This window comes from Alosa alosa, chromosome 18 (assembly GCF_017589495.1).
Source record: "Alosa alosa isolate M-15738 ecotype Scorff River chromosome 18, AALO_Geno_1.1, whole genome shotgun sequence".
In the NCBI taxonomy this organism is placed as follows: domain Eukaryota; kingdom Metazoa; phylum Chordata; class Actinopteri; order Clupeiformes; family Clupeidae; genus Alosa; species Alosa alosa.
Window position 1 is genome coordinate 31,165,554 of NC_063206.1, and position 138,893 is coordinate 31,304,446.

The 138,893-nt window shown below is 40.4% G+C and overlaps 1 protein-coding gene across 1 annotated transcript; it reads right to left on the bottom strand.

Annotated features, from left to right (window-relative positions):
- Nucleotides 1-6,755: 6,755 nt before the first annotated feature.
- On the bottom strand, nt 6,756-112,885 carry LOC125311489 (hyaluronan-binding protein 2-like). The gene is made up of 13 exons (XM_048269592.1): nt 112,776-112,885; nt 112,589-112,658; nt 101,674-101,763; nt 92,980-93,090; nt 92,782-92,898; nt 91,468-91,578; nt 74,227-74,398; nt 62,518-62,606; nt 62,020-62,428; nt 54,624-54,766; nt 34,395-34,529; nt 34,103-34,248; nt 6,756-7,096 (listed from the first exon to the last, which is right to left on the bottom strand). The coding sequence occupies exons 1-13, from the start codon at nt 112,833-112,835 to the stop codon at nt 6,932-6,934; spliced, it is 1,818 nt and encodes a 605-aa protein (XP_048125549.1). The 5' UTR covers nt 112,836-112,885; the 3' UTR covers nt 6,756-6,931.
- Between the last annotated feature and the right edge of the window lie 26,008 nt (nt 112,886-138,893).

Genomic DNA, 138,893 nt, shown 5'->3' on the forward strand with positions numbered 1-138,893 from the left:
TAATTTCAACTGGGACAGTGACAGCGATGAGGAGTTTTTCGGATTGGGAGAGGAGGACTTGGAGGGGTCCTGTGTGGTCCAGGGGAGGACGAGGAGGGAGTCGAAGAAGGAGGAGCGGCCGGCAACTTCACCAAGGCCGGCGACTTCACTGGCTGTGGTGAGGGAGACGCCCCGCGGGAGTGGCTAGATGTGACAGGCAAGACGGTGGCCACTGAGGGGGAGAGGAAGCGATCTGATGGGAGGATCCTTTTGTACACACCAACCCACCGACCTGGTCCGCAGAGAGTTTGGGATTGTAGTGATCCATACCTTTTTTAAAGCCTTTTTAGCGATTGTGTCATTGATCTCATGGTGGCTGAGACAAACCGCTATGCTGAAGCGTTAGCTTCCACCCGAAGCTAGCGAAGTCACTCTCGGTTACGTGACTATAAACCCACTGATCGCTTCTGAGATGGAGGCGTTTTTGGCCATTCAGATCAGCATGGGTCTGACTAGAAAGCCTCAAATCGCTGATTACTGGAGCACCCAAAGTTCACTAGGCTTGACACCAAATTTCGCCCGTGTAATGACACGCAACCGCTTTCAGCTCTTGTCCTCCTGCATCCACTTCAATGACAACTCTCTGAGGTTGGAGAGAGGTCAGCCGGTTATGATCCACTTTTAAAATCCGCCCACTTATGGATCTAGTCCTGAAGAGTTTTCAGAGCGAGTACTACCCCCACGAACACCTCTCCATTGATGAATCCATGGTTTCATTTCGTGGTAGGGTGTTTTTTGGGCAGTACGTGCCAAATAAAAGACACCGGTTTGGTCTGAAGAATTTTGTCCTATCAGACGCGACAAGTAATTACACGTACCTGTGGCACGTATACACTGGAGGGGCCTTCAACTACGATCGCTGTCTGGGTATTGGCCATAGTTCAGTTGTTGGCTTGCTAAGGGAAGCCAAGCTTTTGGGGAAGGGACACAGTCTCTATACTGACAGCTACTACACCTCACCCGCTCTTTTCCAAGAGCTCCACCGGCAAAACACCGGCGCGTGTGGAACTGTTCGTGTGAACAGGAAAGGCATGCCCCCTCAACTCCATGGTCTGAAACTGCGGCCTTCAGATCCCCCTGTGTTTTTTGAAAAACGACACTTTTAACAGCGTCTTTTCGTGATGCTGGCACAGTCACCGTCCTCTCCACAGTGCACGACAATCTCGTTATCACCAAACGAGTGCGTAGCAAGGGGCCTGATGGCTACAGAACTTTGCGCAAGCCAAAGAGCGTGGAGGACTACAACCGCTTCATGGGAGGGGTAGATCGCGGAGACCAGCTATGCTCCTATTACAGCTACCAACACCATGCAATGAAGTGGTACCATCGGTTGTTCCATCATATCCGAGAGGTCGCACTTGTGAATGCCTACATCTTGCACAAAGAAAGTGGCAATACAATGCAGTCGGCTGGATTCCGCGAGCTTGTGGTGAAGGGGCTACTGAGACGGAGGCAAATTGAGCTCACTCCTCCTCCCAGGCCAATCAGCACATCGTTAGTGCCCGTGCGTCTCACTGGTCGACACTTTCTCGGACAACACGAGAAATCGCATCCGGACTGCAAAGTCTGTTCCACGCGGAAGCGCAGTCCAGATGACGCACATAGAGGGAGGAAGCAGACACCTTTCTTCTGCAAGACCTGTCCAGACCACCCTGCACTGTGCCCCACTGACTGCTTTGAGATGTACCATACAAAGCTTGTGTACAAACACTGGTGAGATGTTGTTTGCTTATTATAGTAGGCTATCTAGTATGCGTATCTGCTAGTATCTGGTAAATTACATTCATTTTAATATGCACATGTTGATATGCATTTTCCTTGTTTCATACAATGTAATAATTACTACTATTGATTATATAAAAGTTATAAATGCACGTTAAATTACACTGCTAATAACTATAAATGTAGACATTTACCAAAATGTTCCATTTTGTTTGAATTTTCTTCTCTAAATATAATTTTTTTTCCCTTTTTTTTCAGAATCTTCCATCTCAGACATCCACCACTACCAGCCTAGGTTGTCTAGGAGCACTTTCAATCAGTTAAATCAGCCTTCTTTCAATCAGTTCAAAGGATCAGTTCTTTCAATCAGTTCAAATGATCAGTTCTTTCAATCAGTTCAAATGATTAGTTCTTCCAATCAGTTACTGTTCATTTTTAGAAATCTATACAAAACTTGAACTGATGTTTACTGTTAGTTTGTTCAAATCTCTACCAGTGTGGAGGTTTTACTGTTCATTTTTAGAAATCTTTACAAAACTTGAACTGATATTTACTGTTTGTTTGTTCAAATCTCTACCAGTGTGGAGGTTTTACTGTTCATTTTTAGAAATCTATACAAAACTTGAACTGATATTTATTGTTTGTTTGTTCAAATCTCTACCAGTGTAGAGGTCTTGCTGTTCGTTTTTAGAAATCTATACAAAACTTGAACTGATATTGTTTGTTCAAGTCTCTACCAGTGCAGAGGTTTTACTGTTCATTTTTAGAAATCTATACAAAACTTGAACTGATATTGTTTATTTGTTCAAATCTCTACCAGTGTAGAGGTTTTACTGTTCATTTTCAGAAATTCATACAAAACTTGAACTGATATTTATTGTTTGTTCAAATCTCTACCAGTGTAGAGGTTTTACTGTTAATTTTTAGAAATCTATACAAAACTTGAACTGGCTATAGTAGCTGGCTAGCAAGTAGCTGGCTAGTAGTACACTAGTTTCCAAAAGATGTTCAGAGTTCTTTTTTGTTCACTTCAACAGTTATTACATGTAGCTGTATACTCAAATGAAACATGGATCTAATCCAATGTGTTTTCAAAGGCAAAATAGGAAATGAATCACAGAGAACATGAGTATTGTGGCCACATATAGGTTGCTCCCCGGGCACAACACTGGTCTCTGCTGTTAGTGTGCTCACAAGAACTTAACCTATGTCAGTCCTTTACTGTTTGCAGATGTTAAAAAAACACCCCAGCAGGTGGACATTTTTTCTTTTATGATCTGCAAATTGTCATGTGCAAAGTATCTTGGTTTGTCACCAATACAATAGTATATATACTCTTTTGATCCCGTGAGGGAAATGTGGTCTCTGCATGTATCCCAATCCGTGAATTAGTGAAACACACTCAGCACACAGTGAACATACAGTGAGGTGAAGCACACACCTTGCTCAAGGGCACTTCAGCCGTTCCTACTGGTCGGGATTCGAATGGGCAACCCTCCGGTTAGTTCAAAGCGCTAACCAGTAGGCCACGGCTGCCCCTCAATTACCAAAAAGAACTTATTTGTTTAGTCATTCTAAACCTTTCTGGACCTGAATTTAATTGCAAAGGAACAGCATAAATAATGACATGCATGGTACTACATGATTAACATGTCACTGTTTGTTAGACTACCTGATTTATCTGAATTGAAACCGCCTACCGTTTGTCACGTTGTATGTTATAAGTTTGCTACTCAATCATTTTGTAATGATGTAATGAGATGTGTGAATATTTAGAGTATATGATAATATATTATTAATTGATTAAATTACATATCTTCCTATGAATATTATCTATTGTGTGTGTTTTTGAGGTGATAATTCATTAGTACATATTACAAATTGTATTGTGCAACTGCTGTTTGTAATGACCACAATGACATACACAATGTTTTTTGGAGCCCTAAATAGAGGCAGTGGTGTAACATCCTTTGTTATTTGACTGTAGCTATCAAAAAGTAGTGTAAAACCAGAAAACAGATACTTTATACACAGTTTGACAATATCCAGCAGATTTTTGGGGGATTTAGAATGTTGTTCTGGCAGTGAGGGAGTGCAGTATTCTAGAATTCCGTGGCAGTTAAAGAGTTAAAGTTATCAGCGTCCCTATTGGCTGATAACTATTTCTTTTTAAAAATGTATCCCTGTAAATGTAAAAAAGTTCTCCCTCCCCCGTGGGGAGTAGTAGGCTACGTTAGCCCATCTGACTGCAAGTGTCAAGACGTGAGATCAAGAGATTCTTTTCTTGGTAGCAGTAGCGTAGCCAGAAAAGTTCAAATGGGTGGGCACAGAAAAAATTGGGTGGGCAAAGCCAATTTGATTGAACATAAGAGAGGCCTAGATGAGATACACCATACAAATATTAATCATAGGCATGTTATGTAACCCCTTTTTATAGAGTGCTAGTCACTCAGCACAGTAAAGCTTAACTTAGTTACACTAAATAATGGCACGACAGGATCCTGAATTCTCAGCGGAATTGTGAATTGGCTGAGATTCCTGATACCATAAATATAAATGTATAGCTGTGTAGTAGGATTATAAATGGTAAATATGAATATTAATAATTATAAATACAAATTTAGTAGCGCGGTGCCTCCACTGTAAAAATACTACACTTACCTGTAGTGTATTATGCACTTCTACAGAATGTAGATAACAATGTGAAAATAATAATCAGACTAGTGAATGTAGTTAAATGAATTGCCAATACACCCTGGATATAAAGAAATATAATAATTAAATATTTATTTGATAATAGCCACGTCGTGGACGTGACAACCCAAAAGCTGACAAATGTCAGGGAGCGAACAATTCACTCAAGGGTAAAGTTACGATAAAACCGACCGTTTAGGAATGGTAATGTTAAAGATTAACATATAATGCTATGTTAGCTTAAGCTAAACAGACACCAGTGTGGAAAGAAACAAACAGTCAGCGATAGCTTCTACATTACAAACAACATACCATATAATCACAAGAATAATCACATTAATATAGTATTGACCCCATAGATGCTACTTATTAAAATAAAGATAGCCCCAACCCCCCTTTTCGCTGGCCGTTGGAGCTCGGTGCTGCACAAGTGGCAGCTCTATGAGCTGCAGGCAGGACAGCAACCGCTGAACGGCCCTCCAACTCGCCGGGTGATCCAAACGAGAACGAGGGAACGTGTGTGTGTCAGTGTAAGTGTGGGTTACTCACGATCCACCGTCCCGACCTGGCGAATCAGCTCGCAGCCGACCCTGGGGTTGATTACTGCTCAGTCGTCCTCAAAGCTAGTCGTTAGCAGTCGCAGCCAGTGGTGGCTCTCTGGTGGGCCCAGCACCAGAGAACAGAATGCGCCCCTGCAGCGTTGGCTAGCGGCAGGGAGATGCGACCTCAAACAAGGATCCTCGACGTCAGCAGTGTAGCGGCAGGAGATGTCCGTGACCTCCGGTGGGTCCCGACAAGTATCAGGCCAGTCCCTGAGGTGAATTAGCTAAGGCAGCAGCAGCTATCTGCCCCCTAGCTAGCCGTCTGCCTTAGCTTGCCAAAAGCCCAAAAAACGCGAGCTTCTAAATGTCAACACTGCCGCAACACAGCAGTGGACAGAATAACAGTGATCCTGAGACCTCCGACAAAACGTGATATACAAATACAGATCGCAGTGGGCATAGCACTACACACCAGAATGGCATTGATGGAGTAGCCTATCAAAAATGGGACTTCGCTCCTCCGAACTCTGACTGGGACTGAACTCTCAGGTCCTCTCCTGAGGCGTTCGAATGTTCAGAGAGCTCACCATTTTGCGGGCATTAAACATTTATAAATTATCATTGGACGATATAAAATTCAAATAAAAACACAGAGAACAAACAAATCTGATTGGTCTGTACTGAATTCCATATCAACATATTGCAAAAACATAAAGCATTATGGTCATTGTAGTAACAAAAATTAAACAGTGCGGTGATAACCACTATAAACATATTTTACAGGTGCTTACAGTTATATTTGTGACATAAAAGTGGAATTTATTGAACGCATTTGATCACAGCTGACAAATTACGCAGAAACATTTTCAACTGGAGCAAAACAATGCATGAATGTAGCTTTGGCGCATCACATGAAACACAATTGAGACAATAGATTTGACCATATTGGACAACTGCAAAGCCTTATCATAGGCATGTTACATTCATGACATGAAAAGTGGAACTTATTGAACAAAAATGACATATTACGCAGTCGGCTAAACATTTTAAACTCGCGCAAAACTGCATGAACCCAGCATTGGTGTGTTGCATAAATTAAAACACAAATTGAAACTCGAGATCTCAGAAAAACAAACTCAAGATCTCGCAAAAACAAACCCAAGATCTCGCAAACCTAGTCAGTGTTTGTCCCAAGTACATACCTTTTCTCAGTTTTTTTTTTTTCATGTCACCTCCAGGGCTCCATAGGCTGGGCCTCAAATACATCACACATTTTTATAAATAAAGAGTTGTATTTGTAAATGAGCTAAACACCCAACAGTAACATAAAGGCACCCTCTGTACTGTACATGTGTTTCTGTCTTCATGTGCCGTAACTGTGTCCTATGTTCTATGTTTCTGCAGAATAGGAACCTGCTGGAAACCAGTTTTTAAACTGAGTCAGGCCTATTTAAACTGTAACTTAATGTTAATTTTAATCTTTTCCTGTATAATAAAATTAAATTAAATGACCAGCCAAATTCAAGACTCTTTTTCCTTAGTGGTTCCTCATTGGTGGAATGAGTTGTCCAGTGCTCTCCATTCCTGTGATAGTTTTGGGTCTTTCAAGAGGGGTCTAAAGACATATCTGTTCAGCATACACTTAGTTAATTAAGCGGTTTTTGAGTTATGGTTCTGGATACTTGAATGCCACCTCTGCTAACCTAGATACAGAGAGTTTCATTTTCTCAGTGACGCTTTCTAAAGAAGTGCACAGAATACATTTTTTATGAATACTTTATTACTATTTGATGAGTATTTTATAAATTGTTATGAATATGTTATTACAGTGAAGATTAACATTTGTTTTTATATTTCTTTACAAATACATCATTGTATTTGAATGAAGTCTAAAAGTAAATTGTAATAACATACATTTTTCTTTGGCAAATATTTTAACTTATGCCACCAGTTTTTGAGGCAATCCAAGCAAGGAAATTGATTACATTTGTGTAAACACCGGGCTTGTTTGCTTTCCCACAACTATCTCCCCAGCTCACCAAACCATAAAGGTAGTGTGTTCCCTCCTTCTCACATGTCAGAGGGCCACCAGAATCACCCTGTAAATGGAAAACAATCAATAAGAAATCCTATTGGTTATAATTAAAGCAACAGTTCATAATGCATTATGACAGTGGTTCTCAAACTGTGGTATGGGTACCACTGGTGGTACGCAAACTCTCTCTAGTGGTACTCTGGGAGTCTCCAAAATAATTTTTTCATAAAGATGAAAATCATTTAAAATTAGATCAAAATATATAATAATACAATTCCACACGATCACTGAAGTAAAATTTAAACTAGTTTGTGTCTTACTTGAAAAAAACAAACAAAAAACCCAGTATGTACAAGTAAAATATGTAGTTAACCCTTGCAGATGGCCCATTTTAATTTCGGTATTCCAGTACCAATGACATTCAGTGTAATAACTCTGCCATACCCCAACCGATTTTATTAATGAAAACGTTCTCATAAATGTCACATCATAGGCTTTCTGGTGATTTCTGGTTGGTTAAGGTGTGTGTGTGTAAGTGTGTGTCTAAGTGAGTGAGAGAGAAAGATTGTCCTCCTCCTTGTCTCCTTTTGCCTTGTAAGTGGGTAGGGGGTCAATCTAAGCCAGGGATGAGTACAGCACTTGTTTTCGCAAAATATCAGCTCTGTCATTCGCAAATCATCATGTGGTATTGGCATTGTAACAAATTACGTGACAAACAGAGCTAGTGAGCGGAGCTGAGCGGTGTGAACATTCCGCTCCTCGCTCAGGTGGCTGTTCACTTGGCCGCTCCTCCGCTCAAATTAGCGTCAGGTCGCTCCGCTCAATTTCGCTCCCCGCTCCACTTAAAAATCCTTCCTCTCCAGTGAAGTCGGAGCGACTTGACGGAAGATGCAAAGAAAAGGAAAAGAGCTTCAGACTGAGCAAGGGGGAGTTTCGTAGAGAAAAAGCATCAGGCTTGCCTGGTGTCCCTTTAAACTGACACCCTCATTTGTTCCAAATTAATAAATTATAAAAAAGAACTAGAAATGTAATGCCAGAGGAATTACAATAGTGGATGGAAAGCTGCTGGGTTAGTGTTGGTGGGGAGATTCCTGGAAAAAAAAAACATTTAATCACTTAATCTTTGAGTTCATACAAGTCCTCGTACCAAAAAACCTTGTGTGTCAAGGCGTTTTTGAGATATAACACTCAAGGTGTTTTTGACCTTGACATTTGACCTCCAATATCAATTCACTTCATCTTTGAGTCCATACAAACACTCATACCAAATTTCAGGCATGTATGTCAAGGCATTCTTGAGATATCGCGCTCAGAGTATTCATGGACTTGACCTCCAACATCAACTCACTTCATCTTTGAGTCCATACAAACACTTGTACCAAATTTGAAGCATATGCGTCAAGCCGTTCTGGAGATATAATGCGCAAAGCATGAGATATGGCTGTGACTTTTATTTTGACACACGGGAAACACTTAAACAGGATGTGTAGTTTTAGGGAGCGCCAGATTGTATGCATTAGAAGCGGAGACAGTTGGATTCAAAGTTCTGATTAGCCCGGGAACTACTCTGGGAGCTTAACGAGGGCAGCTGGCTTTAGGCCATTATGACATCACAGCCATTCAAGTCTATGGGGGAAAAATGAGCTTTTTAAAATTTTTAATCCCCTATTTCTCAAAAAGTAATAAACTTTAAAAAAATCTGAAATAATAACTCTCTTGCCCCACTCCAGAGCCTTCAGAACGGTTATTTCAACATGTCTGTACGTTAAGCGGTTAGAGTCGCATTCACATTCACAATCGCATTCTTGAAAAGGTAAAAAGAAAAGGTTATAATAATAAGAAGAAGCCAGGAGATTTCAAGATAGTGGATTCCATCCACTATAATCATGTTAAACTTGAATTTCCCCTGGGGATCAATAAAGTATCTATCTATCTATCTAAACAATAACTTAAAACATAATAATGCTTAGATCTGACAGGTTTTGTCAAAATGTAACTCAAAAACTATCCAAGACACAGAGTCGAGAAAGAGGGTGAGATATTAGCCTATAACAATGAATTAGGCTGTTTAACAAAGCCAAATAAAAAAAATAACTGCCGTAAATCCTCAAATTATGGCCGGGGTCTTTTATTTACTTAGGCTGCGCAAAGCACAGGTCTTTATTTGGGGCAGACGAGCAGGCCTTTATTTCTACGTTTTATTGTGAGACATGCGTTTCGTTTGGTTTGGGATTTAATTTATTTTTGGACAGTTTGATTCTATTGCTCAATGTTGGGACTGATGAGCACTGAAATCTAGGAGAGGCGTTTGCTCAAAAAACAAGACACAACAAGAGACAAGGCAGCCGCTTTCATTCATTCAAAACGTGCGCTGTACTGTAATAGAAATCGTATTGCGTAGCCAAGTAGCCTAAATTGAGTTTGAATTGCATGATTTACTTTATTAAATTCGTAGGCTGGAATGCCTCCAGTCGCGGCAACAATTGTGTTTAAATGTAGCCTAGTAGCCTAGGCCTACTGCTTCAGCCTGCAAGCTCAGAAGGGGATGGCAAGTGACTGAGCTTGAGAGCGACGTCTTGGAGATCCATGGTGTAGGACAACGACTTTTCATTGACAACAAGGTATTAAACCAACCAACAATATAAAATATTAAGAGCTCTTATTTCATTGAGTTAAATCAAAATAATGTCTTCTATTGCTCGTGCACTGATAGCCCTACTGGTAGGCAATTATTACATCGCAGTGTTTGCAGTGAACTAACGTTATCGTTTTTTAAACAATAAAATGGTCCCACGCCACACTTCACCGAGAACTCTTCATAAATCAAAACGGAAACTTGTAGGTAACTGAGTAGCCTATAGCGTCAAATATTGTCCCCGGGTGGTATAATGTTTAATTGCTGCCACACAGTGATTCATTTAATTGCTTCAAGACACACTATGTAACGCAACCTGCATTAGTTTAATCGACAACAAATTAACATGATCGACGAAATTCTTAATGATCAACTATCGATCGTCGATTAATTATGCCCATCCCTAAGTGCAACACAGTGCAACAATGAACAAGCTTGGCAACATCAATACACATAAGCCTAAAACTAAAGGGATCAGTGGGATTAATTGTCTAAAGAATACAGACTTAGCATCCCAGTTTTACTTTAGCCTTCTACTTGAATTTCCCCTCGTGGATCAATAAAGTATCTATCTATCTATCTATCTATCTACTTGATATGAAGCATACACAAATTGCTCACGTTTTTCTTTGCACTCCGTAGCACACACTCATGTTTCTGCAAAATGTGTCTTAGATTCCAAAATGAATCTTTACTCACTGAAACAGTGTCACCACATGAGTGTTCTTGCTCTACATTGTACATTGTTAGTATCTAGTTGTTTTGTAGGAATAGTACACTTGTATGACTTCAGTATCAGTTTCCTTTCTAAAATATTTAGCGAACACCCCCATCAACAAACTTACAATGGCCAATCTTTAAAATTTGACGGAAGGAAGACGTGAATTCTGGGTGGATTTGGGCATGCCTCAGACTCGTGGTGTGAGTGGTATCGGAGCGAAATTGGAGTGGACCGGAGCGGCCGCTCCGTAGCCTGGATACTGGAGCCTGGCCTGACTTCGCAGAGAGTCTGGCCTAGATCAATTGGCAAACGTTTATTGCCTGGTTGGTGGACGCTTGTCTGAAGTTTGAAATAATTGGAGTTCAATCACTAACGTTTGGTAATGACGTATGTTAACCCCGGTGGACACAACGATAATGATAGGCTTGTAACTTAAACGTAATCACTCTCAGGAACGCCCTCTGTTCGCTGGTTGGTTCGGAGACAAGTTGCCAAAGTAAACAAAGTGAAAGACAGCTATTCCAGACAGAGTACTGTAGGGAAATGTAAATGAGCGGAAGTACGTAGACAGGCGGAGTCAGGCTAGCCGCTCCGGCCTCTAAATGAAAAAGTGCTCTGCCCTCCAACAAAATTCCATCCCCTCCGCTCGCTCGCGCTCCGTTCCGCTCACTAGCTCTGGTGACAAACCAATTGCATATTCACTTGTAACTATATTAAACTAAGATATTTAGTGAATTTCGCTAGTTTTGACAAGATGTAGAAAATATCCTTAAAAGTTTGGGCATATTATGCAAAAGAGAGAGCGAGATAGAGATAGAGGCTGGCGGTTGCAGATTTTGCGGCTTCCGTTACGTGACGTCAGCCCCCCACAAAGGTAGTAGGTAAACAAAATGTGTTATTTGCGTTAACATTTTTTAAAGCGTTATGTATTTCACAATGAATCGTGGCGATTACCGTGTTAATTTTGACAGCCCTAGTTATTAATACTTGTTATCCATGTTGTTGCTTCAAAATTGTTTTTAAAGGTTGTTTTTGCCGGTAATTACACCGTGTGTATTAATGTTGCGCAGGCCGGAGATTTCCCCCTTCTGTTCCTCTCTCCTTCTCCATCTCTGTCTCAAATGCACATGCATACCACTATTGATTGGATACAAAAATACCCCATTGGAAGGGACAAAGCCTATTCATATATTTAATTATCCAGATGATTGTCTAAATTAGCTTCTATTTCATAAAACACCTGATGTAAGCAAACAAATAACATTTCGATCCTAACCACGATTATCTGGCAACATCCCTGCTGCTCAGTAACCTGGCAATAGCCAGAGGAATTTCGCTCCGCCTAGATCCACTCATCCATCTGGAACCGATCCATTGAAGTGTTGCTTCAGAAGGCTGGGCCTAATCAAAAAATGCTTGCATATGATTGAATAAGCCACTTGTCCGTCATCTATTGACGTGCTACTTCAAACACTCACATCGAAGCTAACCCGTGACGCTAATAACAGACTCACAGTCGCTTCTACGCTATGTCACAGCTATGAAACTCCCGCCCTGCGTCCTGATTGGCTAAACCATAAAGTTGGTTGGAGAAATCACTCTCAATGGAAGAGGTCCCAGATGGATGTGAGTGAAGCTAGGCAGAGCTAAGCGGAACGACATTCATCTGGCTAGGGTCAGGTTAGCTGCTCAGCTCACTCTTGGATAAAAAAAGAAGTTGAGTGAGTTATTTCCTCTCATATTGCCACACTCCACAGAACTGTTCTAAACCGTTCTAAAATCGTGATAGCCTTGTTGTTAAACTGATTTCTTTCATGTCTGAATAATTTGGTCCAGTGATCTTTGAAGTTGCTGTGGCCGTCTTAAGTTTAATTGGATGTGATCGCGACACAAAATTGATAATCCATAACTCGCAATCAGAACTGTTCTTTTTTTTCCCTGACCGGCCATGCACCCGGCTGCCCGCCTGAACCGCTGTCCCTGACCGGCTGTTCACCCGGCCACCCGCCTGACCCTCATGCCTTTGGCCCCCTCCACCCACCCTGCTTGGACTTCTCCTTTTTTTCTGTTGGCCCGTCTGGAATCCGGCCCTTAAAGGGGGGGGGGGTACTGTACTGTATACTGTACTGGATACTGTAACGATCCTGTGTTCCCTGTCACTACTTTGTTTACCTCCTGTGCCATGTGCTCCTGTGTACTTCCTGTCCCTGTGTTTTAGTTCCTGTCAGCCATGTGGTCCTTTGTTTGTCTTGCCATGTCTCAGTTCCCTGTGTCTCCGCCCCTCACCTGTTCCTCATTATTAGTCTGCTAGTTTAATTATGATTTCCAGTCCTGTGTTCACCTGTCTCTTGTTTCTTGTCCACTTGTGCCTTGTTAGCCTTGTTTAACCCCTGTGTATTTAAACCCTCTGTCTTCCCTCAGTCCCATGTCGGTCATTGATGTTGTTTTGTGGTTGTAGTGTGCATTTGCATTAAAGATTCCTGGTTACAAGTTCAAGTGTGCCTCGTTCTCAACTTGCCCTGCGCCTCGGTCCAGCTCTCCATACTGCAACCCTGACAGTTAGTAGCCCAAGACCTTTAGCATCTGTATACCCATCACCATCCCCACCCAAGCACATGATGTTCCCTGCAAGAACGAAAGGACTGCTAGCCAGTAGCCCTGCAGTTTTTTAGTACCCCAAGACCTTTGGCACCAAAGGAGCGCATGGCACCTCCACGACCTCCCCCTCCCCATTCAGAAGGATCTCTTTAGCAGCAACAACCGCTTAGCTCATATTCTCATCTGGCATATAGCAGCTGCAGGGGACAATTATATGATGACACTGTTGTATGATATTCTCAGGGTCCCTGCAATAGAAATGGTACTGACAGTAGTTTTGAGAACATGCCGGGACCCAGTAAGCCTATGACATTCTCTATTTGTGTATTGACAAGTAATAGAAGACAAGTGCATTGAGCTTACAGGGTAAACCAGTCAAATCTCCTACCCGTACCACAGCAACCTCAGATTTCCCCCGTGGATAATATTTCCCCAACACTTACAGCAAAACTAGCACTCCTAAATATCAGATCTCTTTCAAACAAATTCTTAATTAATGATTTGAGACATGGTTAGATCAAGCAGTGCTACTACTCTCATCGAATCAGCTCCCCCAAATTTCAGTTTTTTGAGTGATACCAGAGCAAATAAAAGAGGTGGGGGATAGCCACAATTTTCAAAACGTCTTTTCAGTGCAATCAGTCATTATTCGGTGACTTTACTTCCTTTGAATATTTGTGTGCACGCATTAAGTCTTCTCAGATTTTATTAGTGACTATTTACAGACCTCGAGTCTTTCTTGAAGAGTTAGGTGAACTGCTATTAGTCATTTGCATAGAGTTTGACTGTCTTATTATATCAGAGGATCTAAACTTGCATGTGGATAATCTTGAAAACAATTATGCCAAGGAATTAAATGCACTAATCGATACTTTCTCCCTAACACAACATGTACAGGTGCCAACACACTCTCTCGGCTATACCCTCGACCTTGTTATCACAAAGGGTCTCAATGTCTCCACAGCTGTTAAAGACCTGGCATTATCCGATCATTTCTATGTGTTCTTTGATGTGTCTATGTCCCCACACACTCAAAACAGAACTATGATGGTAAAAAGGAGAATCATAAATGATCAGACAAGTGCTCTCTTTGAGCAAGCACTTTCACAGACGTCAAGTCAACTGTCGGACTCGGTAGAAGACTTATTTGATCACTTTAATGCAAAAATGGCAAACATTATGGATGACATTGCTCCATTACAATTCAAGAAAGTTAAGGACAAACAGAAAGCACCATGGAAGCAAAATCCAGCAGTTAGGTGTGGGAAGAGTGGGAGAGTGTAGGAAGACTGAAAGAAAATGGCGTAAATACAAACTTCAGATCCACTATGAAATCCACAAAGAGATGCTCCACACATATACAGTAACTCCCAAATATGCAAAGCAAGAGAGTCTTTCTTTTCTAACATCATCAGTAGAAGTTCAAATAACACTTGTGTTCTATTTTCAACTGTCGATAAGTTAAAAAATCCCCCCTCACAATTAGCGCCTGAACTTCTCTCAACTAATAAATGCAATGAGTTTTCTTTTTTTTTTTTTCAAAGGTAAAATTGACAAAATCAGAGTCAACATATCTGTTAAATTACTAATGTAACATCCGGAACTTCCAGCTACAAATAGAGGGAAACTTAACTTGATGTCAGAGTTCAGCTTGAAAGACCACAACACACTTGAAAAAATGGCATAGAATCTCAGCTCTACCACATGTGGCTTAGACATTTTGCCAACCAACTTCTTTAAAACTGTTTTTCACCTTATAGCAGCACATGTCCTTCACATGGTAAATTTATCACTGCTGTTTGACATTTTTCCTAAGTCACTGAAAAAAGCTGTTGTAAAGCCACTTCTCATGAAGAATAACCTGGACGCCTCCATGCTAAACAATTACAGGCCCATATCCAATCTACCTTTTATTGGCAAAATTATTGAAAAAGTAGTCTTTAATCAAATAACCACCTTCCTAACATCAAATGGGTATTTTGATTACTTTCAGTCGGGTTTTCAAATCACAGCACTGAAACAGCTCAGCTTAGCTTAAGGTTTTCAATGACATACGCCTCAACACAGATTCAGGTAAAACATCAGTCCTATGGCTACTGGACCTTAGTGCAGCATTTCACACTGTTGATAATTTTTGTTTTAAACAATATTAACCGAAGTGTGCCCAGATGATGTGATAGACGAGGCAACATTGCTCATCTGTCCATCATCGTACAAACCCCGCGCAGACAATTTGATTGGTCTGAACAGCTCTGGTTCGGGCATAGTTGCTCCACAACAGAAGAAGTCCAGACTGAACTTCCCAACCTCAAATGTTTTGGGCAACATTGGGAGAGCATTGGGAAATGTTGTTGGCAACATGGGAAGACTAGAACATGAATTTGTAGGGAAAAAGCATACAGTGTATCCCATGAGGTTAAAAAATAAATTGCTACTTTAAGCCTTAAGCCTCTGAGATTCAAAATATCATTACACTTCTATGCTATTGTGGATAGGGTTCCTGTAGTTTTATCTTTGTACATGTAAAGAAAGGGTATAAAGTAGGACTGATTGTGCAGTCAGTGTTTTTTTGAACTGCCTATATGTACGGAAGAATCTCTTTTTTTGTCCATGTACAAAGTTTGTGGAATTCCACAACTATCCTTACTAATGTCTGAGACATTAGTGTAAAAGTCCTTACAGGCACATATTATGTCCTTGTGTTTTGTCTACACTGAAAGGCACCAACAATGTGAAATAACAGCTTGGGGTCACCCTTCTAAACTCTGTTACATGGGATCGCACCAACCTATGGTGAGATGAAAGTACACCCATACATGGACTACCATTGCCACCTACTGACCTTCTTTGTTATTGCAGGTTGTAAATTCAGAAACCTGAAACGTAATTGGTCTGTTATGGAAGACTTCTTTGAAGACTTCTTTATCTATTATCTATCTATCTATCTATCTATCTATCTATCCATCTTTTATAATATGGTATAAATAATATATTTTAAGCATGGTGGGACATCCATTCAGTTTTACTTTTTAACATCCAATGGTAGTATGGTATCCAATGGATGTTTCCTGCCTGTCTCTGTTTCCATGAACATTTCACAGGGCATTTAGAATCCCTCAGTTGTGTGAAGGACTATCAATATATTCTTTCTACCCTTGATGAAGAGCAGTATATGTAGCAGGGAGGGGGTGTGTGTGTTTGGATGTTATTGAAATTAAAGTAAAACCAAGTTAGTACATCAAATCCACATTAGATCATAAAATCAAGCATAATAATTAAAACAATGGTAATTAAATGTAATTTGAAATTAGTCAAAACTGGGGTGCCTGAATGACAGCTTGTTTGTCCAATTCCCTGCAGTTGCTTATATCTCAAGAACCATAGGTCGCTTAGACACATGGGTGGGCTCTTTATAATGTTTTGCTTTTGTATGAGCTGGATTATACAGCAGGGGAAATAAGTATTGAACACGTCAACATTTTTTTCAGTAAGTATACTTCCAGTGAGACAATTTGCATGAAATTTTCACCAGATATTAGTATTAACGTAGGTAATTCACACATATAAAAAAATGTAACATCCATAAGTAGAGTTATGAGTAAAAAAAATCGGAATGGGAAAAAGTATTGAACATACTAAGAAAAAGTTTAGCACTCGGCTCAATTTACTATATTGCAGGTTATGTCTAATTACTTGGACCAGAATCAGAAGTTTCTAGATAAGACTACTGGAGGTAGATGGATGCATCAACAAGCTAAAGTTTAGGTTAGAATAATGATTACATTTAATAAGTAAAAGGAATGAATGAATAAAATGGTATAAATAAGAATAAGTACAGTAAATAGATTGAAATAAATAGAATGTACAAAGTCCAGGGCAATAAATAACAATATCAGGTGTTACGGTTACAAAAAATAAAAAATATATACAATAAATATTCAGTGTATTATAGTATGTGGGTGTATCAATTCAACAGAGTGTATTAATGAATCGATATTAAAGGGCTAAACTGTCAATGTGTCACAATCAATTCGGTTCATTCAGAATTTATCAGGAAGGGTTAAGTCAGGGAATAGTCAAAAGGTCAGTCTGGGTCAGTCTTACAGTCCTACCACAGTGATGTGAAGGGAAATGAAAGGTGAAGGGGAGTTCAGATTTGGGGTTCTGGGAGGCTCGCCATCAATTCATCATTCTTTTATCCACTTTAAGAAAAAAAACCTGACCTGTAAATATACTGGCCAGAAACAATCATGTATCCAGGTCTCAAAGTATCATTCAATGAAACTGGTCTAGGTTGAAGGGTTCATTAAACATTACCGGAGTTCAAGCTAGCGTTAGGCTTTTATGGTGCTGCACCAGCCATAGCTCTAGTAGCAAACCTAGCTTAACATAAACTTTTAACGGAAAAAATGAGCTCACCAAAGCCAGCATTTGATGCAGTTCAGAAAGTTTGCAGTTCTGTTTGCAGTTTTGTCTTCTGGATGTTTATGGTCATAATTATGTCTACATTACCATTTATGTATTTAGTTCTAATCGTGTAGATATTTCAGTTAAAGATGTACCGTCAATCCATTCGATTTATTCCCGTCAATCGTTTTTCCCTCCGGTCAGGTTTATGTTCTCGTTCAGGTTTCTATATCATATTAATTTCATTATTAATCATGTTTATCATATTACACCATGTTCTAACTTATTATTGGATCAAATAATGACCTTCTTCTTTGTTTATAAGTTCTTGTCTTGTCTTTCGTTTGATTTCATTTAAAAGTTTTTCTGCGGTTACCGTGGAGACGCAGGGGTAGCGCTCCCATTGGCCAACTGGCGGTTAGAGGTTAACCTTTATGCACTGCGCTACACCCTCCCCCCTTGAACCGATGCACGCCCCGTTGCATGAATGACCGGGCTGAGTGAGAATCACAGGGACTGAGGGACAGGAGAGTGAATCAGGGCCATCACTTTCAGATAGAGCATCTGTGTAAGCTACAGATAGGCCATGAAAAAGAGCTTGGACAATTGAGATCAAGGGTTTTCCCATCTGTGTGTACTGCAATCTATTGGGCTCTCTTCTTTGTCTCTGTGACCGTCTTGGAAGGTTCTCCTGTATGTCTGAGGTCTCTGGACGGAATCTAGGTCCTGACTCCATGGGTCCATAACTGGGCTCTGGATAAATGGGCAATGAATTGGAATTGTCCAAAAGCTGGCGGGGAGCTGCAGAGGGACAATTGTCTACAGGCCGTACTACATCCGCTACTTCCAGCAGGTAGGCCCAAGGTAAGCCGCTGTGAGCAGGGGAGGGAGGGGGGCTTACAGTAGAGCTTGAGGGTGATTCACAGACTCAGCACTCAAGGCGAAGGGGACTGAACAGGGATGTACTCCAGACAATCCTCGAGCTGATGAGGGACAGGGACAGAGCCAAACGTATCCTCAGAAAGTAGGGCTGGAGACAGACTCTAGACAGACCTCGGGCTGGTGAGGCACATGTTCGGTATCGAGTCTGTGACCTACAGATTTGAGTTTAGATTCTCTGCCTGAGCCCAAGCCGGGCCGGATCGGGCCGTGATTTCCCACCCTTTCCTCGGGCCGGGTCGGTTTGGGCTTGATACTGGTCTGTGAGTTTTAAAAAAAAACATGTATTATTACATTTCTATTATAAAGCTATGCCGTAATAATCACAACAAAGTAAAGTAACAAGTTATACTGTATACAGAAAGTTGAAGAAGAAAATTATGTTATAATCAAGCAACACTGGCCTGCGTAACACGCACGACAGCAAAAAGACAGGGACCTCATCACTGAATAGGCATATGAAGAAGGCCTGTCTGCATGGTAGGAAAGATGAGAGCTTAAATGTGAAGTTTGACAATGCTGCAAGCCATCTATAGCTGGTGGCATCCAATCTTGCGAGTATGTATGTCAATGGGTTACTGTCGGTGAAAACAGTGAACTGGATCGCGAGACTTTGGGTGAGATCCAAAATGGCAGCGCACTGAACACTGACGCTTGTAAACAGAAATACAAAACTTTATTTTTCTTCTACTAAAAACAACCACTACCTCTCTACAACTCTCATCAAAAACCGGATTATATTCTCCACCTTTTCCAACGGCAACCTCTTCATTCTGGACGTTATGTCATCTGAACCCAGCAAGAAACGCACTCGTGACTACTCAACAGAGACTGAACCAGAATCACCTACCACTTGCACTACTTCTACATCCATCGAGGTCAGTTTACTACAATCCATAAACAACAAACTTGCAATACTGGAACATCTGCACGCAGATATTAAGGACTTAAAAGCCAGCCTCGAATTTTCCCAATCACAGATCGACACACTCGCATTAGAAAACCGTGAACTCAAAGGAAATATCACAAACTTATCCGACCATGTTAATCAACTCACCAGCGAAAATCGGATCATGAAAGAAACAATCCTAGACCTCCAGTGCCGCAGCATCGCGCGATAACCTCATTTTTTTTCGAATTCCCCTGCCAACTTCTAAAGATACACCCGACGACCCAGAGAAAGCAGTTAAAGAATTCTTGCAGTCATCTCTCAAACTACCGCCAGAAACAGTTGACAAGATTACCTTCCACCGTGTACACCGTCTCACTTCCAAAGACAATAAAAAACCTCCTCCAATTATCGCCAAGTTCGAACACTTCAAACACAAAGAACTCATCAAAAGCAAAGGGAAAGAACTGAAAGGCACTTCATTCGGACTAAACGACCAATTCCCACAAGTAATACAGGAAAGAAGAAGAGCCCTTTTGCCCATAATGAAACAACTCAGGCAAGAGGGCAAACGAGCAGCACTGTCAGTCGATAAACTGTATGTCAATGGAACTCTGTATCGCAACCCCAATATCACCACCTGGCTATAGCACATCATACCTCATGACAACATTCATCTTGATTATAACATTGTCACCCTCAACTCTCTCTAACCCACTGCCTACTGATGCTTGGATCACCTCTCTCTTCTCTCTTCTTATGTTTCATTCCTTTTGCTCCCCCTACCCACCCATTCTCTTTTGCTCTCTCAATGTTTAATGTTATTCATGGTGTTTTGTCTATACATGTCTGCTTGTGTGTCCTGTTTGTTTTTGTTTATTATGTCTATAGGCTAAAGTCAAATTATGATCTGTATGTTTTCAATGCTAAACAGGAAATGTTCATGCTGTCACCACTCCAGAACCAAATTCCTACCTCTTTATGCTCTATATTCTTCTCAGCCCCTACTCTTTACATCTCATTCGCACACCACATTACATACCTATTCCTCCACCCCCCTTCCCCTCTCCTATCTAACTGACACCTGCACACACTCTCACACACACAATACCCACCTTATCAAACATTTTCATAACTGTACAATCACAACATGGTACCACTTACATTCCTGACCTGGAACATCCGTGGGATTGGATCTCAGGCAAAGAGGCTCAAAATCTTAAATCATTTGGATAGTTTAAAAGCTGACATATGTCTCCTACAAGAAACTCATCTCTCAGAATTAGACTACACCCGCATCAAATCAAGACAATTCAATCACATTTTCTCATCTCATTATAATACAAAACAAAGGGGAGTTTGCATTCTGATTAACAAAAGAATCTCATTCATCCATAACGCCACCATCACAGACCCAGAAGGACGTTTTGTCATCATAAACATCTCGATTCACAATACCCCTGTAACAATTGTTAATGTTTATGGCCCTAATACAGACAACCCAGTTTTCTTTCAGAACCTCTTCACCTCCATCTCAACTCTATCTGGCTGTCCCATCATAATTGCAGGCGACTTTAATACAGTGTTAGACCCCACATTTGACAGATCTGATCACTCTAAAAGCAAACGAATCTGGCAATCCACAAAACAATAAAACAGTTCATGAGCGATTCTGGTCTTGGCGATTGTTGGCGGCTTCAGCACCCAGACTCCAAATGCTACTCTTTTTTCTCTCCGGTCCACCACTCCTATTCCCGTATTGATTATTTTCTAACCAGCAACTCTATAATGAAAAATATCTCTGATTCCACTATTCATCCCATAGTCATTAGCGATCATGCCCCAGTTACAATTAAATGGAACATAACGAACCAACAGCGACCAATTAGCAAATGGCGTTTTAATACATCCCTCTTACAAGACCCAAATTTCATCAGTTTTGTTGGGAGAGTGGGCATTCTTTCTAGAAATGAACGGCTCCCCTGAATCATCTCCTTCCCTTCTGTGGGAAACAGGAAAAGCAGTACTCAGAGGAAGAATCATCTCATATTCAGTATACAAAAAAAAGAAGGAAAAAGAACAGGAAGTAGAACTCAACAATAAAATTAAACAGTTAGAAGAAACCAATGCAAGCAACCCAACTGAAGAAACACAGGCAAAACTTAGGAAACATAAATTCAAACTCAATGAAATACTCAATAAACACACTCAATTTATGATTCACCGTCTAAGGCAGGAAAACTTCCACCATAGCAATAAATCAGGTAAATACTTAGCAAATCAAATCCAACGTAACAAAGAAAAATCAACAATCCCGGTCATAAAGAACTCAGCAGGGAAGCTAACTAGCTCACCTGAAGAAATAAATCATGTTTTTTACCAGTTTTACAATAAACTATATTCTTCAGAAATGAACCCCAACCAGGAATTCATAGACTCTTTCCTAAACAGCATCGAATTACCACAACTCAATGAGACCGAAATAAAAAATCTAGAATCACCTATAACTCAACAAGAACTGTTTGATGCCCTGAAACAGATGCCCGATAATAAAGCACCAGGTCCGGATGGCTTTCCTGCTGAGTTCTACAAACAATTTTGGACCATCTTAGCTCCACTTTTCATCAGAATGATTAATGAATCAAAACAGAAAGGACGTCTTCCAACTAGTTCCACCACAGCCTCAATTTCACTGCTCCTCAAGCCCAATAAGGACCCAACATTGCCATCCAGCTACCGACCAATTTCTCTCCTCAATGTGGACAATAAGATAATCAAAAAATGCTAGCACACAGATTAGCAGAGGTCACCCCATCCATTATCCACCCAGACCAAACAGGCTTCATTAAAGGTAGAATTTCATCCACCAACACCCGCAGACTGTTAAATATAATGTATCACTCTACAAATTTTCAAGATAATACCATTATAGCAACTCTGGGCCGCAGAAAAAGCTTTTGATAGGGTGAACTGGAATTTCCTGTTTTCCACATTAGGGAGGTTTGGCTTCGGGGAGTCGTTCATTAACTGAATTAAACTTCTATATACCTCTCCCTTCAGCCACAGTAATCACCAATGGACTAACATCACAAAGTTTCACTCTTCACGGGGAACTAGACAGGGGTGCCCACTCTCCCCTCACTATTTACAATCTTCATTGAACCCTAGCAGCTGCCATCCGTCAGAACCCCCTCATCAAAGGTGTCCAGACTCCATATATGCATCACAAAATCAGCCTTTATGCTGACGACATTCTTCTCTTTCTTCAAGACCCCCCACAACATCAGTAGAAGAAACCATCAAACTCATTGACACATTCTCTAAAATTTCTGAATACTCAATCAATTGGAATAAATCTGCAGTTCTCCCATTACATCCCAACAGCTGGGATGTGACAGCCAACTCTTCACCTATCCCCTCTGCACTAACTATATCACTTACTTAGGGATAAAAGTCTCCCCCAGGCTGTCAGACTTATTTAGCCTAAATTATTCCCCTCTACTCACTTCAATAGATGATGACCTTCAACGCTGGAAGAACCTCCCATTATCCATCATGGGCAGAATCTCAGTAATCAAAATGACAATACTGCCCAAAATAAACTATCTATTCTCTATGATTCCAACCCAGCCCACCACCCTCTGGTTTAAGTCTCTCGATTCATTAATCACTAAATTCTACTGGAAAGATAAGACCCCAAGGATCAAACTCGCCACTCTCCAAAACCAAAAGCAATGGGAGGACTAGAGGCCCCACACTTCCAGCACTATGCCCTGGCCAACCAGCTCCACTTCATCCACAAATGGCTACACCCCACCCCTCAGACAACACCTGGTTAGACCTAGAACAAACAATCTGTAAAGAAATTAAAATCTCAGATCTCCCTTTCTGCAGTCAGTCGGTCCAAAAACATCCATCCTTCAAAGCCCCAACAATTTCAGCTACTCTGACAGCCTGGTGGAGATTCTACCACATCACTGATTCACCTATAGCACCATCAATTCGCACCCGATTTGGAATAACCCAGATTTCACCGTCAATAAAAAAACACTTAACTTTCACACATGGATGGGAAGGGCATCACTCACCTTCAACACATTCTTCAAGACAATAATCTGGCCTCATTTTTCCTGTTTGGTCCAGAAGCACGGCATCGAGTAAACACTTCTTACAATACCTGCAAATTAAATAATCTATCCTAGGAAAATTAACATCCAGACAGCTAACCTTGACATTCCCCACCAATCTCAAAGCTGCTTAATATTCCCTCTCCCAAAAAATACTCTCCCAAATTTACAAAATTATATCTCGTTCAGAAAAAACAATTGGCCTGCCATATCACAAATGGGAATCAGACTTATCAATTACTCCGGTGCCGACTTCTGGACCAAAATGTGCAAAAACATCTACCTCATGACAAAGAATAGTAATCTACAACTAATACAATACAAGGTTCTTCACAGATTCCACTTCACTGCACATAAATTGGCTAAAATGGGGTTTGGCTCCGGATCTTTGCACTCACTGCACACAAAATAACCCAGATACATACATTCATGCGGTTTGGCATTGCACTTCAATCAACCACTTCTGGGTGAGTGTCACAAAATCTCTCTCTTCCATCTTTGGCTGTCACATCCCAGCATCCCCTTCCTTATGCATACTTGGTGATACATCCACAGTCAATTTAAGCAACTCCTGCAATAAAACACTGCTGGTAGCTGACTATCGCCAAGAAAACAATCCTCATGAACTGGAAATCTAAGAAAAAGCTCACATCACTCATTGGAAAAACTTGTTAACAGACTATATATCATTAGAAAACCTATCAACTACAAACTTAATCAATACTCAGGATACAACCTCTCCTTGGTACCCCTTTATCACCTACTTACAGTCCTGACCCTCTTTGCCTGAGTTCCATCTCCACACGATCATAACACACTTCATCAACAGATACACATATCATCGAACACTAGGCAGGAGGGTAGCTGGAACTATTATTGTTGTTATTATTATTATTATTATTATTATTATTATTAGTAGTAGTAGTAGTAGTAATATAAATAGCATCCCCTTCTTTCCCTCCCCTTTTATTTACATTCTCTGATAACTTTACTAATTTCACTCTTTCTCTCTGCCTCTCCCATCGTTATTCTGCGGGGCCCCATTGGATGGCTTGGGAGACTCGGTCCCATGGTCGCTGTGTGGTTTTGGCATTGGTTGGGTCCTGTGGGTTATCTATTGGCCCTGGGCCCCGGTGTGCACACCCTCCTCATGCGGCTCATGCACCGCCTTGTCCTGGAAGCACACAGCACGCTTTACTCTCTTTTAATCGCACTACATGTTAGGTGACATACATAAACAAAAACTACAAAACAGGCTAGGGTAAGAGTGGAGTGCAGGTAGATGCCTCATCAGGTGTCTATCTGCATGCCTCACTTATTTTAATGCACACATTGAGGAGGCATACATCTTACACAGGGTAAGTGTGGTGTGCATGGGGAAATCCTGACAGATATTCACCATGCATGCCCACTTCTTTAATGCTACACTCTAGATAGACCCCTCAACCTAGCCATTCACATACTGTACATATTTAGGTCAAGAGTGGCGTGTTGGGTGAAGGTCTGGGGGCGAGGTGTGGTTGGTCGTGGTAGTGGGGGATGTGTGCATATGCTGGGGCCTGGGGCGATGGGTGGCACACAGGTCCTCCCCTCTGTCAGCTTCGTCGCAGTATAACTGCAGGGGCTGGGTGGAACTAATGGCCATTAATGGGTGCCCAGGTTGGCAATCAGTCAGGCAATCAACCAGGCAATCAGTTATTCCTATTATTATACTTATCATTAATAGAATAATTACAACTCCTCTCCTCTGAAACCCTCCCTCTCTATGTTCCAGCTTCTCTCCTCCTGGCCCAACAGCAAGCCAGCCTTATACATATCGCGACACACACACACACACATACATCCTCACATACTCACTACCCCTCACCCCCATCCCCACCCCCATCCCAACACCACCTCATTCACACTCGTAGAGAGCTACCATCCCATCCCCCTTCTTTTCATTCCGGTCATCAATTTCATCCCTGATAATCATATCTGTAATCATCCTGGACATAAATCATCCTTAGCCTTTCTGTTATTAATGTTATGTTGTGTTATGTTTGTGGAAGCCAAGTCAATGTGATGTCTTGTTAAGTTACAGTATGTGTTTATGTAATGTACGTCTGTTTGTCGTATGTAGTATTCATGTGCATGTCGTAGTGTTGCATTTTCTGTAATGTCAATGATGTTTGCAAATAAAAAAAAAAAAAAAGAAAGAAAACAGTGAACTGGGTTCCATAAACATAGTCATGGAATTTCTCTGTCACAGTCCATTAGAGGGCAAGACATTCTAACTTGTGAGCTGAATAGCGTGATTCACTTCTTGACAGTCCTCTCCTGGCAAAAGCTATGGCTTTCAATTTCCCTTCCTGTTCCCGATACAATGCAGCTCCAAGGCCGGAGATACTGGCATCGGTGTGTAAGACATATGGTAGCTTGGGGTCTGCAAAGCCAAGAACTGTGGCTGAGGTGAGTTTTGAGATGATGGTATCAAATGCTTCTTGGCAGGCTTGTGTCCAGCGGGAGCCAAATGGTTCCTTCGAGTTAAAGTAACCTGTTCCATTTGGTGGATGCCCAACTGCCTCTGTTTTTGGTGGATGCCCAGCTGCCTCGTTTTTCGGTGGATACCCAACTGCCTCGGTTTTCGGTGGATTCCCAACTGCCTCGGTTTTTGGTGGATTACCAACTGCCTCAGTTTTTGGTGGATTACCAACTGCCTCTATTTTCGGTGGATGCCCAACTGCCTCGGTTTTTTTAGTGGATTCCCAACTGCCTCAGTTTTTGGTGGATGCCCAACTGCTGAATTCCTTTGGGGTTTCCCTCTGGTTCTTGACCCCTTGTGGACTGGTGGATATCCACGGGTCAATTCGTTAAGTGGGCTGACTATTGCTGAGTAATCTTTTATGAATCTGCAATAGTAACCTGAAAAGCCTAAAAATGAACGCAATTCTTTTAGATTTTTGGGAATTCGATTTTTGGGAAGTTTTTAATGCGCTAATCTAGCTCTGAATCAGGCTGTTAAGGTGGTGCTGGAAGTGAGGAAGCTGAGTTTGCAGGCTTTTAGAGGTTAACCCTTTATGCACTGGACTGCACTGAGCTGGAATCTATAAGTAGTTAGAGAGTAAGTATCCCTCCTATCTGTGCAAATTAGTATAAGCTGGGTTGATATTGATGGGCTATAAAAAGGTTTTTCATTACCAAGGTGTCACACAAAAAACATTTAATGATGGGTAAAATAAAAGAGCTGTCCCAAGACCATTGCAACCTTATTGTTGCAAAACATATCAATGGAACTGGTTACAGATGCATTTCAAAACTTCAGAATCATCCAGTATGCAGTATTGGAGTCATTATCTGCAAGTGGAAGGAACATCACTGCATCATCAACCAGCCATGCACAGGATCTCCTCGCAATATTTCTGACCAGGAAGTCAGAAGGATAGTCAGAAGAGTAGCCCCAGAGCCATGGACCACTCGGAGAAAGCTCCAGAAAGACATCAGGTACAATTGTTACAGAGAAAATCATAGGTAATGCACTCCACCGCCATGGCCTCTATGCACGGTCACCCCGCATGACTCTATTACTAAAAAAAAACATGTCGAAGCACCTTGAAAGTTTGCTACACAACATTTGGACAAGCCTATGAAATATTGAGAGAATGTATTCTGGTCAGGCGAGAGCAAAATTGAACTTTTTGGTGGGGCTGTTTTTCAACTCATGGTACTGGCAGACGTCATACGTCATGTTCCGGCCCGCGCCCGGCCCAATTCCGGCCCGCGACCTAATGTCAAAATAATAATGTAATTCGGCCCTCGAGGGTATTTATAATTGCGACAAACAACAACACTGGTTAAAATAGACAATAGATCCAAGTACGGTGAGAAATCCCATTTGTACTCTCCTCCACTAGTTGCTAGACATCCAGAGCTTCGATTCAAGCCCAAATTCGCTGCACAAAGTTTTCAGGAAATACTTGTATTACACGCGAGAAACACGAAGACGTGCATTTGTTTGTAATGACGCGGAAGCGATGCAGGCCATAATTTTGCACAAATTGAAGCAGAAATAGGCTGACACCAAATGTTGATCATAGCCTACCCTAGGCTATGTTATTCACCTATTCTGATTCTGAAGGAGAATATCTGCCTTTTGGAGATTATGAGGAGAACTAACCGTGCGCCTTTTGGAGATTATGAGTAGAATGACGGTGTCCACTAAGCATACCAGGCTTATTTCGACCCTCTGGCCAACATAGCTGGAGGTGGAAGTGGTAATCATGATGATAGCGTCCGTAATGGACGTGGTACAGACAGCAGGGGTAGTAAAAATAGGGCTCTGAAGAACTACAAAGTCACCCACGATAGGAACTGATTTGACCAGGCTACTTTATTGTAGGCCTATAGAAACGGTTTGTGGTTATAGGCTAGTAATAGTTTACTATTGTTGGTTTACATCTTAGGCCTACTGTTTTCCTGTTAATTTGTTATATGGGTAATATGACAAAAAAGAAAGTAAACCTGCTCAAATATGTTCAACATCCAGTATTTACTGAAAGGTGCATAATTTGAGGTGCTTGCCATCCAGTGGCAAATTAGATGGGTAAATTTACCCCCTTCATAAACTTTTGTTTATACTCAAAGATTTTTATATTTACAGTAGGACTTTATCTCTGACCACTTTCAAACCTTTTGAAATTTTGATGTCAAAATCCAATGGTGTTGTTTTCTTAACCCTGGTGCCTAAAGTTTGTCATGCAGGTTTAAATAAGTTATGAGAGGAAAATATTTTTATTTGGTGTGAAACACACACAAACCTGTTTTTATGCTTTTTGTTTGTTTTTATAATTTGTATTAATATTTATTTTATCATTATTTTATTTGTAAGCTAAGGTTGCTAGCACAGGTGTCTAAAAAGAGATAAAAAGACTTGCACTTTCTGTTTGCAGTTTTGTGTAGTATTTGAAAAAAAAAAAAACATTGCATTTTCAGAAATAGCCATTCTTTTTTTGTATTATTCTTTAACACTGATGTGGCCCTCCAATCAGATGACGTTGGCAGAAGTGGCCCCCAGCTCATTTGAGTTTGAGACCCCTGGTTTAATGGATGTTGATAGTTTAAAAGTAGATAGTTTAAAAGCTGAATGTAGATAGAAATGTAGAATGTAGATAGAGAATGTAGATAGAAATGTAGACATTTCACCCATTTGCATGAAAGGCAGGGTATGGGATTCTCTTTTTTGGCCATTTTTGCTAAATCACTTGAAATCCTATTCCTAACCCACATACAGCCACTGAGTTGGAAGCACTGAAATGGAAATGAAACAAGTCAATCATCTGTGGAACGGGCACAGGGATAAATGAGGGAATGATGCATGACCATTCAAAAACAAAGATTTTTACATCATTTAAAGCAGGAACTGCAACACTGAAATCTGTATTTATCCCGTCTCAGGGATAAATGAGGGAATGATGCATGACCATTCAAAAACATGACTGGGTTTCTAATGATACAAATCTTAAAGGTGGGATATGGTATTCGCAAAACGGCAGCAGATTTTGAAAATACACAACTCAAATGGTCCTACCCTCTTTCCTCCACACTGGCCCTGACTCCACCCATTCAAAGAACCAAGAGAGAGAAATTGTTGGCTATGTTATAAAAAACTTAAAAAGGAGCATAACACTATAGTAGCTTGTATTGCCCCCGAGTGTAATGGTAAGCGACTTTGTTTTACTAGTAAACAAAATTGCTTTGAGATTTGACATTCTGCAGAAGGGGATGCGTTTCGTGATGATGTTCAACCTTGATGTTCCATAAGATCATCTCTCAATGCAAATCAAACCAGCTTTTAGGCTAACTGAAATAAAACCATGCCAATCTCTAGGTATGGCGAAAGGTATGTGATGATGTGGGGCTATTTTAATTCCAAAGGCCAAGATAACTTTATCAGGATGCATAGTATCCTGGATCCATGAAATAACTGTCTGCCTCTGTGGGAATTTAACATAGGAGTGTACTTACTTATGCCCCTTGTATTTGTTTACATTTATGTATTTACGATACATTATTCATTCACAAAGAAAACTGTGTAATTATGACCGCTGTGTAGCAAAGCGGCGGTCATAAAGGTTTAGTCAGATTTTTTGTTTTTTTTTCTTTCGCAGAGGCAATTTTCCGTCAAGGATTCCCGGGACACTGAAAGACCGGGGTACACGAAACTTGGTGGGCATGTAGCCCCACAAGGATAGCATGAAACCATTGTTTTTCGTTTTGATCTGTAGCCCCCCTGCTGGACTGGACCCCCCGAAAGGAGGGTAGGGTGGACACAGTTTTCTGTGAATATCTCGGGTTTAGGAGGACCACCTTTTTTTTGTATGTTGATCTTAAGGGGCCATGTCAACCGATTCCATAACCACTCATTTCATGTATAGCGGCACCTAGTTAAAAATGAAAAAGTAAAAATGAGGTGTTGTAATCACAGGTATCTGTGACCTGACATGGTCAAAACTGCACAAAATTGGAAGTGTAGGATCATTATGACACCCTCTGAATGCACGCCAAGTTTCATGGAATTCCGTTCATGGGGGGCCATACAATAACTTCATTTATGTTACTGTACACCATATGGCCTGTAGGTGGCCGGACACAGTTTTCTGTGAATATATCGAGAACCATAGGGCCTAGGTGGACCACCTTTTTTTGTATGTTGGTCTTAAGGGGCCATGTCAACCCATCCCATTACCACTCATTTCACGTATAGCGCCACCTAGTTAAAAATTAAAAAGCAAAAACTAAGGTGTTTTCATCACAATATCTCTGGTTGACATGGTCAAAACTGCACGGAATTGAAAGTGTAGGATCATTATGACACCCTCTGAATGCATGCCAAGTTTCGTTTCGTTCATGGGGGGCCATACAATAAATTAATTCATGTGTACATTAGTGACTGTACACCAATAAAGTTTTCTGTGAATATCTTGAGAACCGTAGGGCCTAGGATGACTTTTTTGCGTATGTTTGCCTCCAAGGGTCATGTTAATCCATAACATAAACAGATATTCACACACACACATACATTTACAGTAATTATACGTATGACACATACACACATAGTAGACATATGTACGCATGCATGCACATGCACACATACAAACACATGCATGCACACACAGACACACACACACATACACATAAAAACACATAAAACATAAACACACAATGCACACATGCACACAATTCAAGAATTTCTCAGAATTATGAACAGGCAAGATGGGGGTGGGGTTTTATAAAATGTATTTTACATGTGAAATCTATGAACTAATCATGTTTGTCTAGCAGATAGCAGTGAGAATTGAGTGTGCATAATGCAATTCAGTGAGAATCATATATGCCTTTCACCTTTTGTTCAGCAGCCAGACCAGCATATACCCTGACTTTGCTGAATTCACTCAACACACATGTATTTCTTGTGCTAAATGTTTGTCTATGATTCCCTCCAGATTGATTTTTAAATTAAATTTATGACATCTGCATATTTTGGCAGATTAGGCTACTGTCCATGAGTGCATCTGTCTCAAAACGAAAATGCAACCGTGTCTTATTTATCAACCAACAACCGAACGACTAATTAAGCACGCACGCAATAAAACACGCACCACCATTCTATCCAGTGTAAGCCACCATCATTCATATGGAGACATATCAGTGACAGATTAAAACAATCAATTGATGTACCCTATTTAGGTGTGTTGACATTTTTGCATGCACACTTCCCTATGAGAAACTTTCATAGTAGGCTATTGGCAAGAATTCGAAACTACTTTCACCCCTGCTTTTACATGCAAATGTATGTGGTTTAGAAGTTTGCCGTGTCTCAAAGTCCTATAATGTGGTGTTCATATGTGATAATAAACAATGCGAGTCAATATTGAGTAAGGATTCACTTTAGACTACACAAATAATGATCCCTAAATATTTTGGATAGGCTGTATTAGGCTATTAAGTGCGCAAGATGTATCCGACGAAAATGACTATAATTGAAGACATGGAACGTAGGAAACTTATGGATAGCTGGGATTTTTGCAGCGTGTGAATTTTCAGCTTGTTAAACCTACACTTGCAGGCTGACCAAAATGAAGCCAATGTAAATTTAACTTACCGATAGAAACGCACACCCATCAGGTGTATTGTGGTTCTAGCAACCAGGAATTCAGTCTGCAACTGCTGTCACTATCAGAAACTTTTCTATTCAGTTGACGCTATCAAGGCTATTTAAAGTAAAGAGGACAGACAGGGTTGGTCAATATTTGGCTATTGCCTCAAATGGCAGCCTAAGCATTTCAATCAAATGCATAGCCTAATCATGTCAATGTTGCAGGAAAGCAAATTAATAGTCATAGAAATGTATTTTGTTTTAAATAACGGGGAGACATAGGTTATATGATTGTCATGGACTACAGGTACAAACTACAGCCTGTGCGTTTTAAAATACTCACTCACAACACAGTGAGTAGGCTAATAATTGGATTTAGGTCATTGCTACACATCTGCTTAAATGCATCGTCATAGTCAGTTACCTAAGCACCCACAAATAATGCAAACATTAGTAGGCTTATATGACAACATTTACTTTTTTTTTTTTTATTTACCACAACACCTAATATAATACAGCCTACAACATGAGCTGTCATCTACCAATCAGCATGTAAAAACTGGTGCCGGAAGTGGTCGCCATGGAATGCCATGTTTTAAAAAAACAAATGCCATGCTAATTGGCTGAAGTTAACATTTCAAATCCTGACCCCCTGGATGAAGCAACTCTGAAGCAAACTGAATTTCCTTAACTAAAATATTGTGGGCGGGGTAAATGTGTGTTTCCAGGCTAGCAATATAATGAACTGAGATTTTGCTGTAATTTGTGTTGTTATTTTTTTTTTTCATTTACGGTGTTACAATTAAATCATGAAATAAAAGTTTGTTGACGAATAATTTTCATCAAAGTTTTCATTGACAAAATCAACAAATTTCATCATGTTTATTGCACACAATGCCAATTGCTTGTATTGACACTTGTAGATTTTGTACTCTACAGCCATAGAGACCAAGCAGGCAAAAAAGTGAGTACACTTGTTTACATGTCAGAAAAACACCGGTTTACATGTCAGAAAAACGTATATATTTTCATATGGTTTGGCCTTTCATTTACACAAGGTTTTATACCTGAAAACAATCATTTCTGAAAAGTCCGGCCAAAGTGGAGATTTGGGAAAACTCTGGTTTCATGTTTGCATATAAACAGGGGAAACAGCATTTTTGCATTGTGACATGTTGTTCCCTCGTATGTTTAAAATCTCTGATTGGCCATCGGTTTGCTCGAGGCGTTCGGAACACCCTTCTCCAGCTGGTTTTAGCATCCATGTGAACGACATTATTTTTAAAAACAAAGGAGGGGAAAATATCAGTTTTTCAGAATACCCTGCTACGTGGTGTTACTGCCTTACTGCCAGAACTACATATTAGTTGGTGTATGATTGTAATGGGCTGCTTGGACCAAAAATGGCCAATTTTGTCCTAGTTCAGCACTGCTAGTCGTTGAGGAATTGTGTATTGACCCAATCTTGATATTGGATTCCTAAAAGATTTCCTTCACAAAAAGTGAAACTACTGTACACTGTGTCGTGCTTAAAGGAAAATTCCGGTATTTAGCACTTTGAGTCCCTTTTCTGGTTTGTTTTGGATGAACTAGAGTGGTGGACACCAAAATTTTGACGATTGGTCCTGTCTCGACCTTTCTGACTCGTTTTGAATCGCCTTTGACTGCTCAGGGTGGCTGCCAACAGGCATACTGTAGTAGTATAAGTATATATACTATAGGCTACTCAAACATGTCCTAAAACAACCCTTAACGTTCGTTTTCAAAACTGTGCAACTCACCGAGTGGTTAGTGGTGTTCGTTGATGTTCCAAAACAAGTAGCGTAGCGAAATACAGTTTCTGTCGTGTTTTATTTGGCATTTTGTAAAATCCCATTGATTTCTGTTGGAAGACTCATTGCACGTTGATATTACTGCGCCACCGTCTATGCTTCAGGTTCAATTATTGAGCGGAAGTTTATACATGGTTGTGAGGTGTCTGAATAAATAGTTCCACAATAGGCCTAGCAAATAAGGCTGGAAATCATAGCCTACATTGCGCCGATATATTTGCTTTTGATAGTCAACGAACTCCACGAACCACTCGGTGAGTTGCACAGTTTTGAAAACTAACGTTAAGGGTTGTTTTAGGACATGTTTGAGTAGCCTACTACACTACTAGCCTGTTGGCAGCCACCCTGAGCAGTCAAAGGCGATTCAAAACGAGTCAGAAAAGTCGAGACAGGACCAATCGTCAAAATTTCGGTGTCCACCACTCTAGTTAATCCAAAACAAACCAGAAGGGCCTTAAAGTGCTAAAAAACAGAATTTTCCTTTAAGCTATTTATGTTAATACACTATGAACTACCTGCAGTGATCGTCTTTGGTCTCCCTTCACCAGACTACTCCACAAGATGTTGTCTGCTTGCAATCGGGCCATATCTATTCTGATTATGAAGCCTATAATTTGCTGGTCTGACTCTTTATTAAAGAGACTGTCTTCTCTGAACCTGTAGAGTCTCTTACATAGGAAAGGACAGTTTTGAATGCAGTCATGTTAACCAATAGATTACATACTGTATATTTTGGTAAATTGGCTATTATTCCATTGATAGAATACTTCTTGACTTTAAGCGCTTACCTGACACGAGTCTATTCCACCCTGCAGGTAACCAGCGCAGAACATGCTGTCATCCACTTTTTTGCCATAGACTGATTTGTCAGAGCAACGGTCTTGTGATATCAGGAGTACCTCAGCATCCATCAGTTGGCTGGAGCCAAATTCTGCTGCAGAGTAACAGTTGATAGAAATAACACTTGACAATCCAAGGAATGCATATATGACAAAACTGACATATGAATGGTCAATAAATTAAATGAAACAAAAAATAACTATGACAAGCAATATAACGCAAAGGTTTTTTCAATCATACAGTCAGGTGTTGCACCCCATCCTGCAATGTTGCACTCTGTTCCATCTGGCAAAGTAGTGTTGGGCAAACACACTGCCTTCACATACTGAGACTCCACAGTGCATTTCCCATCGGTGGACTTCAGTTTTAATAGAGCTGTATGACATACAAAGACATACAAGTAACATTAATTTTTTCACTCTGTAGCAACATTAGAAATTGCACCTCTCTAGTGCTTGGTAGGACTCACATTGGCACCAGAAAATTTACTCAGTAGGCCAGCGTTTCTCAAACTGTGGGTCGCGACCCACTACTGGTTCGCGGAGACATGCCAGGTGGGGCGTGAACTGACGTGAAAAACAGGAGTTTTATTTTATTTTTTATTTGTAGCCTAGGCCCAGGTAGCACCCGATGCGCAATGGACGCACTGTGTTATTCACAGGGAAGCACTCGTGTCAAGGCAGCTTAGTTAGTCCCGACCTACATGAGATTTTGAACGTTGTTGTGAGAGTGATGAATTTCATCAAAACCCGGCTCTTAAAAGCACGTCTATTCTCCGCACTTTGCGAAGAGATGGTAGCTGACCAAAAGGCTGTACCGTTTCACAGCGAGGCAAGGTGGCTTTTCCGAGGTAAAGTGCTGTCGCGTGTTTGAGCTCGAAGTCGCCTCTTCTTGGAGGAAGAGTGCATGTTTGAATCTGCAAGCACGTTCACTTACTTAACATTTCTTTGAAGCTGGCCTATCTTAGCTTATATATTTGATATATCTTAGCGATACATGAGTTAAATGTCCAGTTACCAGACAAAGACAAGCACCTACCTCACCTAGCAAATAAGATTACTGCATTCACCAAAAAAACTTGAGGTATGGGACAGGCGCCTCAATCGCGACAGTATTATGCCTTTGAGATTTCTGAGCGAAATCGCTGAAACGTCTGATTCGGGAGGCACTCTTGTGATCCCATGTGTTAAACAGTAGGCCTACATCACATCCCTGCAAAGTTTATTTCAAAAATATTTCCCAACCAGCAGTGCTCAGTATGACTGGATTATGGATCCATTTAATGCAGCATGTAGGTATTTCATTGAATATATTGTACAATGCTGTAAAATGGCCTATGCTTCCTAATATGTTGCTGGAAAACAGAAATATGTGTGTTATTATGTATTTATTTATTTATTTATTATTATTATATCTGCAGCACCAGCTGATTTTAACTCTGTTGAAGAGGATATATTTAGAACTTGTCATTATTTCAATAAATTTGACAATTTTAAGCTTGACCTACCACTTTCTTAGAGCGATGAGGGACAGGTGGGGCTCGAGAATGCCCCCTTGATCAAAGTGGGGAATGAAGGATACAAGGATACAAGGATACAAGGAAGTTTACTGTCACATGCATATAGTTACTGGAAGTAAGAAATGCAGTGAAATTATGTCTGGTGTCAGCCTATTTGTGCAAAGTGGGGTAAAAGTGCAGTAGAAGAGGGGTTTAGTAGATTAAGTGGCAAGGGCTGCATAAGAAAGGTGGGGGAGGATTGGAATTTGGGGGGGGGCACCAACAAGGAGCACCCAAGAGCAACAGGGGCAATGAAAACTCCCCTTACCAAGGAAGAAACCTTGGGCAGATCCACGGCTCAAGGGGCCAACCCAACTGCCAGGGGTCTTGTGTGTGTGTTGGGGGATGACAGGGGAGATGGGATAGTGTGCTGTGTATGTGGGGAGAGGGCAGTGTGCAATATGTGTGTTGGAGAAGCTTCCTCATGAGACAAATGTGCTGTGTATTGGGGGCAGTGTGCTGTAAGTATGTTGGGGATGTGTATTGGAGAAGCTTCCTGATGAAATAATGTGCTGTGTATGTAGGGGAGAGGGGGGGGGCAGTGTGCAGCAAGGAGAGGAGGCTTACTGTAGCAAGCAGTGTGCTGTATGTATGTGAGGTGATGACAGTGATGATATGGAGTGTGTGTTTTTTTTGTGTGTGTGTTGGGGATGGGGGTGGGGCAGAAAGGCTAAGAGCAATCAAGGACATGGGTAGATGGATGGAGAAATCAAAAATAATAAATAAAAAAAGTTCTATGGAGATGTGCAAAAGTTGGAGAAAGTCAGAATATGTGTGTGTGTGTGTGTGTGTGTTTTGGCGTGTGATGCAATAAGAAAATAAAAAAGGTCTATAGCATAGGTGAGGGAAGTGCTAAAAGTCTTGTAGGTGTGTGTGTGTGTGTGGGGGTCATGAGTGCTGAGGAGTGAATGAGTGTAAAGTCAGTATAGTGTGAGTTCAGAGTTGGGAAATGTTTGAGAGTGCTGAGGAGTGAATGTGTGCAAAGTCAGTATAGTGTGAGTTTAGAGTTCGGATGGCCTGGGGATAAAAACTTCTCCTGAGTCTCTCAGTTCTGGCTTTGTGACTACATAGGCGTCTTCTTGATTTCAGCGGTAGGAATAATCCATTGTTAGGATGAGAAGAGTCCTTCAGAATCTTTTGGGCTCTTAGGAGTACTCTTCTGGAATAGATATCTTGTAGAGCAGGGAGTTGAGTTCTTATAGTACGTTCAGCTGAGCGCACTACTCTCTGCAGAGTACTACAATCTCTAACTGTGGAGTTCCCATACCAGGTGATGATGCTACCAGTTAGAACACTCTCAACCGCTGAAGTGTAGAAGGCCTTCATGATGGATGTAGAAACTTTGAATTTCCTTAGCTGACGAAGGAAGTAGAGTCGTTGTCTGGACTTCTTCAGAACATATTGAGTGTTAACAGTCCATGTTAGGTCTTCAGTAATGTGGACACCAAGGTATTTAAAACTTGTGACTCTCTCTACAGGTTGCCCGCTGATCATTAGTGGGGTGCATCCTCATTTGCTTCACATGCTGCAGCTAGTGCAAGATAGTCTGTGTTTTTCATGTCAGAGCGAGCATAAAAAGCATTAAGTTCATCAGGGAGGGCTTTACTCACATTCATCATAGGGGGGGACTTTCTTTCAAAGCCAGTGATGGTTCGGAGTCCTTTCCACACTTTCGTGCTGGATCACCTCCAAGAAATCAGCTTCAACTCTGTCTCTATAAGCGCAGCTTAGCATCTTTAATAGTTCTACATAAACTATAAGATGCTGCTTTGTAATCAGTCATATCCCCTGAAATAAGCCCAGCATTATAAGTCATGGTGCGTGTCTTTAATGCCGTTCTCACCTCTCTATCCACCCATGGCTTCTGGTTAGGGAAGCTTCGGATCTTTGCAGTTGGGATGATGGAATCAGTTAGCATATTGATGTAACTCAATGATACTTCCGTAAACTCATTGATGTCAGCAGAGTTCGCCTTGAACATCTCCCAGTCAACGCGTTGCTAAGGCGTCCTGTAGCCTGGCTTCGATTGGTCAGTCCAGCTTGACCTCCTTCGTCACTGGGGGTCCGTCCGACTTCTCTGATTGTACATAGGCGGTAGGAAAACAGCGGCATGATCTGATTTTCCAAAGCTGGTAGAGACTTCGCTTTGTAACTGTTCTTGAACTGTGTGTAGCAGTGATCCACTGTGTTGTCACCACGTGTAGGGAAGTGAATGTGTTGAATAAATTCAGGCATGGACGGTTCAGATGTACTTGATTGAAATCACCAGCCACAATAAAGCGCGAGCTTCAGGGTGCGTGTGTTGTTGTCTATTTAACACTTCTTTGCAATTCTGAAAACCGCAGCATCTGTGTTGGCTTGTGGAGGAATGTAGACAGCGTTGAATATTACCAAAGTAAACTCACGGGGCAGGTAGAAGGGGTGGGCGAGGCGATCGCTAGATGTTCTAGATGAGGCGAGCAGGACTTTGAGAGAACGGTGACATTTCTAGGATCACACCACTTGCTGTTCGGGTCATGATGCAAACACCGCCACCTTCGATTTTCCAGATTCCTCAGTCCTGTCAGAGAGCAGCAGCAGAAAAAACTCCACCGGAGTGATGGCACAGTCGGTACAAGTTCAGTTAGCCATGTCTCAGTAAAGCATAGAATGTTACAGTCCCTGATGTCTCTATGAAACTGTATCCTCGCTCTTAGTTCATCCATCTTGTTCACAAGAGACTGGACATTGGCTAGGAGAATGCTAGGCAGTGGAGGCCTATGAGCTCTATTCCTCAATCTGTTCACGGGCCCGCCTCGTTTTCCTCTGTGTTTTTTCCTTCTGCACGAGATGCGTTTCCATGGTTCCCTGATGCATCTCGGAGAATCTCAGTCGGCCAGGTAGAAACGTCGATTAAAACATCCCGAAACAAAAAAGGCAATTCATTTTTGATGTTTCTAAGTGTAACGCCATCATACGTAATCAGTGCAGTGGAAAAAGTGCAAAAAATTAGGGGTTAATAAAAGATAAAAGAGTAAATATAAGCACAAATTAGGCGGAGCAACCAAAAAGGTGTCCGAACGCGGCGGCGCCATGGCAATGAAAGAAAACGTTTGAGAACCACTGCTCTAAAGAGTCACTCAAAAAGTAGCTGTCTCACTCCCAGGGTACTAAGCTACACAATAACATAATGGGAATTTGTTGTCTATCTCATTGGTTCCTTATACCTTATATAGCTTAGTGATAGTCTGTCATTTTTAAAAAGTGGGTCCCCAGAAAAAAAGTTTGAGAAACACTGTCCTATAGAAAGCTGTTAGCTTTCCTAAGCTATATAAGGTATAAGGAACCAATGAGATAGACCATGTGACATCAGTGTAATTGTCATTCTTTCTGTTGCCATTTGGTGGCGCTATGCCAAACATGCATTATGGGCATGTGAATATTAGCATTGACATGGTATTCAATGACCTGTGAAATGTAAAACATTTCAAGCCATGCATGGTAAATTAAGACACATTTATTGTTTATGTGGAAGGGTATTCAAATTCATAGTTTCGCCATTTCGTCAAATTACAACATATCAAAAAAAGCTTCACAATTTATAATCAGAAGCATATTGGCATCATGTATACCAACTTTCACATGAATCGGACCAACCGTCTAGGAGGAGTATGTTAGAATAGATCATGTCCACAATGCACAAAATCCCAATTACCTTACTTCCAGTGGGCGTGGCTAATGGCATGTTAATGCAAAAGTTGATTGTTTTTGGGAGTTACATACACCCACCAAATTTGGTGTGTGTATCTAAAACTATATGCCAACCACAAGTCACAGTGACATAAGGGGGCGCTATGGAGTTCCTGGGCAACGCCCAGTGCCAAGCTTTTGTCCCTGTCTATTCACTGTATGACTTGATGTGTGTGCCAAATTTCATGCGTTTTCACCGATAGGAAGCACCTCTTTTGGCATCACAATTCATCACATTTTAGTCCGCACAAAATCCCAAATACCTCACTTCCTGTTGGGCGTGGCTAATGCATTGTACATACGAAAGTTGTTCATCTTGGGGAGATACACACACCTACCAAATTTGGTGTGTCTAGCTGAAAGTATGTGCCAACCACTGCATCAGTCACCTAAGGGGGCGCTACTGAGTCCCTGGGCCACGCCCGGGGCCAAGCTCTTGTACCGAACTGCTTTGCGTGACACCTGATGTGTGTGCCAAATTTCAAGACTTTTCGCCCATCTTAACCACCTCAAAAAAGGAAAATGCTCTGAGACAAAGTTAAAATCGGAATACTCGTAATAATAATAATAATAATAATAATTCTTACAAAAACAATAGGGCCTTGTGCCTTTCGGTGCTCGGGCCCTAAATAGCAAACGCATCAAATATGTACATTTCACAAATGCACCACGTCGGTGCTTTGTTGGATTCCGACATGTCACGGGTTGCGGCCCGCAGGTGCTCGGGCCCGCCATTGCCGCTTGCGGCTATATTTATTAGGGCCCGAGCACCGAAGGGCGCAAGGCCCTATTGTTTTTGTAAGGATTATTAGGGCCCGAGCACCGTAGGGCGCAAGGCCCTATTGTTTTTGTAAGGATTATTATTATTATCGAGTATTATTCTACTAAGTTATTCTACTTTTTTGCTTTCCTGTTTTTCAGGTGGTTAACATGGTCGAAAAATCTTGAAATTTGGCACACACGTCAGGTGTCACGCATCGCAGTTAGGTACAAGAGCTTGACCCCGGGCGTGGCCCAGGGACTCGCTAGCGCCCCCTTAGGTGACTGATCCCGTTGTTGGCAAATATTTTTAGGTGGTTAACATAATCGAAAAGTCTTGAAATTTGGCACACACATCAGGTGTCACACAAAGCAGCTTGGTAAAAAAGCTTGGCCCCGGGTATGGCCCAAATAAATGTAGCGTGACAAGTGTGTGTTTACATGCAGCACTAACTTCAGTTCAGACCGACAACCTATTCTGTATTGCTCTCTCTCTGTATGTATGGCACACGTGACTATGGAGTAGGTCTACTTCACAATTCAGATTTTCAGATGGTGCGTTGTGGCTGACAACATCCCTAAAATCTCAAGTGTCTAGGTTTATTGCTGGCTCCTGGTTGCAATGATGTCATCTGCTGGCGTGCGTATCAATGGCGCCACAACATATGTAATTTCACTGGACATTACGGTAAAAATCTTGTTTTTCCTTACTAATATTCGTGTCATCTAGCTAACATATTGCTTAATTCTTTTGACATTTCGTTCCTTTATAAATTGTAATGTAATATAAAGGTACGTTTTTGAATGTCATTACTCTGACATGTGAGGGATAATGGCCACCGACGTGACCTGTTATCCGTGACTCATGGACAAGGGGAAATGCCATTAACTCGGCGTCACGCAGCGGCAATTTTCTTAAAGGTCTCATTCACTGAGAAACCGTTAAATACTTGTTACTTTCGAAATACTATAGCTCACTCCAAGTTTCATATGCATGCTACACGTGAAAATGATCTTCTACCCCCATTGGCCGCATTAGCCAATGAAAGAAAATACACGAAAAAAAAGCGAATCAGAAAAGAGCCCTTCCCAATGAGGCGAAGGGAAACTGATTATTCATGGCCTCGCCCACCTTGGCTTGTGACCGCCTACAGGAAGACTGGAAGAATTTGCGGCTAGGGGATTGTTTCTCTGCAGCTAGTAGGAGTTAACAGCAAGTTGCTAACATGGCGGAAAAAATTATTGCCTGTGTTATTTGTGGCAATAACACATCAATGTTGCATGTCTTGCCTTAGAAACATGAGTTGAGGAAGAAATGGTTCGGTTATCGTTGGAACACCACCACCCGAAGTAGTGCAACATTAGTTCTGTGTTCCAATCATTTCGACCACAGTCACTGCCTACAGTTAGAAAGTGGTTTTGCATCGATGTTCTGAAAACCTGGTTCTGTACCGTCATGATGATCGACCACCAGCTCACAGGCTGTAAGTACAAACAAACTTTTCCACCTAACGTCTGTTACAAAATAGCATGTTCATATTCTTCACGTTAGCATGCATGAAAAGGGTACAAGCTAGGCTTAGGCTAGCCTATATTACAGGAAGCTACACCAGGCACGTAACTGAAGTGTTCTGTTAGCGGCGTGTAAAATCAGAGAATGTCTAATAGGAAGGGCTCTGGTAAAATCCATTAGAGGAATGGTCTATTTTTTTCGAGCGTAGCCTACAGGCCACTAACACGCCAGGTGTAGCTACTTCCATTGATTAGGCCTATTGGAAGCTAATTGTTGCAGTAAAGTTACATAACGCGAACGGAATGCTTCAGTTACGTGCCTGGTGTAGCTACACTCATAAGAAACTGACCACACTACCCAGAGATTTAGCTTGTTGAACCTATAATCTTCTAACCTAAGTGTTAAACCACAAATAATAATATTAGCAACAATATCTTATGCTCAACTAAGTACGGGTATTGTTCTAGTCTAAACAGGGAAAAAACACAATACCCGTGCACTATTAGGCTAAGTTGCTATCACTAGAGCTCAGGTATTTACACTTCAGTCTAATTTATGTCTTCTTGCCATTATTACATTGACCTTTGAAGGCCTACAATGTTTTGTTTGATTACTTGCTGTTTACTTAGTGTTTTGTATGTCTTCCAGAGCACATCCTCATGTCAGGCTACACAGCTTTCTAGCCTACATTAGGTCATCACGTTAGAAGCAAAGGTTTGTGATTCTAACTTTTATATAGTTTCTAGAAGTCTTTTTCTAGTAGGCTAATACAGGTTCTTATGTGCTCGTCAATGTTTGGGAAAGTCAATTCATGGATTTCTTCAGGTCACTTTCCACAGGTGTATAAAATCAAGCACCTCGATTATGAATGTAGACTGCATGGTGCTTGATTAATACACCTGTGTAAATGGACCTGATGAAACCCATGAATTGCATAACAGATAGAATTGATATTACCGAATGTCTTCTTGTGGGTGTGCTACTTAGTAAATCATACACCTTACCACAGTCACTAAAATATTTTTGTTTCCATTGTGCCAGTACAGTTTTGTGTGAGATAGTGAATGTCCTGTGTACTATTAGTATCTTGTAACTTGACAGTAATACACATTTATTTACTTTAGGTACCCAAACAGAATACTTCATGAAAAGTATGAGTATTGATACAAGCACTTCGGATACACCATGGGCATGGGGGGGCTGCTACCTCTACTGCCATCAAGCCTGTTCATCCAAGGCCAGCTAGAAGACCTCGGGTTGATCAAGAGGAGGAGGAGGATGGCGACATCTCCACAATAACACCTGATGGCTCCACCTATGGCCCAAGCGCAATCAAAGAGCAATGTAATAGAATCATCACAGCCAACGAATGTGTTTTGTGTGTTGTCCCTTGGATCCCCAGGACAATACAAGCGAAACAACAACTCAGACCTTTTTCCTAAATAATCCCAGCACCATCTTACAAAGGATCTGTAGGCCAGATGTCTGCATCGTCTGGCAAAAAGAGGACATTGTTAATTCTGTGCATAGTTTGGATGTTCTTGTTTTGTGTTTGCATTATTTTAATAGACTGCAATATTACTATTTGTCAGTGTTTCACGGACCACCTAGCAAAAAAAAAACAGTAGACCTACTTCAACAGTATATTACACAATAGGCCTTCTCACTGAACCAGTGAACCTTGCTTATGGTGTCAGAGGATTCATATGATTTAAACTGGCATAGGTTACATCAGTGTTGCAGAACTGTTTGGATTTACATACAAGTTGGTTCAATATTGCAAACAACTCCTCTATTATATTTTACCACATCTACTTGTGGAACACTTGAGATAGCTTGCGGACCACACTTTGAGTACTGCTGTATGTAAATATAATAAAGTTATTTATTGAAAATTGACCTGTTTTGTATATTTGTTTTAGGAGTTTCATCAGTTTTTGTCCCTTTTAAGCTAAAGGTTTATCTTACCCTCCATATCTTCTGTCTCACAGAGGGCCATAGTTGTCATAGTCGAATGTTTAGTGCATTTTGAAGGGAGTACATTATGCTAAGGCAGACTGGTTCTAAGACTGGTCTGGGTACAGGGTCATACAGACAACAGGGGTACTGGTGTTGCCCATTTTTCTAACCACATGAGCAATCCCATTACGAAAAATTAGTATAGGAATCTTATAGTATTTGGGACAAAATATTATAGTAATCTTATAGGAATAATTGGGACATACTGTAAAAGTACTACTAATAACTATCATATCCTGTAACCGCTATAGTTTTTCTATAGTAGTCTTATAGTACCTATAGTATGTCCAAATACTATAGTATTCCTATAAGATTACTGTAATATTTAGTCCCAAAATACTATAGTAGGCTACTTTTTCTGTCATACGTGACAGAAAACAACTTGAGTTGGCTAACCTCTGCCATTGTCAGGCTATCAAAGCCGTAGTTCTCATTACCGGAGAAGTCTTGCAGCACACATTCTCTGCTTCTGTAGGCATTCTGGTACAATTCCAGCAAAATATAGCTAGGTAGGCGTGTTTGCATTTAGATCTATATATATATTGGGCTATGACCAAGTGGTCTTTCAATGATAGTATCATGGAATTCAAACCATAACTATCTAGCTATTCCGATAGCATTAGCAGGCTAGGTCAGTGGCTGAACTGCATTTAGGGTGCTTACCTGCGTTGTGAAGTAAAATATCTACTAGGAAGATTGCAAAGACTTTTGACTGTGTAAAGAAATAGGTCTTTATTTTAAAACGTTTCCATCTGTTTATTACTTGAAAGCAAGATGACGATTGTCACAAGCGTTTACCTCTTTTAGGAGAAATTTTTTTAAGCTGACAGGCAATTGTTACCATTCTATTAAACCAACGTTCACCGACAAGCGATCAGGAAGCGGTTCTTCTTCCTACTCGAATATTAGGATCAAACACATGAAGTTGTATCTCGAAGACATTTTTGTGCAACAGTTTTGACTTGAGTTTTAGCCAGGTTTTAGCACTGTAAAGTTGAATATGGAGCATAGCACAGGCAGAATCGGATGAGGATGCACTGGAGGAAGCGTCACAGTACTGTTAGCCAATCAGAGGTGAATTCATTAGCATGTCATTAATATTCATGACTAGAGAAAATCAGTCGTTCCTCCCCCACCTTCCCCACCAAACTAGAACAGCATGAAACAGGCCTTGGGACAGCATTTTTTTCACCAAAACCGGCTCACAGGGCATTCATCAATACTACAGACCACTGCAAAATTAATGAAAAAACGATGAGATGAGACCTTTAATATCGATATTTCTCCACATTACTTGATCCAAATTCTGTAATTTTTGCTGGATAAATGTTGTACAAAAATGTAGTTTCGTATCAAAGTGGAATGGTTGTTGTCATAAGTCAGCGGCGTTAGTTTGAGCACATAATTGAGGTTTTGTTTACATGTGTTCAATGTAAGTCAATGGGCGCCGGTATTCGGCCAATGGCAGCGCCCAAAGAATCTTTTGCCGGATAGCGAGACAGCGGTAGTCTTTTCAAGGTATTAAAAGTGTACGTGTGATTACGAATAGATGTGTGTGGGTTGCAATTAGAATAAACAAGAAATAACATTTCCAATAATTTCCCATGATAAATTACATAATATTTGCACCTTCCTTACTTGTGAAGCTTAGTGAAATGTAATACAACGTTGCCACCTAGTGTTCAGATGTAGGCTATTTAACATTAACGTGACATTTCCTGCTTATTCTTTCGTCAACTCCATGCTTTTAGGAAAACAATCTTTTTATCATAGTTCCCTCTTCAATGAGCGATTACCAGCTCGTTTTTGTAACAGAGATAGTTGTTTATTGTCCCTAGGTTTACAGAAACAACTATTCATATTAATACGTATGGAGTGCTGCCGACCACTGTTCATTACATGGCCCAGAATGCCTTGCATGTCTTTACAACAAAACAACACAGTAAAACCTAAATGCCCGTAAACATATGTATTTGCATACATTTTTAATAATACTAATAATACTTTCCCATCATGATATTTAACAATAATGAAAAATTAAATTTGAATACCGTCAATGTGAAAATAACTGTACTACATCAGCAATAAATAGCTAATGTTCTCCTTACCATTTCAGTTCGTAAGTCCATACTGTCCCATGGCTGAGCAAGGATTTCATGATTGGGCAAGGTTGCCCGGAGACATTGTGACTGCCCAGAGACATTGTGCATACCTGGAAGGCATTGTGGTAGTAGTACAACTGCAAATGTGAAAGGTGATAGTTACCAAATACGGGAGGGTGGTTTGCCAAATGCTGGAAACTTTTGGAATGTTTTCTTTTTTAGCTTATGCACCCTCACATTGGAGTCCCGAGTTCAAATACAAAATTTGGTATCGATATGTGACAGTGTTCCTGAGATATGAACGACTTCCTGTTTGAGAGCTTAGCCCGCCCGATTTCGTTTGGCTGTGACGGGCAAACGCTTTCGAAAATCAAAAATCCTTCTGGTAACTTTTGTGAGGCTTGGTCCAAGGATAATGTACAAATAGATAGATAGATAGATATATACTTTATTGATCCCCAGGGGAAATTCAAGGTCTCAGCAGCATACAGACAACACAAACACATTCTTTAACAGCAGAAAGAGTAATTAAGTATATAATATAAAAACACAACTAAGCAATAAGGACAGTAGAAGATAAAGAATATGCTAAATATACTAAAATTCAAATAATACTAACACTTAATCTAAATCAATTCTAAAAACAGTGTCCACATAGTGGTGATTAATCAATCAGAGGCGCATGCAATGACTGAGGCAGGGACTGAGCCTGTGATTCTCTGTGCATAGTAAGGTAAGGTAAGGTGCTCTGTGTGAATGAGTGTCATGGTGATAGTGCAATGGTGATAGTGGTCATGGTGATAGTGCAAATGAGTAAGTCCAACAGTGCAACAATGCAGAAATAAAGTAAAGTCTATATATCTATATATTTAACTATTTTAAGAAAAGGTATAAGTGTAGCTAAAGTTCGGCTGTGGCATGGAGGGATGGGTTATGCATATGTGCTAATATAGCACGCAAACAGTAAGGCAGAAAGACAGTGGTAAAAGTGGCTAGTGGACAGACAGTATCCAAACATGGAGGGGGTGAAGAGGCAGACAGACTATGCAGAGAAGTCTATCTCTCCTCTTCCCTTAAGTGAAGCATTGAACAGTTCAATGGCCCTGGGGACAAAATGACTTTTCTCAATCTGTCTGTTGTGCAAGGCAGTGGCCGAAGTCTCCAGCTGATCAGGCTCTTCTGCTTAACAATAGTGCTGTGGAGTGGGTGACACTCATTGTCCAAGATGTTGATCAGTTTGTTCAGGGTCCTTTTGTCAGATAGTGAAGTGATGCACTCCAGTTCAGCTCCCACTACAGAGCCAGCTTTACTTACCAGCCTGTCAATTCGCCCCGCATCCTTCTTCCTTGTGCTTCCTCCCCAACATACTACTGCATAGAAGAGGACGCTGGCAACAACAGACTGGTAGAACATCCTGAGTAGCTTGCTGCACACATTGAAGAACCGCAGCCTCCTCGGGAAGTACAGCCTGCTCTGCCCTTTCTTGTAGAACGTCAAGTTTCGTGGCGTTCGGACCAAATTTGTGACCTGTGAAAATTTAGTTTCGCTTTCTGTTCAATCCAATATGGCGGACGAGCGACCGCCCCCTGGCGTCATCTTAGCGAGCAACTTACACCGGTACTGACCAGACGTTTTAAAGTTGGAACGGTGTCTCTGTCTCAAAGGACCTAGGTGCTAGAGCTGACAAAAAATTAGGGAGACGGGAAAAATAATAAAACTTAAGAAGAACAATAAGTGTGCTGCTTTGCAAGCACACTTAATAAAACTTAAGAAGAACAATAAGTGTGCTGCTTTGCAAGCACACTTAATGATTGTCTTTATCACTATTTTCATTCAACAAACATATATGCAGTTCAATTGACACATGTTATCACAAACGTGTAGGCGAAATGGCCAGGTCCAGTACAGGATGTAGCCTATTCTGTAAGGAATCTAATTTGAGCGACACATTTCAACAGGCGTTAGGCGTATACCTTACTAGAATATCAGTTCCACTATTAATGTGTAGGCTGTAACTTAATGTCATATGTGCAATTACAGGAGAACTTGATGGGTACTGGGGGATAGAGGATACCCATGCCTTCCGACACTCATCACCCCTTACCCTGATTCCGATGCTGGAGTGCAAACTTAACTTTGCCCATGCACAGCAGAACCGCGTTAAAATAGAAAATTACATTTGGAATTCTCAAGGAGTCTATGGCCCACTCAATTTGTGACAAGGTAGGCTAGTTTAAGAAAGCATAATTTAAAGCAGTCAATACGTAATGTCCACTGAAATATTTAATTGTGCTTTTGACATTCATAGGCTATCCTAAACTTACACATTTACATGGTCAGTTAGGCTATTCTCTGCCAACCAAGGTCTCATTCCTTGGCAGACGCTCAAGTATTGCTCTTTTCTGTTATTACAGTTCTCTCCTTCTCGTAAGCCTCGTGGTTTCGACTCTCAATAGATGATGCCTTTATACGTTCGCCGTGAACGCGCACAACTCTAGGTTACTTAACACAGGGTTGATTGAACTAACTGGTAACCAGTGTTTTGGAACCAACAGCTCGGGTTTAGTTGCCACAGATTCAGACAACCCAGAGGTTAATTTTTATCTCAGTGTTTGTTAAACCTCCTTTCTGGAATACCCCCCTGGTCCGTAGCAGGTTAACTTTCAAGCTGTGTTGCAAAAAACCCAATCAGTCAGAAAACAAGTCCAAAAAGATGGTTCCGTCAACCTATGCTTTCGTCACCTGTAGCCTACAACTTCAAAAATAGAAGTAGAAATGTTTTTTCCGACAGTATCACCAAGCATGGATTTACACATTCACTAGCTCCAAAGAATGTATGAAGATTATGCGACTTAAAATGTTTTCACTTGACATGCATGTGGTTCTAGGAATCTCGCTACTCTGTGTCATTTACGTTCTGTGATGGTGTAACGGTAGCGAGACAGCATGGGAAAGGAATGATATTCTTGCGTGTTCACAGGTTCGCTTCCCATGCAAAGTATTTAGGCTACATAGCTTATCACCTTGAAATTGGCATTTTTAGTTATACTCTTTAATGAAAGACATGTCCTACTGTTGATAAAGGGTCATGCACATTTGGTAGGCTGTTCAGTTACAGTAAATTATGCTTTGCCAGTTGGCTATATTATACCTGATGGAAGCCAAAGGATAATTCTGTAGCCTGTAGGCCTATAGGCAGCTAATAATTAAAACTGCTTCATGTGTCGATGATTGTTCATGAATGTCAAATCAACTGTGTGCTACACAGATTAAATATTAGGTCTAAATGACAAATTGAAAGACATTGCATAAATATTTTTCAAACATTTTGGGAGACAATAGTATGAAAAGTTGTCGCTCACAAATAGGCTATATGACGTTGATAGGCTACTAATTTATTTTATGACCACCTACACCTAGGCAATAATTTGGAGTGAACCCTTTTAATCTAATAGTTTTAAATAGAGTTTATACTATTTATTCATTCACTCGTTTTGTTCAAGAGTGAAGACAATCAAACTCGCAATTGATTTCAAACCATCAAAGCATTGTTGTTTTAAATGTAGGCCTATGCTTTCATTATTCTCCAATTTCTGTAGGCACCTATCTATTTTTTTCTCTCGATGTTAAATTTGATGGCTTTCAATGAAAATCCTGTAGATGGCGCTTGCAAATCGAACAGAAATAGTCTAGTATTGTCTTAATTTTACGACATAAATCCTCTTTGAGTCAATCTACTGTTTTGGTCTACTTTTTGGTCTCGTGCACGAGCAGAGATGAAGCTGACCTAAACCGTGCTTGAATAAACGAGGCCAAGATGCCACTAACTTTAGTTAATGATACGGCTTCAGCCCCAAATGAAAGTCTACGCTAGTTCAAGCCAGGCTATTTTTGTTTAAGCGCCGCCTTCATTAGCGAGATTGATGGAGTACCCTCCAGGTCCCTTTCCACAGGTGTATACAATCAAGCACCTAGATTATGAATGCATACTGCATAGTGCTTGATTAATTGACTCCTGTGGACATAATAACATTAAGCTGGTGTAAGATTAACATTCCTGCAGTAAAAATCAAACATGTCTGATTTATTTCAGCTTCAAAAAGAAATGGGAATGACATTTCACATGAAAATCATCCTACCATGAATTCACAAGCCACAAAGCGGTGAAATTGTAAGCTACCGCTGTGTTGTCATTGTAGGAAGTGAAATGGAAACAAGTCAAGTAACCTCTATGCAAGTACCACATGTGTGTCTTGCAGCAAGACGCGCCATCTGGTGGACACACAATGTAACGCCAATACTGGAAATGAAAGTACTCCTAAATGAAGGATTAATATACGGGTAACCTTTATAGTTCAGTGGACAGAAAGAATCTGTCGGATGCTAATTTGCATATGTTGGGCAATTTGTGTAATTGAGCTAATTAGCATAAATTAGCGTAATCACCTATATTGATCATATTATAAGAGCTGCTTGGCCAAAATGGACCATGTTAGTATGTTCAATGTAAGATTCAAAATCACTATTTAAACTTGCGGTGCGGTGGTAGTGTAGTGGTTAAGGAGCTGGGCTAGCATGCAGTAGCCTGAAAGTTGTCGGTTCAATTCCCGGCTTCCACCGTTGTGCCCTTGAACAGGCACTTAACCCCAAGTTGCTCCGGGGACAATGTGATCCCTTGTAATATAGCTGACATATGTAAGTCACTTTGGTCAAGAAGTGTCTGCTAAATGTAATGTAATGTAATGGTTTGGTCACGTTTTTACTCTCATTAAGCTGATTTTGCTGAGTTTTTGGGGCGATTTAGACAGATTTTTGGAGGATAAAAATATTCAGTGTTTAGGAATAATTTGGATTCTCAAGTTATTTCTGAATTCCACAATCATTTTGGAAATAGCTATTCACTGGCCCTCTGCTGTGACTCACAATTGAGTAATAAAGGGAAGAACTAGCCTCTACTACTCCTCACTGTCCTCATCCGTTGTCCTGTCGCCATCTTCTCCAGACTCTTCATCCCTGTCCTTCTGCTGTTTTTGCTGTGTAAATATATTGCCACATGTAACATCACTGCCTTTGCAGAAACAATAATTAGTACAGGTCAGGCCTGCAGCTGCACAGAGCACTTTCCAGATACATGTATACACAGTTTTAACCCAGCTTTGCAGTTACAGCTGATAACATCTAACAAATCAGAAGGAGCAACAGGACAGGACAGAATGAAGGGTGGGCAAGTTCCTCTCCTTTCTTCATACCTGTCTTCTAACTCCCTTCAAACGTGGTCATATCCACAGCCGGTGGATCAGGACGGTCTGCTGCTTTCCAAAGCAGCACCTGTAGATGGGCACGTTTTCCATGGAGGAGCAAGACCTCACCGCCAGGGATGAATTACTGCACGGGCCTACTGGGCCAGGCCCAGGGGCCCAAGGGGTCAGGGGACCCTGAAGCCCAAGCCTTTGCATGAAATCATTGCCTCAATATCAACACATCAGGATGTAGGCTATGAATCTGATTGAATTTAGTATTGGCCATCCCCAAAATGCACCAGAATACAGGAAATCACATCAAACAAATTAAAACATTTCTGAGGAAGGACCCCCAAACCCCCCTTCCACATATGCGACAATTAATGGGGGGCCCTTAATACATCTGGGCCCAGGGGCTCGAAAGTTCATAATCCGTCCATGCTCACCGCTAGGTGGAGGCCCAAGCAAAAGGATCCGAAGAGAACTCTTGTAAGGGGTACTGAAAAGCTTACAGAGGCCTTCAGACCTTGAGCCCCTGCCCCCGCCGGACAGCTTTAGGCTGGAGTTGGCGGTGGCCCCGGCTGCGGAACAGAGCAGAGGTGGAGCGGCAAGGAGGTGGTGCCTTGAGGACGGACGGTTGGCGGAGCCTGTTCCGGTGGCACGAGCCAGAGAGAAGGTCTAGGCCTTGGCGCGATCGTGGCGGTGTGGAGTGGCCGAAACAGCGGAGGACAGCTCTGCGACAAGGCAGCAGAGGAGGGACGCCAACGTCGGTAGCTGTAGCCTGATTGCACAGCGTGGTCCGGCTGCGATGGAACTGGAGTCTGCTGCCCGGACTGGCGAGCATACCTGTCAACATTTAGCTTTTCAAAAACGGGAGATTTTTTTTTTTTTCGGGGGGGGGGTCAGTGTTTATACCGGATCTGTGTTTGCATATTTAATACATTACATACACGTGTTTCAACCGAGGGAACAAGTTCAGTGTATTAACAACACTCAATAACAGTTTATGTGATGTGTTAATCAATTAAATTTCCAACAATTTCACAACAGCTAGTTCTGGAGTAGGCCATTCAACTGGCCCGCTTGCTTACGACGAGACTCAGGCTGCGCAGTTGGCACCCGCTTCCTTATTTGGGTTTTGGGTTGCCAGGTTTTAGCCTATGACAAAACGGTTGAAATTGAAACTAAGTGATCGTGTATGTGTAGGGTGTATTTCATACACAATCTGGCAACCTGAATGGATCAATGATTTTAAAATAAAGTTTGATGGCCATGCAAATTACGGGAGTTTTCCGGGAGAAATAACAAAACGGGAGGGTGCTGGGAGATGACCTTGAAATACGGGAGAAACCCGGGAAAAACGGGAGTGTTGACAGGTATGCTGGCGAGACAACGGAGTGGAGCATCGGAGGTGCAGTGCCAGTTACGGTGCTCAGCGCCGGGGAGTCTGTGGCAGTGGAGGCTAGGCCCCGCCAGGTGTTGGAGGAACGTTGCGGTGGTGCACACTGCGAAAGTGCGACCTGAGGGCGTTCTCTGAAGGGAGCTGGGGGGCGAGAGGCGACAGACCAGGTGACTGCTAGCACGCCCCGCATTGGGCCGCTGGTGGTTGTGGTTCCCCAGGGTGAGTAGGGCTCTTGCGGTGTGTGCACCCCACCTGCTGTGTGGCAGTGCCAGAGACTAATTGCTGGACTGAATGTGGGAACGCCCGCGCCGAAGATGGCAATGGCTTGCTGGGGGAGCTGTGCAACGCCAGCGTGCTGGACTGTGCTTGAGATTCCCACAATGTTTCGCGCTGGGGATTCTGGGAGAACTGAATGATCATCTCAATACCAATGTTTCCCAAAAGGCTTGTCCCAAGGAGTACAGTATTACCTTAAACACACATGAGGAAACTGAACAGTCCAATCAGTAGACTAGGATAAGCTAGCCAACTATGCTACTTTGTTTACAATATTTCCAGGCTTCAACCAGACAGCTGAATGTGGTAGAGTTGTAATAGAAATAGTAGGCCTAAGCTATAGGCTAATCTGCATAAAGCGTGCTGTCATAAATATCAGACATTCAGTATTCTCTCTTTTTATATCAGGATATAAAATAATACAGATATATTACATTGTAATCCTCTGGTATTCTAAGGTAGGCTATTAATATGTCCAGCCTCCCCCCCCTCCAAAAAAGAAAAATCGAGGTTTGTATCAAACCGTGGGTCAAAAATCGTGATACGAATCGAATTGTTAGGTTGGTGTATCGTTACAGCCCTACTGTATATCGCTACAGCCCTATCCTCCAATCTGTCTAAATTGTACCAAAAAACTCAGCAAAATCCGCTTAATGAGAGTAAAATGTGACCAAACCAAGTTTAAATAGTGATTTTGAATCTTGAAAATGTCAGATATGGACTCAGCATCTCCAGTAACCCCTAAAAACATACTAACATTGTCCATTTTGGCCAAGCAGCTCTTATAATATGATCAATATAGGCTATTATGCTAATTTATGTTAATTAGCTCAATTACACAAATTGCCCAACATATGCAAATTAGCATCCGGCAGTTTCTGCATGCTGGGAACCCATACTATATATTTCCATCATAAAACTTTGGTGTACTCAACATTTCCGGGTCCCCAATGGGGCTCTATGGGCTGTCCACCGGACTATTACTGAATTTATTCAGTAAAATGCCTAATATTGACCGATAATATACTTTTTAAATTGTTTACTGTGAAATGTAACTATTGTATTGTTGTTATTTGTATGTCGCTTTGGACAAAAGCATCTACCAAATCCAAACCAAAATGTGGTGCAGTTCACCAAACACAATTTTTCCATAAAGGTCGAGTGAGGCTACATGACCACCAAGTTTCATGTGCCCCGCTGTTTCGGTGTCCCAGGAATTGTTGACCAAAAACTCAGGAAGTTGATGACGAAAAAAAGTGGCGGTCATAATAATTAAATTAACCTACAGGCTATAGTAAAAGCCTGTGAAGTGTAGGCTTTTCCCCCTCCAATTGGGTATTTTTGTATCCAATCAATGATGGAGACCCTGCACCCTCTGGTGTGCATATGCGTTTGAGACAGAGATTGGAAGAGATGGTGGAAATCTCACTTTAGCTTAAATCAAGGACACATAGTTTAGGCTATGTGCACATGAATATTTACAACTCAAAAAGGTGTTATTTAACGATTTTGCCCGCAAACTGCAATATTACAGCAATCACAGGTTAAGGGTGGACCTGCGCATTATTACTATATGGCAGCCTGTTGTTGAAGGAATGATACGAAAGTTTTAACAACATCTATTTATGAATGACAATGAGTTCAAACTTCTGTTTGAGAGCAAAATAGCTTGTAGTGCAAGGGGCATGAATTACGTTAAAATAAATCTATTTAAACCACTGACAAGGTTCAAACTAGTATTACACTTATATAAATACAAAATATCTTTTTATCAATTCAAAAGATTGAAAGACTGGATAGAAGCCATTCACAGACCAGAGTTTGTCAGTTGGTAAACATTGATTGAAAAAACAAAACAATGAATATCTTACCAATATCATTGTAAACTGCTGAAGATGTTTCTTTGTATCCTTCGTGGACTATTACCATCTGGACTGCCACAGTCTGCTCAAAGGATTCCTCCTTTCCAAGGTCCAGTCCTCCCAGGATGACCTGCATGTCATTGTTTTGATTACTGTAAAAAAGGAATAATATTATAGTCCATACACCGATCAGCCATAACAGCATATGACAACTGACAGGTGAAGTGAATAACAATGATTATCTCGTTATCATGGCACCTCTCAGTGGGTGGGATATTGCAGCTCTTGTGGGGTGTTCCCGGTCTGCAGTCTATAGTAAAGCAAAATCTTGAGACATTTTTCAGTTTATACATTAAATGTTTGAGTTTGTAAAGAAAAATGCAAACACTGCTATTTTTTTTAACAGCCTAACATTCCTTCATTTTCTGTAAAGGTATAACACAAACTTGATCAATTTTGGTCATGTTTTGATTTGAAATTGAATGTGCAGTGTCCCCAATGCATTGATATTATGAAATTAACAGCTATTCTAAGGATGTTGTACCCTGGAAATCCAGAGTTCTCGCGAGAGCACAATGGAATTGTCTCTGCGAGACACTCTGGCTAAGAGCAATGATGCACGTTACTTTTACCCCAACATTCCGGGGAACCAGCTAAACTGATGAAGACAGCGCTGCAACGTTGGAAGACAGTACACATTGGTCGTAGTGTTATCCGATTGCGTCGAAGTCCGAAATCATTCAGAGTAAATACACAATGCATGCTTGTTGCCGCCCCTCGAGTTGGGCCATTACATTGTTCTTGGCCAGACCCTTAATCTTTCTAGATTATCAGGGTCTGGATTTTCCAGGCTAAGGATTTTGAGCTTTATTCACTGCTATTATTCTACACATAACTGTATACTGGGAAAAATTGTGAAGTTTATGTGGTAAAGATATGTTATGTGTATAATACACAGAACAATACTAATGACAGAACTTGACTTATGAGAACCACCTGTTCATAAATTAAGTAAAGCCCCTGACCCTGCTCCAGGTTAAAAGGATATATATATATATTAAAAGGATATTCCACCATTTGGGGAATTACACTCATTTCCACCTCCCCTTGAGTTAAACAATTGATTTTTACCTTTCTCAAGTTCATCCAGCCGTTCTCTGGCGATACCACTTTTAGCTCCAGCCTGATAGATCATTGAATCAGATTAGACCATTAGCATCTCACCTGCTAGCATCACATATAAAAGTGACTAAGATTTCTGGTAATTTTCCTATTTAAAACTTGTCTCTTCTCAAGTTAGAAAGTGTAATAAGACTAATGGAAAATGAAACATGGTGATTTTCTAGGCTGATTTAACATGGAACTATACTCTCTCTCAGGCGTAATAATCCAGTCACTATATCCAATTTGTCTGCTGCAGCTCAACCTTGTTGCTGGAAGTTAGCCTACGGGGACTATTTTCAGGTGCTGCATGATATCATTAGCCGGCTTCAGACCGTCGAGCCAGGCCAGGCTAGGGTAATTTGAGGGGCCACCTGGTGATAGTAGCCCAGGCTACAAGCCTCATGAACCTGGCACGTTTGTGTTCAGACTGTCAGGCCATTAGCCTCTCCGCATTACACCTTGACATGCCCTCGCTTGTGAAAACGTCACCAATACCACCCATTTTCAAACAGGATAAGCAGAAAGTCGCTATCTCTTTTCTATACTGGGGTGTGATTCCCAAAACCATAGTTGCTAACTAAGTTAATTTCCCATTGCCAACCAACTAAGTTGCTAACGGGTTAGCAACTATGATTTTAGGAAACGCAGTATGCTATCGAAGTCAGTCACCTATTTCTGTCCTTTTCCGTGTATGCCACTTAATAGCCTATTCATTTCTTTACAAACCAAGACGGCAAATTCCTAAAGAAACGCAAGCACATACAACATACATAGGTGCCAACTCTCACGCATTGGCCGTGAGACACACGCGCGGGGGGTTCCATGTTCCATATGTGTTGTGCATGCATTACTTGAAAAGAACTAGCTCCAGTTATGTATGAACAGTGAAGGTAACGATCTCTTAAACATGTGAAAAACGTGAACTTGAAGAAGTGAAAATTGAAAAATGAATGAAAAACTATGAATATTGAACAACTTGAAGCTACATCTATAGCCTACGTGTGAACATGCTTAACAAAATATGGGAACAAAACATGGGAACTAAACGTGCATTACAAATATAATCAGTGGGAGCCCTGCTTATGGAATGATGGAAGACAGTGACACCCTCAGTGTGTTTGAAATGTCCAGTCGATTAGCAATTTGGTCTTAGTTGCAGTCATTGCGAAAACCCGCCTCGCGTGGTGGGAAATGGTAGCAACGTCTTCAGCTTTTACGGCTATCTCGGGATATTCTGCTTTGTTATTGATCCAAAACCCGCCAGAGAGGTTTCCTTATAGACACTCTTAAGACCACCGTCATTTGCAATTTCGATCAACTGCTCTTCCTCCTAAGCTGACAAGTTAGGACTATTTGGGATATTGACAAATGGGTTGTGGACCCACTCATTGGTTTGCCGTGGATCTTTGGAGGATGGGAAGTAACGCTCAAACTCATTTGAAAGCGCAACAAGGTGATCGGCGCACCAGCTGCGAGAGAAAGGGCCCTGCCTCAGTCTCTCCCAAAACCCCCACTACTGTTTGGAACATATCAAATACACCCGGTCCACTCGTCGTCCCCACAAATCAAGCTTGGCTTTTAAATGCAGCGACTTTATCTGCCAGTTTAAAGACAGTCGTCATTCTCCCCTGGAGTGACCGGTTGAGGTCATTAAGCAATCGAATATGTCACACAGGTAAGCGAAGTTTTGACACCCAGTCCTCATCACTAAAATGTGCAGCTTTTTTTCTGTAAGAAATCTCTGCGGCGGCTCTCTCAACTCAAACACTCTGGCCAGTGACCTGCTAAAGATGCTTGTTTTTTGTTGCTCATTCTAGCAGTTTAGCTAACTTCGTGTGACATACCGTTCGCCAAGAACTGATCAAGTGAAGTGAGCTGACCTGAAGCTGTGCAGCGCTGAAGGCAATATGTAAAAGTGTTGAAGGTGGGACAGACAGACGTAAGAAAATAGACCTTGCAAAATGCAAACATGCGTGCAATCAAACAACTGCATATAGGCCTATGGCATGTAAAAACGCGACATTATTGCGAATTAAATTTAGTTTAGTTTGCATGCATTTTTTTTTAAACTCATGTCATAGGCTACGGCCCGGTTAGGAATGTCCTGCAGCCCGGTGGTTGGGGACCGCTGGTTTAGACTATCTATAGATCTAGCCTACCTGTTGAGCCACGGTTATGCTTTCAGAGACGGTGAGAGGGTTCAAGAGCACCCCCTGTCTGTGGAATTTTCTAAATTTTCTCTCATTTGCGATGCTTCAGAAGCCGTCCCAGGTGCATTCCCCCCACATTTCCCCGGCTTCAGGTATGCTTTGACTATTATTGAGTATTTTTCACGCTGAAGTGTCAACCTGGTAGGTCAAATACCTGGCAGATGAGGTTCAACTAAACTAAACCTATATATATGATATCACACTGATTCACACATCAGGTGAACATGTGGAATCTAAGCTTTCCAATGATATTAGCGCCAAGTTGCTGTGATAAATGGTTCGCGAGAAAATTAACATTGAACCGACGTGCAATTTAGGCTAATCATATTTGCTTTTTGCACACAGTGCACACCCATTACTCTCGGTTTAATATTTCACTAACCCTTCACACAACACGTGGCAAACCCAATATCACAATAAACAGCAAACCGTACCGAATACGAGGATATAAAGATGCCTCTGTGCAATGAGTGGTTCCTGAGTAATCCGGTTTTGAAATTGCAACACATTTCTACATAGCCTCATTGGGGCGAAATTATAATGTATTCTAATGTAAACTATTTGTATCAGTAGGCCTACATACATTTTTGTAAATTGCTCAGCCATAGATTATCCCACTATCATGGTTCTTATAGTGTCAGGTTCCAGCCAACCCCATTACAGATACATGAATACATTTATATTGGCATGCTTCCTAGTGACATTAATGCAAAAATATGAAGAAAATCAAATAACGAGACACAAATATTGATATAAAGCCTGACATAAGCCATATGCAAACATTCACATCATGCAGATATGGGGACATCCTGAAAAAGGAATAGCATGTAGGCTATAGGCTATGGCCATTACAATGACCAATATATTAAATATAATATAACCAATATAATAAACTAGCTGAATAACACAGGTAACCACTTCTGCATAATTTCATGGAGTGCTGAAATGTACACACATTTTTGAACATTTCTGAACTGTGAAATGTAGCATATGTTTTTGTGGTTGTGAACTTATTGCAATATTACCATAACTATTCCACCTGTGTGTGCATGGTTATAATTCTGAAGTGCAACATAGCTACAACACAAATATTTCCATAAAAATAAGCAAGTCTGACCTCTGAATTTATTTTGAAAGTGCACCTGATTGATGCATTTAAAAGTTAAAATATACAAACATTTCTTAAATTCTTACAAAACACCCACCCACTTTTTAAAATTGTTAGTTTGGACCCCCCCACTTTTGCCGTGCGAAATACCAGTGCTGTTTTCAGCATCTGTTTAGTGCTTCATTGTCATTTTCATTGGATTCTCCCATTTGCGCGTAAATCACTCATAAACTTTTTTTTTTTGTTACACGCATTCTCCCATTCCTCTTCTGTCACACACACAGTGTTCAAGTGTTATTTAAATAAACTCCTGGTGTACCTACAAACTTTTCAATGTCTCGTTTTATGAGTTTCTGACAGCGTTACTCGACCAGGGTTCGACCAAGGGAAAACAGGTTCTGGGAGGGTGTTTGGCTCGGGGTCATGGTGCAAAGGACCCTAGGGTGAAATTACTCCGAACCATCGCTTTAACAGCATCACGTCACTAACCACAGCTAAGACTGCACAATCTCTATTCACTCTGTTGGATATCTGAAGCCAGTTTGTCTACTTAGATACTGTAAATCCTCAAATTATGGCCGGGGTCTTAAGACAAAGTACAGGCCTTTAGGGGCAGGATTGTATTCGAGACAGCCCTTTATTTCTTATGCGAGTTTTATTTTGAGACATGCGTTTCTTGGAGCGGCATACTGGTAGGCCTTCAAAAGCATGACATTTTCGGTTTAGTTTGATATTTAATTTACTTTTGGACTGTTTGATTATATTGTTAAATGTTGGGACTGATGGGCACTGAAATCTGGGGAGGTATTTGATGATCACTATTACGTTCCATGTAGTTGAAAGAGTGTCGGGATTTCAAACAAACCATCCGCTTTCATACGTTCATTGAACGTCTGCGGTGCTGTAATGGAAACCTTATTGCGTAGCCAAGTAGCCTATTGAGTTATTTTTAAATTATGCATGATTTACTTTTTATTAATTTCGTAGGCTGGCTTTATTTTGTTATATAGAAGTATCTAAATAACCTGTTAAAATGTACCAGAATTCAGGAAATTGCATCTAGTCCAAAAAAATGTTTATGGGGGAGGACCCCCATACCCCCCCTCTGAAAATGTCCCACCCACTTTCACAATGCCTCCGACGCCCATGGTCCTAGTAGTAGGCTAGATCCCTTTGATACCAATGTTCATTTAACTCTGGGAGCAAGCTCACAAGCCAACGGAGAGTTGCTAGACTAGCCCTGAAGCAAATGTAATTTGTAATTTGCTGCCACTAGGGTGTGTCTACATTTCTAAGCTACCAAAATGCACCAGAATACAGGAAATCACATCAAACAAATGAAAAAAATTCTGGGGGAGGACCACCAGAACCCCCCTTCCATATATGCGACAATTAGTGGGGAGCCCTTAATACATGTGGGCCCAGGGGCCCGAAAGTTCATAATCCGTCCATGCCTGGTCCCTACACCTGAGAACCACTGATGTACGTCTTTTTACTGTACGGTATAATGCTGAATGAGCCAAACAAAAATTTCCGCAGCAAAAGTTTGGTTGGCCCCACCAAATCTCACTCCAAGGTTTTTTGAAAAGTTGGCAGCCCTGAACATACGTGCATCTAAATGAGCTATGTACCATAAATTACATTTTACCGTGAATGTGTGTAATGTTACAAATCCGCTTGGAGCTTCAGTGGAATTTTGATTTCATGAAGATGTGCCGCGTGAGTGGCCACCCACCAGCCCAGCATCAAACTCCGAGCGCACAGTAAAGAAAATAGGATTTTGAGTAGATGCTCCTGCTAAGAACCAAACCAGACTTTGTTCAAATATACACATCTATGGCTTCTGGAAAATGTAAGGTTCATTTATCAAATGTTATTTTGAAGTATTAAAAAACATCTTTATTTTAGAATTTCTGAACGAAAGGGGCTGAAATTGAAATTGGAGCTTTTACGACAGTTATTTAAGTAGCCTAGGCTATTTCACACTATCGATAGCATAAAACACACTGGCAGGAATAATTTAGTGGGACGCTTGTCTATGTTAATTAACTCATAAGTTCACACTTTTAATTTTAGCTGACTTCTTGGCGACCTCTGGACAGAGTTAGCCTACTGACAGGCATACATCTTTAATACGGACGTAACCGCTATCTCTAAACTTTGTGTACTAGCAAAAACTGCTGTGCTTTTGTGCTTTCATAGCCATTCCATTCTATGATGTTTCTCGACTTCACACACAACGTGTTGACCCCCCCTTTACCTTGACACCACCCCTAGCCCCGCTCTAGCATCAAGTGGCCCAACGTTTAGGGTGGGCCAGAAATCAGGGGGCAGTAGCACCAATATAGCCCCCAAGTGGCACCAGTTAGCACCCGCACCAAGGTGTGAAAGCAATTATCCCCGGCACGGCCTGGCCTAGCTCGCTTTGGCTCGATGGTCTGAAGCTGGCTATTGTGGTGCTGCAACCATGGTGTTTCTTGATTATTACGCTGGAATGAGAGTATAGTTCCATGTCAAATCAGCCTAGAAAATCGCGTTGTTTCATTTTCCGTTGGTCTTATTACACTTTTTAACTTGAGAGAAGACAAGTTTTGAATAGGAAAATTACCGGAAATCTTAATCACTTTTAAACGTGATGCTAGCAGGCGAGATTAATAAGAAACTAATTGGACTAATAAGAAACTTGGACTAATTTGATTCAATGATCTATGCTAAGGCTGGAGCTAAAAGAGTTATCGCCAGACTCAGATAATGGCTGGATGAACTGGAGAAAGATGGCTGGATGAACTGGAGAAAGGTAACAATTAATTGTTTAACTCAAGGGGAGGTGGAAAATTAGTTTAATTCCCCAAATGGTGGAATTTTGATAATCTGTTTAACAGTCTATTAAAATAGTATTGACATACTGTATGTATTTACTTACATGCAGTGGGCAGCTGTCAGCATCCAGCAACTCTGAATAAGAACCGCTCCACAGATATGCCTGAAATCCTGATTTGAGCCTTTGAGCCGCACCTGTAGAGAAGCTTGCCATGGATGGGCGCCTGGGATAGCCTTCACACCACCATAAATCCGATTTAACATGCGCCGTGGTTGAGGCTTACCACAGGTGGCAAACTGTTTATTTGGGTCGGGGATATTCCCCTCTTGGGCTGCAGTGACTTCAGTTACAAGTATAGTGGTGGATGGTGGCTTCACTGGTACAGTTGTGGGTTGATTTGTAGGAACAACAGGCCCTGTAGAGATATAGGTTGGCTTCACTGGGGCTGTAAGTGTAGCTTTTGGATCTTCAGTGATGGGTTGGGGCTCAGTGGGATATGTAACAACAACATCTGTGAAAAATGTAAAATGTAAAACACCAACCACTGTCTGTAAGAAATATGTTTATGATATGAAGTTTCTGAACAATTCTAAAATATACCTGAACATTTCCTCACATCGCAGTGTTCCCATCTCAGTCGTTTCCCTCTTCTGATGAAGCACCAAGGTTTAACCTCACCATCTGGATTTCTGAGTTAGACAGTGTGAAATTGGCAAACAATTATGATGGAATTATTCATCAGTTGTAGCACATATGTTCATCAGTGCTTAGAAAAAAACATGAATTGGCAATTCACCTATTTCTGGTTAATAGGGCTGCAACAATTAATCGATGAATCGTTTAGTCGTCGACTATCTTGAATTTCCCCTTGGGGATCAATAAAGTATCTATCTATCTATCTATCTATTGAATTAATTGACAACTATTTTGATAATCAATTTATCGGTTTGTGTCATTTTTAGAAAATACATCAACATTCTCTGATTGTAGCTTCTTAAACTTCTTTATTTTATAAACTTCTGTATTTTATACATATACATCCCAACTTTTTCTGTTTTTAGGTTTTATTCACCATCAAAGAGGAGTAGAGAGTTACACGGCGTAAGGTGTGACGGGTGTCAGTCCAGGACTGCACATGTCCACTATGTCACATGCTTTTTGGCGAATACCCAAAAAATAGCAATATTCAGACTTGAATATCTCCGATGAGCAATCTCCTTTTTTCAAAATTCTTTCTGCACATGAAAGGGCCATCTGTGGACTTAAATCAAAAGAAAAATGCTCGGCCTTTTTATTATTTTTTTCGTGGCAACCGCCTAAATAGTGTGATCCAGCCAATGATTTCAAATACATATCTACTTCAATGATTTGTTGAAAATAATTCTTAGGTCATTTATGGTGGACAAATGGAGATATATTATCACCAATCATGTCTGCTGATCAAATCCAAGCTACATTTAATGTCCTGAGTGTAATATATTCCTTAAGGTAGCTCAAAATTACATCATCGGGTGACATACACCAGTATACACTGTAGATCTAATTTTTGCAAATGTGATATCTCCAACATATCTCAGGGCTAGAAACAGTCACTTGGACTCAAATAATGACTTGTAAGATTTTGATAGTCAAAGGTCAAGGTCACTGTGACCTTATGTACATCCCATTGTGGTGAATAAACCTCTAAAAATCCCTGACATAATTGCAAATGTGATTCACACTGGCCCTTTCTGAAACCAATCCCTACCAACTCCCCTAAGTTATGATGTGCACTCAGGTGGGAATCACCCTTACAGATAAATCGAGTTCTCCATGTAAATGGGAAAATGTTGGAGTTATTTTATCACTTTTGGGTGCTATAGGCTAGTTGGAACTGCTCACCTCAATGAACTATGATAAGCTATGCTAACAGTGGGTGCTTCAGACTGAGGTACTGCACACACACAGATGAGAAGGGTATGTATCATCTTATCTAACTCTGGCAGAGACAATAAGATAATTTCCCAAAATGTTGGCGTGTTCCTTTAACACTTGGTTAGGAGTGCAAGTGGCTAGGGAGAGAGTGTAGCTAGTTTCGGAAAGGGCCTTTCACTCACAGATAACAAATTAATTTGAATTTGATGGTCAAAGCTCATAGGTCAGGGTCATTGTGACCTCACATTCTTGTGAGGAATGCCTATAGGAAGTTTTTTTTTCTTTCAAATTCGGCACACACAGTCACTTACACAAGATGAACTGATTAGATGTGAGTGGCCAATGTTACTGTGACCTCTCAAAAAAACAACATGGGCCTACTGTATTTTTACACCTTGAACACAATATCCTGGAAACACCTTGAGGGAGTTATTTCAAATTTAGCACAACTTAGGCCCTGTACACACATAACCAGATATTTTATGTGTGGGTCTTTCGTCCACACATAAACAGTATTTTAGCCCACACAGATATTTTTTTAAAACCTTCTAAAGAGAATGCTGGTTTACTTGGATCTGTGGACATCCAAAATGGAGATTTTTACGAACAAGTATATACGTATTTATACTCTTTTGATCCTGTGAGGGAAATTTGGTCTCTGCATTTATCCCAATTTGTGAATTAGTGAAACACACATAACAGTGAGGTGAAGCACACACTAATCCCGACGCAGTGAGCTGCCTGCTACAGCGGCGCTCGGGGAGCAGCTAGGGGTTAGGTGTCTTGCTCAAGGGCACTTCAGCCGTTCCTACTGGTCGGGGTTCGAACCGGCAACCCTTCGGTTACAAGGCCAAAGCACTAACCAGTAGGCCACGGCTGCCCCCTTGGACAAGGACGTGATGGTTACTTTGGGTATTGGGTGGGCTTTACTTGTTTCGTAGCCTACTGTACCTCGATGTCCATCCATTATTATACCCCAATTATTTTAACAATATAATCATGCTGTATCGTTGGTATGAAAGAATATATTTATTATTAAATTATCGGAGGTGGCGGAACTGCGTTCCTCCCACTTTAATTCCTGCATATGACCGCTGTCTACTGTGTTGGGGTATTGGGACAGTGCTAATTGAGTAATGCCAAGCTAGATTAACATTTTCCAATGTTAAAACCATTTATCACATGAAAAATAACATTGTTATTATCATGTGATAATAATAACAATACTCTGTGTTTCCAGGGGCCTGTTGCAGAAAAGCAGAATTAAGACATCCGGGATAGGTTACTGAGCTGCGCTCAATGAATCCAAAACAAGAACGTACAGGCTTAATTGGTTGCACAACGAGCAAGCCAGGATGAACAGACACGGATTCATCAAGCCAGGTGAAACCCTGTCAATCCTGGATAAGTGCGCGCTCACGGCTCCCTCAAATAGACCCCGCCACCGATCACAGATTCACTGATTCACCATGGCAACTAGAGCGGCTTCATTGCTTCTTCTACGGTGTGAAGTAGGTAGATAGCCTTCTCACAACAGCAACACCTCTGTTAAGGAGAATATTGCAACTAGTTCCGCGACCACCACGCATGAAATGGTTAGGCTCTCCCGTGACGTCACATTGTCGCATGACAGGTCGGGAATGGCGAGTATGTAAAAGTTAATTAATGATCACAAACGTTTAAATAATGACAGTGGGTCTAGGTATATGTGATAACAATGTGTAGTGGGCAGTGGAATAACTATTGGTTTCTGTTTGTGGTGACTGCTGACTGAGATAAGGGATGAGATTAAATAGATCCTGGAACTTAGCCTGGTCTGGAGCAGGCTAGCTCCACAGAATAAATCGCCATGGTGATTTATACCATAACATATCCTGCTGCCCCCTATCCTGCTTTTGTGCAACTGGATCACAGATAAATTGAGCCAGGATAACCAAGATATCCCAGCTTAATCCCTTATCCTAGTTTTGTGCAATAGGCCCCAGGATATCATGTTCAAGTTGTAAAAATATTTTTTAGTGAATAGTGAATTTTTTTTTTTTGAGGACGGTCACTGAAAGGAGCTGTAACAAATATCGGAGGCTGCTGAAAAGGCAAGCCAATGGCTATGGCACTCACATGCTATTTGGGGTCATGTTGTAACCTGAATTGACTCACGCTGCTGCTGTGTTTCTGGAGTGGTAGTCACACCTTATGCCTTGTAACTCCAGTTTTAAACTAACCTTGGATGGATCTTTGATGGCATGGATCGTTACTTTGCTGTGTTTAAATCTGACAGCAGGAGGGATGTCAACATTTTATGCAATTTTAGGCCAGGCCTTTTTTTTTAGTTTTTTTGGCCTAAAACAAGGACGGGGGCCTAACTCCCCCTGGGTTGTTTCAAATTTTGTACTATTTTGGCTTTTTGAGTTCTTAGGTGGACCCTTCAAACTGTCCAAGTCTCATCAAAATCGGTGACGTAGCATGTGTCACCCCCGCCTGGTCCTCTCATGGACACACTCTTAACTACTCCTCTTTGATGGTGAATAAAACCTAAAAACAGAAAAAGTTGGGATGTATAAAATGAAGATAATATAAGTCTCGTAAACCCATATTTAGCAGCAAAAATGACATAGAGAACATATCAAATGTTGAAAATGAAAATTTGGACTATTTCATGGAAAATATGTTAATTTTGAATTTGATGCCAGATGTTTTTAAAAAAAAAAAAAAAGTTGGGACAGGAGCATGTTTACCACTGTGCTGCTTCACCTCTTTATTTAACAAAATTGTGTAAATGTTTAGGAACTGAGACCATTTGGTAGAGTTTTGAGAATGAAATGTTGTCCCATTACAGGAATTCAGTTGCTCAACAGTATGGGATTCTTTGTCATGTTTTTCATTCCATTATGCACCTAATTTGACAAATCTGGACTGTAGACGGGTCATTTTAGCACCTGAACTCTTCCTCTATGGAGAAATACTATTTAAATATGTGCAGAATTAATTTTCTCCTCTCCTCTTTAGCCCAGATGAGTCCATGATTTCCAGAAAAGACAAGTTTTTTGTAAATTATTTTTTGTTGGTTTTCTTTTCAAGCTGATAATATACAATGTCAATATGCATAGAATGTCTTACAAATGACAACATTAGAATCATAAGACCTAAAAAGCATAACTCATTCAGTGTTTCCCAGAGAATTGAATTTCATTTGTGGTGGTTGGTTTTCAGAATTAACTTGAATGCAACAGTTTTTAACAAATTAGCACAGCGTGGTTTTGATGCTAACCAGATTTAAGCACAACCTGGAAAATCATTGTGTGGTGGTCAATGTTGATATTGTGGTGGGCCGCCACAGATAAGTCAATGTATGGGAAACACTGTCATTAACAATCATTGTTTAAGTTCTGGGTCAAATTCTGGACTTGAATACATTTACACACGCACACACACTTATAGACATAGTACAAGACACAGATTGGAGTAGGACAAAAGATGTCTCTGCCAGTGATAAATTGTGGGAGGGGTAGAGGATTTCCACCCGAGTAGGATCAATCTCTTAGCCTAAAGGGTGGCAAATGCTATAAAGTCAGCCTGCTGGCATCGATCACAGAGGGGGTTTATGTGAGGGTAAATCCTAGAGAGCTTCTCTTTACTCCAGTGAATGCGAACTGCACTCATGGGTCCAGTTCCAATCCACTCCTTTCCTCTTGAGATTGTTAAGAGGTGATGCCAGGTCTGATGAATGGTGTGGTGTGGTGAATGAATTTGTGGTACCAGCCCTAGGAAATGTTTGTAGAGCCTTCACATCCTGTGGCACTAGGAAGTCTGACACCCTCTGTGTCTTAGCTGGGTCCACCTCCACGCCTCGGTCTGAGACAATGTGCCCCAGGAACTTTAACTCCTGCTTGAAGAAATGACACTTCTTCATGTTCAGGCTCAGAGTCGTCTATGTAAACACAACATCTTTCCTCTCAACTCCCCCAAGACCCTCTCCATTAGCCGCTGGAATGTGGCAGCGGCATTACGAAGTCCAAAAGGCATAGCTTTGATTTGGAATAGGCCAAGAGATGGGATAAAGGCCGTCTTTGGCTTACTCTCTTCAGTCAAGTCAAGTCAGATTTATTTTTAAAGCGCATTTAACATGCACATAGTGCAATCCAAAGCGCTCGACAAACAAGACACATAACAACAAGACAAAAGATGCCGGATGGAGCGGCGTAGTCGCCAGCGTACCCATGACATCAAGACAAGACAAATAAGTTTAAAAAATAACAAATACAAAAAATGCCGGACGGAGCGGCGTAGTCGCCAGCGTACCCGTGACACCAAGACATACAAGACAGACAACAAAACAAATAAACAAATAAAAAAAGAAAATATATTTTAAAAGGGGAAAAAGTGATGTTAAAATTAGTCCAATTTCCAAACCAGCTGAAAATGTCCAAGGGCAATGATGATCCGTGAAAACTGCGCACAGAGCTGTGTCTTCACAACCGATGCAATGCCAACAAAGTTCTTTAGCAACTGACCAACCTGGTGAATTCACTGGCAGTCTGGAGATAACGTTAACGTTAGAAGCTAGGCCTGCTAGACTGCAGTCTGGAGATGATGGAAGCACAGTCCAAAGTACTGAGCGATCGTGTAGATCCGCAATTCGGTGGACTTAACAGCGACCGTTTGTTGCTCCATGAGAATGCAGCTCTTCACCGTTAACGTTAGTCTGCAGTTGGCAAGGCAGCTTGCAGGTCAGCAACAGCTCGGCGGCCACGGTAGATCTTTCGCAGAGTAGAGCCTAGGTCCGGCTGTCCCGAGAGATCCCCTCGACCAGACAGTGAAGTGCACTGTTCACGGATGGATGAAAGGATGTCAGAGGTCCAGTTAGTCTGCAGTTGGCATGGCAGCTCGCAGGTCAGCAACAGCTCGGCGGCCACGGCAGATCTTTCACAGAGTAGCCTCGGTCCACCACAACTGGCACTACGTTGAAGTTTACGAGCTACTAAAATTTATCGGGTTGCACCACGGAAATAGTTTCAACGTAACACTAAGTTATGACTTAAATTACACACTAACTTACACCTAGGGAGGTGTAAGGTCCATCGTAGGTAATTTGTTAACATGGTTTTCTCATTTAAATGGTGGGAATTAGGGCTGGGATAAACGATTATTTTTTTAAACGATTAATCTAGCGATTATTTTTTCGATGCATCGATTAATCTAACAATTCATTTTTTCAGTCCGATTCGATTTCGATTCGATTATCTCCCCATTAATTGACTAATAGCAACTTATACATGTTGATTTACAAATCTGAATGAAAAAACATGAATTCCTTAACATTGGACATATTCCATAATAAAACACAATACAAGTGCAAAGTAATGCATTCTTAGTCAGAGGTAGCATTCAGTTCAGTTCAGTAGTGTATACACAGGTTTCCCGTTTACCAACAAAACTAGATGCGCGCAGCCATGAGGCAGAAGACGCTTGGTGGCCGTCCACAACGTTATAAACTTAACCTAAATAGTCGGCTGCTGTAAGCTACAATCGGATTTTTTTGTATACCCCTGTTGTCTCAATGATATTAACATCTCATTTCAGACTATATTTCAAAGTTTGACGTTCATTTGGATTATTAATATAACATCGTATTTTGTCATTTTTGGCGAAGACATGCATTCCGTTAGGGATATTGAACATATTTAACTTATATTGAACATGTTTGAATCATGTTTTTATTCACTGGAAATCGTATGGACCTAGCAGTACAAATAGGCTACCAAACATCTACCTATCATTACCACACAAAGCATACATTTAGTTGCTGTGGATTGATCTGTTATCAGAGATTTCATTAGCCATATTTGAAAATGTTAACGTTACCTTTACCTTCACTAGTTATCCACTGTGGTAGCCTATGTTAGGCCAAGTGGTGGCTGAAATATTCCCAAAGCATATATACAACAAAATAAAGTCTGTTATTTACAAATACAGTGTTATTTTATTCCATACAACAAAGTAATTGCGGAGGAAGTCAAACCTAAACGCGGCTTTATCATATAACGTTACAGCGAACTTTAACGCTACCAGCGGTAAAAACGTCATTCTATGCGACAATATTTTGATTTAGTAGCTACAAACTATGGTGTACCTTAAGTAGCAATGGTGCAACAGGTCGACCGTTCTACTGGTGCAACTGGCTGCAGAACCACAGGGGATGACAAGGCTGAGAGGGTTCTATGATGTTGTCTTTTAGAATCTTCTCTACATGCTCCTCAATGACTCTTTTTTTCAGGGGAGACACCCGATAGGCCTTGGACCTGACTGGACAAAGATGGCATGCTTTTTTCACATTGGTCTTGCCCAGATAATTCGAGGTAACCAATAATCAAGTTGTTGGAGCCCTTCCGGACAGTCAGTGTCATAACACGACACCGAGTCCGCCATATAAATGGACACCTGGCAAGGAGGTAATTCCCCTGGAGGCAAAGCATAGTAGAGGTGAACACCTTGTGATGAGGTGAGTGTGTCCTGATTTCTTTCACTAGAATGGTCTCGCTGTTGTTTGAAGCCATAATAGGTGTAACCTCCATTGGTTTTCAGCTCGTAACTGTTTTTGGCCAGGTTGAGGATGACACCAGTGGCAGCGAGGAAGTCCAGACCTAAGATCATAGGAAACGCCATCTTCCATTACATGGACTTCCACAGCCCACTGTTTGCCGTGCCAGTCGAGATAGATTGTTTTCTTCCCCAGGGCTTGGTGAACAGGTCCATCCGCCATGATGAATCTCTGGCTCTTTGCCGGTAGGAAAACTTCCTCTACTGGCATCACCTAGCACCACAGACTCTCCTTCATCAACGTGAAGGTGCTACCAGTTCCAATACAGCCTCTCCCTGTCTGCCTCTGATGGTAATAGGCACTAACAGGAGACCATGTTGTTCTTTATTGTATGCTTGATGTTGCACCACACTGAGCTCTGCTGTACCGCAATGGATTTTTTTCTCTGATGCTTTTTTCCCTTGCTTTTCAGAAATACGAATAGCATCCACTTCTAACTATACATTGATGCAAACAGCATACCTTACCTTAACCTGTGACGTAACAACAAAAACATGTTGCTCATTTTTTTATTTTTTTTTATTACATTGTGTGATCAATATGCCAGAGTAAATGCAAATAGCATACATTGATATTTGTGCCAGACGGGGGGTACGAATAGAATTCACTTCTAATTGCAGCAGGGTACGAATAGTATACACTACTAATTGTACCAGGGGTGCAAATAGCCTTACCCTAATTTAAATACACTTATGGGGTGGGTGCGATTGCGTTTTCTAAAGAATCTCCCGTCTTGGTTTTGTAAAGAAATTAATATTAAGTGACACACGCGTAAAAGGACGAAAAAATCGTCTGATATTTAGCAGGCTATGATATAGGCCTAAAGACTGGAATTTAATTATAGGCCTATTGTTGTAATGGTAGGATACCTACATAGTTTACACAATAATTATATACAATAATTATAGTGTTAGAAATATTGTATATCAATGCATTTATTGACCCAAAGTCGTGGTAGTATTCAATGCATTCTAATCCATTGTCAATCACTTCCGGAAACATTTTGAAGTTTACATGAACCACGTGACCTTAACGAATTTTAACTCTACCTCTACCTTTATTTGGCTCTGGAACAACCTATTCTGATCTTGCTGTTTGTCTCACGATACAGCCCATACCGAAACTATAGAAAGCCCCAGACAAATAGGCAAGATGTTTTGTGGTGCGTCAGAAAATGAGACATTTTATTTATTTATTTTCCCGAAAAGTGGGGTAGCCACTGGCCTAGTGACCCAGTGACGTTGGACCCCCGAAGCGCACTAAGACACTTGTCATTTTCCTGGTAGACAGACCCATGGCAAGACAGGCAACTGTATTCTGTTCCCAGAGCATGCTTTATCTGTCTATGATCTGCAGGCTTAGGGCCTCCTTGACGATGATATTGCCCGCAGATAATTTGCGGCACAATTGAATGGTAGCCTATTATCCTGGTCAAGTGCCATACACACATGCTATATATTGTTTGGTTTTTTTTCGGCAGAGTCTAGGCTACCCAAATCTGCCACAATTTCATGTATTGATACTTGCATTGATTTCATTTTGATTTTTAAAATATAAAAAGCGCATTATAAAATTCTTATATTTTGACATGTGCCTCACCACTGCAAGATGGCAGCTCAACTTGCCTTTCAGGTGTGTGTAGGGCAGACTGTCCTGAATCTGGCAATATCATTGCCATGGTGGAGGGATCTGGGGCTGAGCAAATGTGAAAAAGATGTGGTGTGTGCCTTACGGAAATAAATGCCATTTTTTATTTAGCCCTATGAGCCCTACTCTATGTTTGGCCATTCTCACTATCTTTAGTTATAAGCATTTATCCAGGTCAAGTGTCATTTACATATACTATTTTTTCAGCACAGTCTAGGCTACCCAGATCTGCCACCATTTCATACATTAGTACTTACATTGATTTGATTTTGATTTTTCAATAATACAAAGACAAATATAGCTGCAAGCAACAATGAGGGGGCCAAGCAGAATAGGCCGGAGTAGCCACGGCGACAAGATAGAACTCAGACACCCGCGATCAACACTTTCAACAAGTGTCACATCAAAACATAACTGACTTTGTTGGGCTGAAACAGGGCTGAGTATTGCTTCCGCCTCCGCCAGCCAGCCCCCCCCACCTAATCACCCCTGCCCCGCCCCACCCTGTCCCACCCGGGCCCTGCCGTTGCATGCACGCATTAGAATGAACTGGATGGAACATGTTGTCATCAGTTTCACATCAAAAAATAAAAGATCGATAAAACACATCAGCAACTACAGATCAAAATGCAATATTGCTAATTACAGCGCCCCCTACAGGTCAAAGGTCACCAAATGTTTTGTGCGTCCTCCTTATGGGGTCATGAATCTATGTAGTAAGTTTGGTTATGATACATAGTAGGGTTGATAAGATATGAGCTTATTTCCTGTTTGGCGGCTTCACCACCAATTTCGATTGGCTGTTACGGAAGACTACTTTTGTCAATTGTTCCAGAAAGCAATATATTGATAGGTTATGGTCTGAAGATGGTCTGTGCCAATTTTGGTGAAGATCAGATGAATCAATTATGATGACATCACAAGTTGGCCTGGGTTGGCCTAAGGACCTCCAACAGTATTACCTGAAACCACTAGTGCATTTTAATTCTAAGCACAACAGCAGCTACAGGCCAAAAGGCATGTTTCTTAATTACAGCGCCCCCTAGAGGTCAAAGGTCACCAGATTTCTTGAGTGTCCCCCTGATTGGGTCCTGAGTACATGTACTAAGTTTGGTTATGACAGATGAATGGGTTGCTAAGATATGAGCTCACTTCCTGTTTGGCGGCTTCGCAGCAAATTTTGATTGGCTGTTACGGGCGAACGGTAATACTTCCGAAGACGAAAAGTGATGAAGATGATCTGTGTAAAATTTGGTGGGAACAAGAGAAAGTATGTGACCCCTGATACATTTTAAGGGTTTTTGATGAAATCAAAAAACGTCATAGGGTGCTTTGAACTCGGCTTGGTCCAAGGATTCCAACGATACCTGACTTTTGAAAATCGGACCTACGGGTTAAAAGTTACCCGTGATGGGTTCGAGAGAAGTATAACTGTAAAATGATCAATGGGTTGAACGAGAGAAGTATAGACTGTAATTCAAGCGAGTAATGGGTGCACAGGTGAACGCAGAGAAGTATAGACTGTAAATATGATGCAATTTGATTTAATTTCCTGATTTTTTTTTTACTTTCATACTTGATCGTACAGACAAATGCGTAGTCTCGTTGGAAAGCCCCACTTCTGCTCTGTCATGTTATAAAGGTTTAATCTCCCTGCGATGAAAAGTTCCGGAGCAATGTAACAAACAAGAAAGGGTGTGTTTTTTGACACACTTTGCATCAATCAAGACTTAAAAATCCTTCTCTTGCTCCCACTCAAATGGAGAATTATTGCCCGGTCTCACTGCTCCTATTCCTTTTAAGGCTATCAAAAGGGCGGCTTCACAGAATTCCTTTCAAGGAATGACCAAGGAATAATCAATCTGGTTTCAAAAGATTCCACTCCACTGAAACTGCTCTGTTGTCTGTGACTGAAGCCTTAAAATCTGTGTGTGCAGCTTGCCCCGGTTCTCATGTTGTTCGACCTATTTGCTAAGGTTACACGAAACTTAGGTGCCTCTGTCACCTGGTCAGGCTGTTCCTAACCCAACACAACACAACACAACACCCAGCTATTGGTACAGAACATCGTTATCTCTCGTCTTGATTACTGCAGTGCCCTCCTCACATAGACAGACAAACAAACCAGGAACCAAAAGAAAGAAAATTACCTGCAAAAATTGTGAGGACCCAATCCATCTGAATCTTCAAAGGCACTAAAGGGGTTAACCCCATTGTTGAGAAGAAAATGAGAATTCCAGTAGAGGCATTCGTCTCCATCTTCAGTTTCAGAAACGTTACCACGGTATGACTCTCCATCTCCTTCATAACAGTCATCTGGACCTGTTGCATAACATAAAATATAGTGTAAACATTAGTTTACATTAGATCTCATAATAAAATTGCAACTAACGGCTATAATGATACAAAAGCAAGTTGATTACCGAACTCTCCATCTTTTGTGCCTACACAAAATGGCAGCAATCGGAAGAAGAGCAAGGTAATGCACTGACTGCACAAACAGTCCTCTTTCATTCCTTTTCTTTTCACTTACAAAGGAAGAAATAAAACTTTGTAAGTGCTCTTTGATTACATTATTATCACTATTTATCACTCAATGATTGAGTGATAACAATGATTTACTTTGAGGTAGTAAAGCTTGCCTCTAGCTTGAAGAATACCAACTTCTCCTTTAAGCATATGCATTGGAAAACTTGAACTTACCTCGGCACAAAAAAGCTCCATTTACTCTATCATTTAGAGGGACCCTTGCTTGAAATAATATTGTGTGCCTTCCAGCTAATACAGATATTCCCCAAAAGATTAACATCCGGCTCATCTTCACTGATCCCAACTAAATCTGAATGTAACTTGCCACGCATGTTTGCCATTGTTTGCCAAATTGAACACACCTCTGGTCTTTAATAAGCCAAAGAGGACTATTTACTCTCCATTGGATTCCTACAGCAGCCAGAATTAAATTAAAATCCCTCACTCTGGCCTATAGGACACTTACTGGATCTGCTCCCTGCTATTTGCATTCCATGATCCAGCTCTACATCCCCAATCGCCCACTGTGGTCCTCTGATGAGCGTCTGGTGTGTTGATCAGCCATTAACGCTAGGAGGTCAAAATCAAAACTCTTTTCTTCAGTGGTTCTTCGTTGGTAGAACGAGTTGCCTAGTGTTCTGCAATCCTGCAATATTTTGGGTCTTTCAAGAGGGGTCTAAAGACTAATCTGGTCAACTTACACTTAATTCATTAATTCTTACAGTTATGGTATTTTATTTAATTGTAAAGGTGCATTGTGTAGTTCTTGGGTTAATTCTTGGTGGAAATTATCTCATCTAGCGGTGAGATGTTATATTGCAACAGACTCCAGCTCCCCCCCACTCCAAGTGAGCTACCAGAAGCCGCACCATAAATGTCCTAGCTGACACTAGGAAATGCCATACACAACTTTATTCCTTCTCGTAATGAGGTTTTAGAAAAATAATTGTAAATTGCATTTAGTAATTTAGTCTGTGAAACTATAGGTCATCATTCATGCAAGATTAATCTTGTCGTCAGGATCATCATCAGGTTATTCAATGTTAGGGGTTTCCTGGGAGCAGCAAGCACAACGCGAAAGGCAGAGCTAGAATTTCAGGTATGTCCCTCCTTGGCTAATGTATTCTAAACATGGAGGCCAAAACATGGCTGTCACCATACGGCCGACTCTACCATAGACATAATATACATAGACGCCGCATCGACCGCTACTCCTTACTAGCGCTGACGAAATTTGGAGCCGCCATCTTGGACCGGTCATCCACTCCACTCAGTGTAATCTGTTTGGCCGGTGAGATGAGCTGTCAGCGCACTTAATTAATCATATCTCACTGAATACCGAACAGATTCTCACACGTTTTTTTTTGCTGCAAAGGTCATACATGTAGCTATGATACAGGAAACATGATTTAGCGTATTTTAATATTCATAGTGGGTTTAACAGTAATAGAATATTCTAATATATGATATAAAGTGACCTGACGTCCGATATCAAAACTGGGAACATAATCCATGTTTGACAGCATAGACAAAACTAGTTTGATACAAATTTAATGAGTTAAATATAGTTCACAGTCGACAGAAAAGTTCCATCAACAGCATTATTCACAGTCCACAGAAAGGTTCCATAAACATTTAAGTGAGATCAGTGCCATTCAGACATCTGAGGGGTATTCCAAGTAGGCCTATGTGGTTTAGTGACAAACTTGGGTAAATTGACTCAGAATAAGTTGTAAACCTCCCAGTAGAAAAGCTGTATGATACAGGAAACATGGTTGTGTGTATTTTAATATTCATAGTGGGCTTAACAGTAATAGAATATTCTGATATATGATATATTATAAAGTGATGACATCCAAAATAAAAACTGGGAACATAACTAATCCACGTTTGACAGCATAGACAAAAACTGGTTTGATACAAGTTTTAATGAGTTAAATTTACAGAAAAAAATCCATTAACATTTTCAGTTCAGTGCCATCAAAAATAAAGTGATGAACAGACATTGGTGTGGCATAAAGGAAATGGAGTAACTGGGTTCAATATCAACAGCATTTGTTAGACAAGTTCCATAAATATTGTAAAGTGGAAGTTTGTAGGTTTGTTTCTGATCCTTAAAAAACAGACATTGGTTTGGCATAGTAAGTGTAACAGTTCATCAATTCAAGACAAAAAGGTGACTTGTCACTTGTACAGTGTCAATGGGTTCATCAACAGCATCTGTTATTTACAGTTCACAGACAGGTTCCAGCCCCAATGAAGAGATTAAATAAAAACGAATTAAGAAACATTTTAGAAACTGCTAAGATCAACCCGTTCATTGCAATAAGTAACGAATCAGGGAGTGTCTTCACAGGCTCAGTAAGACAGAGTTACCGTCATGCAGTTGGTTCTATGATTTCGACAACTGGTGCATGTCATTTTGTATGTTCCCACCTTGCTAAAATTGCTTGGGTACACTTTGGCTGAGAACAAAAGTGCTTCAGACAGCAGGTGGGCAAATAAGATGGCATAGTAAACTGGGTAAACTCCATAAAAGAGGACTGAGTCAACCAGACGATGGGAAAATAGGACACAGAGTGGCGAATGCAGGTGATGAAGGTGGAGCTCATAAATCAAACATTCAGTCACAGTGTAGCAGATGCCCTGCAGTACTGCAATGAAGAGCACCTTCCTCAGTTCCAGGGGTGTGAGGAGACCGTTCAGTTCATTCACAGTCTTCTTGAACAAGGCAGTTGTTCTGGAGAGATACAAAATAATAAATAAATGAATGAAAAGGAATTTGAGAGGCATCTTATTCTTGTTAGGGTAAATGACATGTGAATAATATAGTGTTGGGCAAGCTACTTGAAATTTTAGTGAGCTAAACTATCAGTTACTCTGCCATGAATAAAACACTACACAAAAACTACAACCCAGTCAAATGTATTAGTAGCCTAACACAAACACAGCAGTAGGCTAGTTCACTACATAGGAAGCTACTTTAAATTGTGCTAATTTCACATGACAAGAAAAGTGTAGCTTGTCTGGCTAAGCTACTTGATAAATAAAGAAGTTGAGCTATTGAAAAGTTACTTTATTCAGGAAATAGTGAGGCTACACACTACACAGCAGGCTACACACCAACACACTTAGCTGTGCTTAGCTAGCGATTGCCCAATAGGCTAGTCTATGCCACTTGTGTAAAATTCGCCGGCCAAATCTAGTATGATTTATTTCTACAATAGCCTTCTTGTGTCAGTTGTAATCTAAGTCAGTGTTATGGAATATGACTTATCAAGTCTCAGTTCATAGCTGGTGAACACCGAGTAAACATAGCCTAGCTAGATGGCTACGATTTTCATACAGTAATATCACAGATTGCTCCTTCTCAGCTCTCTGGTAATATTCTATTCACAAAATACAACCAATAGTACGGTTATGTTAAATCTTACTTGTGAAAAGTAAATCCCCCGAGTATGGTCCGCCGATTTGAGAAGGAACATGCTGCACAGTGCTGTCATCTTGTGTCTTCTGCTGCAACGCAACGAGGAGTATGACCGGTCCAAGATGGCGGCCGCATTTCTTGTTTCCAGCAGCCAATGCGGCGTCTATGTATATTATGTCTATGGACTCTACCACCTGTATTCTAAATGGCAGATTCTACACTTACCAGCATACTACCATTTGTTGGGGCAAGTAATTACACATGAATGAGCACATATTTTGGACGTAGGACAAGTTCGGTATTTGACACTTAAAGCCCTGTTTTCAGATAGTTGATAGATAGATGATTAAATAGATAGATAGATGATTAAATACAACGTTTAAGATTGAAATTTGGCATGCTGCTGTCCTGAGAATTTTCGGTTTCTGTGGTAGCACCCCCCCTCCCACCTCCACAACGCTGCATAGGTGCACTGGAACAATCCTTCCTAAAATGCATTAAACTTTCGTTTACAAAGACGTAAAACTCACTGAGTGGTCAGGGGTGTTCACTGATATGCTCACACAAAAATCGCTGCAAAAGATGCTTTCCAACAGGTGTTTTACAATTCGTTGTAAAACTGTGGAGCTATTTTTCCAAACGACTCACACCCGTACATTCTTCCTTTGAGAGCTTGAATAATAGACACTCCAGCCCAATTGGTGGTGATAATCAGTGTTGCGCGGGTTTGGTCACAAGCGGCCCGCGGTCGCCCGATATTTTAATCAACCCGACCGCAACTCGGACCGCGAATATTAATAAGGACAAAATTATACCGACCCGCGATCCGACCCGCTTATTTACAAAATGTGTGCTTTTGGTTATAGCCTGCATGCAGTGTGACAGTAGGCCATTTCTGTAAAACAAACTAATTTATTTGCGAAACTTTATGCAGTAGAACTACACGCAGTGGGCATGCAGGACAATGTTTGCGCATGCAGGAGAGAGAATGAGAATAAGAGCGCAAGCACGCACGCAACCACCAAGGATTAGAACACTAGGATAAGATTTGAAGGCCATGGACATACATCTTTCTTTCGAAAACAGAAATGGTGAGGCAAGGTAGGCAAGAGAGATCCATTGCTGGTCTAAACGTTAGTGTAAGAACTGCTTTATAATGCTGACTGAAGCACAAAGCTTTACTAAAGCACATCTACTGTTTAAAGTCACAAACACAACGAACTAAGGTAACTTTTATGCATGCGCGAACCTATACATACCGGTAGATATGGCTGTAGTCTGTGCCATAACATTTATTCCTGCAGGCTGCCCATTTTGGCTGTCATACTTTTAAATGGCTTTGCAAGAAGTAGGCCGACATAGACCATAACTTGTACTACTGTAATCTTTAAGAACTTTTCCACATATTTCCCAAAGCCTATATCCCTTTTCCTGAAGGGGTGTCTTTATTATTTTAACTTGCGTCTTCAGCTTCTTTACTGTTCACTTTACTGTATTGATGCTTTACTGTATTGATGCTAGCCTTCTCGTGATATTTTAAGTAGGCCTATTTGTAGAAAATATATATTTAATTCATTTTAACTGACCCACCCGCAAATGACCCGAATATCATTAAAATATTTTGTTTATGACTCATAACCGCAGATGACCGCGGTCATCCGCGGGCAACCGCTTAATTTCGGGCAGACCGCGCAACACTGGTGATAATGCACCTTACACCGTACACTTGCCAATCTGGCTGTCTTGAAGTATTTTGCAACAGACAGCTAAAAATTGGGCGATTTTGTGCAGTTCCGAATTGCGGGAAAATTTGTGGCAAAAAAAGTTGTCACAGACTTCCTTTCAACGATCCAGACGATACCGTGACCATAGACATAATATACATAGACGCCGCATTGGCTGCTGGAAACAAGAAATGCGGCCGCCATTTTGGACCGGTCATACTCCTCGTTGCGTTGCAGCAGAAGACACAAGATGACAGCACTGTGCAGCATGTTCCTTCTCAAATCGGCGGACCATACTCGGGGGATTTACTTTTCACAAGTAAGATTTAACATAACCGTACTATTGGTTGTATTTTGTGAATAGAATATTACCAGAGAGCTGAGAAGGAGCAATCTGTGATATTACTGTATGAAAATCGTAGCCATCTAGCTAGGCTATGTTTACTCGGTGTTCACCCGGCTATGAACTGAGACTTGATAAGTCATATTCCATAACACTGACTTAGATTACAACTGACACAAGAAGGCTATTGTAGAAATAAATCATACTAGATTTGGTCGGGTGAATTTTACACAAGTGGCACAGACTAGCCTATTGGGCAATCGCTAGCTACTACTTGTAGCGTAAGTGTGTTGGTGGTAGCCTCACTATTTCCTGAATAAAGTAACTTTTCAATAGCTCAACTTCTTTATTTATCAAGTAGCTTAGCCAGACAAGCTACACTTTTCTTGTCATGTGAAATTAGCACAATTTAAAGTAGCTTCCTATGTAGTGAACTAGCCTACTGCTGTGTTTGTGTTAGGCTACTAATACATTTGACTGGGTTGTAGTTTTGTGTAGTTTTTTATTCATGGCAGAGTAACTGATAGTTTAGCTCACTAAAATTTCGAAGTAGCTTGCCCAACACTGTATTATTCACATGTCATTTACCCTAACAAGAATAAGATGCCTCTCAAATTCCTTTTCATTCATTTATTTATTATTTTGTATCTCTCCAGAACAACTGCCTTGTTCAAGAAGACTGTGAATGAACTGAACGGTCTCCTCACACCCCTGGAACTGAGGAAGGTGCTCTTCATTGCAGTACTGCAGGGCATCTGCTACACTGTGACTGAATGTTTGATTTATGAGCTCCACCTTCATCACCTGCATTCGCCACTCTGTGTCCCATTTTCCCATCGCCTGGTTGACTCAGTCCTCTTTTTATGGAGTTTACCCAGTTTACTATGCCATCTTATTTGCCCACCTGCTGTCTGAAGCACTTTTGTTCTCAGCCAAAGTGTACCCAAGCAATTTTAGCAAGGTGGGAACATACAAAATGACATGCACCAGTTGTCGAAATCATAGAACCAACTGCATGACGGTAACTCTGTCTTACTGAGCCTGTGAAGACACTCCCTGATTCTTTACTGATTGCAATGAACGGGTTGATCTTAGCAGTTTCTAAAATGTTTCTTGATTCCTTTTTATTTAATCTCTTCATTGGGGCTGGAACCTTTCTGTGAACTGTAAATAACAGATGCTGTTGATGAACCCATTGACACTGTACAAGTGACAAGTCACCTTTTTGTCTTGAATTGATGAACTGTTACACTTACTATGCCAAGCCAATGTCTGTTTTTTAAGGATCAGAAACAAACCTACAAACTTCCACTTTACAATATTTATGGAACTTGTCTAACAAATGCTGTTGATATTGAACCCAGTTACTCCATTTCCTTTATGCCACACCAATGTCTGTTCATCACTTTATTTTTGATGGCACTGAACTGAAAATGTTAATGGATTTTTTTCCTGTAAATTTAACTCATTAAAACTTGTATCAAACCAGTTTTTGTCTATGCTGTCAAACGTGGATTAGTTATGTTCCCAGTTTTTATATTGGATGTCATCACTTTATAATATATCATATATCAGAATATTCTATTACTGTTAAGCCCACTATGAATATTAAAATACACACAACCATGTATCATACAGCTTTTCTACTGGGAGGTTTACAACTTATTCTGAGTCAATTTACCCAAGTTTGTCACTAAACCACATAGGCCTACTTGGAATACCCCTCAGATGTCTGAATGGCACTGATCTCACTTAAATGTTTATGGAACCTTTCTGTGGACTGTGAATAATGCTGTTGATGGAACTTTTCTGTCAACTGTGAACTATATTTAACTCATTAAACTTGTATCAAACTAGTTTTGTCTATGCTGTCAAACATGGATTATGTTCCCAGTTTTGATATCGGACGTCAGGTCACTTTATATCATATATCAGAATATTCTATTACTGTTAAACCCACTATGAATATTAAAATACGCTAAATCATGTGTCCTGTATCATAGCTACATGTATGACCTTTGCAGCAAAAAAAACCGTGTGAGAATCTGTTCGGTATTCAGTGAGATATGATTAATTAAGTGCGCTGACAGCTCATCTCACCGGCCAAACAGATTACACTGAGTGGAGTGGATGACCGGTCCAAGATGGCGGCTCCAAATCTCGTCAGCGCTAGTAAGGAGTAGCGGTCGATGCGGCGTCTATGTATATTATGTCTATGACCGTGACTGCATAAGACTACAGCAAGAATACAAACAACCCCATATCCGTTTCCGGCAGCGGAGTAATACCGTACCTCACAGCACATCCAATACAAGTCAATGGAGTTGGACAAAAACTACGATAAAACCTGTTGGAAAGAATCTTTTGCAGCGATTTTTGTGTGAGCATATCAGTGAACACCCATGACCACTCGGTGAGTTTCGCGTCTTTGTAAACGAAAGTTTAATGCGTTTTAGAAACATTGTTCCAGTGCACCTATGCAGCGTTGTGGAGGTGGGAGGGGGGTGCTACCACAGAAACCGAAAATTCTCAGGACAGCAGCATGCCAAATTTCAATCTTAAACGTTCTATTTAATCATAAACTAGAAAATCTGAATCTGAAAACAGGGCTTTAAGTGTAAAATACCGAACTTGTCCTTTAAGAAAAACATTAATAATCAAATCAAGAAATTACACAATGTAGCTTTAACTATTGCAATATTCATATTCTGTAAGTCATTTTGGACAAAAGCATCTCAACTTTGATAACCACTGTGTAAAAATCAACCTTTTAACTTTGGTTGTGTTCATTTAAACCCACAAAGGGGTAATTTTGATCGAATAATAAAATTAGCAATAAACGCTTAGTTCAGTTGTGAGAGATCAAGTTTGTGTTCAACTGTGAGTACTTCTGATTTTTAACTGTATGACCAGCCTTTTACATTCTTGAAACAGAAAATACATTTTCATAACCGAATGCCTTTTGTAGTCAACTTACATCTGTATGGGTATTTGATCACTATTGTCTTAGCTGTCTATGACCTTGATTCCCAGAACCCCTGTTCATACATACAGTGTTGCCATTTGGTCTTTGTTCTCACCACCCTGTTGAGAGCTTAACTCAATCCTGGTCCTGTCTTGGACCACAGGAAAATATGTGAACTGTAAGATATGTGTCAAACGAGAAATTATAATCTGCTCGTGTTTGATATAATTTTTAAGGTCTACATGTGAGAAATACAGTATTTGCAGATTGTGGAACAGCAAAGTTATTGTATATGATGTTTCTCTAACCTGGGTTACTTGATGTATTCTTATGGTGAGATGCGCCACACCCCGATCTCTATCAAAGGACTCTCTTTACACCGGGAGCCAGGCTCAACTAATTAGCATACAGCAAAGCTCAAACTAACAAGAGTAACTGCTCTAATAGTAATTTCTGAAATCTCTGTAAATGAATGTTGTAAATATAACGCACTCAGTTTTGGTCTTAAATTAATACTTAATGTGGGCAACTTTTTGATCACGTTTGGTCACAATTTAATTGCAATCTAATGTATATGTGCATAGTTGTGGACTAACAAATACTATAGTCTGTATGTGAACCTCACACCTATGTTTTCACACTAAGTGACCAATGTCCTGCAGGCCAGTTGGGAAGGCCTAGCATATTCAAGCAGAGGGGCTTGGTGAGATGAGCTCTATTCCTTTCTCCTATGATGGCTGTTGGGGGAAGCTTAGGCTGAACTCTCAGCCTTTCTCTCTCTCTATCTTTGTCTCAAGCTCTCTGTCTTTCTCTCTCTCCCTCCCTCTCATTCCATCTGTTTTTCTATCCTTTCTTTTGGGTTTGTGTCAATTTTGTTATTTGATATATTGTGTATCTGGTGTATCTGAGATCTGAGAACTTGTTAATTTGTTAAAGGCATATTGCCTAATAAATTGTTACTTTTAAGCAACACCAAAGAACTTTTCCTCTGTCAAACGCACTATTTGTTTATCCAGCACCGGCTTTGCAAATAACAATGTCCACAGACAAGGTAGAATATGTTGCATGATTTTATGAAAGTACGATGTATTGCGACTTCAGATGCAAGTCAAATTTGTAGTTTCTTATGTCTCATTCCATCGAACTACAGATCCGCTACCCAATCTGGCAAACTTACATAGTGCGGTTATAGCCGATAGAGGGCGCTGGTTTAATGCAGAAGTGCCGTTCACCCTGTTACGAGTTGATAAACCACTGAAATGATTTTGGAAACATTATTTTAAGGTGCAAAAAACTCTTTGGTGTTGCTTTAACTATCAGTTGTAGCCTACCTCTAAGTCCTCGTATGCCATGCCATGCTCTGCCATACCTGATAAACTAGTTACTTGGTAAATGATTTGTCATACAAGTTATTAGTTATTAGTAATGGAGTCAGATTAAAATGTGGTTTTCTCGTAACATTACCAATTACTTCACCAGTCTACCTGTCTATTGTTTACACACGCGATCAACAGGAGAACGGGCCAGCACTTTGGGCCTGCTCTCTCCTTTCAAGTGAGGAAGGACGTGTTTTCATGTCGCAGATTTTTCCTTCCTTTCATAACCAAATTATAAATTGACAAATCTCTGTTTTCACTCAATCAGCAGGAAAGACATGCATCAAACAATTAAACACAGGTCGCACACAGCAGCACTATATGATCACAAATGTTCAATAAATGTCCCAAACAACCCAAAATTATTTCAATTTCCCCTTCTTTTTGTCCCTAACATTAACCTGAAAGTCCAAACAAAACGAAGGATATCCGTTGCGAGATCGCACCAAAGAGTCTTCAGTCTATAATCCAAACAAAGAAGAGAGAAGGCCGCTGCAAACTAGTTGTTCCACGCCCGAGCAAACTAAATATATAATCCCACTGGCGCCTTAATGCAGGGGCTTACCTGGGCTTCAGCCCAGGGGCCTCGACCAATGAGGGGCATCCTAATAATAATAATGATAATCAATAATAATAAACGACGTGTCCGTATTCGCGGCGTCATTAGCCTACTCTGGAGCTAGCCTAAATAATTGAGCACATCGTACTGCTCTACAATTACATCCATGCAGAGGCCCCCTTTGTCTTCTCCAATTCTAAAGTGTAACAAAATGTAACAAAACGTAATAAATCCCAACGGGTGTAGAGGAGCTAGAGGAGAGGCTGAAACTGACTGACAAACTTATCATACAGACTCTGGAGATAACGTAGGTAGGATTGAAGCAACGATAAACAAATGGCGTGGATTCCTGTAACTGTCCATGAAAACAGAAGGCATATAGCAGGTAAATATCGTAGCAAATAGCCTGGAAATGAAACGGCTTTAAAAACATGTATTTCACTTGTCTCATTGGAGTGAATGCAGAACATCGGCTGTGGCGCAAAGAAATTAATTAGTGATCTGCATCTCCGTTCACCAACAGCTAAGTTTGTGCTAACCCATTCGCACATATAATAGTCTAGGCTATGTTATGTTTTCTCCAATGTTAACGTGAGATATGTCTCCATGTAGTGAGTGTAGTGATAATGCATAAGGTAGCCATGTTCACATCACATGAGCCAGCTTGTTCTGTAGGCTAAAAGTATTTCTGTCCCTCCCAACTGCGTTAAACTGGTGTGATAAGTAGACAGAATTTAAAAAAAAAAACTCCTGGGGAACCCCCGACACGACAAACACATGCACTATTGAAAAGCTTTTAAACGTCCATATGTGTAGCCTACCCATCTTTTAACTTAGCCTACAGCCAGTGTTGTAAAAGTTCAACGCTTTGTTTTCGTGCAGTAGGCTAGCCTTTTTGATAAGCGATGTCATGGGTAGGCTGACGTGATTCGAGGGCTTTCTGTTCCTGTTTATGTAAAGGTTTTACATAGGCTACACTGCATGTTATTAACCAAAAGCGCACGCTATGTGTCGGGTCAGATCGCGGGCCAGGTATCATTTAATCATAACTAGAAATGCAATTCCAAGGAATATAGTTAAAACAGATCATACAGAGATGGTTACTACGGTGATGCTAGGATAGACATGGTGGTTGCATAGCTTCATAAAAGTTGATAGTTTAAAAGTTGTTGATAGACAGCTAGTTTAATAGATAGTTTAATGATAGTTTAAAAGTAGACCGTTTAAAAGTTGAAGGTAAATAGTTTAAAAGTTGTTGACAGACTGGAAGTTGAATGAATGTTGACATTAAAATAGTTTAATGGCTGTGTATAGGTAGATATTTGACGATAACTGAAAGTTGGAATGGCTCTAATGTTTGCTAGCAGTTATGCTAAGATTTTTAACTATGCTAACCATGCTACTTAGCTAATGTTTTATAGCAGTGCTAGCAATGCTAACCTGTTAACCATGCTACTTAACTAACGTTTTCTAGCAGTTTAATGAATGTTGATATTCAAATAGTTTAATGGCTGTGTATAGGTAGATATTTGACGATAACTGAAAGTTGGAATGGCTCTAATGTTTGCTAGCAGTTATGCTAAGATTTGTAATTCTGCTAACCATGTTTAGCAGTTTTGCTAAACATGCTAACTATGCTAGCAATGCTAACTATGTTAACCATGTGACTTAGTTAACCAAGCTTATCATTTTTAGTAGTTATGCTAACTAACATGCTAACTATGTTAACCATGTTACTTAGCTAACTTAGCTAATCATTGTTAGTAGTTATGCTAGTTATGCTAACTAGCATGCTAATATGTTAGCATGCTAACTATGTTAACCATGTTACTTAGCTAACCTAGCTAATCATTTTTAGCAGTTTTGCTAAAAATGATAGCTAGCATGTTAACTATGCTAACCATATTACTTAGCTAACTCAGCTAATCATTTTTAGCAGTTATGCTAAAATGCTAACTAGCATGCTAACTATGCTAACCATGTTACTTAGCTAACTTAGCTAATCATTTTTAGCAGTTTTGCTTAAAATGCTAATAATGTTAGCAATGCTAACATGCTAACTTTGTTAACCATGCTAACTAGCTACAGTAGGTAGGAGTCATAGTTGATGAAAAGTGTTGACAGTTGATGACAAGTTAAAAGTTGTTGATAGACAGCTAGTGAATGTATATAGTTTAAAAGTTGTTGATAGACAGCTAGTTAATAGATAGATAGTTTAATGATAGTTTAAGTTACATTGTTTAACAGTGGATTATTGTAGTGAGGACTTTTATTTTGAAACAGTTTTGGGCAGAGGAAACAGTTGAATAGGATGTGTAGTCTTAATTGACCCAGATTGTATGCTTAACCCTTAAAGGTGTAGGTTTTTGAACATTCTAAGTTCCGCAACAATTGAAGGTTCTAAAATTCTATGTTGAATTCAATGAACCCAGATATTCTTTAGAGTGTTAATTTCCCAACATTCCTGTCACACCGGTGTGACGGTACTCCTTTAAGGGTTAAAGCGTGAGGCTGCAGGTGGCCTGAACACCTGCCATAGGATTCGAAATGCTTAACGGCCGTATTATGATGTCACAATCGGCAATGTTAAGTCTATGGGGATTTTTAAAAAGTTTTTCTTTAATAGTTTAAAAAATATAAAAATTTCAAAGTTAAAAAGTCATACCAACCCGATCTGTTTGAAGACCTACGTTACAAAGTTTGAATGAAGTTTCTCAGTTAAACTGTTCACTGTTTACATTCAACTTTTAAACGGTCTACTTTTAAACTATCATTAAACTATCTATCTATTAAACTAGCTGTCTATCAACAACTTTTAAACGATCTACATTCAACTTTTAAACTTTTAAACTATATACATTCACTAGCTGTCTATCAACATGGTTAGCATAGTTAACATGCTAGCATGTTAGCATAGTTAGTATAACTGCTAAAAATGATTAGCTAAGTTAGCTAAGTAAACATGGTTAGCATAGTTAGCATGCTAACATGTTAGCATGCTAGTTAGCATTTTTAGCAAAACTGCTAAAAATGATTAGCTAGGTTAGCTAAGTAACATGGTTAGCATAGTTAGCATAACTACTAAAAATGATTAGCTAAGTAACATGGTTAACATAGTTAGCATGCTAGTTAGCATAGTAAGCATAACTACTAAAAATGATAAGCTTGGTTAACTAAGTCACATGGTTAGCATAGTTAGCATGCTAGTTAGCATAATTAGCATAACTACTAAAAATGATTAGCTAAGTTAGCTAAGTAACATGGTTAACATAGTTAGTATGTTAGTTAGCATAACTACTAAAAATGATAAGCTTGGTTAACTAAGTCACATGGTTAACATAGTTACCATGTTAGCATTGCTAACATAGTTAGCATGTTTAGCAAAACTGCTAGAAAATCTTTAGCAAAACTGCTAAACATGGTTAGCAGAATTACAAATCTTAGCATAACTGCTAGCAAACATTAGAGCCATTCCAACTTTCAGTTATCGTCAAATATCTACCTATACATAGCCATTAAACTATTTGAATATCAACATTCATTAAACTGCTAGAAAAACGTTAGTTAAGTAGCATGGTTAACAGGTTAACATTGCTAGCACTGCTATAAAACATTAGCTAAGTAACATGGTTAGCATAGTTAAAAATCTTAGCATAACTGCTAGCAAACATTAGAGCCATTCCAACTTTCAGTTATCGTCAAATATCTACCTATACACAACCATTAAACTATTTGAATATCAACATTCATTCAACTTCCAGTCTGTCAACAACTTTTAAACTATTTACCTTCAACTTTTAAAAGGTCTACTTTTAAACTATCATTAAACTAGCTGTCTATCAACAACTTTTAAACTATCTACTGTCTATCAACAACTTTTAAACTATCTACATTCAGCTTTTAAACTATAAACTTTTATTAAGCTATGCAACCACCATGTCTATCCTAGCATCACCGTAGTAACCATCTCTGTATTATCTGTTTTAACTATACATGATATTTTACATCACAACTTTAGCATTTTCATGCACTGGTAATTCCTTGGAATTGCATTTCTAGTTAATATTTGCGGTTGGGCGGGGGGGCTTAAAAAACATATAGCCCAGGGGCCTCGGGTGGTATTAAGGCGCCCCTGTATAATCCACAAAAATGAAAAAAAATAAAAAATGATCGCTTGCTTAAAGGTTGTATCAGTGATTTCATGCCCAAAAAAGGCCCACACATAAATGATCACATTCATCTAATCTTTCCTAATGATCCGCTAGCTGTCTACCGCATAAGCAGGCTGTCAAAAAAAACGTGTCTCTGGAGGCAGCCTAGGCTCCGAGATCTGCACACAAAAACAATTGCTACCAACAAGGGTTGGCAATCCACTCAAAGGCAAAATAAAGTGTTTCAACCAATAACCGACGAGATGCGCGTTTAGGAGTTTTAATTGCACGAGAGGGGGGGAGTAGTGGGGCGGTGGTAGTGTAGTGGTTAAGGAGCTGGGCTAGCGTGCAGTAGCCTGAAAGTTCACCAATGTGCCCTTGAGCAAGGCACTTAACCCCAAGTTGCTCCGGGGACAATGTGATCCCTTGTAATATAGCTGACATATGTAAGTCACTTTGGTCAAGAAGTGTCTGCTAAATGTAAATGTAATGTAAAGGGAGTAGCGAGCTAGCACTCTGTTTTGTTTGGACATCAACAGAAGTGACGTACTGTACATGTATCCCCGCTATCGCTGATACAACCTTTAATGGTATACCAAGCAAATGTGAAAAGAGAAAAAAAACAATCAATCTCACCAGATCTGTTGAATAAATCAACTCAGGAGTTTGCAAAGGCATTCCTTCATGCATTATCTGGCTGATAAACGTCTAGTAACTAAATACTCAAAGGAAATCTTTTACATTTACTCATAGCTGCAACACTGAATACTGGTGCCACTTATTCAAAATCATACATGCACTTGCTACTCTCTTCAGACCGTCTCCCAGTCACCTAACGGACTCAGACCAAGTTTCCCGGCAGGAGTTGTGCACCTCTCCTGTGGGCATTACAGTATCTGGCTTGTCTGGACCGACACCCCACAACTCTCTTCTTGACTTCTTCAACTATTTGTTTTTGTCTTTCTATGATTGTGGACAGAGGTTGATGAGGTGAGGGCGATGTCCCAATCAATCTCTCAAGTGGCCCTTTCAGAGATCTTCCAAATGCCAACTCTTCAGGGGTTCAGCCTGTGGTCTCAAGGTAGGCTGCATTGATTGCAAAGTGGTCCCTGATCCACCCAATTCTTATGTTGGTTCCCCACATAAGAGGCAATCATCGTTTTGATGGTCCAGTTGGAACGTTTAGTGAGATTGGCTTGGGAGTGATAGCTAGTGGTCAACGTCTGGGTCACTCCCCAGGTCTTACAGAGGTTAGCCATCTCATGGCCAGTGAACTGAGGCCCAGTCTGAAACCAACTCCTGGGGAACACCAAAATGGATACATGTCTATTGGATATGTATTCCAATGGATACATGTCCATTATTAATCCTTGGCGATTTTATTCATTTGGATAACTCATCTTCAGTTGACTTCCTGTCCTTACTCTCCTCATTTAATATCATTATATATAAATATTATATACTTTTAATAAATTATTGTATATACTATATATATATATATAAAAGATAAGATAATGGACAACATGACCAGAACACAACTGAAGTTAACACACATTTGAGGTGTAAATGTGGCCACCTTCTGATACCCAAACGCAGAGGAGTCCATTATTCCGATAATACAACTGTTGCCAGACTATGTTTTGCTAAAACTGTCTTGTTTGTAGAACTACTTCTTTTCTCTCACACATTGACTCATTTCCTAACTTACAGAACAAACTAACATTACTACTTCAAAATTGCTACAGTCAAAGCCCAGTTGTTAGTTCTTCTGTTGAGCATACAAACATACAAAACAAAGTAAACATTGTTTTACTTGCTCCAAATGAAGTGTAACTGTCTTATGTTACAATGTTGGTATGCTATGAACGTCTGTCAGAGGTTTGTTTAAATATCATATTGTAATCATTATGTTATGTTTAAACGAACAATCTGATAGACGTCCATCGTAATGCTACCAAAAAAATGGAACTTACGATAAAAGAGTGCATCACAGTAGAAAATTCAACCAAGCAGTGGTATAAATAACAACTGAAGCATTACATATGGTTAGTAGACAGTATCAGTAATAATTTCATTGCTGAAATAATCTCTTCACTATAACGTAATGCATGATCAATTTACCATTCGTTATGAAGAGTTATTATAACGTCTAACCAACATTTGAAACCAGATACTTCAATCTATGCCTTTGATGAATTCATTCATGTATAACTAAAACAACCCCGAGTCTGCAAGTGGAGAATATCTGACAATCCCATTGGTTTAGAAAGTCAACAATTTTGAATATCCTTCCAGGTAGGAATTTAAATGCATTTACCAACTTGGCAGAATGTTCCACTGAAGTTGTCATGGCAGACACAGTCAAAGTCTTGCCCATCCTTTATACATTTGCCATCATTCAAACAGGGACTTGGGTCACAGGCAGCAGCTTTAAAGATACATAAAATAATAAATTAATCAATCAGTATGTTTTTTATGAATCAAAGAGACATTTGAAGTACACAAATGTCCATTGAATATTTCATGTTTCATTTAATTTCAAATACAATGAAATATGGTAGAGAGGTAGAAGTTTGTGCTAACTGCCTTGTTGCTTTACATTTTCAGTTCAGTTTAAAACGAACAACTTAGAATCCACACAACACCATTCAAGTTTAAAACTTCAAACAAAAAAGTCCAAAGTTCTATCAGTCAAATTTGAACCTACTTCATGCTTTATGTTCAACATAACACTAGTCTCGCTTAGTAGGCCTAGTGCTTAATTAGCCTTTAAAAGAACATTATCAGTTTTGAAAAAACCTTCACAACACTTTATTTAGGGCTGGGTCAAAAGCACAAACTTTTAAAAATATCCTGGCATCATTTTAGGGAACAGGAGAAGTTTTCCATTGACGTAGCACATTTTAAAAGTATACACAATCTGTGTACACAGAACTTCCCCTCCCCTTACTTCCCCTGAAATACATTAATTATATTCTATAGTGACACCTTATGACCGTCCTAGGTATTAACTAGGGGGCAGAAAAACAGAAAAAAAGACACTCACTACATGGTTGATGAAACTGCACATAGTCAGTCACCTGCAAAGTCATGCTACCGTAAGGCTAATAACAACTGTGCCCTCAAACTATCGCACGTGACAATTTACTTAAAAAGGTGATTTTCTCCTCTTCTGGCGTATCGAGACAGGAGAACCATGACAACTTTGGATGCGGTTATTTTAGCGATACGTTTTGCAATACCCTCGATATACATATCGTTGGAAAGCTTAGTTTATGGCCATTCACGTGAGGACAATAACTTAATTTTGTAAATTTTACCAAAGTGATTGGTTTCGCCTTGCAGGGTCACATATTGAGACATGTCTCATTATATCATAATGAGACAAACCCAAAGTTTCAGATGAATCACAACTGCCTCAAACAGCACTTCGACGATAAACATATTTCCACTAACACTACATAGAATCCATGATTCTTTACATCAATGTTTGTTCATATTTCAATTACTTGAAAGTTCCAGACACTCTGATCAACTACAATTAATTTAATTAATTGTGGAGGACACTGTATGGCCAAATCCAATAGAGATACTACGTCGGGAAGTGTTGGCTTGAGTGAATTGCTCTTACTTGATTCACAGTTGGGTGGCTTGAATGGTTCTTTGCACTTGCATTCATAGTATGGTGGAGTTGAAGTTAAAACACAATCTCCACGCCCACATGTCCTTTTCTTGCAAACTTTTTTGGCTGTCAACGGCAAAATAATAAATTACACATCTTCATAGTTGTATTCCTGCTTTCCTTAGAAATATGCAAAAAATGTCTTACCTTTTTCACATCTTCTACCTTTAAAAGGCTTGGGGCACTTGCACTTAAATTTCTCTCCCCTTTTCTGATCACAGATACCATTGTTGAAGCAAGGGTTTGGATCGCAAGGACCTGAATGAAGTAACAGAAATTTTGGTCTGGTTGTTTCTACCAAAATCTTCTTTAACTTGCCATCTTGGTAATATGTGTGGAGTAAGTATTTTAAGTTATCAGTACAACAGTTCAAGTTTGCTTCATATAGTATATTACATAATCGTTTCTTATCCATAACCTGGGATCAGAATGAGCGACAAGTCAGTGTGTGTGAGACTCTAGGATGAGGTAGAGTCTGTAACTTAGTCTAACAATAGTGTCAAAAGAAAGAGGACGAATAAAGAAGAGGATATAGCATAAAAGGTTATTGATGCATCAGACAACATCTATCATCTTTAAATCTACTGAGGTTCGGGTTTATTCAAGTAAACTGAATTACATCACACAAAAACTTACCATTGTATAATAAACAACATAGGGGTTTCATCTCTGCTAATGTACAATTTAGATAGATTACATAGATTGCAATAATAACCAGGAATCAAAGACAGAAAACACAGTCACATAGAACATAAATTCTATTGCACTGCAGTGTGCAAGAAGTGAAGTGATCAGAACAAGTTATCAAGTTCAGAATCAAGTTATCAAGGCAAATTTAGTCCACAAGCTGTTCAATGTCAGGAAAGTGTAGCCTAGAGTGTTTTTTAAACTGGGGGTCGGGGAGTGAGGGGTCGCAAAATGATTTGACCAACATGTTTGTTTTTTTTGTAATTCACTTTTTATTGGTTTTTCACAAATACATGAGACAAAGACAAACACTGAACATCCACAAGTGAACTGGGAGGATTACAGGCAGATACTGACTAACAAAGCTATACACTATACAGTATATATTAAAAAAAGTGTGTGTAACTATACACATTAGTACATCACTGAATGTTAGAATATCCTCATAAACAAAAGGGGAAAAAAGACATAAAAAGAAACAGAAAAACAAACCACCAGCTTACTGTATTATATCTAGGCCCCCAAATTTTCATATAGACGTCCTCCTTATCTATCATTCTATAGCACACCCTCTCATAAGAGGCAATCTTGGACATCTCATTAAACCATTCCACCATTGATATAGCTACTTGTGTTTTCCAATGGCGTAATATTATCCTGCATCCAACTATTACAGCTGTTCGGCACCATGAGGATTGATGGGCATTTAACCCGCTCCCCTGTGGTACCACACCCAAGAGACAGAGCAATGGATGGCGTACCAGAGCAGTGGTCAGCAACTTGTTGATAAAAGACATTATCTCAGACCATAGGGGGTCTATTATGGGGCAAGAGTATAACATATGTAAAAGAGTGCCGCACTCAGTGTTGCACCTCCAACACACGTCTGAGCTTCTAAGTCCTAACCGTGCCATTTTTGACGGGGTCCAATAAATCCTATTGATAATTTTATAACGTATCAACCGTGTCTGCATTTCTCTTGAAACTTTGTACCATGACTTGATTACTTGTTCCCACGCTTCATCTGGTATACTCTCTCCCATATCCCTCTCCCAGCATCTTTTTAAGCCCCCAAAATTAGGAGGCAGAGATTCCCTTAAAATACTGTAAAAGCCTGATGCTTTCATTAAAAAAACCTGTTCTTGTCCCAATCTGGTCGGTAATTCAGTAGCTGGTGCAAGTGGTGATAGTCTGAGATGTGACAGAATACAGCTTCTTCACTGTAAGTATTTCCAAAAGACCTTATTTGAAAGTCAATATTTTGCTCTTAACTGTTCAAAAGAAAAGAAAGTGTCTCCCTCAAATAAATCCCCAATGTAAACAATGCCTCGCTGGACCCAGTCGGCCAAGAAAATGTCCTTTTGCCTATCTTGAGACATTTATTGTGCCATAGTGAAGTTTGACAAGTAAAATTTGGATATAAGCTCAGGATTTTATGTGAGGCTTGCCAAGTCTCCTGTGAAAATGCCAGTATTGGATTATCATGAGGGATCGTGCCACTAGTTTGTGTAATTAAGGCCTGTACCGGGTATGGATAGATAAGGGCCCCTTCAATAGACACCCAAGCTGGAGCTATATCAGCAGTGATGTATATCTTGGATAACTGTTTTAGAAAAAAAGCATAATGATACCAGGCTATATGGGGCAGACCTAGGCCACCACCGCATAAAGTTTTGTTTGATTTACATATGGTTTTTTGCCTGCCCACAGAAAACCACAAACCGCTTTATTATATTTTACTAATGTAGTGTGTGGGAAGTTTAATGGTAGCATATTACTTATGTAATTAATTTTGGGAACTATTACCACCTTCAAAATATTGACCTTACCTAGAAGTGATAAGCCTAATTTAGTCCAGTTTTGGAGTATAAGTTCTATTTTTTGAATCAGGGGGAGGAGGTTGACGTCCATAATGCTATTCAATTGTGGGGTGATTTTTATGCCCAAGTATGTCAGGCCTGAAGGCTGCCATGAAAACTGCCAACCCTTTCTAACACTGGGGGGACAGACCTTGGATAGGGACATGGCCTCAGACTTCGACCAGTTGATTTTGTATCCAGACACAAGTGAAAAAGAGTTGATCAAGGTGAGAATATGGGATACTGTGGTTGATGGGCATCTGCACAGTAGCAAAATATCATCTGCATACAAAAGCAATTTGTGTTCTTTACCCCCAGTCTTAATACCAACTATAGTGTTATTTTGTCTAATGGCAATAGCCAGTGGTTCCAGGGCCAGGGCAAATAACAGGGGGGATAAGGGGCATCCCTGCCGTGTCCCTCTATAAAGCTGAAATGCAGTAGACTGTCTGCCATTTGTCACAACAGATGCCTTGGGATTGTGATATAGTAACCTAACCCAATTAATGAAAGCAGTTCCCATCCCAAATTTCCCCAATGTCTGAAACAAGTATGCAAACTCCACCCTGTCATGCTTTCTCTGCATCCAGTGAAAGAGCTACAGTTACATCTGATTCTCTACCAGCTTGCCACATAAGATGAAGAAGCCTGCGAAGATTGTCAGATGATGTCCTATTCTTAATAAAACCTACTTGATCAGGGTGGATAAGTTTTGGCAATAACCCTTCCAATCTAGTAGCTAAGATTTTAGCGAGTATCTTAGCATCAACATTAATTAGTGACACTGGGCGATAATTGCCACACAGTTGTGGATCCCTATCCTTTTTATGAATTAGAGTTATTATAGCCGTCTGCATACTATCTGGAAGACACCCTCTCAATAAGACATTATTGTAAACTTTCAGTAGTCTTTTGGCCAGAAGATCTGAAAAGGCCTTATAAAATTCAGCTTCCCCTGGAGATTTCCCGCTCTGCAGTTTCTGAATAGCCTCTTTAATTTCCTCTAGTGTAATGTCAGCTCCAATTTGTTCTTGTTCATCCTGTGATAATGTTGGACATTTCACAGTAGATAGAAAAGCGCTAATATCTTGAGAAGCAGGGTTGTCTGATTTATAAAGACTTTGATAGAATGTGACAAATAAGTTGTTGATGTCAATATCATCTGTTTTTAGTTCCCCCGTCATTCTGTATTCCTGTTATAAGTGATTGTGTATATTGCTGCTTTGCTCTCTGTGCAAGAAACCGCCCTGTCCTTTCCCCTTGTTCGTAATACTTCTGTTTACTTCTGAATAATGAATATTCAACTTTTTTCTGTAATATAGAATTATATTCCATCTTTAATTTACTCAGTTCGTGAAGTGAAGAGTGGTCAAAGTATATTGCGTGCCTATTTTCCATTTTTTTTATGTCTCCTTCCAGTTCCTGAAAGCGCTTGACCGCTGTCTTTTTTAGAAATGAGCAAGTTTGAATAAGCCGGCCTCTAATGCCTTAAAGCTGGCCTTAAAGGCATCCCACTCCACAGCTGGGTCTGATACTGTGCCTTCATTGGTCCACCAGTAATACATTATCTCCCCTTTAATAGATTGCACTAAGTTTTCATTTTTGAGCATAGATGTATTAAATCTCCACCTACTGGGACGTTTTTTATTTGATTGGCCTACGCGTAGTGCCATCCCCACTGGAGCATGGTCTGATATTAAAATTGTGCCTATTGTTGTTTGTGCTGTAACAGAGATCAATGATTTTGAAATTAGAAAGTAATCTATTCTGGAATAAGAATTATGTGGGTGGGAATAAAAAGTAAACTGTTTTTCTGAAGGATGAAAAAATCTCCACACATCCACCAAATCCAGCTCTTCCACCAATGTGTTAATTTCTTTCCGTGCCTGTGAAGGTCGTGTTATACCCCCTATATACGTTTTATCCATCGTGGGCTCCCTCACGTTGTTAAAATCCCCACCCAAGATTATATATGGATTTCCAAACCCTGTTATTACATTGCTCACCCCTACAAAAAAACCTGGCTTTTCCATTGTTGGTGCATGTACATTCATAAGCGTATACTTAATGCCAAACAGTTCAACCTCTATTGCTATCCACCTGCCTTCTTCATCAGTATTTTAATGTTGAAGTTTTTCCGAATCAAGATGGCTACTCCCCTCTGACTGGAGGAACCTGCACTATAAAGGACTTTCCCAACCCAGTCCCTTTGCAATAATAATGAATCTTTTTCCTCCAGGTGGGTCTCTTGCAAGAAAGCTAGATCTGGATTTTTCTGTTTGAGATACCATAGAATCTTCCTCCTTTTTATAGCTGAGTTTGCACCCTTAACATTCAATGATATTAGTTTAAACAATTCACCCATAAAATATAACTAGGTGTAATCAGATAAGTGTTAGCCACAATTGTTTTAAAAAACATAATAACTTCTTGTCCTGTTAGTCTACTCCCTTGTGGAAAAAGGAAACTTGAACAAAGCAACACACAGTTAAAACGAAAAAACATTGTACACAAATACAAAACTGTCAAGAGCCCACACATAGCATTAGGCTCTCCTGCTCTACTAAACATGCTATAGTGCATCCGCATGAAAGTGTCACCTGGCCCATGTTTTTATCCCAACCAATAACTTGACAACCTGAAGTACCTTTCAAAAAGGCAAGTCAACCAAACAATGCAATGAAAATTATGATATCAATAATCACCCTCTTGGCTACCATTCCAAGAGTACCATACTTGTAATATGCATATCTGGAGGAATGTTACTAAAATAAAATATGTAAATAGTCCCAGACATTGAAAGAGAAATTATGACTGACCATAATGAGCCTACTCATCACCCTGCGTAAAGCCCTGCGATGTAAGGAAGGTAGCTACCGCATTTCGTGAAGTGAAGGAATGCCACTTGTTGTTTACAGAAAACTTCAGCGTTGCTGGGTACTGCATGGAGTAGAGGATCCCATGTCCTCTGAGTTGCTTCTTCACACCATCAAATTTTCTACGCTGTTGTAGCACCTCTTGGGAAAGATCCTGGAAGAAGGAGAGCTTCTTTCCCTCCCATACGACTGCTTATTTTCCGTGAGCAGCCGCGAGGACCGCTTCTCTCGCGCTGAATCTCAGAAAGCGGATCAGGGGGTCGTTTCTAGAAAAGTTAGCAACGACGTTGCTTAACCACCATGGTACGACGCAACTTGCGACCAAACAACGACACTGTTACACCTGTTTCCAGAAAGCATCATACCTGTGTCGCAATTCGCTACCTCCGACGTTCGAACACCATAGTTCCAACAACGTTGTTGATGATGCAGCGATACATATAATTGGTGGAAACAGTGGAAACGTGTAATACCCCACCCCCTAGAAATGTTCTGTCACGTTCTGTCAAATGTTCTGTCGACATGTTTCTAATCTAAACCGAGTGATTAATGTTGGTATTGTCATTGCCATCAGCCAAAACCTAAACCTATTGCAAGCATATAAAACAGCACAATATGAGTCATTATTTGTGTTAAATATCTGTGTTGGAAAAAATATATAGCCTGGACAAATATCTGGGTATCCCAAAGGTTATCAACTGTCTCGGGGTTTAACGGCAGCTGCTGGTGCACTTGACTTGGCCGGAGTTCAAGATCCTAGCTCTTCTTTTTTATCTCTGAGTAGGCCTACGAGACACAACAATAGGTTTTGACCATACATATTTATGTATATAGTTACTCTACATCCAGAGTACAATAGGTAGGTATACATCAGTCAAAAACAATTGAATCTACATGTCACACTAGTTCACCTGCAGGTAGCGAGAAGCAAGAGGACAATCTCACATCATAAGAAAATCGAACCTACAACGTTGGGATAATAAGTCATCTGCTTTAGCCACTACACCATTTAACACTGCTGTTGTTAGGGACTGTGAATATTATAATACTAAAAGCAAGGCAATACTTTAATTAACATAAATAGCAAGAATGAGCCAAGTAGGGGAGCAGTGTCTTCATCAAAATTAAGCTACAGGATAGATTAATCATTGAGTCACGAAATAAACATCCACTTCGCAAATTTTGGTTAGGCGATTGTGATTTTTGGTTAGGCGCTCCGGACACCAACAGGAACTACCAAGGAACGACACAAGTGCGACTGCCTAGGGGCAGTAGTTCAAACGACCAAACTTTGCGTCCTTGTTTGCGATTGAGAGTTCGAACTACCCTTTCTAGAAACACCAAATCCAAGAACGATGCAGCAAACAACCAAGGTTGCGACGCAAGTTAGCAAACGATGCTTTCTAGAAACGACCCCCTGAGCGTGACGACTGTGACCCTTGACTGCACTCTGCCCAACGCGGTGCACTCGCTCAATTTCAAATCCAACATTCACATCCAGCTCCAACTGTTCCGTTAGTATATCAAGCACAAAATCCTCTCAGGTCGTTACCCTCTGCTTTTTCAGGAATGCCCATCACACGCACGTTGTTCCGTCTACTGTAGTCTTCTAAATATGTGACTTTATCCTGAAGTGCTTTTAGGTTAGACCAGCGGTTCTTAAACTTTTTGCCTGGCGACCCCACAAAAAAGTATGGCGAGGTCTGGCGACCCCACTTTCCCCAAACCCATTCTAAGTCCTTACTCAAATACCCCCCTCAAATGTTAACAACTAAATCAAGCAAAAACTAGAAAGCAAAGTCATTTGTTTTATTTACTCCATATGAACAAGAACCGAGAAAACCAAACAATCACGATTAAACAAGTGTAGGCTGCCGCCATATCAGATCAGAGCGCTATGTGCGTAGCGCGCGCACACACAAGCACGCACACACATACACAGCAGCATTAGGCCTACAACGTTACATTAATTATATTTATGGCGATAACAATAACAATATTTTTTTATTTCCCTTTTCTGGTTTACTATCTTTAACAATTTCAATGGGAAGGGTGGGCATGCTTCCGTGAACATAGCAAGTTAATTCTAGGAGGAATGCTGCATACGGCGACACAGAGATTTTCCTCCACGGTGCTGAGCCGACATCTGCATTTTGAGATGTTGTTTCATTTTGACAGGTTTTAAGCTCTCATTCGCCAGAACATCACTGCAAATCACACATTGTGGGTGGTCGAGGTTATCTTTAACTTGGCAAGTGAATGCATATTTCAGAAATTCTTTCTGATAAAGCCGACGTGCCGTTTGTTCTTTTTTATTCTCACCGGCTGCAGACTTGTCCCATCTGAGGATCACGGAGGAGTAGACGCACTGGTAGATGGCACTTCCGAGCTTTTGTTAAATTTTTTAAGCAGCCACCTGTCCATTTTGGCTAGTAGGCTACCTGTCTTTTGTTTTGTTTTACTTAAAATAGCGGGAACAAGTTGAGTTTGTCAGCGGACCAGTAGTCCATAGACTGAACCAGATCTCGTTGAAAGACGAAAACATTTCTCTCTCTTCTCTTAACTGCGTGTAAATAAGAAAAAGGCAGAAAATAATAATTTCAGACTGAATACAGAAAATAATTGGCGACCCCATGGAAGTTTTTGCTAGTTTAAGAATCACTGGGTTAGATAAAGCAGAGTCTATGCTAGCCCCTCGGCTGTAGCATCTTCCAGGTCTGAAATTCTGGTTTCCGCCTCCGACATCCTTGAACCCAGCGACTCAACAGTAGCCTAGTTTGCAGCTTTTCCATGCCTGTTTTCATACTGTTCACATCTGCCGCTATACCTTTCAAGAGATTTTTGATGCTGGCAAGCTCTGCCTTAGTGTCGTCAGATGTAGCTTCTTCCTCCATCTTGCTTTCAGGCGTTGTGAGCTTTTTCTGTTGCTTTGCTGTGCAAGTAGGGTTATTTTTTTGTTCGTTTGGCATGATTTATATCAAGTTGTTGTTTAAGAGATTGAAAGATTACTTTTTAAGGGATTTCAAAGCATATCTTGCAGTAATAGCATGGGGAAGGAAGGTCAAGCCGAGCGGAGCCAAAAACTATGCAGCCATGCTGGTGTCACGCCTTCCCGGAAGTCCCTTGACCAACATGTTTAAAAACTGGGATATTCAGTAGTCTTGATGTAGGCTTACATTCCACAGTGTTTCCATAATCTTCCTCCGAAAGTGGATGCTCTGTTGTTTACTCAAACTCAAATCTCTACCTGTGCCTCTTGCAATGACAAGCTTGAAGTTGCTGTACACAAGCTTACCAGTGACAGACAGAATGCAGCCACTGTTTTTTGCCACTGTAGTGCTAGTCATGTTGTGAAAAACTGAACATAATGTTGAAATAAACATAAATGTGTTAAATTAATACATAACACTTTGTTTTACCTCTTAGGTCCTGAATCTCTAACAACCATGTTCCATCATGTTCATCATCATCATCATCACTTGGGTCCTCTGGAAAATCTCGAACCAAGTCTGGGAAATATAATGCTCATTTCAGTTACTTCAAGTAGCTTACCTGCACTGGCATAACAAGATACACTATATTGCCAAAAGTATTAGGTCATCTGCCTTGACTCGCATATTGTAAAAGCACCAATTACCGTCCCTTTCGTTCGAAAATTCTAAAACAACAATATTTTTTAATACTTCAACATAACATTTGATAAATGAACCTTACATTTTTCAGTAGCCATAGGTTTGTAGATTGGAACAAAATCTGGTTTGGTTCTTACCGGGGCTTTTACTGCCTGATTTTGTTTACCACGCTCGGAGGTTAGTGCTGGCCTGGTAGGTCGCCTATTTCCAACCTTTCTCACGGCACATCAACCGTTAGACCGAGAATTCTCGTCGCAAATCAAAATTCCATTGGAGCTCCAAGCGGAATCCACCGTCTTGGTTTGTATAGAAATCAGAGATGGCAAAAGTACTCACTTCCCGTAAGTAGAAGTACAAATACTCTGGTAAAAGTAGAAGTACTGATTTAACTTATTTACTCAAGTAAAAGTAACAAAGTACAGGTTTGGGAATTTACTTAAAGTATAAAAGTAAAAGTAGTCTTGTGAATGACAACCATTTTTTATGCAACGGTACCTGGACCATACAAATGTTACTAGAGTGCAAGAGTGCCAGTCTCTCTTTTTAAATCTTCCCATAACCTGTTGGGCCATTTCTAGGCTTTCCCCCCCAACATTGCACTGCCTACTTCAGAGGGCAGTGTGTTCTTTTGGCCTACCATCAAATGCTGGACATTTTTAGAAGGCTAAGATCCTGTAGTTTCTTAGAAAGCACTGGCACAGAGTTACAGAGCCTAGAATATTGTTTTTTTCTTTCTCCTGGATAACAAGCTTCTCTGAACTGACCACATTTCAGCCCTGTAGGTCACTTGATATGATTTTAGAAACACAACTGAGCCCTAGCACCAGGTCTTGCGAAGCTGTGCAAAAGTAGATCAATATAGAATGAAAAATGAGTACTTTAGACCATTTTTTGCCACGGTATGCTTATGCATTTTGTAATGCCCTGGAAACTCCCCAAAATGTATACTGACAATAAAAGTATGCATTTCTGAGGTTTCTTGTAGACTATTTGGATTGTATGTCAGGTTCTGATATAGAATGACTAAACAAAATGGAATAATTACACAAAAGTCTCCATTTTTGCATTTTCTTTGTTGGCTTCATGGGTGTGTATAAGATGGAACATATATCTGCACAACTAATATTGGATAAAACAACACAAATATTTAATTCCTATGGATTCCTGTGAATATTTCAAGACCAGGAATGTAGTGGTAAAATAAGAGGTGGGTAAACTATGAATTCTGTGATCATGGTAAGGTGGACTGCGCCATGTGGTATCAGATTTTTAGAAAAGGCATTTAGAAATTGTTTGATGATGGTGGAGGTTATTGTCCAGTGTTTATAACAATACAAGTGGCATTAAGTGGTTCATAGAGTGTTGATGAGTGTAAATATTGTTATTGTGGATAATACAGTGTGATTTTTTTAACAGTTGTAATTGGTGAATAAACTCTTTTGAGAGGTGGATAAACTCTAATAAGAGTTGGATAAACTGTGTTTACTTGCGTTTAGCCTCCACTACATCCCTGTTCAAGACCCAATGCTGCATACTTATTGCTAAGGATATAGGCTACACTGCAGCTAGAAGTTAGGGAAGCACCAAAGGCGAGGAGAGGAGGAGGGCATTTTTGACTAAATTTAATTAAGACATACTACTATGTGCTAACGTTAACGTTAACTACCATCAAGCTGCAATGATTTGCTGCGAATGAATGCCGCCCAAATCTGTCGAGTCAAGTGGTGCGTCAAGTGCAACATAGGCTATATTCCCATCCGCTATTGATGACGCGAAAAATAATAACGGTAACTCCACTGAAATTATTTGAAACTAAAGTAACGAGCCAGTTTTGTAAAATTTAAGGAGTAGAAAGTACCGATATTCGTGTTAAAATGTAAGGAGTAAAAGTAAAAAAGTCACCTCAAAAATAAATAGTAAAGTAAAAATATCTGAAAAATCTACTTAAGTACAGTAACGAAGTATTTGTACTTCGTTACTTTCCATCTCTGATAGAAATAATATTAAGCAGAGGTGGAAAGTAACAAAATACATTTACTCACGTTACTGTATTGAGTAGTTTTTCTGTGTATTTTGTATTTTTTAAGTAGTTTATAAAATCTGTATTTTAAATTTTACTTGATTACATTTTGAGCATTGTACTTCGCTACATCAAAAATTCCATCCGTTAAAAAAAAAAAAAAGACTAACGAAAACAGAAAGGGAGAGAAAAAAATGATTTGGAGAAACTAATGATTGCGGAGATATTTAAGCAAACACCATGGGATTTCATGTTTTGACGTTTGTGCTCACCTTTCTCTGGAAAGAAGTTTATTAGCAGTTGTTTCCCCTCATTTTGATGTCTCTCTTTTTCCTGTTTTGGCCTTTGTTTTGGGTAACCTGACTTTCTTGGAGAAAGATATTGCACCAGCAGCACATCAATTAGCGGTCTACTAGCCTACTAGCGATGCTCAACTAATAAACTAAAGATAGACTATCTTATGAATCGTGCAGGCGGACTAAACCATTTAGCTCTTTAGCAAGGGAGAGTGAGAGTGACCTTAGACAGTTTTCACTACAGTATGTTTTGTATACAAAATCCAGTCACTTTAAATGTCGTCTGACATTCATTTTGTACGGAGCCCCTAAGGGGACTTTAGCAAAAAAAAAATCTACGTGAGCACATGAAACTAAAAAAGTTTAGTTTCATGTGCGCGAAATCTTTCATGTTCCATCACAGAAAGTTCCATGAGTAAAAGTTACGAAAGTTTCAGGTGAGCACATGAAACTAAACTTTAGATTTTTTTTTTTGCTCATGTCCCCTTAGGGGCTCCGTAAATTTGAAATTGAATTTGGAAGTAAAAATATTCAGGTAAATAATTATATGGTGGAAATAAGTATTGAATGCTTACTTTTTTTTTCAGTAATTAGCCTAAACTTCCAGTGAGTATATTTGAAATTTTCACCACACATTATATTAACACACATAGAAAAAATCCAAACATAAGAGTTATGTGTAATTGTCACAGCCACACCAAGCTCTCCATCAACCACGCCCACTCTTGACTCTACTGAAAACACTGCTTCCCGCTCACTCTCCCCTGTCTACTAACAGGCCACACCTGCCCTCGTTGTCCCTCGTTTGTCCTAATTGCCAGCACTATGTAAACCCCTGTGTTTGTTCACTCATTGTCTGGCTTCACACTGAGCTACACGGACTTCAGCTCCTTGCTGCTTGAATCTTGCAGAGAAGAAACCCACGAGTTAACCCTTTAGGCGCCAGAGGTTTTTTCCGAAACGATCAATTTTGACATCTTCATTTCAAAAGGCTATATCTTAAAAGTGATAAGAGATAGAGACTTTCTGTAAATTAGAGAAATATTAAGGATGACCCAAAGTTTATGTAGAGATTAAATGTTTATCTAATTTGCATATTATGACGTCATATGGTGGCGGCCATCTTGGATTATAGAATTTTCATGAAAAGTCGCGATGTTTGAATGATAAAATGCACCACTTCTTCCCCAAAATGTCCCTCACCTTCTGTATGCTATATTGCACAATACTGAATGCTCAGGTAAATAGTAAGTAGTGAACAAACTGTGTAAATCATTACTAATAAATGGCAGAAACAAACCAAATGCATGTAGCGGTAGACTGGCCTTTTGCTGTAGAGATTTTCCATTTACTACATACAGTAGGCACTCTGATTCCATGTATGGGGCACATATATATTATTCAGATGACACACAAACACAAGTAGACAAGACCTGTTTAGTTCAAAAGCTCATTTTGCCACGGCAAGGCACAGATCAGGAGTGAGATGACGAGACAAGACAAGAGACAATGTTAGTATTTTTTTTTCTTTTTGTTGTTTTTGTTGATGTTTTTTTGTATTTTTTCTTAGCTGACAAAGACACACACACACATCATAAGGACATGAACACACAAAAAGGAACACATAGTGTATGTCCTAAATGATCAGGGAAATAGATAGCAAATCAACAGTGTAAATCATTACTAATAAATGGCTGACACTTTTTTTTTTTTTTATGTAGCAGGCCTTTTGCTGTAGAGATAATGACTCCCTATCCCTATCCATACAGGGCCGGCATTCCCATCATCTTGTGATAGACTATGCATGACCTAATGTGTGTGTGTGGGAGAGGGAGAGAGCGTGTCACCACCTCCACCATGAAAGCAGCATGGCCAGATCTGCCTCAGCGCCGAAAGTGGAGAGAATTTTCGGCGAGCTCGGACTAGGCCTACTGTCATTCTCATTGCGACTCCCCACACTGCCACTACGTTCCCCCCTAACTGTCCTATGAACACTTCGACCTCGTCTAACATACCCAGTGGCATTAGACAAAGGCTCCACCACGTTACCGTCGCCGCGATTGTGGAGAGGCACACGTTCAGAAGACAGAAGCTAGCGCTATGGATATTAGGCTACCTCCAGCCTCGTTCGCCACACCACTAACACCCTGCGAACTTCCCGATGAACACTCGAACCGCGGAAACATTATTCCCACCAGTGACATTGGGCAAACGATTCAACGTTTGTGCTTGGTGTAAGCTAAACTATGGAGTAAACTCTCTCTTTGTCCAGCTGCATCATTGCAAGGCAGGGACGCATCTGAAGCCTCACTAAACGAATCACCGTCATTTTCTGAAGGCAGACATTCCCCTTCAGAATCAGGGTCCACGAATAAAAGACCCAACACTTCATTTCAGGTAAACTTTTTTGATGCCATTAGACGATAATCTAATGCAAATACTCGCTGACGTTAACAATATCGCTCTGATAAAGTAGCTCACACGCACACTAGCTCCGGTATTGCACGCACTGATTCACTGCAGCTGTAGCGCGAAAGTTTTGTTTAAACCATGACTTTTTTTCGACTCAGGGATGACGTATGACATGACAGCCATCTAGTGGAGTGGAGGTCGAACGAAATATGACACCCTATTTGACTAAATCGGCTGTTTTATTCAGTACCGCATCTTGTCGACTGTGGCGCCTAGAGGGTTAAGTTGACTTTTGTGTTTGCCTTTTGGACCTTTGCATTTTTGTGACATCGTTGAACTCTTGCCTTGTTTCCCTTTGAATTGATCCAGTAACTCCTATGTTTGAAACTACTCCTTCCTCTGAGAATTGAAGAGTCCTGTTTTCAGTTTCTATGTTTTGAATTCCTGCAAACCAACAAGTAAAATCTCAGAACTTGACTTCTCTGTGCCTTGAGTCTGTGTCTCGTAACAGTAATACAGTGGAATGACACAGGAAAAAAGTATTGAACGTGCCTACGCCTTTGTTTGTAATGACAGCTTCAAGACATTTCCTGTATGACAAAACGTATTAGTCGCAGTATCAGGTATGATTTTGGCCCATTGTTCTAAACAGATTCCAGGGGTCCCTCTTGTTAATCCTGATCTTAAGTTACTTCCAGAACTGTTTAATTGAATTTAATTGACTTGACCTTCAAGTCTTTCTGGAGCTTTCTCTGAGTGGTCCTTGGCTCTTGGAGTTGACTATCCTTCTGACTCCCTGGTCAGAAATATTGCGAAGAGATCCTCTGCATGGCCGGTTGATGATGCAGTGATGTTCCTTCCACTTGCAGATAATGGCTCCCATGCTGCTTACTGGAATATTCTGAAGTTTTGAAATGTATCTGTAACCAGTTTCATTGATATGTTTTGCAACAATAAGGTTGCAAAGGTCTTGGGAGAGCTTTTTGCTTATATCCATCATGAAATGTTTCTTGTGTGACACATGACCTACACAAATCATGTGTAGGTCATGTCACATTTTTTTTAAAGCTAATCCAAGCCAATCCATGTGTATACAGGTCATGTACATGGTCTATTGTGGTTCTACAAAGATTTGTTTGACATGGATTGACTTCAAACAAAGCCCAGCCCAGCTTCATAGTTATGCAGCTGTCAGATGGCTTAGAACTCTGTCAGGTATTCGCAATCTAGAGTGACAGTTAGAGAGCTGTGATGTCATAGAGGGCCAATATTCCGCCATTCATTTAAAGAAGTGATTTGTAGGATTGTTACCGAACGTTCTGTAGGCCAAAATCAAAACACTGGTGAACGTTCTTCTGGAAAACTCCCTGCTGGACAGATAAGCCTACGTCACTCCTTGGACTCACGTATTGTGCACATGCGCATATACTCTTTTTCTTTTGTAGTTCGTTGCCAAACACGAGTACAGCTGCTCTTAATGTTGCACGTTAACCATATAAACGTTCTGTTGTGTTGCCGTGTGCGTTATTGAAAACGTAAGTGTACAACTATTTTCCATACTGGTGTTAGATTTATATTGATTTGTGTAGTCAACATGACGGTATTTTACTTTAGTAGCCTACAGTTGCAGTATAGCAACACGCGATAGTGTTGCCAATTTAGTTGTGGAAGCACATTTCACCGTGATATTCGCGCCACTAGTCGGTCACATGACTATTGGATCTGAAGGCTGTTATGCTCCATTCGTGGTCTCTAGTGCCATCTAGTGGCTAATGTTTATAAAGACACGGTGCAACTCCAGATTTCTATTGCATTGGTTTCTGTTGATTCCTATTGCTGTTCAGCATTTTGGTTGTTTGCACAGCAATTATTTATTGCATGGCAATTATGTATATTGCAGAGTGAATATTGTTTAGTGCTCATTAGTCTGTATATTGTGTGCATACATATGTATATTTATGTATGTTATATTCTTTATGTACCATTTATATTTATTTATTCTGTATTTCTTTATTTACAGAAACCAAACACACTCACACAAACACACCCCCACTTAAACACACAAAGAACACATACCATTGCAAGCAACAAGCACTTTATTCACCTGCTGGAACTGGATTTCAATAAATCTGTTGAACGAAACCAAAGGTTGCAGCGACTCTCTTACCGGAGTACATAGCTAGTTCGGGTAGCGCCAGCGAATAACGCACACAGACTTCACAGTTCTCAAGACTACCAGACTCTTCTGGGTTGCCAGATGTAATGAAGACTTAGCTAACGTTAGTTGACCTGCAGCTGCTTTAACGTTTCTCCAACCATGACCCAGCTACACATTACGGAAACATGAAAACAAAAAATACCTCTCTAACCAACGTAACATATTTAGCTGAAGTTAGCGATGCAGATGAAGTTTAGCCTAGGCTACCTGTTGTGGAGAAATATGGCCAGCTCTGCGTCAGACTTGATATTCTTCGTTTGACGAAAACGTCACCATATCAGGAAGCTCCTCCGATGTCCACTTAATTTGTTTCATGTTTTAATTTTGGAAATGTGCCTGCCTCTAGTAGGCGTTCATGACTACAACTGACAGCTGTTGACAGTTGGCCTTTGCTAATTTGGCAACCCAAACAGTAGGACGCGCTAGCCCATTATTAATACGCTATTCTAGAATTAATAGTTCAAAACATAAACGAAAATTCCAAGAGATTCCGCCCCGTAACTCTTTTTTTTCATGGGTTTTACGGGGTAGAGTAATGTTGTCAAATAAGCCATTGCTTCAATTCATCGTGTTTCCTTACTCTCTGACAACATATGGTGATCATTTTTGGAATGGTTACAGTTTATTTTCCATTATTTCCTACATACTGGACCTTTAAATATACCTAATAAACATTCTACTGGGTATAACAGATCTTTGTAATCAGTATAACATTAAACACTATAGTTCACTCATAAAGGCATCCATGTCCCATAGTTATAAGTGTCCATATCAGAAATGAAGGACAGGGAAAAAGGAGAACATTTTAACATCTTAACAAAGATAATCTACATGAGACTTTATAATGCTAGCTAAAAAGTCAACAATAGGGCTGGGATAAACAATAATTTTTTAAACGATTAATCTAGCGATTATTTTTTCGATGCATCGATTAATCTAACGATTCATTTTTTCAATCCGATTCGTTTTCGATTCGATTATTGATTATCTCCCCATTAATTGACTAATAGCAATTTATACATGTTGATTTATATATCTGAATGAAAAAAACATGAATTCCTTAACATTGCAATATATGTTTATTGCTCTTAAAATTCCAAAATAAAATACTATACAAGTGCAAAGTAATGCATTCTTAGTCAGAGGTAGCATTCAATAAAGTTCAGTTATGTATAGGTCTAATTGAGTGCCTGTCACTTTAAGACGTTCGTTCCCTTGCAATTGTAACACTAACGCAGTTAAAACGCAGCTGATGTATGGATGCAATTCATAACGTAGATAGATAGATAGATAGATAGATAGATAGATAGATAGGCCTACTTTATTGATCCCCAGGGGAAATTCAAGAACTAACGTAGTTAGTTCAAATAACAGTTTGTACTTCTCCTTGGAACAAGCACTTTTGAGTCTTGGAAAACACTTTTCCATTTACATCGGGATTTTGCAAACATTCAGTGTCAGAGTCAATAAAATGAGCCCTGAGAAACGAAATTGACAAGCAGCTGTAAGTAAGCATGCTAAACTCAACATCCAAACAGTATTCTAACGTTAGCTTTGAGATACTGCTTGATTGCATAACTTAACTAAGTTTAGTCTCCTCAATGTACTATGTTGTGATAAGACCTTAGCAGAGTTAACTTGACTGCAGCAGTTTTGAACAAATTTGCACAGCATGGTCGTGATGCTAAGCGGATTTAATAGCAATTAAGCCAGCCGTGTTCTTTGCAATGCTTCTATGTGGCAACAACTATCCTTCAACAATCGTGAATATTTTGTGTTAAATGCACATGCAGAGGAGGGGCAGTGGGCTCGTTATGAGAGAGAGCGGGCAGGGCAGGGAAAGGCCGGTTTTGTGGCGCCCCACCACAGATTAGTCAACGTATGGGAAACACTGAAGGTGTAAAATTCAAAATATTTGGCAGCACGCGTTTTGGGTCTGACAAATCGATGCGTATTTTTTGAGTCGACGTAATCAATTACGTTGTCCCAGCCCTAGTCAACAAACTATTGTTTATGTTTGGAAGACAAGAGTGATTCAGCCTAGTGAATCAGACAAACGTCCAAGACTCACAGAACCAGAACATTAGGTGAGCTCCACGGCGGTCGATGATTGACAGACCGATATTGTAGCCACATCAGGACGTCTCCGGGCCTCCTTCTACAATCTCCGACGGCTCGGATATCCCTGCGGTGGAGGCCCGGTTTGCGATATGCTCTTTAACGAACGTGCTGGCCTCCAGCAGCGACTTGAATTTCTGATCTGCTCCGCTGAATGTGAAACGCAGCGTCGCGGGATGAACCAGGGAGTATTTCAGATGTGTGGAGAAGTTTGGTGTGATATAGACCTAAAGTGTGTTGAAACATGATACCGAGTGTGAACTTTTGTCTCATAGCACATCTCAGCTTGTCCCCTGCACTCCGAAATCTGGCGCTAATTAGCCGATGCTACCAACAGGTTTTCAATGGGGGTGCCTCGGCATTGGGCTAGCCATGCAAATATGCTCATTGTAGCTCCACACTTCATTTGTAGACTTCTGAGGGCCCTGACATTTAAAACGAGACATTGAGAACTTTGAAAAAGCACTGGTAGTTTATTTACAAGACGATTTATACACTTAGACAGTACCTTCAGGAAGTTTACCGTTCGCGCCATCTTAAATTTAGTCACCGGTGACGATGCGAATGAACAGGTATGATAAGGGATCAGATTCCAAAAATAATTCTGTGGAAATGCATGGATTCCAATTGCTGCTACTGGAAGCAACTGGAATCCATGCATTTCTACTGAATTATTTTTGGAATCTGATCCCTTATCAGACAAACAAATTAGGTTGGTAATGTACATAGGTTCGACATAAGTCAGTTACATATACATATTTCTTCATAACCATTGTGTTAGTAAAAGGATTGAATGTCCTGTCAATTAAGTAATGTGTGACTACTAGCTGTCTTTCCCATTGGAACCAATGATATAATGCTAACTTGTCTTCCCCTAAAAAGGGGCGTGAATCTGTTCAAATGCATTCTATGACGTTGCACCGGTTGTGACAATAGACTGTACATAAACTACTGTTAAGTGACATAGCTGGCAGCAAGATGTAACCGACCGTCAACTAGCATAACAGCTAGTCGTGTCGTTTCATTATGTTGGTGACGTACATTAATCGAGATGAGAGATGTAGTCGACTGAGCGGATTTGCACAAAACTATCATAACTTTTAAAGTCTATTGAACAACAGTACTTTCTTGACGTAAAGAATTATCTTTTAAATTCACACACATCATATGTGAAATTCATGGCACAATTCGAACGGGACCAAAAAATAATTGTTATCTCTCCATTGACTCCTGTTCATATTTTTTCGAAAGATAGGTCCCATGGACCGGAAGTAGAAGGGCTCTCTATAGCCTAGGCCATATTCAATGATCTCAGAACATAATACAAATGCCGGAATAATATTTAAATAATAAATTGACATACGCCTTACTCTGCTACAATCTTTATGTTCTTTTTGTTTTATCAATGTGTTTAAAATATATTCACATAAACTCTGTATGTAAGATATTAAATGTCCTGATATTTTACTTTTGCTAATATGTTAGTATGTTTAGCTTATTACACATTTTATATCAGTTTGGCTAACAGAGCAACTTTTATAACTCTTCAGGTTTGCAAAGTTTAGGTTCTCTTTTCAACAACATAAAAAACATCACAGTCACATCAGATGCAATTAAAGAACTTAAGGTAAAACTTACCTTCAACTCTATGTTTTCCGTGTTTTTTTCCATGCTTGCCTTCTTGCTTCTTTTCATGTTTCTTTTTTAACTGATCAGACAAGCAAAACATTTTATACATATTTTAAATGTTATATCAGTATAACCCTTAAACAGGTTTTTGTTTGAATATTACAAAAAGCAAATATACTAGGCACAGCAATAATACCTCAGTCTGTTTGATGAATAAGAAGAAAAACAACAGAAGAAATAACAGCCTGGTGTTCATGATGATTCTCAACCTAAGCAATGCCAGTTGAAGTTAAGAACACTACAATCCATGTTTGCAGTTCTATCTGGGTCATTGCCCCTTTATGGGAGGTTGAGTATTGATTTCATGCACTTATTTGTAACTATGGTATGCGGCAAGGATTTATAACATTACCGTTTGTCCCACTGGAGCCCTTTCCTTCATTTTCCAACTAAAATAATCTATAATATCTTATTTAGCAAAATGCAGTGCTTTGTAGATTTCAAAAGAAATACACATTTTCCCACTCACTGTGTTTTAGAATAGAATAGAATATACTTTATTGTCATGCCTGCATGAAAATGATCTTTGGTCTCACTAGTAAGAGTAGTAAAAAACACAAAGGAAACATAGAGTAGACACATTCATTCCATTACACACAGACATATATCCAAAGGATTGACACAGCACATCACATGTACCCCTCCCTCTAGCCCACACAAGCATACACATCAGATACAAGGCAGAAAGCACCAGTTCCAGCCCATTTGTGGTGTTCTTAGATACACCTCCCTTCTGTCTAGCTTTTGCATTGTTTGTTGACCATGGAAATTGGAATAAAAAAGTTTTTGTATATATTTTTCCTTGCCATGTGCGCCACCCTAGGGGAAGCAGCTCAAATTCAGAATGGAGGGGGTGGGTGTCATCATCTAGTATGTTCATGGTTTTTCTGTGTACTGCAGTGCTGTATGGATTATCTGGTGTTTTTTGAGATCGCCCTATGATTTTCCCTGCCATTTTAAATCGCTGAGATGCAGTGTTGCGCGTTCGTAGACTGTGCGCTCCTCCTCAGTCTACTGACAGCCAGGGCGTATTCATTTCCTCTACGGCTGCAAACGGAATTCACTCACAGTTAACCAAATATTTCTTTATAAGGGCAGGGCAGGCATATTTCTGGCTATTAAATCATTTCTAAACCAGTCTAAAGTCTGTAGTGAAGTCTGTGTAGGGTTTTCCAGGCTCCATTTCTTTTTACGAGACACCATGCTCACAAGAGCCACCTGGTGGTTGTTTGGGTTGTTGCAGCGACACTGGAGAAATACAAATTAAAGTTGCGTGATCGCGCATGAGGTCACGTGCGAATCACGTGTGAAGCTGGCCAATTTGAAGTAATGCCCACTGTACGTAAATATAGGCCTAATGCCAAAGCTCAAGTATGACCGCTGCTACTCTAGCTTAGACACCACGCAAACTACCAGTGTGGATGGGCTATCAATATGGCTGCAAGCTACCAGTATGGATGGACTATCAATAGGTTTGGATCAAATAAGCTACCAGTATGGATGGACTAGGTTTGGATCAAAGAAGCTACCAGTATTGATGGACTATCAATATGGCTAGGATACCTATACAAGCAAGCAACCAGTGTGGATCGTCAGTCTCGGTAAGGCATCACTAGAGTAACGATAGGCTACACAATAAATGGTGGTGGGAAAAACAGTGGCTACAGGTCGTTCCTGAAAGTCACAAACAACACCATCAGTTTCCTGTCCACTACATGGTTTATAAGTTACGCATTCAATACACAAGTTACACATTCCCCTTATAAAAATGTACCACAGCTTTAATAAATTTACCTCTTTAAAATCCCCCGTAACTGCACGCATTTAGATGGCTGACCTCTTGCTCGGAACCAATGAATCCGAGTGAACTACGATTTAACCCTATATAATAAAGTAGCCTGGTCAAATCAGTTTCCTATCGCGGGTGACTTTGTAGTACTTCAGAGCCCTATTTTTACAACCCCTGCTGTCTATACCACATCCATTACGGACACTATCATCACTATTGCCACTGGCACCTCCGACTATGTTGGGCAGAGGGTCGAAATAAGCAAGACGCACCTCCATTCACAGACGCTCCGTGACTGCAGTCAATAGACGATCGATCATATTCTCCAAAAGGCAGATATTCTCCTTCAGAATCAGAATAGGAAGAGATCCAAGACTTCATCACACGTGGATTTTTTTTTCAAAATTTGGTGTATTTCTGCTTCAATTTTTGCAAAACTATGGCCCGCACCACTTCCGCGTTATGGAGGAAATGCACGTCTTCTTCGTGTGTTTCTCGCGTGTTTTTCGCTTTAAAAAAAAAGGTTGAGCTTGAATCGAAGCTCTGCATGTCTGCCAACTAGTGGTCAAGAGTACAAATGAGATTTTACACTGTACTTGCGTCTATCGTCTGTTTTATTCAGTAATGACGCTTGTCGCAATATTGTGACATGGGCGGTTAGAGGGTTAAAATACACACAAAATCATTCGTTGGTAAAATACTGTTTGTTACAAACAAGGCAATGAAAATCTACTACCTGCAGGTAATGTTGCACAAGAGCCCAGGGAAGCAGACGGGCAGGATGACTGCAGTGTACTGTGAGTAGAAATCAGACGGATACGAAATGCTGGTGAACATATTAAACGACTATATGCGCCATCTAATTTAAACAAAGAGCTTGCGACCCGGTAGCTATCTACCTGTTACAACAGGTCACATGAATGACACATGAGGTGAATAAATCAGGTGACCCTCTAGCCTTATCCCACTTCTACCCGTCACATATTCCCCCTACTTTGAAAGGTGACCGTCCCGGTGCCTGTGATCCTATCCTTTCTAGTCCCAAGGCCTGAAATAGCAATTTAGGGTGGGGTTGACTGAGCAAATGGCATTCTGCTGGCCCTCCAGGTGTTGAGTTGCTGACTGTGGCAATCGGAAGGTCTTACTCGGTCTTCTGCTAGACTAATCATAACTGAGGGCGTACCTGGCTCATCTTCAAGAGGGGGTTGGCTTGTGTCATAAATCACTACCACTGGGGTTTGTCTGTCCTCTTGGGAACCATCCACTTGGGGGCTGGGGAAGGATGCTGGTGGTCCATCCACAGTTTCCTCCTGATCAGTCACCAGAGGGACTGATTTCAGGCTGGTTAGGGAGAAGCTGGAACCAAACATCATGTTCATCCTCTTCCTTACCTCCAGGCCTTCCCTTTTTAGCCGTCGAAGTCTGTGATGGAACATCCACTGGGGTGTTTATTGGCTGCTTATCCTGACTAGGTAGAACCTTTAACTCGGAGCGACATTCATATCTGAGCCTAGCCCGTCTTCAGCTGTGATGTGGTACACTAAGCCCTTACCGTCACGGCACTTTACCACTTTGTACACTCTTGGGTCCCAGCGATCTTGAATTTTATGGCGACCAAGTGGATGGCTCTTACGGTACACCCTAGTGTCCACTGGGAGGTGAGGTGTAGGCACATTGTGACGATCTCAGGTAGCGGCTGCGGCCTCGAGACATTTTTTGGCGTCAGCATACACTGCCAAGTATTCCTTGTGGGTAGTGACCCAGTCCGCTGAAGCAAAAGTGCTTGAATCTTCAGTTGTTAGCCCCAGTAAGAAGTCCACTGGGAGTTGAGGTTTCTGGCCAAACATGAGCTTATATGGAGAGTGGCCTGTTGACTGATGAACTGCTGTGTTGTATGCAAACAACAAGTGTGGGAGTGCATGGGTCCATCTTTTTTTCTTTTCAGGAGGCAGGGTATGCAGGAGATCATGGAGTGTACGATTGAAATGTTCACATTGTCCGTTTCCTTCCGGGTGATATGGGGTTGTCCTGCTCTTATCTATCCCATACAGCTTGCACAGACGCTTCAGCAGGTCTCCCTCAAAAGCACGGCCTTGGTCAGAGTGAATCCTTTTTGGTACACCAAAGGAATAGAACCACTTCTCAGTCAGGATATTGGCCACTGTGTCAGCCTGTTGATTAGCTGTTGGGTAGGCTTGGGTGAATTTGGAGAAGACGTCGGTGACAACAAGGACGTTCTTATGTCCATCACTGGCCTTTTCCATAACTGTGAAGTCCATGGCAATGACTTCCAGTGGTCTAGCAGCCAACAAGTGGACAGAGTATGTGCGGACTGTGGGGACAACTCCCTTGGCTAGGGTACACCGTTCACAATCTCTGCACCACTTTTCAGTGTCATGGCGCATTTTGGGCCAATAACACCTTTGCCGGATCAGCTCATTCATTCTTTCTATGCCCTGGTGGCCATGGTTGTCGTGCAGATCTTGAGCTCTGATCCAACGCCACTGCCAAGTGAGCTCCAAGACCATCTCCGGCTCCTGAGTTCTTTCTTGTCTATTTGGTGGTCAGGCCCTCCTCCAGTAAGCCAAAAAGGCCCCGATGACTGGGTCTTTTGCCTGAAGTGTACGTAGGTCTGCTAGATCTATGCAATCGTCGTGTCTTCACACTGTCAACCTAATGGTATAGCCTACTGTAGGCTACGAAATCCATCCAAAAGCTAGAGAAAAAGGAAAACTTTTGGATTGTGTTGTCGCCCAAATCGACCCTGTCATTTATGGTTGTGCAGTGTTGACAGTTGTATTGGCCAATTTTTTGGGCCTAAAAAAGCTGTAGGTGAAGTCAAATTTCGCTTCATTTGCAGTTTACTAGCTGTGCAGTGTCTAGTGTCCGTTTCACCGCTAGTGCAACAATGGCAAATATTGGAATTATAGACTAGGCCTACCAATTACAAACGGACAACTGAACATAACTAGATGTACCGCAGAGCGGTACAAAATATGACCGCCGCCCAGTCCAGCACATTTTTTCCACAAAAATAAATCAAGCTGAAAGGCCTATATGATTCTAACTGTCTCACTAAATTGCATTATCCACACTCAATTCTCACTGGTATCTGCTAGACAACAAGTACCAAAACATGATTAGTTCATAGATTTTACATGTATTTTCATTTTCATGTGTGTGTGTGTGTGTGTGTGCATGTGTGCGTGCTTGTGTGTTTGTCTGCGTTTGTGTGTTTGTGCATGTGCATGCATGCGTACATATGTCTACTGTGTGAGTATGTGTCATACGTATGATTACTGTGAATGTATGTGTGTGCGTGTGTACCTGTTTATGCACATGTGTGCACATGGAATGGGTTAACATGACCCCTGGAGGCAAACATACAGAAAAAATTGGTCATCCTAGGCCCTACAGTTCTCAAGATATTCACACAAAACTGTGTCTGCCCCTACCCTCCTTTCGGGGGGGTCCAGTCCAGCGGGGGGGCTACAGATCAAAACGAAAAACGATGGTTCCATGCTATCCATGTGGGGTTACATGCCCACCAAGTTTCGTGTACCCCGGTCTTTCAGTGTCCCGGGAATCCTTGTTGGTGTACGGTCACTAAATGTACACATAAATCATTTTATTGTAAGGCCCCCCATGAACGAAAGTTCACAAAACTTGGCATGCATTCGGAAGGTGTCATAATGATCCTACCAGAGATGTCAGCCAGAGATATTGTGATGAAAACACCTAATTTTTTGCTTTTTAATTTTTAACTAGGTGGCGCTATACATGAAATAAGTGGTAATGGGATGGGTTGACATGCCCCCTTAAGACCAACATACAAAAAAAAGGTGGACCTCCTAGGCCCTACGGTTCTCGAGATATTCACAGAAAACTCTCCGGCCACCTACAGGCCAGTTGGTGTATAGTAACATAAATTAATTTATTGTGTGGCCCCCCATGAACGGAATTCCACGAAACTTGGTGTGCATTCAGAGGGTGTCATAATGATCCTACACTTTTGTGCAGTTTTGACTGTGTTAGGTCACAGATACCTGCGATTACAACACCTCATTTTTACTTTTTTGTGTTTATCTAGGTGGCGCTATACATGAAATGAGTGGTTATGGAATGGGTTGACATGGCCCCTTGAGATCAACATACAAAAAAAATGGTCCTCCTAAACCCTACGGTTCTCGAGATATTCACAGAAAACTGTGTCTGCCCTACCCTCCTTTCGGGGGGTCCAGTCCAGCGGGGGGGCTACAGATCAAAATGAAAAACAATGGTTCCATGCTATCCATGTGGGGTTACATGCCCACCAAGTTTCGTGTACCCCGGTCTTTCAGTGTCCCGGGAATCCTTGACGGAAATCTGACTAAACCTATATGACCGCTTCGCTGCGCGGCGGTCATAATAATTAGAATAACATTTATTTATTTAACATCTTTCATACACAGAATGCAGCTCAAAGTGCTTTGGAACATTAACACAATAAAGAATCAAAATGTCATACAAATAGGCCCACAATAAATGGATCACAGCATAGGATTAAGTACAAATGACAATTCACACGATGGAAATCCGGGAATATAAGGAAATACATACAACACATAGGCCTATAATACAAGTAATGCAGGGAAAATACGATGAACCTGTGAATAGCAGTAGAATGTAAAATAATGTGAAGAAATAGGTTACAAGACAAAAGTGAGTTAACTAAAAGCTGTCATAGCCTACAGGCATGTGTTCAGGTCTTTTCTTGGAGATGTTTACAGAATTTGCCTGTTTGCCTGCCTATATATGCAGTGTGTTCCAGCTTCTATGAATAATGGATAAAAGCACCTTCTCCTCTTTGTTTGTGGAGCACTTTGGGCACAATGAAATTATTAACATTGGAAGATCTAAGATTCCTTTGTGGTTGATAACATATTAAAGCTCTGACATATGAAGGTGCTACTGTATGGCAAGTAATCAACAGAACCGTAACAATTATATTGGCCAGTGCAGTAAAACAGGGGTGATGTGCTCTCTGTTCTTGGCCCCATTAAAAGTGTAGCAGCAGAGTTCTGTAGGACTTTTTTGGGGTCACCAGTTAAAAGGGCATTGCCTTAGTCTAACCTACTAGTATAAAGGCACGGATTAGTATCTCTACATCTTGTTGAATTAAAAAAGGCTGCACTCTGCCAATGTTTCTCAGATGGAAATACGCTGTCTGGCTAACTTCAGTAATATGGCGCTTGAAGCTTAAGTCTGCATGTCACCTAGCTTCTTACTTTTGAAGCGACCTGGTGTGAAGTAATCAACTCTTGTACTCAGTGTTGGGAAAGTTCACTTTCTACGTGAACTAGTTCAAAGTTCAGTTCACAAATTTTAAAATGAACTAGTTCAGTTCATAGTTCATAATTCAAAATTTTGAACTAAGTTCATAGTTCTTTTTTTCATACAGTATGTTGCTGTGAGCTATTATTTTTCAAAATTATTGCCACAGCCCATCTAAGTATAAGTATAGTATAAGTATATATACTTTTTTGATCCCGTGAGGGAAATTTGGTCTCTGCATTTAACCCAATCAGTGAATTAGTGAAACACAAACAGCACACAGTGAACACACAGTGAGGTGAAGCACACACTAATCCCGGCGCAGTGAGCTGCCTGCTACAATGGCGGGCGGGGGAGCAGTGAGGGGTTAGGTGCCTTGCTCAAGGGCACTTCAGCCGCAGCCCACTGGTCGGGGCTCGAACCGGCAACCCTCCGGTTACAAGTCCAGAGTGCTAACCAGTGGGCCACGGCTGCCCATCAAACGAATGAGATATTTTAGAACACCACTTGTTTCTTCAAAGTGGAGTAATGTTTCACCTGTGTGTTGGGGGGGCTGTGGCTCACTGGGGGACCATACACATATATTTTGGGATTGTCCAAAAGTATTAGAATACTGGAAAAATATTCAAAGAGAAATAAAGCAATGCTTATTTATAGATTTGCCGATGGAACCAATCATTTTTTTATTGGGCATAGTACCTGAGGACTTCCTGGAGGATAGCCATACAAAATTGTTAAGGACACTTCTGCTAATTGCAAACAAAGTCATAATGGCCTCCTGGTTGAAGCCACAGCCCCCCACAATAGTCCAATGGAAGGATAGAGTCCAAGAGGTGTATCACATGGAACATATCACTGCAGTTTTACAGCTAAAGTCAGAAGCATTCCTCAATAACTGGACCTCTATTGTTTTGCATCTTCACTTAATATGACTTTTTTTTTTTCTCTCTCTTTACCTGTGTTTATTTTAGTCTTTGTTTTTGTGTCTTATCTGTTGGAGCCTGAAGGCAGATCTAGGAATAGCAATGTATTAACTTGAATGATGTCAATCAGTCTTTAAGTATTTGATCCTTGAGGGCTATGCCCTTAAACCATGGACTTACCTATCTGAACCCGCTAAAACTGACATGTGTTATTCAACTTTGTCATATAAGAATTTGTTTTGATGCACTGTATGACTGATATGAAAACAAAATAAAAAGAAGTTCAAAAAAAAAAAAAAGAAGTCATTAGGGATGCTGATGGAAAGAGGCAATAGGCATGACACAGAATGGCAGTGTTGTAGGCCTAACTATGGCGTGATTGAATATTGGTAATAGAGGGAATTGGTTAATTGTGAAGTGAAGGTGGGTAATGGGCAAACTGAGAGGGCATTTGGTAGAAGATAGCCAAAGGATGAAGGTGGCAGGCATGGTATATAGCAGGGGTCGTCAAATGGCGGACCGCGGTCCAGGTCCGGACCCTGACGTGATCCTATCCGGACCCGGACCATAATAGCCTAATTTAGATTTTCACGTAAGATTTCAAAGCTGCGCTAAATGTTTCATAGGTTAGGATAACAGCATTTACTTCAGTAGCTTCATGAACCATCATTTCGCTTGCTGCTACTCAGCCAGTGAAATCTGTGCATTCTGATAAATAGTCGAGTCAGTAGCCTAAAGTAAAGTTACTATGGTGAAGAGACTCACTGATAGCCTGAAACGAGCGAGGAGAGGAGACGGGACGAGAACAGACGATATCAGATGGATATCTAAGTTAGCGATAAGTTATTTTCAAATCATGGATTGTTCAACAGAGCTTTATATAACGATACGGGGGCAATACCATGCAAAACGATCACGTCCATAACGCCAACTAAATAGGCTACCATGGCATTGTGTTGGCGTTATGGATGTGACAGTTTTGCGCGGAATTGCCCTGGACCGACTCTTCTACATATTCTGAGAGAGGCGATTTTTAAAAGCGCCAATTTGAAGCACCTCTACTAGACAAAGCATATATTTGAGCAAGCATAGGGTAGGCTAGGCCTACCCATTCAACAGTGAACTGAGACCACAGAATATTTTACAATTTAAGAGGGCAATATAATTGATCCACCACAATCTAGTTAGGCCTACATCCATTCACTGCCCAACAACGTGATGTTCCTGGGTTTCCAGGATTTCGGGTCAACATAAAAAAAAACTAAAATTAAACTAGCTGATTGATTGGGTTCAAGGAACCAGCTGTGGAATATCCATCCTTATCTCAGCTCAAATTTTATTTTAAGTTCACGTTAAGATCTTAAAAATAGCCAAGGCTACTCAGTTTTTCTCCCCAATTACTCTCATCATGCCTTATTTCTCCTCATTTCGAATGTTGCCTTTTAGGCTTATTTTATTTCACATTAAACATTAGGCCTAGGCCTACAACTAGGCTCCATCCATCCATCTATCCAAATATATACACATACATACATAACATAATACATACCTATACACGCACGTTAAACATTATGATGCTCCGGACCTTTGCTTGAGGAAATTTTCCGTAACTGGACCTAGCTGAAGGTTAATTGTATACCCCTGGTATATAGGGTACTGTTGTATTGTGTAAGAAGTTCATATAGAAGGATGCATAGGCTAACAGAAGACAGAAATCATCAGGACAAATATGCAAGGCAAGCAAGTTTATTTACATAGTGCATGTCATACACAATAATATTTGCAATGTGGTATATTAAAGGTTTTCAGGACCCCCCTGCTGGTCAGTGAAGGCATTGCTGGTTGTCCCTGACCAGGCATTTTATGTAGTTTCAATGCTTAGGCTAATTATCAGACTATTTCTCATTCAGCAATGGTAGGCTACTGGGGTAACTTTGTAAGTCTGAATATGTCATTGAGCTGGCTCTTCAGCACAAAAATGTCATTACTTATAATTCCTTTAATGAGTACATGACAATAAACTACTTGAACTTGTACTTGAATGGTGCTCTGTCCCTGACTTAGGCCTACGTCTCACATACATAACATAAATTAACACAGAATAGCAGGCTATATAATATTTAAAAAAGAAAAACATTTTCATTTATCCTTTATTGTATCTGCAAGGTCCCATTGACATACAATATCTATTCTGCCAGGGATTCTTGGGCAAGCCGATGATTTCCATAAACACAAAGACCCACAGAACATAACAGTCAATACAGAGGCTTGAGTAGACAATATTAGTAGGAGCAAAAACTGTAGGTCACTGTAGCCTGTTGTTGGTGGCCTATAGGCTACTGTCTCATACTCCCTTAGGAAAAAATAGGCTACTATAGGAATCTTACAGTATTTTGGGACAAAATATTATAGTAATCTTATAGGAATCTTATATGAATACTATAGTATTTTGGGACATAGCCATAGAGAGTAGCCTACCTAGCGGCTATAGAATATTATAGAGGTAGCCTATTACAGAACATCACAGAAATAGTTCTATGTTATGTAATAGGCTACCTCTATAATATCCTTTAGACTAAAATATTTTTATAGTAGTCTTAGTTCTATATTATGGCCCAAAATACTATAGTATTCATATAAGATTCATATAACATTAGCCTACTATAATATTTAGTCCCAAAATACTATAAGATTCCTATAGTAGCCTACTTTTTCCTAAGGGCTATCCTGCGCCACACGCCTACTGTCTTATTTAGCTACTGTAGAAATATACAACTAGATGAGTGAAAACGTGGAAAGTCTCATAATTTATAATTAAAAGATTTTTAGTCATATAACTGCTTAAATCCAGCTTGCTCTAAAACAAATAAAAATGTGCAAATGCTGCAAGGTAATGATAGACAACCAGTGTGAAACAAGTTAGACTTATTATGTTTAAAAACTTTTAAGAGATTTTTCTTAAACATAAAAGAAAGTTTGCTTATAAACTTAAAGTGTTTTGCTCAGACTTAAGGAATATTTACATAAAATGTGTTTGCTTAGATATAAAAAGGTAGTGTTAGATTTAATGTGTGTTATGCTAAATAAAATGTGCTTTGAACAAAATGTAAGACAGAATGTAAGAACATAATGTACCAGCTGTGAGAAACTGTTTGTCAGCAAAACAAAAGCTGACTGGCAACTAGAAAAACAAAAAAGCAGAACCATTACTTCATGGCAAGAAAGAATACCAAACTAGGACATGTTCTGCCTGCTCGAGTGGGGTATAAAAAGAGAACGGCCCCTTGTTCCCAGAGCTCTTTGTTCTTCTTTTTCCTTTGGGTCGAGCCGCAGAGACTTAGACACATTTTTGGGGGCCTAGCAGCGAAGCTGCGAAGGCACCCATTCGCTGCTAGGCCCCCATTGAGTTACTAGCTTTTCCTATTATTATACTTCCGCCACTGGAGTCTATGGCAGCCCATAGAACGCCTGGCTAAAAAGTGCAGATTTTTTGGCAGAAAGTTTTGGGACACTCCACTGACCACTCACACTCATTTACGGACCTCTAAACCCAGCCATCTGGCCACCAACAGGTCAAAATCTGGCCAAAAATGTATGAAATTTGGCACATTGATTCAGCACTGTCCCGTGATCACTCTCACCAATTTACAGAACTCTATGCCCAACACTCTAGCGCCACCAATGGGTCGAACCTGAATTGCATTCACGCATGTGACCATTGAACGGTGCGTCCGATTTTCACATATCAGACACCGTTGGAATCCCTGGACCGACCTAAGTTCAATGACCCCTATTACGTCACTTTCCGCCATATTGGACCTCCACCATATTGGATTTAGTCCAAACTCTACGAAAAGTTTCAGCGGTCAGAAATTTCATCCGATTTTCACAGAACTTGGCGGAGATAATCTTCTGCCCGAGCCGCACAAAAGATACTTGTCAGATTTTTTAATTTCATTTTTGTTTGCCCGTGACAGCCAATCAAATATGGTGATGAAGCCAAAGAGGAAGTGGACTAACATCTCCGTGGCACTTTGAGTTAACATAACATAACAAAACTCGATACCATTAGTCTGGACACTGTCCCAATCACTCACAGCACTGTCCCAATCGCTGACAACATTGCTGACAATACTGCTAGCAACATATCTACTAACATACATTCCTACAAACATGTGACCATGTGAACATATCTGTGTACATACCTTTGAACTATACTGAGACTTATCCTGACAACCATATGAAACAAACATAGCTGTGAATCATATCTGTCAACCATTCATAACTTTGAATCATACCTGTGCTTTGACATCTATGAAATTTAGCTGAGCTGCTAGACCTGAGCTGTGCTGTGTGAAAATTAAGATTCTAACCTATGTTCTGTCTAAAACTGATCATCTGAAGGGCTGACTTTTATTCTTCAGTCTATATCACCATCAAATGTGGCCTGTTACTGTACCTTTAACTGAGACCTTTAGCTGTTGCTGCCTGTTCAGAATTACCACTAATAAATATCGAAATATATATACTGTGTATATATATATATATATATCTTAGGATAATAATATTGGCTTAATCAAGTTCTGTAAGAATCCAAATTCAGTAGACATGGCAAACTTTAAAATTGCTTTCAACAACTTAGAATTATTGACTTTCAGCGTGCATTGGTTGTTAAGTGTTCATTACTGTATTCTGAGTATCATTCCGCTGTTGTTTATACTGTACTGTATTAAAACAAAGAATATTGATCAACGTTGGATTAACAATTTATTTGTACTGACTGTCATATACTCTAAGGCAGCGTTTCTCAAACTGTGGGTCGCGGAGACATGCCAGGTGGGGCGCGAACTGACGTGAAAAACAGTTTTTTATTTATTTTTTTATCTGTAGCCTGGGCCCAGGTAGCACCCGATGCGCAATGGACGCACTGTGTTATTCACAGGGAAGCGCTCGTGTCAAGGCAGCTTAGTTAGTCCCGACCTATATGACATTTTGAACGTTGTTGTGAGAGTGGTGAATTTCATCAAAACCCGGCCCTTAAAAGCGCGTCTATTCTCCGCACTTTGCGAAGAGATGGTAGCTGACCAAAAGGCTGTACTGTTTCACAGCGAGGCAAGGTGGCTTTCCTGAGGTAAAGTGCTGTTGCGCGTGTTTGAGCTCCGAATCGCCTCTTCTTGGAGGAAGAGCGCATGTTTGAATCTGCAAGCACGTTCACTAATGAACATTTCTTGACGAAGCTGGCCTATCTTAGCGATACATTTGAGTTAAATGTCCAGTTACAAGGCAAAGTCAAGCACCTACCTCACCTAGCAAATCAGATTACTACATTCACCAAAAAAACTTGAGTATGGGACAGGCGCCTCGATCGCAACAGTATTATGCCTTTGAGATTTCTGAGCGAAATCGCTGAAACGTCTGATTGGGAGCCACTCTTGTGATCCCATGTATTAAACAGTAGGCCTACATCACATCCCTGCAAAGTTTATTTCAAAAATATTTCCCAACCAGCAGTGCTCAGTATGACTGGATTATGGATCCATTTAATGCAGCATGGTATTTCATTGGATATATTGTACAATGCTGTAAAATGGCCTATGCTTCCTAATATGTTGCTGGAAAACAGAAATATGTGTGTTATGTATTTATTTATTATTATATCTGCAGCACCAGCTGATTTTAACTCTGTTGAAGAGGATATATTTACAACTTGTCATTATTTCAATAAATTTGACAAGTTTAAGCTTGACCTACCACTTTCTTAGAGCGATGAGGGACAGGTGGGGCTCGAGAATGCCCCCTTGATCAAAGTGGGGAATGAAAGAAAAAGTTTGAGAACCACTGATCTAGTTTGATAACTACCACAGTCACGAGTTGGGTCGCGATAGTCTGTCATTTTTAAAAAGTGGGTCCCCAGAAAAAAAGTTTGAGAAACACTGCTCTAAGGTAACATCTAACCTAGTAAGTGGTTTTCAAGAATACCGTAGGTCTATGTAATCTGAATAATCATATTGTAAGTAATTTGTATTTTTTAACTAATACAATGTTTTGTATTTACATGCATTGGTAATTCCCTCCTTGGAATTACATTTTATAGTTATTATTCTTCTAGAAATGTATTTCAGCAAGAGATTTTGTATTTTGTCTTCGAGTTTGTACGGCGGTGGTGCTCGTGTACTGTACTGTATCAACTCCAGGATTCGTTACAATAAACCCCAAGTTTTTGTCTTTGCCCCTGTTCGGTTTGGATTGTCTCCACTTTGTTGTGTAGTGTTTCTTTTTTAAACAACACTATACAATATTTGGTGGCATTCTGTTTTATACAGTTGGGATGTTTAACAGTGAACATTTACGTGGTATACCTGTCTTAAACATACTTTTGTTGCTGTTGTGAAATACACATTTTTTTTCAGATTGTTATGTGGTGTGACATATCATATGGCGTGACATCAAGACATTATGAACAGAACAGGAACAGGAAGCACAAGACGCAGGAAGTAAACACAGGAGGTAAACAAAGGAGACCCAATGGAATACAAAACAAGACAGGATCATTACAGTAACGGTCATGATGTGATTACTCAGCAGGTGAATGATCCAACATATTTTTCCAGATAATGGAAGACAAACATTGTTACTGAACACAAAATCAAGCTTATGCAATGGTCATCTCATTAGACTAAGACCTTTTTTTATTAGCAAAGGGATGCTTTCACAGAGTTTGCAGGGATGCCAATAATTGGGTTTTTGTTTATAATTAGGGCCCGAGCACCGATGGTGCACGAGGCCGGGGCAGCCTTGCGCACCGAGAAGTGCGAAGCCATATTGTTTTTGTAAAGATTATATTAGGGCCCGAGCACTGAGGGGCGCAAGGCCCTATTGTTTTTGTAAGGATTATTAGGGCCCGAGCACCGAAGGGCGCAAGGCCCTATTGTTTTTGTAAGGATTATTATTATTACGAGTATTTTAACTTTGTCTCAGAGTGCTTTCCTTTTTTGAGGTGGTTAAGATGGGTGAAAAGTCTTGAAATTTGGCACACACATCAGGTGTCACGCAAAGCAGTTAGGTACAAGAGCTTGGCCCCGGGCGTGGCCCAGGGACTCAGTAGCGCCCCCTTAGGTGATTGATGCAGTGGTTGGCACATACTTTCAGCTAGACACACCAAATTTGGTAGGTGTGTGTATCTCCCCAAGATGAACAACTTTCGTATGTACAATGCATTAGCCACGCCCAACAGGAAGTGAGGTATTTGGGATTTTGTGCGGACTAAAATGTGATGAATTGTGATGCCAAAAGAGGTGCTTCCCATGGGTGAAAACGCATGAAGTTTGGCACACACATCAAGTGGTACAGTGAATAGACAGGGATAAAACCTTGGCACCAGGCGTTGCCCAAGAACTGCATAGTGCCCCCTTATGTCACTGTGACTTGTGGTTGGCATATAGTGTATGTAACTCACAAAAACAAACAACTTTTGTATTAACAGGGGTGGGCAAACTTTTTGGCTCAAGGGCCACATTGGGTTTTGAAAATTGGCCGGCGGGCCGCACAATTGGATTGCATAATGTTCACGTTAGATCTGCCGCAAAGGAGATAACTAAGAGTTAACTTAGAGATAACATCATGTTAAACTATTTAACATGATGTTTTAACATTGACATTGTAAACGTTATCTAAGGAGAGTGAAAAGTAGTTTGCAGTAAAGCTAACCAACGTCGTCTATATCGCAGGAAAAAAATAGCGAGCAGCCTGATAACTAAATGAAATGCTCGGCGGGCCGGATGAAAGTGCTTGGCGGGCCGGATCCGGCCCGCGGGCCGCAGTTTGCCCACCCCTGTCCTAGACGGTTTGTCAGATTCATGTGAAATTTGACAAACATTATGCCAAGATGTTGCTGATGTTAAATTGTGAAGGGATTTTTGATATGTTGTACTATATTATGGTTTTAATATCTCACCACATAAACAGGAAATGTGTCATAAAGTCACAGTGCATTGAATGAATGGTCTGAATCTTCTCAGGTTAATAGATATTATGATTATGATGATATCCAGACACCCAATGGGCCTGCCTGGCATAGCGCCACCACCTGGTCAAGCAGGAACATATGCCAGAAATTGGCAGTGCCTTTATTGATTGATCTGAAACTTTACAAAATATTGGATATCATTATTGTGATGATATTCACATGTGTAATTCACATGCCTAGCATAGTGCCACCATCTGGCCAAGCAGGAAATGTGCCAAAAATGTTCAATGCTTTGACTAATTGATCTGAAATTTAACACAAAAATTAGATATCATGATGATGATATTCATATGTCTTATTAACATGCCTTGCATAGCGCCACCAATTGGCAAGAGAAGGAATGTGTTTTTTCCACGTCTGTTGGATATCACAATCAGATGCATCAGATTAATCAGATATATATGTGTATATGACATCCAAACACCCATTATGCCTGTCTGGCATAGTGCCAACAACTGGCCAAAGTCAGAATAGTTTTTGGAATTTATTTACAAAATTTTTATTAAATATCATTATTTTGATGATATTCACATGTGTAATTTCCATGCCTAACATAGCGCCATATGTCCAACCAAAAAGTGCATCAGAAATGTTCTTTGCTTAAAATGAATAGTCTGAAATTCCTCAGGTTAATATATATTATGATTATAATGACACCCAATGGGCCTGCCTTGCATTGCGCCCCCACCTGGCCAAGCAAGTAAATGTGCCAGAAAATAAAATACAAAAACAAATAGCACATGCATCAATTATGTACATTTCACAAACGCACCACGTCAGTGCTTTGTTGGATTCCGAAATGTCACGGGTTGCGGCCCGCAAGTGCTAGGGCCCGCCATTGCCGCTTGCGGCTATATTTGGGGGCCAAGCAGCGAAGCTGCGAAGGCACCCATTGTGTTTCTATGATTTCTTCTTATTATTATTTAACATCTTTCCTCTGCCATTGAAGTCTATGGCAGCCCATAGAACCGTCTGGTAAAAAGTTGTGAAATTTGGCACACTGATTGGGGATAGTACAATGATTAATTTCACCAAGTTTCATGTCGGCACCTCGAGGGCTCTAGCGCCACCAACAGGCCAAAGTTTGACGTGCGTTCACGCACGTAACTTTTGACCTGTTGACCCGATTTTGAAAAATGAGGTATCGTTGGAATCCTTGGACCAAGCCGAGTTCAACGCACCCTATGACGTCATTTTCCGCCATGATGGATTTTCCGCCATATTGGATTTTAGTGAAAGTGAAACTAAAACTTCACAGGTCACAAATTTTGTCCGATCGTCACCAAACTTGACACACATGCTCTTCAGACCAAGCCGCACAAAAGTTATTCCTTTTCGTCTTCGGAACTAAAACCGTTCGCGCGTAACAGCCAATCGAAATTTGCGGCAAAGCCGCAAAACAGGAAGTGAGCTCATATCTCAGCAACCCATTCATCTAACATAACCAAACTTAGTCCATGGACTCAGGACCCAATCAGGGGGACGCTCAAGAAATCTGGTGACCTTTGACCTCTAGGGGGCGCTGTAATTAAGAAACATGCCTTTTGGCCTGTAGCAGCAGTTGTGCTTAGAATTAAAACCCACTAGTGGTGTCTGGTACTACTGTTGAAGGTCCTTAGGCCGACCCAAGCCAACTTGTGATGTCATCGTAATTGATTCGGCCGCCATATTGGATTAAATCAAAAACACAAAAAAGTTTTGACAGGTCACAAATTTCATCTGTTCCTCACCAAAATTGGCAGAGACCATCTTCAGACCATGCCTGATGAGTGCATTGCGTTCTGGAACAATTGACAGAAGCTTTGGCCTGTACCAGCCAATCAAAATTTTTGCGCGGCCGCCAAACAGGAAGTGATTTCATATCTCAGCAACGCTTTCATGTATCAAAACCAAACTTAGTACATGTACCTCAGACCACATCGGGAGGATGCTCAAGAAATTTGGTGACATTTGACCTCTAGGGGGCTCCGTAATTGACAAAAATGCATTTTGGCCAGTAGTTGCTGATGCGCATTATTTTGCAATGGAAGTCAATGGCAGCCCATAGAACCGTCTGGTAAAAAGTTAAACAATTTTGCACCCTAATTGGGGACAGTCCAATAATTCATTTCACCAAGTTTCATGCCGGCACCTCAAGCGCTCTAGCGCCACCAACAGGCCAAAGTTGGACTTGTGTTCACGGACGTAACTTTTGACCTGTTGACCCGAATGGCAAAATGAGGTATCATTGGAATCCTTGGGCCAAGCCGAGTTCACACCCCCACACACCCTATGACGTCAATTTTTGACCTCTGTGTTTAAATCACAGCAAGTGTGATCATATCTCAGTCAATCTTTTATTTTTGATGTGAAACTGATGACAGCAAGTTCCATCTAGTTCATTCTAAATGTGCGTGCAAGGGTGGGACGGGTGGGATGGGCAGGGCTGATTCGGTGGTGGGTTGGGTGGGGGAGGGGGCGGCGACACTCAGCCCTGGTTCAGCCCCACAAAATCAGTTATGTTTTGATGTGAAACTTGACCTTGTAACTCAGCCAATCTTGGGTTGTATGGCATGGAACTTGCTGTGACTGCTTAAGGCTATATGTCTGATGCAACGGCATTGACTTACATGGCAAATCTGGCCTGCTGATCTCACTGCTTGGCCCCCTCATTGCTGCTTGCAGCTATATTTGTTCTTGTTTTTTTAATTTCCGAATACATTTGTTTTTCTTAAAAGTTTGATTTTTTTCTCATTGTGAGATAAAGATAAATCACCAAAAAATGATTTTACTCAACTTTACTTGGGGTGCTAATAACAGTGGAGTGCATTACATAACTTGTCTTGTCTTCATGCCTAAGGTAAAAAGAAAAAACATGCTGTTCAATGGTCATGTTGACACACCAACCAATATTTATTTAAGATAAAACGTTAGACTTTGTTCAGGAAAGTGGTTTTACATTTACACTTTGAGGTTTGTCTTGCAGCCTAATAAAAATTGTAATGCAATTTACAGTGTACAATTTTGGAGAAAGATTATTGATATTTGAACTAATAAAATGGCACCCCTGGAAAACTATGCTGCTACTGGAAGTAGTGTTGGTGGGTGACTAGTAGGTGGCACTTCTCTCTAGACAAAACATGCCAGCCTTCAGACGAGATATTAAGCCGAGGTCCTGACTCAGTGTGGTAATTAAAGATCCCATTGCACAAAATGATTCCAAACACGAATATCTACTCATCTGCGTTGCCCCACCATTTATCAGCGTAATTCCAGAGATTGCTAAATCAGCGAGAGCTACGAACTCCGAATGGAGGGAAGCCTACCGGTAGCCTATGTATAGTCTGGAATCGAACCATTCACCTCGCCTAATCCAAGGGGCGGGCAGAGAATTGTCTTTCAAACTGCTTAGGCATGCAATAGGCCAGGGCTACGACCATATCCGTATCCGGTCGGCAAAACGGCAAATACATCCTTCTTCGAAAGAAATTACTTAAGTGCATTGTGTTGCTCAACTTTCAAAGAAAAGCACAAGTCCAACTTCTCCAAAGTTGGCCTTAACGCCGATTCAAACAACATTGTGTTGCTCTTCAAAGTTCGCCATAGCCACCTTCCTTGTTGTTCACCGTCGCAGGACTGTTGTTATCCTGTTAAGCCCGCCTTAAGACTCTCTAACAAAATAGAGCGCTGGCTGGGAAGTGTGACAGTTGTGGAGTCGGCATTCGTAGCATGTCGCTGCAAAACAGTACATCTCCAAACTCAAATACAGGAGACTAACCGTCAATAAAAGTGGACTGTCAGAGCAGCACAAAATACTAAAAGCCATGCCGAGTGTCCTGTTCGCTCTTAATCTTTCCATCACATTTGGTGCCTCTACCCACTTCGTAAATGTGTTAGTTAGTTCTGTACTTTAAAGAACAGTTTGAGCGATCACATAGCCTACGTTCAATGTTGCAATATTATCAGTAGGCCCTATGTGCAATTGACTTTTGAGCAGGATCTTACAAGAACATTTTGAAATGAATGGAAAGACACAGTGATGATGAGATTTTGCACTCAACTGTAGCCTAGGCCTGCTAGTGGCGAGTCTGTTTATTTATGACTATAGTCTATTTACTTTGTATTGTAGCCTATGCAACTATTCTATTAAACGCTATGTGCTAGTCTATTAAACAATATAGGCTATGACCGCTATGGTCTTGCACTATTTTCTCCCATGATCATATAGTTTCAGTTATCCAAAAGGCTTGAAGGATGCTCTTTATTATATGGCAATTTTGGAAAAATAACTGATAAAAGTGGCGTGAGGTGACCCCCTGTCAGACCCCCGGCCGATACATAATTACAAATTCAGTATGATTAAAGGAAAACCGAATGTTCATCATCATTTAGGCTGCATTTCCAGTATTGGCGTTACGTAGTTTGTCCACCAGATAGCGCAGTAGCAAGACGTAACTTTGTTGGAAGTTAATCTAAAGTGGGTTGGGAAAACAATGGACGTTTCCTACAAGGACAACGCCATTACCATTAGCATAGAGCTGCACAGTCCCACCCACAGCCGATGCCGGAAGTAAAAATTCAATGCAATTTCTCCATTGACAATTGCGGTATAAGCCATAAAAACTTAACTGCACGTGGTAGATTTAAAACCAGCTACGGCTGTACTAAGCGATTGTATATGCTCATATAGACGCCAAGAGTTAATGGGGCACTAACCTTGTTTTGCATTAGCCTACATGCTGCAACACAGGTATGAAATATATTATGTTTTAGTCAGTGTCCAAAGGGGTGAAAGCCACTTTAAATCGGGTCACATTATTGACTGTTGTGTGTCCGAGAGTCAGCTTGTGGGTTTTGTAAGGGCCAGCATGAGGGACAAGACCTACAAAGTTGTGGTGAGTTAAGCAGGGAGGTTGGTAACGTTAATGCTGCTAGTTACAGTGCATGAAAATGCACTGTACTGTTCTTCCTAGGCAACTTAAACAACTTCTTATTATTATTCCGCTTACCACTTTTTCCGTACGCTATTTCTCTTGAACAGTTTAACTTAAAAACTTCATTCAAACTTTGTAACGTAGGTATTCAAACGGACCAAGCTGCTATGTCTTTTCAACTTTGAAACTTTTATACTTTTTATACTATTAAAGAAAAACGTTTTAAAAATCCCCATAGACTTAACATTGCCGATTCTGACATCATAATACGGCCGTTAAGCAATTAGAATCCTATGGCAGGTGTTCAGGCCACCTGCAGCCTCAGGCTTTAAGCATACAATCTGGGTCAATTAAGACTACACATCCTATTCAACTGTTTCCTCTGCCCAAAACTGTTTCAAAATAAAAGTCCTCACTACAATAATCCACTGTTAAACAATGTAACCCATTAAACTACTGAACTTTTTACATTCAACTTTTAAACGGTCTACTTTTAAACTATCATTAAACTATCTATCTATTAAACTAGCTGTCTATCAACAACTTTTAAACTATCTACATTCAACTTTTAAACTTTTAAACTATATACATTCAACTTTTAAACAGTTTACTTTTAAACTATGATTAAACTATCTATTAAACTAGCTGTCTATCAACAACTTTTAACTTGTCATCAACTATGTCAACACTTGTCATCAACTATGACTCCTAACCACTGTAGCTAGTTAGCATGTTAGCATAGTTAGCATTTTTGACAAAACTGCTAAAAATGATAAGTTAGGTTAGCTAAGTCACATGGTTAGCATAGTTAGCATGGTTAGCATGCTAATTAATATAGTTAGCATAACTACTAAAAATGATTAGCTAGGTTAGCTAAGTCACATGCCTAGCATAGTTAGCATTGTTAGCATGCTAATTAATATAGTTAGCATAACTACTAAAAATAATTAGCTAGGTTAGCTAAGTCACATGGTTAGCATAGTTAGCATGTTAGTTAGCATAGTTAGCATAACTACTAAAAATGATTAGCTAGGTTAGCTAAGTCACATGGCTAGTATAGTTAGCATTGTTAGCATGCTAGTTAACATAGTTAGCATAACTACTAAAAATTATAAGCTAGGTTAGCTAAGTCACATGGTTAACATAGTTAGCATGTTAGCATAGTTAGCATGTTTAGAAAACTGCTAGAAAACGTTAGTTAAGTAGCATGGTTAGCATGTTAACATTTCTAGCACTGCTATAAAACATTAGCTAAGTAGCATGGTTAGCATAGTTAAAAATCTTAGCATAACTGCTAGCAAACATCAGAGCCATTCCAACTTTCAGTTATCGTCAAATATCTACCTATACACAGCTATTAAACTATTTGAATATCAACATTCATTAAACTTCCAGTCTGTCAACAACTTTTAAACTATTTACCTTCAACTTTTAAACGGTCTACTTTTAAACTATCATTAAACTATCTATTAAACTAGCTGTCTATCAACAACTTTTAACTTGTCATCAACTATGTCAACACTTGTCATCAACTATGACTCCTAACCACTGTAGCTAGTTAGCATGTTACCATGTCTATCCTAGCATCACCGTAGTAACCATCTCTGTATTATCTGTTTTAACTACACTGTAACAAGATTCTGTGATTTTCACAGCATCACTGCTGTTTTTGAGGAAAATGTGTACTGTATTTGTGAATACAGTATGTTGCTGTAGTTTCGCTATGAATTATGGTCAAAAATGGTCAAACTACAGTAATAAAAATTTGCTGCGAATCATAACACAGTAATAAATCTGACTCCTCCCTCACTTGTCAGCTTTTTGAAAATTTTGAAAAAACATGGCGGAAAATCAGTTGGGGTTTTCTGTTTTCTTTTTGCACATAAATACAAAGTTAAGCTCCCAGATAGCAAGGTGACATTGATGATATGTTGATTTTCCATCCAAATCATCATTTTGAAAAGATATTGAAAAGTCATGGATTTATGGTTTACTGGGAAATTTTGACGTGGTGATTGAAAACGTGCACCGCTAGCGGCACGCGCTTTGAACTGTCCTGTCGGCGGGAGATCATTTTTGAGCAACAGTTCAGTCAGTCAGACCAAAGGTGTTCAGCACTCTGTCAAGTTCGCAGCTCCACCTTAATGGTAAGCAAGCATTTATTTATGTAACGTTAATGTTTCATTGTGAAATTGTAGTACATTAAATTCGGGCATGTGTACAGTCTATGTACGTTGTACTGTCTAACTTACAAACTCATCCATGCTAAGTCATCAACTAAGTAAGTAAGGTTAGGCTAGCTATCATAGTTGCTGTTGCTGTGAAGGTGGCATTGCGTTAATGTTTTAGCAGTCTCATTTATATTAGGCCTAGCTGCTACCTTAGTTCTCAGTAAGTTACAGTTTATTATATTCATATAATTTATATAAAACATTTAAATAGTAGTGCTAGGCCTAGTATGTTACTGTCACAATGTTAGGCTGAAGATGATGTGCTGCTGGTTAACGTTAAGCGTGGAGGTTTAGCTGCTACCAGCTAACTTATGTAACGTTAACTCATCGTAATCAGTACATATATCTATGTGTTGCTGCAAGCAAACATCATCAATGAGCTCACCCAGCTGGCTAACGTTAGCAGCTAAATATACCTTGCTTGAAACTGAGTTATGCTAACACCATCTTCAGCCTGGCATTTTGACAGTAAACTCAAAAACATACAGTATATATATATAAATGATTATTCTAAAGTTTCACTTGTAAGTAGCCTTCAGTTTCAGTTGAAAATTGTTATCTAACACTGTTTATCTTTTTTTTCTTCTATTTCTGCTAGGTGCTGCTTCACTCTGCTACTGGTGGTGGATCAGGCTGACTGCAACCGATTGGTCTAACGTTAGGATGCAGCACCACGAGAATTTCTAAACGAAAAAAGTGAATAAATGTACTTGCTTTTCAAACTGATAACAAGTTGTCAATGGTTATTTATGCAAGTTTGTGTAGCCTAAACCATACCTAGGCCTAGTCAAATTTATCCTGGCTGTAGATAAAGCAGGATATGAATTTCCCAAAATTACTGTATATAACATTACAGCACTGGTATTACTACTGTACTAAGTTACAGTATGATCCATACATTACTGTGATTAAAAATCGGTGAACAATTCAATACTGTATACATTACAGCACTGGTAGTACTACTGTAGTTTGCATTTACAGTATCAGGCATAGGTACTGTGATTTCATATACAGTAGGTGTACTGTAGAGTAAAATACAGCAACTTGCTGGTTATTTGCTGCCAGCAAGTTGCTGTAAATTTTACGTTAAACTTTTTACAGTGTATACATGATATTTTACATCACAACTTAAGCATTTTCATGCACTGGTAATTCCTTGGAATTGCATTTCTAGTTAACATTAGCTAGGCTACTGTAGCCTTCATACTGTATGATTCATATCAATCATTAACCTAGGAATACTTATTTGTGCATTTAATGAACATTTTGTGTAATAATTCACGGCAAATTAATAAACTGAATATGGTGGTCCAAGAGCAGACCATGCACCGGTCCATGCCATTTGTGTCCTCTGTGTTAGTGTGCTGTTGATGTCTTTGCTCTGTACCCATGTCCCATGTTGTATTTTCTTTGTCTTTTTTAAAAAAAAAAATGCTGCCATCTTGACCAGGACTCCCTGACAGAAGAGACATTGTGTCTCAATGGGACCTTCCTGGTAAAATAAAGGTTTAAATAAAAAAACGCCTGTGTGTTTGTTTGAAGTGCGTGTGTAGGGTGTGAGAGGGGAATCGATGTGCTTTGATTCCAGCTTGGTAGTTGTAGTCTATGCGATTAAAAAGCATGTGTGTGTGAAGTATCCAAACGATGATAACACTTTCATTATGGCTGCTTTAGCCACAGACCTTCAGCTAATAAGACCTACAGTGGGTCCCATTTAGAAGTGGCTACTTCATTCACACTTTCCGTGATTCACGCAGCTGCGTGAACTGTATTAAGTCCGCTTGATACTGTAAGCCATTGGTTCCCAAAGGAGATTTTATTTGGGTCGCCAGCATAGCCTAGTGACAATTTATGTTGTGTAACATGGACTAGGCTGGGTGAACCCAGCCTGATCTGCCAGCAATTTCTTTTTCGATTTCTTAAAAGATTGAACTTGGTCTGGTGAAAGCCAGGCTAACCATGGACCTCACAGTTGCAAAATGCAAGGGTACATGAATCAGCCTATTTGCACGAACAATAACGGACAACAGCTCTTCAACTTGGCCTGTTAAAATGTGTATTACAGTCTAGAGACGCATTTCATGAAGGCCCTTTTGATACAAAAGTTAAAGTAGCTGTGTCTCGTTGTTGCTTGGCAACCGATTCAGATAGAGGAAATATATTTCTTGGCGGAAGAATGATTATCTATGAATAAATCGTTACATTTATCGTTGCTGTGCCTTTACTTTATGAAACTTTACCTAATATACCTACATACCTACTATAGGTATTTATAGCAGTTTTAGAAAAGCAATAAGCCACTCGAGTTCGTAGGTTACACTGATTCTACAACAGCTAAGGGGGGTTTTAGGCACTCTACTAGCGCGTCTTGCCTAACAATGCCCCTTAGCTGTTGTAGAAAGCTGTTAAATAACCTTTATTTGTTGAACCATAGTACTAATAAAAACTACAGAATTGTAAGAACTGAACTGTTAATTTATCCAATTTCCACCACATTGGAAAAAGTGGGCTGGTCTTGGGCCTGAAACTCCTGGGCTGAAAAATGGCCCGACTCCGGCCCTGCTGGTGATACTTTGATCAAAGTTTCATGTTGTGTGAAGCCTTCTTAGTGTTTTAAAAATAGCGATTTTGATGAGATCATGCATCAAAATAGTAGTGCCCCTAGGACTCCCATTCAAAAGGCCAATTGACCCGAAAACAACAATATGCAATAATGTCAAGCTTAAAAGTGGCTTTTCCGACGAAATTGTGCTTTTAATTGCTTCAAATATGCTTTTTCACTCGGGTACATTCAAAAAAAGACCCTAGGTTGCGTTTTGGCAAGAGTTACGCTTAAAGAATTATTTGCTTATAGTCTTAGAATGGCTCTGATGCCCATGGCTGTAGCGCTATCCTATTGCGTGCAGAGGAAATTTGAAAAGACAAAACCATCCCGCCCCCCAGATTGAGCCCTGCCAGTGTGTTCGCTTTTGGTATTTATTGATCATTCATTTTTAAGATCATGCTTGCACATAAATTGGAATATATTGCAAATTTGCTCAGAATTAGGGGGTTTAGAA

Coding starts and splice junctions, on each gene's coding strand:
- LOC125311489 (XM_048269592.1), bottom strand. CDS start 112,835: ATGAACACCAGGCTGTTATTTCTTCTGTTGTTTTTCTTCTTATTCATC. Junction 62,607..74,226: donor GGTCCTCACAATTTTTGCAG/GTAATTTTCTTT, acceptor TGTCTAACTCAG/AAATCCAGATGGTGAGGTTA. Junction 7,097..34,102: donor GTGGAATAGACTCGTGTCAG/GTAAGCGCTTAA, acceptor TTCCATTTACAG/GGTGATTCTGGTGGCCCTCT.